This window comes from Elgaria multicarinata, chromosome 3, assembly GCF_023053635.1.
Source record: "Elgaria multicarinata webbii isolate HBS135686 ecotype San Diego chromosome 3, rElgMul1.1.pri, whole genome shotgun sequence".
In the NCBI taxonomy this organism is placed as follows: Eukaryota; Metazoa; Chordata; class Lepidosauria; order Squamata; family Anguidae; genus Elgaria; species Elgaria multicarinata.
In genome coordinates, this window is record NC_086173.1 from 144,727,334 (window position 1) to 144,846,154 (window position 118,821).

At 45.7% G+C, this 118,821-nt stretch overlaps 1 protein-coding gene across 1 annotated transcript; it reads left to right on the forward strand.

Annotated features, from left to right (window-relative positions):
- The first annotated feature begins 928 nt into the window (after window positions 1–928).
- Window positions 929–97,938, forward strand: LOC134395472 (gamma-aminobutyric acid type B receptor subunit 1-like). The gene is made up of 6 exons (XM_063121635.1): window positions 929–1,163; window positions 41,225–41,305; window positions 78,207–78,285; window positions 94,801–95,004; window positions 97,061–97,249; window positions 97,865–97,938. Exons 3-6 carry the CDS (start codon window positions 78,207–78,209, stop codon window positions 97,936–97,938), a joined length of 546 nt encoding a protein of 181 aa, XP_062977705.1. The 5' UTR covers window positions 929–1,163; window positions 41,225–41,305.
- The last annotated feature ends 20,883 nt before the right edge of the window (window positions 97,939–118,821 follow it).

The following is a 118,821-nucleotide window of genomic DNA, read 5'->3' on the forward strand; positions in this document are numbered from 1 at the left end:
AACTCCTGGGTGCTCCTCCCCACAAGTAGCACATTGCTCACCCCAAGACGCTCACACACGCCACCCCTCGCCCGCAGCTCCGCGCGGCAGAGCTCCGCGCTTGCTCGGGCGACATTCACACCATCAATCATCCACCGTCACCCACCCACCCAGCCGTCACGCAGGCATTCATAGGCTTTCGCGTAATCTAGCTACAACTCTTCGCGCCTCGCATGGCGCCCGCCTCGCTCTTCCTGGCGCTCGACGCTCCGGCCGCCCTTTCGCAGTTCAGCACTCTGGACAGCTCCCCGCGCCGCGGGCGGGGGCTGCCAGCTCGGAGGCTGGTTGGCGCTCCTCGGCTGACCGGGGCTGCTCGGGCACTTACCTGGGCGACCTTGCCCCGGCCCGCCCAGCCCGCCGCTCTCCTCCGCCTCTGAGAAACACAGACCCCCCTTCTTTGCCCCACGGATCGAGGGACACACGCGCGCAGACACGCACACGCTCCTTCTCTCTCTTACACACACTCTCACACAGGCCCCTCCCCGCCTCCCTCATCACCCTCCTTTTATCCATCCACCTCCTCCTTCTCGGGAGAAAGCAGCGACAGCAGCCCAAGCGGGCGGGGGAGGCGGACTGAGACGGACAGACCGGCCCCTCCCTTCTCTTTCCCGGCGCTGGGCGTCCTCCTCCACCCCTCGGCTCTAGGCGGGCGCTGCTCCTTTCTCACCCGGCTCCCAGCAGCTCTTTCTCTGCGAGATCCCAACCCCCATCACCATCACCCCCACCCCCATCACCCCACCCTCCTTCAGTATTTCCTCCACACCTCTTGGATCTCTTAGGGTCCAGTGTCGGGATCTACCCGCCCCCTTCCTCCCTCCCTCCCTCCCCACCCCTACGCCGCCGTCGCTGCCAGGCGAGATTGCTCCCTCCTCCTCCCAGCTGGGATCTCTCCATCACCGAGAGGGCTGTCCCTCTCCACAATCTCCCGCATCCGCCCGTGCGTCTCTCCGTCGCTGCCGGGTCTCTGCCTCCGGGATGGCTCGGCGGCTGAGAGCCCACCGCTGATCTGGATCTCTCTCCTCTCTCCTCTGCCTCCTCGCCGAGGGGGCTCTGCCCACCTCCCACAGAGACGCCTCTGGGGGCACATTCTTCTTCCCTGGTGCCTACCGTGGACAGCGCCCCAGGTAGGAATGCCTCTCTCTCTCTCTCTCTCTCTCTCTCTCTCTCTCTCTCTCTCTCTCTCTCTTTCTCTGTCTGTCTGTCTGTCTCTCTCTCTCTGGCCTACCATGAGGAGCCGGGCCGACAGCCCTTCTCTGATCCTTCCGTCCTGTCCCTACCCCCTTTATGGTCCCCACCCCCTGAGTGATGGAGGAACTGAGAGCAGCCTGTCCTGGGATAATTGATGGGCATCAGCAGGAGGACGAGATTGGGCAACGGACTATGGAGGTGGTGGTGCAGGAAGCCTTGTAGAGCAGCAGGGGAGGGCAAGTCTCTCTCTCTCTCTCTGTGTGTGTGTGTGTGTGTGTGTGTAGGGGGGTTGGCCTGGGAAGCTCAGAGATGCTGCCCAGGTGGCAAAGCCCCAGAGCCACCCCTCCTGCCCCCCACCTCCACCCCAGTGCAGCGATTGACGGAGCGGGTGCTTTGTAGCAAGGCTTGGATTTATGGCTGGTGCCAGCCTGGTTGATTTACACCTGTCCCCAGAGCTAGGCCAGGGAGATGGCTTAATCAGGGGCCAAGACAGCTCTCCCTCTGCTTCTTTCGCTTGGCATTTGCAGAGCAGAGAGAGAGAGAGAGAGAAAGAGAGAGAGAGAGCGAGCAGCCTCTAGGGAACACAAGAGATCTAACAAGGTGTGTGCTAGTTGGGAGCGCAGGCTGAGCGACATCAAGGCCTATGACTGGGATAGGAACCTTGATGCCCTCCAGATGTTTTGGACTGCAACTTCCATAGTCCTTGACCATGGCCCGTGCCAGCTGGGGCTTATGAGAACTGTAGTCCCAAACCGCTGGAGGGCACCATGTTGCCCCCCATGTGCCTTCTTTCTCCTCTGTTGCCTTGATCTTCCCCCAAGCCTGCCCTGCCCCACAGACAACTCCTTGTATTTGCCTGCTTACTTTGCCCTATGTGTTTGTGGCCCACTTAGTTGTGTGTTTGCAAATCATTTAGGACGCCCTATGATCCCAGGAAATCCTCTCTTCTTCTTTTTTTCATGTGGCTTGAGCCCCTTCTTGTTTTTTTAAAAACTAAACTTTTCCCAAGGGTTGTGTAGGCAATTCTGGCATGCATAAGGCTCCTCCCCACAACTTCTGATTCTAAACACATCATAGTTTGGATGCCATGGCTTAATCTAATCCAGAAGAGGCAAGGAAATGACATGTGGTGATATGGATGTGGGTCAGGATATAGAGGGCAGGGGTTGCATTAGATGGTCTTCAGGTCCCTTCTGGTTCCTGCGTTGCTCCCTGTGCTAATAACTTTCCTATGCACCCCTCCAGATTTGCAAACACAGGGCTGGTTTTCTCCCTCCATGACTTGCTGTGGCCAAGAGGTCTCCCCTGATTCTGTCTTGTGTTTAGGAAACTCTGGCTAGTGCACATCTTAGCCTTCTAGGCAGCTGCAAGCATGGCCCTAGGCAGTGGCTAGATTCTGTTCAACATAGCAGAGCAAGCCTTTACTCAGGGGTAGCTGCAACCAAAATCTGAGCATAACATGAAGACAGACGGCCAAGTACTCCAGGGCAAATGCCCCCAAATGCAAAATCTGCATTCAAGCCCAAAGGCTACAAGTGCCACGGAGAGCGAGTGAGAGCAGAGGACCAACACCAGACTGAAAGAGATGGGCGCAGATCAGGTTTAAGGGGTGCTGATGGAAGAGGAGTATGGGGGAGATCCGGTATGCTGGATAGAGATTATTTTTAAAGAGTCTTGTTACACCTTAAAGACTAATTTTGTGTGTGTGTGTGTGTGTGCGTGTGTGTGTCATAATGTTTCCTGGACTAGAGCCCACTTCATCAGGTACATGAAGCGTATTAATCCCCACACACAGGATCATGACTATGGCCTAGAATTTTGTAGTGAGCCTCTTACTCTGCTCCCAAATCTGAACTCTCGCATATGACATTTGCATGCACACACCCAGTCAAAGAATACTATATCATGTACAGACCAGGGTGGGGAGATTGCTAAGCACCTTGATGGAACACCATCTTCCAGGCTTTTCCAAAGAGAGCGAGAGAGAGCCACAGCTCTTTTCATGTGTTAACTATGTGAAGGGGTTTCCTTGAGTACAAGGAACCGTGGAGCTGAGCTGCTGGCCCTGCTCCTAACATGGCTTCCCTGTTCCACCCCTGATGTCCATGTGTTCAGCTTGGACATTAGCATAGGGAAAGTCTACACCTCTGCATATAAGTGTCCTTTAAAAATCAATCAATCAATCAATCAATCAACCAAAGACAGAGGTTTGTTTTATAGAGAAAATAATTTATTATTTTAAAGGGTCTGCAATGCCATCTATCCCAGCCCTGGGCATTGTGGACTCTCTGTCTCTGCCTCTGTCTCTCTCTCATTATCTTATGCTTTTTGGGCACATGAGCAGTAACTGAGGAGTTGGAAGAACACATGAGAGACTGTGTGGTGTAGTGGTTAAAGTGTTGGGCTGGAACCCAGGGGATCAGGGTTCTAGTCCTCACTCGGCCATGAAAGCTCACTGGGTGACTTTGGGCCAGTCACAGACTCTCAGCCTAGCCTACCTCACAGGGTAGTTGTTGTAAGGATAAAATGGAGAGGAGTAAGACCTTCTAAGGTACTTTGGATTCTCTGCAAGAGGGGGAAAAGGCAGAATAGAAATGTAATAACAATAAAAGATATGGCAGCAACATTTTGGAGGTAGGCTAGAACTCTGTTGGCCTGGCTGAAACTGTGGGTCTGGGCTGCAGCCCAGTTAGCCTATTTCTTAATCACACACGCAAACAAATTGAGGGGGGAAATGGCCTTATTATTACTTTTCCTCTCTACCCTTGGGTGTATAAATAGGCATATATTATCCAACTGAGGATAACACTTTATGCATCCAGTGAACTGGACTCTAGTCACAATCAATCTGTTAGTTTTTAAGATGCTACAGGGCTCTTTCCTGTTTCTGCTCTAATAGACTGACATGCCTACCCCACAAGACAGTAATTGCCTTTGGTTGTTCAATGGTGCCGAAACAGCCAACTGGTGGGTTGTCTCCTGTTTTGTAGAATACCGGGAGTAGAACAGTGGCTAATTACGTGAGCCCACTCCCCCACCCACCCCCGTAAACATCTCTCCTCAGTTCTGTGCTCATGAAGTAGGGTTAAGTAAGTGACTAGTCCTTCAGTCTTACCCCTGCACACACCTGTAATGTGGGGGACAGTTAATAAAAATATGAACCTACCATGCATATCTGTTGGAAGGATGACCAAAGCAATCAATGCAAAGAATTATTATTTAATTGAAAGCCACCTCAAAAACCTTTTGATGAGGTGAGGTTTGTCTATCTCTATCTCTATCTAGAGAGAAATACAAATACATACATAAAAATAAATAAACATGCCAATTTGGAGCCCCCTGAAGTGCGAAGTGAAATGTGAAGTACTATATTGTTAGTCCAACTTGGCCCAGCCAAACTCACAAGACTATTATGGGGATAAATGCAGTGTGGATTGTAAAGCACTTTGCATGCAGAAAAGTGTGACAGCAGTCTGATTAATATTAATGGCTGAACTAACCAAGGTGGCACAAGTAATGGAGAAGCTCTTTGATTTATTTATTTCCTGGCAAAGTGCTGATTCCTTCAGTCTCTAAATAGATTCCGGGAGCGGATGTTTCCTGGGCTGAGCCCCGATCACTTCTCTCTCTCTCTTTCTCTCTCTCTCTAGGGGCCTCAAGGGTAAGCAACAGTCAGTGGCTGGGATGGCACCATGGGTGAGGAGGGGGAGTGAATGCAGTGAGCTTCCTTCCAGCAATGCCCAATTGGAGACTGAAGCTGTGAGCTTCCCTCCAGCAGTGTCTGGCTGAAGTCTTTGGTGCTTGCGTGTCGGTGGGATTCACTTCCTGGCTCCGGACCAGGTGACGCTGTGGATTTCCCACAGAACGGCACCTGGGGTGTCGAAAGGGAGTGCCATGGGACCTCAGAAGGTGACAATGAGGATCCAGAGGCACAGCTGGGAGGAGCCTCTTCCGAATCCTCTCACTCTTCTTGCCCAGGCTGTGTGACAGAGAGTGTAGCTAGGCAACAGGCTTAGCGATTGTTGTCAGCTTTGATTAGTGCCCAGGCTAATTACCCCATTGGGGTCGGGAGACAGAGTACCTGGCAGGGAGGGAGAGGAAGGCCCACATGCAGGTTTGCTGAGGCACCCATGGTTCAGACCTGATCCCTCCTCCACACACACATAGAAGCCATTCCGTGATCTCATGCGGCTTACCTGCGTCCTAACAATATAAGATGAGCCCCTGTGGGATGGGACCAACGGTCTGTCTAGTTTGGCATCTTGTTTCCCACAGTCGCCATGCAGGTGCCCCCACAAAGTCCACATGATAGCAATCGCTCTACAGTCCCCCCGCCCCAGAAACTAGTATTCACAGATACACTATTTCTTACTTATTTATTTACTTACAACATATACATACCAATCTACCTCTAGATATATTCCTGAGAAATAAAGAATAAAAGATAAAAAGATTTCATATTTATTTATTTATTTATTTATTTATTTATTTTAAAAAAACAGATTAGCAATAAATAATGTGGCTGGTCAGTCAAGGAAGGCTTCTTGAAATAAAGATGTTTTCAGGAGGTGCCAGAAACAACTCAACATTGGCACCTGCCAGCGGCAGGGAATCCCACAGGAAGGGGGCCACCACACTAAAGGCTCTTCTCCGAGTGGACTCCAATTGAGCCATAGGTCCATGCGGAACCACCAGGAGCATGCCCTCTGATGTCCTCAGGGACTGGGCAGGTTGGTAAAGCAGGTTTATATCATCACTGAACCAGAGGTGCCACTTAGCTGCTGTGTTCAATATCTGCTGATCAACCTATTGTCTATTGATTTGTCTAATCCTATTTTAAAGCCCCCTCAGCTCATGTCTATCACAAAATCCTGTGGCAGTGAGTTCCATACATTCATTTTGTGTGGTGTTAAGAAATACTTCCTATAGGGAAGGGCTGCAGCTCATTGGGACATGCACATTATTGCTGACGTGTCTTTTAATCTGGTTGGTACTGTTGTGTCTTCTTGATGTGCTTGACTGTGTATATATCGTATTTTTATTGAGAGTAATCAATGGTCTGACTCAGGATCAGGCAGTTTCATTATGTTCATGTTCTACTGTTATTCAGGTTTTGATTGGGTGATCATATATGAAAGAGGGAAGAAAAGGTCTCTATCCACTTCCTTGTCATGATGCAGAATTGCACATATCTCTTATCATGTTCCCCACACCACTGCCAGCAACACCTGTCATGGGTTGGTTTTTTATTTTGTCATCCTCTTCCTCAACATCGACTTTGGCTTCTCTCAGGAATCTATGGCTTCCTATTCTTGTTGCCTTGTACTATTCCAGTCTCAGGAAAAGTCACTTCCTCATTATATCAAAGATGTACCAATAAACCTTTCTTGCACGGTTGTGGCCAAGGGGGTGTCTTCATGGCGCCATATTGGCACCGTGTCCCTCAAAAGCCCTGTGCTTTCCCTCCCCCAGGGTGGAATGCAGGCTTTCTGAGTGGCCATCTGGGGACGGGAGCCGCCCCGCCCTCTTCCTGGTGGAAGACAACCAATTGCAGGTCACTGCCCGGCCACGCCTCCGCTACGACTCCGTAGTGAGGAAAGGGGGTATTTTGACGCTGTCTTGCGTGTCCTCGCCTCACTTCAGAGAAAAATGTCGGGTATGTCCATGACTTTTCCCCCTCTGCAGCTTCGGTGGAAAGTCTCCGGGTGGCTGCAAGATTACAGCGGTGTCATATAATCTACACCACGCAACCGCACACACACACCGGGGCTTTCCAAGCTTTAAACAGCCCCAAGACTCACCTCAGCTGCCATGCGCAGTTTCTTTGTTTGGGCCCAGTATAATATATTCTTTTAGAGATCCGTCTGTATGTCACACATGCAGCAACAACAATCCTCTTAGAGATTTATTTATTTATTTATTACATTTCTATACCTCCCAATAGCCGAAGCTCTCTGGGTGGCTCACTTTAAAATTAAAACCATAAAATAAAACACGATAAAATACAATATAAGGGTTTGAAGATGATCTCAGGGTCCAGGCAGGTATAAAATGGGAGGAGACAAACCTTCAGGTAACCTGGCCCCAAGCCATTTAGGGCTTTGAAAGTTAATACCAGCACGTTCGTTAACTGTTGGGAACAGTATTTATAGTGGAAAGCTGGGAGAGCATCCCAGGGGCAGTAGGATTCTAGCCATAGACACTGTTACGACCATGGAAGGGGGACTCCAGAATCTGAACCTCCCCCCCCCCCCAGCTATCACAGCTAGAGGTCACAAACAGAGGGAAGGAAAAGGGGGGATTCCAGTGATGAGGGAGGAGTAGGGGAGGGGAGAGGAGAGGAGAGGCCGGGAGGCAGAATGGATCATTCCAAAGGGCAGGGAGGGGAGGGGAGAGGAGAGGCCAGGAGGCAAAATGGGGCATTCCAATGGGCAGGGAGGGGAGGGGACAGGAGAGGCCAGGAGGCAAAATGGGGCATTCCAATGGGCAGGGAGGGGAGGGGAGAGGAGAGGCCGGGAGGCAAAATGGAGCATTCCAATGGGCAGGGAGGGGAGGGGAGAGGAGAGGCAGGGAGGCAGAATGGGGCATTCCAATGGGCATGGAGGGGCGGGGACAGGAGAGGCCAGGAGGCAGAATGGGGCATTCCAATGGTCAGGGAAGGGAGGGGACAGGAGAGGCCCGGTGGCAAAATGGGGCATTCCAATGGGCAGGGAGGGGAGGGGACAGGAGAGGCCGGGAGGCAGAATGGGGCATTTCAATGGGCAGGGAGGGGAGGGGAGAGGAGAGCCCGGGAGGCAAAACAGGGCATTCCCATGGGCCGGGGAAGGAAGTGGAAGGATGGTGGGGGTGTTTCAGTGGGCCGTGGAGAGAGGAGAGGCCAGGATAAGATAAATCCTATGGTCTTTCCATTCCCAGCTCAGCCCCTACCAGTATGCCCATCTACAGGAAAAAACACTTAAAAAGAGGATGGAGAGGTGAAAATTATTTCCATGGCTCCTCCTGCTCTTCTGGGCGTTAGATACATGGAAGCTGCAGAAATCAGAGGCTCCCTTCTAAGGGGAGCGCAATCCTGTGCTCTTAATTAATGAATTAATTATCTCAGTACTCCATACAACATCTCTGTATGGTAGGTCACCTAAGTGCATATACTGGGAGGCCGGAGGCTGAGGTTCAAAAATGCTGGCTGGGAGCTGCTGGGAGTTGTAGGACTTACTTTCATCTAAACTTGCATGGGATTGTAACCCTAGTGTTTTTAATTCTGTTTTAATGTATTTGTTTTATATCATGTTTTAATTAAGATTTTGTTTTCAATCTGGATTTTATTGCTAGCTACCTTGAGATGTATTTGTTTGTCAGGGAGGTGGGATATAAATAAAATTTATAAATATATAGTGAATTCACATCGGAAGTGAGATTTGAGTACATCACACTGGAGAAATATTAATCTTTCCCTGAAAACTATGAAGAATGAAACTGTGATTTACTGGATTTTAAAGCTACCAAGGAAAAAAACTGGCTGTCAAATGGTGTTCAGTTTATTCCTTTATATCATTTGACTTTTTATTGACTACTTCTAGGCATAATAAATGAATATTGTTGTCTAGTGTGATATTACTGTTAGATTTGTGCAAATAACTAGTGACAATTTTTAGATTCTAAAAAAGAAAAGTTGTTGTGTGGTCTTTTTTAGATTAGATCAACCTATTTGCCAACTCAGCTTGGACCTCTTGCTTCTGAATTCCGCCTCGGGGCCCTCTGAGCCCAGTTCCAAAAATCTGTTCCCTAATTGAACATGCAGAGATTCCCATCATGCACAGTTGCGTGGGCCCTTACTGCTGCATGCGAGAGTCTGTGGATATAATCAAAAGCTGCCATGAAAAGAGTAACAGGACAGGATGCAAGAAACATAGGAAGGCTACCTCATGCAGAGGATTGTTTACACCGGCCTTCCTGGCTGGGGATACTGGGAGTTGTAGTCCAACACATCTGGAGAGGATCATGTTGGGGAAGGCTTTTCTTCACTGACTGACCATCCAGGATTTCAGAGAGGTTTCCCCCCCCCCCCAACTCCAGTTCTGAGACACAAATCTTTTGTTAGAACTGCCAGAACTTGAAGGAGGGCTTACAGCTGAGCTATGGATTCCTCATTTCGTAGGTTACTCTTAGGCTGCACAGCTATGAGTGCCTAAGATATGTGTGACATCGACCCTGTTTAGACGTCACGCTAAGCCACAGTGGTTAAGCATTTTGAGCCAAACATTATGGTTTAGCGTGTTGTGTGAAACCATTCCTAACCTGGTGGCTACATAACCACGGTTTAAACACGCTCACTAACCACTTGATGCAAATGGGTTAGTGGTCTAACCATGGCTTAGTGTGTTGTCTGAACAGGCCCATTATATCCTGCCATCCGAACCAGCTCAACAAAGGTGCATCCAAACACTAGGCCAAATGGATACAAATAGACAGAAGAGCAAACACAATACACATTGTCTTCAAACCAGGCTTCGACTGGGCAGTCTTTCAAATAGAGGATTGCTCTTCAAAGGGTGGACAGCCCTTCAATAGAGCTCTGTAAAATAAATGCCTGTCCTCTGTAAAGTACGACACCCATGGCCACCCTCCCTTCGGGCAAGCTGGCCTCGGTGAGCTGTCGTACTGGAGTGGGTTCTCTCCCTCCTTAGCTGTTGTCACCATTTCGGTCAGCCCAAAGCCCTGCTTTATATTTTCATATGGATTTGGTTGTATCGTGCAGCCTTCCCCAACCTGGTGCACTCCAGATGTGATGGACTACAACTTCCATAATCCCCAGCAAGCCATAATCCCCTTGGGGTGATGGGAGTTGTAGCCCAACACATCTCAAGAGCACCAGGTTGCGGAAGGTTGGTATAGTGCATAAATTGTTGGGTATGTGTATGTTTAAGAACCTTTGAGAGTTCTTAAAGGAGTCTAACGTGAAATCATTGATCTCCTAACAAAAATCTGCGACTTGTCCCTAAAATCAGCCTCCTCACTGGAGGACTGGAAGGTAGCCTACATAACATCAACATCAATTTTTAAAAGGGTATTGAGGGCAATGCCAGAAAATTACAGGCCTGTTATAAGCTTAATGTCTTTCCTGGGTAAATTGGTGGAAGGCATTATTAAAGCTAGAATTACTAAATGTATATAGATGAACGAACCCTGCTGACAAAGGATTCAGCATGGCTTCTCTAAAAGGGAAGTCCTGCCTCGCCGACATTTTAGCATTCTTTTGAGAGTATCGGCAAGCATGGAGAAAAGGAAGATTTGGCGTTTGTTTATTCAAAGTATTTTTATACCGAGGTTCTGTACAAAACCACCAAGGCAGTGTACAACAGCTCAGAACAATGAAAACATGCACAACATAAGCACTAAAACTGGCATCGAACTATCATTAAAACATTACATGGCTTGGGACCACAATACCTGACAGAATGCCTCTCCCCCTGGACGTACCCAGACACTATGATCAACATTTGGGGCCTCCCTCTGAGCGCCACCTATAGGGAGGCTCAGAAGGTTGCAAGAAGGGAGAGGGCCTTCTTAGTTGTGCCCCCCCCCCCAGCTATGGAATGAGCTCCCCACTCAAGCCTGCCTAGTGCCAACAATGACATCTTTTTGGCAACAGATTAAGGCTGCCCTTTCTTCCCAGGAATTTAATGGCATACGATGGGGCATTTATGCCAGCCATCTAAACAGGTCTAGTATTCTATTGAGACTGTTTTTAGCTGTCTAGATTTTGCATATTTATATTTTTATGCTATATTTTATGCTGACCCTGTTCAGACCATGATAGTTAAGCATTTTGAGCTAAATGTTATAGCTTAGTGTGTCATGTGAATCATGACTTAGTGTGTCATGTGAACCATTCCTAACCATAGTGGCTACATAACCACAGTTTAAACACACTCACTCAACATTTGCAGCAAATGAGTTAGTGGCCTAACCATGGCTTAGCATGTTGTCTGAACAGGCCTGCTTTATTTTATTATCTGATGGATTGTTGCAAACCGCCAAAAGAGCTTTGTTTATTGGGCGATACAGAAATGAAATAAATAATAATAATTAACTTTAAGGGCCAAGAGAAAAAGATGTTCCTTGATACCTTTTCTAAAAGCAGAGAGAGTGGGACCAATTGTAACTCCAAATTCCACAAATTTGGCATTTGGTATGTGAACTTCCCTCAACGGTTTGACGAAGCCTTCACCAAAAGCTCTTGGCTAAATTTCCTGGTCATGAGATAAGAGAACAGGTCCTCTATTTATTTTGATGTTGTTGAAATAGTCTTGCCATTTTTCATTCAAGAGCTCAGAGTGAATCAATAATGTAAAGCCGGCAGCCAAGAGCAAAACCCAATAAAGCAATACAATAAAACTGAGGGAAGCAGTATAGTTAACGGGATCAAAGTAGTAGAAAGGAGCCATCAACTTCCCCCAGAGTCCTTCCAGAAGAGGCCCGTTTACCCAACTGATGGGACTGTAGACTATGGCCATAGCTAGACCTAAGGTTTATCCCTGGATCGTCCAGGGGTCAAACCTGTTCATGAGGCCAAATGTGTTTCCCTGGGGAGAGCGTGCCAAAGGACTGGTGCCACAACCGAAAAGGCTCTGCTTCTCGTATCACCCACCACATTTCAGTCAGTGGGCAGAAACAACGCAGGAGCAAGTCGGTCCAGGCATGAAGACCCAACACTTCTTTAATTAGCAGAAAAGCCCCATCGTCTGCCACCACCACCACCACCACCCTCAGACTTCCGAGCAGCCTTTGAGCTTAGCTGCAACCCTCACAGTTGCTGCGAGGAAATGAACTTTCCCAGAAACAATATATTGTTATTTGAAAAGTATTTTGGGGTGTCTTGGTCTGGAATGAGCAATTAAGATCCTTTAGCTTTACAAAAGAGCTGTTCCTGGCAGAGAAGGGAAATGCTAGAACTGGTTTGTTTATATGGTTCAACGTAGTTGCCTGAAATGCTGGGCTTTCCTTAGGAGCATGGCTAAGGTGACTGTCGTGATGAGCACCCGCACTTCAAAGAGTACCACCACACCACTGAGCAGGGCGCGAACGTTAATCAGAGTGCTTGGGGAGAGAACATACAGGAGGAGATGGTCCAGGGGCTCTGAGGGGGAGAAGGAACGGCGTGTGGGAGAGGCCTTCTGGAATTATAGCAGTAGTAGGGTGACCATATGAAAAGGATGACAGGGCTCCTGTATCTTTAACAATTGTATTGAAAAGGGAATTTCAGCAGGTGTCATTTGTATATATGGAGAACCTGGGGAAATTTCCTCATCACACCAGTTAAAGCTGCAGGTGCCCTGCCCTCGGTTAAATCTGGTCACTCTGGTATAGCTCCTGCAGCTTTAACTGTAGTGATGAAGAGGGAATTGCACCACGTTCTCCATATATACAAATGACACCTGCTGAAATTCCCTTTTCTATGCAACTGTTAAAGATACAGGAGCCCTGTCCTCCATTTCATATGGTCACCCTAAGCAGCAAGGGGTGAGGTTTGGCTGCCCCTAGCTGTAAATGTCCCCCTGAAAAAGGGCCAAGATGCTATCCCATTTTTAACACAAAAAGAATGGGATAGTGAAATGCGGAAGGGAGGCATTTTGGATTGGCCCTAAATTATCATCGGATTGACTTGAGCTCCCAAGCATCTTATGTGAAAGAAGGTTCGGTTTGTTCCCCTGCATCCAGTCCCTTACAGACCCCAGTAGGGGAGCTGGGTGACCTATTTTACAGATGACAGTCCTCTATTAGAAGGTGTCCTCTATTTGAAGGCCTGCCCAGTCCAAGTCTGGTTTAAAGATAAAGGACCCTAAGAAGGGAGAACAGCAGGGCCCTTGAAGGTGCCCATCCACACTTAGCACCTGGAGCAAACTGAGCAGGGTCAGACATACACACAGGTCTCCTGGGCCCTTTCTAAACCTCCTAGCCTTCTGGGAGGGAGGGGGGAGGATCTCGCAATATTCTGCTCATAAGATCCTCCCCCTGGATTCATACGCACATGCGACATCCCGGGAGGATGGAGGGATGTTGCGCCTGCCTTTCTTTTTTAAATAGGCGAGATGAGCACAATTGTGCTCCAAACAAAAATGTAAGTTTATAAAAATATATATGAAAAATGACCCCACTCCCCCCCAATGGGCACAGAGCACCTGAAGAGCTCTGTGCCCCATGCCCGTTTCCCATCTCTTTGCGTTTACTTGTGAGGAGGCAGGATGAAGCAGGGGCAGGCGCCCACACATCTCCGGCGGTCCCAGGATGGTCCCAGGACATGCAGAAAAACAGGAAAATCCCAGTTTCCCCAGGGTCATCCCCGGTTAATCCCAGGATCCCTTGTGCATCATTTGGATGCACAGGGATGACCCCGGGGCAACCGGGGGGGGGGAAACAACAGTGTAGAAAGGGCCCTGGTCACATGAACCCCCCCCTTGACATGGTGAGACATATTGTGTTTCTATTTCAATTAAAGTAATTCTTTCTAAATTTAGACCTATAAAGATATAAAACAGTATATGTTAATTTTATGTAAATGTGTTTTTTTTATTTATCCTGCCATTTTTTATACCCTGCCTCCCCCACTCCATTTTTATCCTCCCAACAACCCTGTGAGGTAGGTCAGACTGAGAGTCAGTGACTGACCCAAAGTCAGTCTGAGTTTCATGGCTAAGTAGAGACAAGATCCCTGATCTCCCAAGTCCCAGTCCAACACTCTAACCACTATACCACACTGGCTCTTTTATGCAAACCTGGGCCCTCTTTTGTGGTGAAACATTCCCTCTCTTTCTGCGTAAGGTGACCATATGAAAAGGAGTGCAGGGCTCCTGTATGTTTAACAGTTGTTTAGAAAAGGGAATTTCAGCAGGTGTCATTTGTATGCATGTAGCACCTGGTCAAATTCCTTCTTCATCACAACAGTTAAATCTACGTGAGCCCTGCCTAGCGTGACCAGATACAAAAGAGGGCAGGGCTCCTGCAGCTTTAACTGTTGTGCTGAAAAGGGAATTTCACCAGGTGCCGCATGCCTACATTCTGAAATTCCCTTTTCTATACAACTATTAAAGAAGCATGAACCCAGTCCTTCTTTCCAAACGGTCACCGTATTTCTGGGGCCAATGCATAAATGGTCACCTAGTGCTGAGACGTCCGTCCCCACTGCCACATTCAAGTTCCTGCACTGGCTAAAAAGTCCAGTACCAAAGGTAAAACTGAAGATGGTGCCCAGCAGGCTGTGATGTTACTTCTGATGCAGCTGGGAGCATGAGTCAGGAACAAGCTTTGGGCCTGAAGAACAGAGCAGGGAGACTGCAGTGTTAAAGCTACTCTTACCCCCTGCCTTTGCTGATGATTCTCAGGTTCCTTTGAAGGCCCAGTTCTTATGGATCAGTAGGGGTTAAGGACGGGAAGCAGAGGGTAGGAATACACAGGCCGGGACGGTGTGCCTCAAGGACTCATCCCAGGGACCAATACTGCTAAATGTATTAATAAATGATCTGAAGTCAGGAGCAAACTGTGATGGAGCTACATTTCCTGATAACTCCCAAATTATTCAGGATGGTGTAAAAACACCACAGACTATGAAGGGTACCAAAGCATCTCTCCAAACTGGGGGAACTGGCAAGGAAAGGCCAAATGCGATCCTATGTCAGTGTAAAGTGATCCATGTTGGGACAAATCCTCCCCACCCACCCCAAATCACATATGGGTTCTGATCTGCTAGGAATTGACCAGGAAAGGGAAAGTGGTGGACAGCCCAACGGGCTCAAGTTAAAGGAAGCTAGATTCCAGCTGGACATCAGGAAAAACTTCCTGACTGTTAGAGCAATACGACAATGGAATCAGTTACCTAGGAAGGTTGTGGGCTCTCCCACACTAGAGGCATTCAAGAGGCAGCTGGACAGCCATCTGTCAGGGTGGGAATCTACACTGGTGTTATTCTAACGTTTTGAATGGGTTACTGTGACACACAGCGTCACGTGACCCTGGGTCTCCAACGTTGCAAATGAGTTGTACTTACAGGTTCTATTTCTTAGTTCCAGCGTGGCTACAGATTCATGTGCCTCCTCCTACCGGTAATTTTCCTCTCCCTTTCTCAGAGCTGCTGGGTTTGCTCCGCCCACTTCCTGTTCTCCTTCCTTCGTCCCAGCGTTATACTGTGCAATCACTGACAATTGCATGCAAAGGACTCAGAAGTTTTCCACCTTAGAATCTGCTTTGATTGTGAAGTAGTCCCATGCATCCAGCCTTAATTGTGCTCCTTTTGCAAAAGATTTGCCCCAGCCGCTGCTGTGGGCTCAGGAGTAGGATTTTAAACAAATGCTTACATCTGCATAAGCTTTATAGATAAAGACACCAAAATTGGCACAGTAATTCAAATACCAAATTTGAATCAAAATGGGGCATCGGTTGATTTTTTATGACTTTTTTTAAAAAAACATTTCCCCTCTTTTGGCAAAGGAACTGAGGAGCGCTCAAAGGATCGCTGTAGCTCCCTGCAGGAAAATTAACAAGGGTCCAAAGTCCAAAACTCATGACCTTAAATGGGACTGCTGCTAAAACTTTTCAATTTGGTATCCCATCCAAACTCTGACCAGACCCAGCCCTGCTTAGCTTCAGCAAAGGGGCTGCCTCCTACACATTCAGGCAATTCCCTGAGACTTGTGCTGAGGTGTTTTAGGAGGAAGTTTGTGTGTGCTTATGACTATTACCCTTCCGGCTAGGAATGAGGCAGGCAGTGGGCGGAGCAAACCCAGCAGCTCTCACAGAAGAGGGAGAACAACAGAAACAATTGAACCATGTGCCCTGAAGTTCCGTTGCAGCGAAACGTAAGTCACGCTAGTGTGCCCCGTGATACAGAGAACCGATACAGAGAACCATGTTAGAAAGGGACACTAGCAACGTTATCAGACTAGTGTAGATCCGGCCAGGGATGCTTTAGGGTGGATTCCTGCATTGAGCAAGGGGTTGGACTCGATGGCCTTGTAGGCCCCTTCCAACTCAGCTATTCTATGATTCGATGATTCGATGAAAACAACTAGCCAATGGTAAAAAGAGAGAGTGGGGGTAAATTTCATGCCAATTAGAAGCCCTAAGCAGGACACGAAGCACAACAGCACCCTCCGACCTATGTTCCCCAGCAACTGCTCTTCAGAGGCATTCAGACCCTGATGCTGGGGGTAATCTATAGCAATCATGGCTAGTAGCCATGGATAGTGCTCCCCACAGCAATTTCCTGTGTTCAAATCATCTTACGGTGACCATATGAAAAGGAGGACAGGGCTCCTGTATCTTTAACAGTGGTATAGAAAAGGGAATTCCAGCAGGTGTCATTTCTATGCATGCAGCACTTGGTGAAATTCCCTCTTCATCACCACAGTTAAAGCTGCAGGAGCCCTGCCCTCTTTTGTATCTGGTCATGCTAGGCAGGGTTCCTGCAGCTTTAACTGTGGTGATGAAGAGGGAATTTCACATACAAATGACACCTACTGAAATTCCCTTTTCTATGCAATTGTTAAAGATACAGGAGCTCTGTCCTCCTTTCTATACGGTTACCCTATCAGATCATGTTGCGTACCTTAGTTGCCCTCTAAAACGTGCTCCAATCACAGCTAAGCGGTTGGGTAGAGATTTATAGAAGCATGGATTCTGCCCCTTCTACCATACTTTTCCAGGGAATGCTTATATGTGACAAAAGGCACAATCCTATGCATGTTTAGACGGAAAAGAAATCCTACAACTCCTAAAATCCCCCAGCCACCATGGCTGACTGGGGAATGCTGGGAGTTGCAGGACTTTTTTTCTGACTCAACATGTGTAGGATTATGCCTATTGTAGGGTGACCACATGGAAAGGAGGACAGGACTCCTGTATCTTTAACAGTTGCATAGAAAAGGGAATTTCAGCAGGTGTCATTTGTATGCATACAGCACCTGGTGGAATTCCCTCTTCATCACAACAGTTAAAGCTGCAGGAGCTATACTAGAGTGACTAGATACAAAAGAAGGCAGGGCTCCTGCAGCTTTAACCATTGTGGTAAAGAGGGAATTTCACCAGGTGTGACATGCATACAAATGATACCTGCTGAAATTCCCTTTTCTACACAACTGTTAGATACAGGAGTCCTGTCCTCCTTTTCCTATGGTCACCCTACCTATTGTGCTTCTAAGTTAGGGGTGGTGTCCTGTGACCTCCAGAAATTGCTGACCGTGGGCAATGCTGTCTGTGGCTGATGGGGAGGGTTAAAACGGAGATATTATACTCACAACCATGTGCAAGTTTGCTGACATTTGTACCCTCATACCATCTGAAATAAATAAATCAGAAATTCCTCCAGTTATACTGGCTGGGAGGCACGGATGGCATGCAGTAACCCAACACCATGCCCCGAGAAATGAGAATAAATCAATCAACTGGGAAGGTTGCAGGACGTACGACGTACTCCGAAAATGGGGGGATGGATGAGAAGGCGCCTCTTGTGCCTTATTCACAATTGGCTCGGAAACGTCAGCTTCAGCCAGGACGTGTAATTGCAGAATTTATTGACTAATGTTTGCAGACAGTCACTTGCACAATCTGAAATTTCTTCAGGCATTGTGTATGTCTTAAATTCTGTAGCTAAGTGGAAAGACGGTAATAATATATAATAATATACAAAACGTTGAAATGCTATTTGGAGCTGTCTCCAGATGCCTTGCAGGGTACCTGGGAAATGGAGACTGACACAACAATGGAAAGGAACAGGGTGGGGTGGGGAGCTGGAAGCGGTTTCTCATTGCCGTCACTACAGATTACATTTAAAGTCCAATTCTATACATCAGGGACGGGCGATATGCAGCCTGTGGGGTGGATATGGCCTCCACTGCACACCCCCCATGACGCTTTTAGTTCTACGGAGTGCAAAAAGGGTCAAATGTACATTGTTTGCAAATGGAATTTGTCCGTCTTAGCAATCTGTAGTGTCTGTGGAGCACTAAAAGGGTCAAATTTTGCTTGCAAACAAGCTACATTTAACCCTTTTAGAGCTAGAGAGCAGTTTGCTGCCAAATTTCAGGTTGCCCCATGGACTGTGCAGTGCCTTGCGGAATGTGGCCCGTGGGGAGGAGGTTCCAGGGACAAAAATAGCCAGTCGACGTCTTGCAGTCGCCTACCTCTTCTATGTATGTTTACTCAGAAGTAAGTTCTCCTGTGTTCAATGGGGCATATTGTTCCTAGATTTGATAGGGTGACCATATTGGAAAAGAGGACAGGGCCCCTGTATCTTTAACAGTTGCACAGAAAAGGGAATTTCAGCAGGTGTCATTTGTATGCTCTTCATCACAACAGTTAAAGCTGCAGGAGCCCTGCCCTCTTTTGTGCCTGGTCAAGAGGGGATTTCAGCAGTTGTCACTTGTACGCATGCAGCACCTGGTCAAATTCCCTCTTCATCACAACAGTTAAAGCTGCAGGAGCTATACGAGAGTAACCAGATACAAAAGAGGGCAGGGCTCCTGCCGCTTTAACTGTTGTGACAAGAGGGAATTTCAGGTGCTGCATGCATATAAATAACACCTGCTGAAATGCCCCTTTTTATACAACTGCCAGAGATACAAGAACCCTGCCCTCCTTTCCATATGGTCACCCTAAATAATTAGTAGGCTTAGGGTGCAAACGTAGTCACATTTATTAATGATGGGGAAATTCTGGGTTACTCACAGGCAGCTGGTTGACCAGTGTGTGAACAGAATGCTGGGCTAGATGGACTTCTTATGTTCTTACTTTGGTCCTCATGTTCTTTCTTTGGGGTAAGTCCCATTGATGCACATGATTAGCTACATGACTGATTTCTACAACAGATTCAATTTAGCTAGGGTGGCTATATGAAAAGGAAGGCAGGGCTCCTGTATCTTTATCAGTTGCATAGAAAGGGGAATTTCAGCATGGGTCATTTGTATATATGGAGAACCTGGTGAAATTCCCTCTTCATCACAACAGTTAAAGCTGCAGGTGCCCTGCCCTCTTTTGACTCTGGTCACTCTAGTAAAGCTCCTGCACCTTTAGCTGTTGTGATGAAGAGGGCATTTCACCATGTTCTCCATATATACAAATGACACCTGCTGAAATTCCCTTTTCTATGCAACTGTTAATGATACAGGAGCCCTGTCTTCCTTTTCATAGGGTCACCCTTGCCATGTACCCATAGTTGTGTGTGTGTGAGAGGGAGAGGGAGAGGGAGAGGGAGAGGGAGAGGGAGAGGGAGAGGGAGAGGGAGAGAGAGAGAGAGAGAGAGAGAGAGAGAGAGAGAGAGAGAGAGAGAGAATTTCTGTGACTCTTGATTAGTCCTTCAGGAATCCAAGATTAGGAGGAGACATCCTGGGGATTCTTTTGTTTGCCTGCTGGTCTCTCTCCTGCCCATCCTTGCTATTGTATGAATTATGAATAGGGCATGTTTGGCTGCTCGTAAGCCTCTGTGGGGGAACGTGGCTCCTGCCGCTTGAACACAGCTTCCTACTTAGTCCTCTCAGCTTCGGTGTGTGCAGTGGACTATTGTGCCCCTGCTTCCAAGGCCCACCCTCCCCCGGAGCTGACATTCCACATGCAGGCGCTCGCTGCCGTGCACCTGACTTGTCTGAGGCTTCCTATTCCCCTGGGCGGCTTTAAAGACTAAGTTTAGAGTAGTAGCTGGCCAGGCCCCTGGAGGCGCATGCCTCTGCTTGGGCAGTCAACTGTGCCGTGTCTGGCCGGTTTTTCCACACCGGCGTGAGCAGCATAGCTATGAGTCAGTGCTCAGGCGTTGCAAACCGATGATGAAGCTATCCCGGGGGCTTGGAAAGCATGGAAGGAAATAGCTGGCTGGGGACCTCGAGAGGCATGTAGCCCAACCCGCTGCTGCGCAGGGAGGATCCTATCAGCGTAAGGCCACACGTCCACTAGCGCGGACGTAGCAGGTCAGGTGAACACACGCAGTGTGATCCCGGGGGCATCCGGGATGGCCAATTATGTTTTATTTGATCTGTAATTATTCAAGCCATAAAACGTATCATTATGTGTTCTGAAATAGTCAGCGTGGTGTAGTGGCGAAAGTGTCAGACTGAGAGTCGGGACTCAGCCATGGAAGCCCACTGGGTGACTTTGGGCCAGTCACGGACTCTCAGCCCAACCTACGTCACAGGGTGGTTGTTGTGAGGATAAAATGGAGAGGAGGAGAAGGAGGATTATGTACGCCGCCTTGGGTTCCTTGGAAGAAAAAAAGGCGGGATATAAATGCAATAATAAACAAATAAATAAATACTGACACGGAGTTTACAGCACTGTCAACAGTGCTGGCTCCAGAGTTTGGAGGGCCCTTGAGCAAGACACCCCTAATAGGGCCCCTCCCTCAGTGAGTCTACCTTCTCACCACCATTTTCACTAGCTATTCTTTCTCTTCCTCCTTTTTCTGGCAGGCCTATCCAGTGGAATTTGAGGATGCTTTTAGGATGTTTTTTTAGGATGTTTTAACAATGTATACTATGTTTTTAATCAGTATTTTATATATTTTATATTTACTGTTCCCCGCCTCGATCAAAATGGAGGGGCGGGTAAGAAATAAATTTATTATTATTATTATTATTATTATTATTATTATTATTATTATTATTATTTATCATTGCTACCACTTGCTTACTTGAGAGGCAGATAATCAGGGAGCAAGCTGGCCAACTGCTCCTCCTCCTCCTCCTCCTCCTCCTCACCACCACCACTGTCTGGGCCAAAGTAAGAGGGAGGTGAACAAGCAGGTTGCCATGGTGTAGAGGAGGAACAAGTCCCAGAGACTCTCATTGGTGGGCCCCTGCTGAGCTGTGGGCCTTTGGCAGCTGCCCAACCATGCCCACGCATGACGCCGGCCCTTATTGAAATTGTAGAACTGGGTCATTGTGTTGTTGGTTAGTTACTATTCCAGTAATCAAGCACTTTCCACCAGTTATCATTAAAGCTACTTCTGTCCAGATATCTGTCCCTGCCTTGTGTAGTAACAGCAGACATTTCTATCTCCAGAATACATATGATTTTGTACATCTTGATCCAGCATTGTCCCACATTTCCAGCATCTGGCCAATACATATTTTTTTGCAAATTCATCACAACTTCTTTAGCTTCTCTTAAAGACCCTTCTAAAAATCTCAATAATATTGGTAGGATTGCTGACAAATCATTCCCTTGTTAGGCAGATGGCTGGTTAATAGTCCCCCATGATGATAGGCTGATGTGTCATCAGTGGGAGCTGATGGTTAGGAAATGATATCCTGATACCTGGAAATCTCTCCCTGTTTTTGAATGAGTGGAGAGCAGGTAACAGTTCTCCAGCTGAAGTAGGGGACGTGTGTGTATGTGTATGTGTGTGTGTGTGTGTGTGTGTGTGTGTGTGTGTGGCCACAACTAGACATAAGGTTTAGCCTGGGATCATCCAGGGTTCGCCCCTGCCTGAGCACTGGATCCCCTGTGTGTCACGTAGATGAACAGGTTTGACACCTGGACGATCCAGGGATAAACCTTAGGTCTAGCTATGGCCTGTGTGTGTGTGTGGAAGAGGAGACACTAGAGTTATGAATGGATGAAGACTTTTTACCCAGAAATAAGCTGAAACTGGGGATCATAGAATCATAGAATCATAGAATAGCAGAGGTGGAAGGGGCCTATAAGGCCATTGAGTCCAACCCCCTGCTCAATGCAGGAATCCACCCTAAAGCATCCCCGACAGATGCTTGTCTAGCTGCCTCTTGAAGGCCTCTAGTGTGGGAGAGCCCACAACCTCCCTAGGTAACTGATTCCATTGTCGGAACTGATTCCCCCAGGATGGACCTGGGGGGCTGTTAAAATTGTTCTCTGATGATCTTCTGTCTGTTTGCCTCCACTCATGCTCTGCTTGTATGTATGTAAATAAAGCAAGCATTTCAACAGGAGCCCTGTCCTCCTTTTCATATGGTCACCCTAGCTGAGAGCAGGCAAGAGGACAAAGCGGAAAGGAAACCATGGCAAGCCAGCGAGCACCTGAACATCTGTCGGCAACAGCGTGGCTTAGCGAGCAATTAACCAAGCCACCATGGCTTATTTTCAGCGTGGCTTATTGTGACATATGAACCAGCCCTATGCAGGGATCAGCCTTCCTCAACCTGATGCCTTCCAAATGTTTCAGACTTCAACTCCCATCAGCCCCAGCCAGAATGGCCAATAGTCAGGAATGTTGGGAGTTGTAATTCAAAACATCTAGAGGGCACCAGGTTGAGAAAGCCTTGGTATAAAATTGAATATTGTGTGTGTGTGTATTCAAACTTAGAATAATTATTATAATAGAAATAGAAATACTGTAGATTTCACCATAATGTGAAAGACTGTAAACAGGTGACCCATCCGCCTGCCCGTTCGGGATGTTGTTCTAACTGGATGGACCACAGTTCTTATAAACTACAGTTGGTCAGGACATCCCTTTAAACAGAGGGTTGCTTCAAATAAACTACGGCCTTCTGGCAATCCTTCAAATAGAGGCCTGTCCTCTGTAAAAGAGGACGCATGGCCAGCCTCCCACTTCCCAAGGCAGTCTGTTCCACTGCCAAACAGATCTTGCCATGAGGAAGTTTCTCCTACTCTTCAGCTGAAATCGCCTTCCCTGCAGTTTCCACCCTTTGGTTCTTCCAGTCCTCCCCTCGGGATCAACAAAGAACCAGCCTGCTTCATCTTCTGCATGAAAGCCTTTCAGATATCTGAACAATGCGATAATTCCCAGCTCTTCCAAGTGACCTCATAGAGCAGGGGTGTTGAACCTGAGGCCTGTGGGCCAAATTCGGCCTGCTGAGTTCCCATTCCACCGGCCCCAAGGGGTTCCGCAAATGTCTATGCCACCTTCCTCAGACCCTTTCGCCCATCGTTTAATGGTTTCGCTACTTTCCCCCTCGCCCTAACCCCCATTCAATGCATGAAATGCCTCTCCTCAGGCAGCTGAATATTACTGGTGGTAAAAGCTTCAGGCTAAAATACTCTTTTGCCTTTGGCCCTGCCCACCTCTGGAACGTGGCCCTCACGCTGAAAGAGGTCCAATGCCCCTGTGCTGAAGGGAACACATTTGGGAGCAAAAGCGTGTTTCTTCTTCATGCGGAGGACACAGCCACGCAGGCAGCCTGGCAAAGAGCCACCCCATAGTTTCTTCAGAAGGATTTCTCACCAGCCTCCTTTGCCCGCTTTGTTCTATTTTGACCCCTCTTTTGTTAGCCCTGGAGTATTCAAAGGGTGCCAAAACGGCAGCCTTTTGCCTTTCTTGCAAAGAGCGCTTTCAAAGGCAGAGGGATGATAATAATCTGCCATAATAATGATGAAAGTGCTCCAGGTTAATTTTAATTTTGGATAAAAGAGTCATATCGGATTAGGCACAAAAACCCTCCTGTTGAAAGTGTGCGAGGGCAATCTGGCCTTTAACCCTAATTAACCCAGCTCAGCTAAAACACGGTCGGTTTGAGCATATTATGAAAGAATTAATCTGTGTTTTAGTGATCATGAGAACGTGCTGCACTCGGTATGGCTTGTTCATTTGGTTATAAGCGGGAAGAGGCCCAGGGAGTGACCCTGGAAGCAGATGGCGGATGCCTGTCGCTCACCAAGCAAGGGAACGCTATCCAATCCGTGATTTATTGATTGCATTTATTTCCTGGCATTCTGGCGAGGCAAAAGATTTAATGGCAATCAAGGCGGCTAACAGTAGTAAAATTCCAATATCTTCCCTCCCGGAAATGATTCAAAGCACATTAATGAAACTCAGCGATAAAAAGAAATAGCAACACCAAACCAGTCACAACCCCCTTCAACAGCAATGCAGCTTAAATGCCAGAGGTGTATTTGAATACAAACAACTTTACCTGCAGGTGGAAGGCCAACAGAGAGGAAGCCAGCCTTGCAGAGAATTCCGCAGCCTGGGAGCCAGCACCGAGAAGGCCTTCTCTTGCATGCCTCTGAACCTGCCTCTGAAGTTGGCGGGACTGAGAGTAGCTCCTTAAATAGAGTAGAATCCCCCAAAGATCCTAAAACCCAGGCAGGCTTGTATTTTTAGGTTGTCATTGTTGTGAACCGCCCAGAAAGATTTAGCTATTGGGTTGGCCTAGAAATGAAATAAATGAAATGAAATATATGGGTGATTGTGACAAAACAAGGAGATAGGAAGGATGCCCCTATTGTAGAACTCAAAAAGGGGGTATTGGTTGCGTAAAGCAGCCAGCTCAGCTCTTCAACACCCAAATGCTGGGCTATGGAGTCTGAGGGCAAGCCAGAGAGTGGGTGGCCGCTGCAGAGAGCTTTGCAGCCTCTGCTCTCCTGCTGTGGCAGACGCTGCTGGGTGGAGGAGGCGGATGGGGGCCCTTTTGGTGGGAAGGGGAGAGCGTGCAATTCGCCACTCCTCCTGCTCCGATGCTTGAGGCGGAAGATTCACCCCGCCACATGGGAGGGCCAGGCCTGAGGCAGTCTCACAGAGGGAGGAGGCCCTCTAAGGTAAGGTGACCATATGAAAAGGAGGACAGAGCTCCTGTGTCTTTTAACAGTTGTACTGAAAAGGGAATTTCAGCAGGTGTCATTTGTATATATGGAGAACCTGGTGAAATTTCCTCTTCATTACAACAGTTAAAGCTGCAGGTGCCCTGCCCTTTTTAAAATCTGGTCACAGTATAGCTGCAGTATAGCTCCTGCAGCTTTAACTATTGTGATGAAGAGGGAATTTCACCAGGTTCTCCATATATACAAATGACACCTGCTGAAATTCCCTTTTCTATGCAACTGTTAAAGATACAGGAGCCCTGTCCTCCTTTTCATATGGTCACCCTATCTAAGGGTGTCTTGCCCAAGGGCCCTTCAAAACCTGCCCTGAGTCTTAGTATTATGGGATATGTGGGACTAGTCATCTCCCTCCCCTTTTTCCACATCATGCCTACCTTTATAAGGTTGGCTTAGGGAGGAAGTTGTAGAACCTCCTTCCGTAGAGACCCTCAAACATGTTTGGGGAAACATCTGGAGGCTTTTGTGTTTATGGGCAGCTCTCCCTTCAGGGTGCTTGAGGCAGGTTATGGGTGGTTCCAGCTGGACATCAGGAAAAACTTCCTGACTGTTAGAACAGTATGACAATGGAATCAGTTGCCTGGTGAGGTTGTGGGCTCTCCCACACTAGAGGCCTTCAAGAGGCAGCTGGACAGCCATCTGTCAGGGATGCTTTAGGGTGGATTCCTGCATTGAGCAGGGGGTTGGACTCGATGGCCTTGTAGGCCCCTTCCAACTCTGCTATTCTATGATTCTATGATTCTATCCCAGGCAGGCACTGTTTGGCTTCAACATTGTTACAGCACAGAGGACTGCTGCACCCAGAGACTCTTTAGCGCCAGGGTGTGTGAACTACTTCAGCCCTGCAATCCCATTAAATCTTATGCCTCCAAAACATGGCTCCCTCGTAATAATAGCATGTCAGCGCCCCTGCCCAGAGCCCTCGCCATGCACTAATTGACTTCTGGATTAGCATGAGGGGATTCGTTGGTGCACTTTAGCAATCAATAAGGCCTCGTCAATCTTATTAGCATATGATTTTAGTCCACCTTCAATAATGCATGCACCAAACAAAGTGCCCAGGACTGTAAAGCTAATGTAAGTGCCTGTGCTACATATGCTTTTCTGGGAACTTTGTCTCTCAGTCAACAGGAAATCTTAAATCAACCCTCCGCAACTTGGCGCCCTCCACATGAGTTGCATTACAATCCCCACGCTGGCTGGGGATCAGGGTCCAACATATCGGGAGAGCGTCGGGTTGGAGACAGCTGTTTTAAATCTTATGTAGCTGTGCTGTTATGAACATGTAACTTTTTACTTTTCTCCTTCCTGAATTTCCCCTTCCTGGTAGCAACCCACATCACTGGTTGAATAATTCAGATGATTCTTTTTTAAAGTCTATCCTCTAAAATGTTTGCAGTGTTTTCCAGCTGGGATTTGATATGTGTACTGTGTACTTTTTCAGCCAAGTCATTAGTGCAGATATTGAACAGCATTAGAAGTAACCTTCCTCCCTGCAGAATACTACTCTCATTTAAGATAGATGGCTTTATCACTTCTCCCTGAGCATGAGTGTATGCATGCATTTGGCCAAACAACAAACCAGTTGTCATTGTTTGGTAGTTGCTGCTAGTCCGTTTTTCTCAAGGATGACGTGTTGGACTAGGCCAGACGTCCAGCTGCTCCCCCACCCTGTATTCTATACCAGGAAAGTAGGTTAGTCTGGCAAGAATGATTTGTGCTTAATAAAGCCATGCTGACTGCTTGTAATCTCTCCATTTTCTTTTAAGTGCTGATACATTAAAGTTGCAGCCCAGTTCCATTATAATCAATGGGAACTTTGCCATTGACTCCCAATTGGATGTGGATTCCACCCTAATTGAGTTTTCATTTCCACTAATGGATTCTAGGGTACAGAAGCTGAGCTGTAATTTCCTAGGTTTCCTTTTTGTAAAGATACAGGCTCTGTGTTTGTTCTTCTCCAGTCTTCTGGGGACTTGCCAGTTTCCCATGAATTCTCCAAATAATAAATCCTTCCTCCACTTCCTATAAGCCTACCCTTCTGTCTGTAGATCAAAAATTTTTTAAGGCTCCTGTGCAGCCACATTTATGCTCCTAGATTTCTCTCTCTCTCTCTCTCTCTCTCTCTCTTTACCACACTGATATAGTTTAGGGCTGAGCTTCCACTGAGGTTTCCCAAAATCAAATTTAATCCGTTTAATGTAACCTGCCCACAGATCTCATTGCAACTCAGAACAATTGGCCGACCAGGCAACTAACCTGCATTGGCTAAAACAGAAATGCTTTGCATGCAGGAAGTCCCAGGTGTCTCCAGGTAGGGCTAGGAAAGAATCCTGCCTGAAACCCTGGAGAGCCCCTGCCAGTCAGTGTCAACAATACCTGGGCTAGACAGACCAATGGTCTGATTCCTTATTAGGGAGCTTCCTAAGTTGTTCAAATGTAGGGTGACCATATGAAAAGGAGGACAGGACTCCTGTATCTGTAACAGTTGCATAGAAAAGGGAATTTCAGCAGGTGTCGTTTGTATGCATGTCACACCTGGTGAAATTCCCTCTTCATCACAACAGTTAAAGCTGCAGGAGCTAAACTAGAGTGACCAGATTTAAAGGAGGGCAGGGCACCTGCAGCTTTAACTGGTGTGATGAAGACGAAATTTCACCAGGTTCCCCATATATACAAATGACACCTGCTGAAATTCCCTTTTCAATACAACTGTTAAAGATACAGGAGCCCTGTCCTCCTTTTCATATGGTCACCCTATCTCATGTTTCCACTTCATTTTTCCAATGATAATCCTCATGTAGGCCACAAGCAGTATGTAGGGTATCTTGGTACAACCGGAATAGGTCTTTGACTTATTTGTTCCAAAATGACAAAGAGGATTGTGGCATCTTAAAAGTCTAAAAATGGCATACATTTTGCAGGCCAGATTCCCATTTTATCAGATGCACAAAATGAGTAGGAATATATCACTACAGCTGCTGTGTTGGGCAGATTGCTGATTAATCGTCCAGGTCAAGGTCAGGATGGCCGATCAGGCAGCTTCCATCAATGGAAGATGGGCGTTAGGAGATGCTCCCCTGATAGCTGGCGATCTCTCTTCAGTGTTTGGAAAGAAATAGCCATCAGAGCTTGGGCAGAGGGATCATAGTTCAAATGGAGGAGGAACTGCTGTGCATAGAGGAAGTCCAAGGTTCAGTCCCTGACATGTCCAGCTAGAAGCCTCTTGCCTACACTAGAAGGCTGATGTAGGTATTTTATAGCGGGGAAATATACTAGAAAAGTGTGTGTGTGGGAGGGGAAACCCCACTGGCGATGACTAAACAGTAAAACTGTTGACTAAACAGTTGACTAAACTGATGACTAAACATCAGTTTAGTCAACTGATGACTAAACAGTCCACATCCTCCCCACCCCCATCCTGCCCATCCTGCCCATCCTGCCCATTGTGAGTTTGCCAGGGTCTGGAAGTGATGGACCATCTGCAACCCCACTGGTGCTTCCTAAGGTGAAACATTTTGCAAGGCGTTCCTGACTGTGCTTTGGGGCAGCGGAGCAGCTAGAAGAGGGGCTGGTGCCTCCAATTTTGGAAGGGCTGAGAATCCATTCCGGGTTTCAGTCAGAACTCGCCAGAACTCTAAAGGAGCCACCCAAGGTGCTGAACCCAATCCCCAAAATAGATTCAGTACCTTGGATAGCTCTTTTAGCGTTCTAGATGGTTCTGCCTGAAACCCAGAATAGAGTCACAGCTCCAGGCTCTGATTCCAGGCAGAATCAATATTGGTTTAGGAAAACTAAAGATCAAGATTATTTTATTCTGCCCTATCTGGCCAATGTTTTATTTGTCTTATTGCATCCCACCCTGCCCTTTGAATTGAGAACTACTTTAATTTTCCCTGTATAGGTCTGTCAGCAACTGATCAGGCCTCACTATGTCTTATCATGTATCTATTGTTTGTTCCTAGGAAGAATTTCTAATCCTGTTTGTACTAGGTCTTAGTGTAAACTAGTCTCCCTCTGTTCGCTGCTGTCCTGAGTCACAACCTGGGAGGCCAAGCTTAGCATTATTTTTCCACCTCATCCATACCATTTCTCTAATTTCAGCTGCTGAAACTTCCATTCATCTTCCTTCTATAGTTAAGTATTTGGTCCTCTGCATTTATTAGTGGCTTGCTGTTCCCTGTTCACACAAAAATTTTGTGAACCGCCTAGAGAGCTTCGGCTATTGGGTGGTATAAAAATGTAATAAATAAATAAATAAAGCTGAAGATTAATTTATGTGAGAAGTGTGAATCAGATGTGAGTTTAGCTGACTAGATAATAGACACAGGGCTGGTTCACACAATCACCAGCATCCATCATAGTTCAAATAAACCACAGTGGGTTGGGATCTGGGTGGCCTGTTATCCATGATAACAAGCCACCCTGCCTGGGATCACACGTCACAATAATCCACAGCGACCACCTGCCTTGATTTGAATATTCACAGTGGCAGCCAGCACGCGTCTCAACACAGTGGGCATCAGCAATCGTGCAAACCCGGGTCACACAGTCCAATGTGTGTTGAGATCAGAGCAGACGTGTTGTTAAAGCTATCAAGGGTGCTGAAAGGTCTAGCTCAGGATGGGTGAGATCTAATTAGGTCAGCGCTGTGCCCAAAAGCTGTGGTGCTTAAAATTGGAAAATTCCCTGTCAGTAGTTTTAAGAGTTTTAAGAAGTACGTCAGAACTGTGGGAGCCTGTCTAATATTAATATTTTGTACTTGTGTACAAAGCGCTAAACAACTTGGGACCAGGATACCTGAGAGAGCTCTGCCTTCTCCCTTACCAACCTGCCCGGTCACTGAGGTCATCCGAGGGCCTGCTCCTGGTGGTTCCACCTAGATCCATCCTCCGATTGGAATCCACCAGGGGAAGAGCCTTCAGCGTGGTGGCGCCCCTCCCGTGGAATTCCCTGCCTCTGGAGGTCAGGCAGGCTCCGACATTGTACTCCTTTCGGCGCCTCCTGAAAACATCTTTATTCCAAGAAGTTTTTCTTTAACATGCAGCCTTGGATTTCTGTGTTGTTGTTTTTTGCTTCTTTTTAAATTTTGTTTTAACTGTTTTATTCTGTTTTTATTTTCATTTTTACCTTGTACACCGCTCCGAAATTTTTCAATGGGGAGCGGTATATAAATATTCTAAATAAATAAATAATATTGGTAAAGTGTTCCAGATGGCGGGTGCTACAGTGCTCAGACCTGGAGGGAAATCTGCATATTTACTTCCCTGACTGCCTTGCCCAGTCTAATCATGGGACACTTCTATTCTAGTGCTATTCGGTTAACTGGCTTTGCTGAATCTGGATCTGTACATGACTTCGTGTTGCTGCCCTCATGACAAAATCACTTGCTAAATTGTCCTGTAATGTCTGAGTTGGAGTTTCTAAAAGCGAATGCACCATTTCCTGCCAAATACTTGGGGCGGGGGTGTTTGCTCTTGCACCAAGCAACTTGCCAACATGGGGTGCAGCCTGAGGTGTGCCTAAATTGTTCCATGACGGGATCTTTGGCCATTTAGGAATGGCTGTTTGTCTCCATTATGTTCTGGTTGCATTTTTTTTTAAAAAAAGTAAAGCAAATATCACAGAAATATTTGCAACTCGAGGACATTGACAAGGAGCTTGGGTAGGTTTGCGCAACCACCTCTGTATTGGATCCTTGCCCTTCTTGGCTAATAAAAGCCAGCAGGGATGGAACAGCCAGGTGGACCAGGGGAGTGGGTAATGCCTCTCTGTGAGAGGGCAGGATCCCAGGCTGTCTAAAAGAGGCAGGATCCATTTCAGTCAGGTTTCAGGCCTGGTTTTGGCATGTAAACAGCCTTGGTCGCCCTGTATGATGACCGTTGCCAGGAGAAAGACAGGGGGAGTGTGACTCTGTTGATTCTCCTTGATCTCTCAGCGGCTGTTGATACCATCGACCATGATATCCTTCTGGGACGACTGTCTGAGTTGGGAGTGGGAGGTACCGCATTGCAGTGATTCTGCTCCTACTTGGCAGGTCGGTTACAGAAGGTGGTGCTTGGGGGACATTGCTTGGCCCCATTGATTGTCCAGTATGGGGTTCTGCAGGGGTTAGTCTTGTCCCCCATGCTGTTCAACATCTACATGAAACCGTTGAGTGCGGTCATCTGGAGTTTTGGAGTGCGTTGTCATCAGTACACTGATGACACACAGCTCTATTTCTCCTTTTCATCTTCATCAGGTGAGGCTTTGGATGTGCTGAACCAGTGCCTGGCCACAACAATGGACTGGATGAGGGCTTATAAACTGAAACTCAATCCAGACAAGACTCAGATGCTGTTAGTGGGTGGTTCTGCTGACTGGATGGAGGGTGTTCAACCTGTTCTGGATGGGGTTGCACTCGCCCTGAAGGAGCAGGTTCATAGCTTGGGGGTTCTCCTAGAACCATCTCTGTCACTTGAGGCTCAGGTGGCCTCGGTGGCATGGAGTGCCTTCTATCAGCTTTGGCTGGTGGCCCAGCTATGCCCCTATCTGGACAGGGATAGCCTGGCTTCAGTTGTCTATGCTCTGGTAACCTCCAAGTTAGATTACTGCAATGCACTCTATGTGGAGCTGCCTTTGAAGATGGTTCGGAAGCTGCAGCTTGTGCAAAATGCAGTGGCCAAATTGATAACAGGGACCAGAAGGTTCAAGCATATAAGACCCACTCTGTCCCACTTGCATTGGCTGCCTGTACATTTCCAAGCCCGATTCAAGGTGCTAGTTTTAACCTATAAAGCCTTACATGGCTTGGGACCACAATACCAGAAGGAACACCTTTCCCGATATGAACCTACCCAAACACTACGTTCAACATCTAGGATCCTCCTCTGGGTGCCTACTCCAAGGGAAGCTCAGAAGACAGCAACAGGAGGGAGGCCTTCTCTGTGGTGGCCCTCCAACTGTGGAACAATCTCCCTGATGAGTTCCGCCAGGCTAGGATGACCATATGACCCGGATTTGCCCGGATATGTCCGGATTTTTGTTGTAAACCGGCAGATCCGGGAGGGGGAGGGGAAATCCAGGTTTTTTGCAAAGAGCAGCTCTAATGGGAATTAACAAAAATGCTTATAACTCCGTCATTTTTTAAGATAAAGACATGAAACTTGGCACAATGGTAGCTCTTAGGAAGGGCTTTAGTCATACCAAATTTGAAACAGATCTGTTCATCCACTGATTTTTTAGGAATTTTTTTAAAATTAAGGTTTTAAAATTATTATTTTTAAAATCGTCATTTTTAAAGATAAAGAGATGAAACTTTGCACCATGAAAGGACTTAGGTAGAGCTTTAGCCACACCAAATTTAAAACAGATCTGTTCATCCATTGATTTTTTAGGAATTTTTTAAAAATTGAGGTTTTAAAATTATTATTTTTAAAATCATCATTCTTAAAGATAAAGCGATGAAACTTTGTACCATGATAGGATTTAGGTAGAGCTTTAGCCACACCAAATTTGAAAGAGATCCGCTCATCCATTGATTTTTTAGGAATTTTTTAATAATTGAGGTTTTAAAATTATTATTTTTAAAATCATCATTCTTAAAGATAAAGCGATGAAACTTTGTACCATGATAGGATTTAGGTAGAGCTTTAGCCACACCAAATTTGAAAGAGATCCGCTCATCCATTGATTTTTTAGGAATTTTTTAAAAAATGACGTTTTAAAATTATTATTTTTTAAACTGTCATTTTTAAAGATAAAGAGCTGAAACTTATCTTTTAGGTAGAGCTTTAGCCATACCAAATTTGAAACAGATCTGGGGCCAGTAGCAAACCCTGTTAACAACAACAGCAGCTTGCAATGAGTGAAGATACAGTCAGAAAAAATATTTGAGGGAAGGGGAGAATGTAACACTTTTTATACTGTTGTTTTTATACTGTTTTTATGTTTTTTAAATTTTTGTATACTTTTAATGTTTACTATTTTTAATTGTTGTAAACCGCCCAGAGAGCTTCGGCTGTGGGGCAGTATATAAATGTAATAAAATAAATAAATAAATAAATAAATAAATAAATAAATAAATAAATAAAATAACACAAAGAGTATAGCAAAAGCTTCAAAGTACAGCAAAACCTACAAAAGTAGGATTGAGTGAAGTTAATTTCAGATACATTGAATCTCTCACTTGTTCTTTATTTCAGTGATTTTAACATTAAGATGTTATGAAGAAGAGATTTGTCTTAAATGTGTGCTGTAAAATCAGACATGTGACCAAGGCTATGTTGGGGTGGGCACGCCCCCTTGGTGCTGGACACGCCCCCTTGGGGGCGACCATGTTGTCCTCCTTTTTGTTTTCCAAAATATGGTCACCCTACGCCAGGCACCAGGTCAAGACTTTTCTCCTCTCCCAGGCATTTAGCAATATGTGATGAGCCTGGGTCTGTGTTTTTTGGCTCATAATTTTTTAACTTGTTATAGCGGTTTTAAATGTATGTTGTATGCTTTTGTGGTTTTTAATTTTTGTATGTTATTTTTAAGTGCCTTAATCTTATGGAAACTGGCCAGAGAGCTTCAGCTATGGGGCAGTATACAAATTATTATTATTATTATTATTATTATTATTATTATTATTATTGACTCCAGCAGCTCTCATCCTAAAGGAATTAAATCCAGTAACATTTTCCCAGCAACATCTCTCATGTAGGTAGTGTGTAGCTATTTATTATTAACATTTATATGTTGACATATTTGCTAAAAAATGTAAAAAGAGAGGGGTCATTCACCAGAATAAACCAGAGTGACCCCTCTTTTTTCCTTTTTTTTACATTATTGAGTAGAACTCTTCTCTTTTTTCTTGGTTTTTGATATTTGCTAAAATGCCATTAAGGTGGTATACAGCCATTTTTTAAAAATTAAACAACAAAACTTTAACATTAAAATAATAAAACATTAAAGCAACTACATCATTTAAACAGCTAAATTAAAAAGGGTTTCTTCAAATCTGAAAGCCAAGAGAGGGGGGCAGGGCGGTTGTTCTTCTTGAGGGAACACATTCAACAGTTTGGGAGCAACAGAGAAAACCTTTTCACGTGTGCCCATCAACTGGGTCTCTGTGGGTAATGGTTTCTTCAAGATGGCCTCTCCTGAGGGTCTTAATAACTGGGCAGGTTCATAATAAGACAGGTGGTCCTTTAGATCGTCAGTTCTAAAAATATTTAGGGTTCAATCTATAACTATTCACTTATTCAAGGCCTTCAAAGTTTACGCCACAATATCTTTGAGATGCCACCAGCCTCTTTGTTGTTTCTGTTGCAACATATTAGCCTGGCTCCTTGTCACTTGGAATTATTTAGCTATTTGTTTGTATCTCCTCCAGGGAACTCAAGGTAGCATGTATGCGGACATTTCAGAATCACAACAGCCCTGCGAAATAGGTTACTGTGGACAGGGCTGGTGCTACCATTAGGCCAACTAGGCTGCTGCCTAGGGCACAGACCTCAGAGGGGTGCAGTACTGCCCATTAAGGATCACAGTTTTATACAAATTAGCTGTTTTAAGAAAAAATAAAATAAAAGGAAAATGTAATAGTTGAGAAACTCTTCTTGAACAGCTGAATTGAAGTTGGCAAAAAAAAAAAAAAACTGTGTGTGTGTGTGTGTGTGTGCAAGTAGCTCGCCTTGCCTAGGGTGCAAAATAGTCTAGCACCGGCCCTGACTGTGGACAGTTGGCAGTTGGCCTCCTCTGTAGTCCAGTGAGCTTTGTGAATGAGTAAGGATTTGAACGCAGCTCTCCCTGCTGTAAGCCTAGCACTCTGCTGTAAGCCTATGCCTGCCACGTTGGCTCTTGACTAAAAAAATGCACCGCGTTGGAGCCACCAGCCGCCTTAAGCCAGGCGCCTTCCTGGATCTGGGCCAGAGCTGCTTTACTGCTGGAAGCCACCTACCCTCCGCCATTTCACGAATGCAAACAGGGATCTGTAACACCTATCCTCATTCCAAGGATCATTACACAGACGTTTACTCTGACATACATTTACTCCGCAAGGGTTTGTCTTGCTCTGACTGCTGACGCTGCAATGGGGGCAGCAGGAGATTGCTATGGCTGGTTCCTCAGAATGCTTAATCTCGCCGTCGGTATTCCGTTGTCCTTATTATTCAGTTCAGTTCCGTTTTATTGTTATAGCCATTAGGCACAACAAGTACTTATTATAGAGTAGCCGCAACTCAAAACACATCCAGCAATGTTTACTATCCAGAGAGGCAGTGATGGGGCCATGTGTGGAAAGGAAGCGAGGGGCATTTTGCATCCCTGGCCCCATCTATATGACAACGGGATTGCTCCTCTTTGAATATAAACCCGAAGGCGGGAAATTGGCCAATCACTTTGTCCTGCCCTCAAAGTTACGCCCACATGTCAAAATGCGATTTAACTCCCCCCAAGGACACATAACTCTAACGCGGTGCAAATTTGTTCGTTGATCCAAAAGTCACAGTAAAATGCAACTACGAATATGCACATTATGGCGTTAAAAACCTGGCACTCTGGCGAATGGGCGGCTGTGTCATGTGTCCTGAAACGCGAATCTGCGCATTTACGTCGTGGTAAAGAAGCCGTATAGACAAGCCCCCTGTGTGTGAGGTAGGGTGGCCAGATGGCCTACTTTAGGAAGGATAGTCCGCTGTTTGAAAGTATTCTCTTTTGAAGGTCTGTCCATTCCAAATCTGGAGTCAAGAGAAAGGACCATAAAAAAGTGAAAGCAGCAGAAGTCTCACCTGGGCAACACACTAGTCAGACAGACAGGTCACTCACACTTGGGCTTGGTGACATGAACTGTATTTCTACTTAGATTACAGTAATATTTTCAAAATTGTCACCTTGGCACATAAATACATTTGTGAAAATTTTATGCAAATCAGTCCTCTTTTGGACGGGGGCTCCCCCTAATGCAAATCCTCTCTTTGGGGAACGTATAAGGGGCCACCCTGATTCCCATATATGTCCACTAGTACCGTCCAACGTCTCACCAGTGAAACGGAAACATCCCTGCTCATGAGTATCTATCTAGTGCTTTTAGCCAGGATGAGCTGAGGAGTACAGCCTACACAATCCAGAACACAAACCCGTGCTCTCATCAGGCTGGTGCTGCAGAAGCCTGGCACCCTCGTCTTCTTCAGTGGGTTACCTATTGCTTTTACTAGGTTATGTGGTGGTTTGGGGTTCTCCCCCTTTTTATTGTGAATATCAACGAAACAGAACAGAAAATACATCATGAGAAAGAAAAGAAAAGGAATTACATATATAGGAATATCATCATTTCACATCATGTGTACCATTCTAATTTTTTTTAAAAAAAAAAAAGTGGGGGAAGAGAGTTATACAAAGGCTTCAGGAAAAGCAGACCAAATATCTGTATATTTATCCACTTGCAACTTGCGTCTATATCACACCCATTCAAAAGTTGATAGTGTTATTAGGTCCTCAGTCCATTGCATTATGGGAGGTGTGGATTGTCCTTCCAAAGTGATAGTATAAGTCTTTTGGCTGTCGTGGTGATGATTTGGCTAAAATTGAGGTGAGCCAAGGGAGTGGCACTTTTGGGTTTCATTAATGCCCTCCTACTGTTTCCTGGAGAATTCATGCGCCTCCATCAGAAGCTAATTGGGTGCCTGCAGAACAAATAGGCTATTTCCAGAGGGGTAGCCCTGACGCAGCAAAAACCGTGGAGTACTAGACCTATTAAGGAGATCGAGTCACAATGTTAAGAACATAAGAAGAGCTCTGGTGGATCAGATCAAGAGTACATCTAATCCAGCACACTCTGTTCACACAGTGGCCAACCAGCTGCCACAGGTAACCCACAAACAGGACATGTGCAACATGTCCCACCCAGGTTCCCCAGAAATTGGTGTACATGGACACAGTGCCTCTTTGTAAACCGCCCAGAGTGTTTCGGCTATGGGGCGGTATATAAATGTAATAAATAATCAATAAATACTGGAGGTAGCATATAGCCATCAGGACTAGTAGCCATTGATAGCCTTCTCCTCCAGGAATTTATCCAACCCCCTTTTAAAGCCATCCAAATTGGTGGATATCACTACACCTTGTGGTACTGAATTCCATAGCTTAATTATGTGCTGCATGAAGAAGTCCTTCCTAATGTTACAAGGATGGATTTGTTCCACCTTCCCCCATATCATTTAGATTAGGTGAAAAGAAGCTGAGGCAGTGATCCTCAAATATGCCCCAAGATAATTAATCTTCAATGATAGAGACATTTTAAACACTGCATTGGGGAAAGAATGTGTTGGAAGGCTATGGGCAGGGGGAGCACCCATCTCCCCCCCCCCACTCTCTGACTGCGTGAACACAATGGTGATTCAATTGTGTTAGTGCTAATCTCTGTCGTGACCTGAACACATCCTAAAACAGAGCTGGAAAAAGAGTGTTTTTGACATCGTTCGCCGTAGTAAATCCAATATTAAGGCTGCAATCTTACAACCACTTACACAGGAATAAGCCCCATTGAACTTAGTGGGACTTACTCCTGACTAGACTAGATGTATATAGGATTTCACTGTAATGTACCTGGGATTGTTCCTGGGGGCAAGGTATTTGAACATAGGATGTTGCCTTCCTCTAGCCCAGCAATTAGACATCTAGCCCAGGAAACAGCCTTCCCCAACCTGGACTACAACTCCCACCATCCACAGCCAGTACCATCATTGGCTGTGTTGTCTGGCGATGTTGTCTTACAACATTCCCAAGATTTCAGAAGAAGGGATCTTCCCCAGCCCTGTTTGCAGAGATTCGATTAACCAAGAGAGACCTCGGGGTTTCAGCTTAAAGACCTTCTGCATGCAAAGCATGTGCTCTACCACTGAGCCACGGGCCGTTCTAAAGTACATTAGTTATTGGAAGAACTGAACTGGCTGCAGTATGTACTACTAAATTAGTTCTGCCCTTAAGAGAATATTTCCTCACTGTTCCTGAGCAATTTGGCTGGAGAGTTGAAATTAAGTGCAGCCTGCATGACAGAAAGAGTTGCAGCTTAGTCCTCTGTATGTTTACTCCAAAGTAAAGCCCACTGAGTTCAAGGGAGCATGCATAAGATTCCGTAAGAGAGACAGCGTGGTGTAGTGGTTAGAGTGTTGGGCTGGGAGTCGGGAGATCAGGGATCCCATCTCCACTCAGCCAAGAAACTCATTGGATGACTTTGGGTCAGTCACTGGCTCTCAGTCTGACCTACCTCACAGGGTTGTTGTGAGGATAAAAATGGAGTGGGGGAGGCAGGGTATAAAAATGGCAGGATAAATAAATAAAAACATTTGCATAAAATTAACATATACTGATATATATATATATATATATATATATATATATATATATGTGCAAATTTAGAAAAAAATACTTTAATTTAAATAGAAACACAATATGTCTTACCATGTTGGGGAAGATTCATGTGAACAGGGCCCTTTCTACACTCCTTCTTCCTGGGATGTCGCACGCGTGTACGAACCCAGGGGGAGGATCTCGTGAGCAGAATATTGCGAGATCCTCCTTCCCGGAAGGCCAGGAGGTGTAGAACGGGCCCAGGAGACCTGTGTGTGTGTGCGTCCCTGCTCAGTTTGCTCCAGGTGCTAACTCTGGATGGGCACCTTCAAGGCCCCTGTTTCTCTCCCTTCTTAGAGTCCGTTATCTTTAAACCAGACTTGGACTGGGCAGGCCTTCAAATAGAGGACACCTTCTAATAGAGGACTGTCCTTTATAAAATAGGACACCCAGGTACCCTACTGGGGACTCTAAGGGACTGGATGTGGGGGAACAAACTGAACCTTCTTTCACATAAGATGCTTGGGAGATTAAGGCCATAGCTAGACCTAAGGTTTATCCCTGGATCGTCCAGGGGTCAAACCTGTTCATCTAGGTGACACACAGGGGATCCAGTGCTCAGGCAGGGGCGAACCCTGGATGATCCCAGGATAAACCTTAGGTCTAGCTGTGGCCTAAGTCAATCCGAGGCTAATTTAGGGCCAATCCAAAACGCCTCCCTTCTGCATTTCACCATCCCCTTCTTTTTGTGGTAGAAATGGGATAGCCTCTTGGCCCTTTTCCAGGGGGACATTTACAGCTAGGGGCAGCCAAACCTCACTCCCCTAGTGCTACAATTCCAGAAGGCCTCTCCCACATGCTGTTCCTTCTCCCCCTCAGAGCCCCTGGACCATCTCCTCCTGTATGTCCTCTCCCCAAGCGCTCTGATTATTAACATTAGCGCCCTGCTCAGTGGTCTGGACTGTCCTGATGCACATAGGCATGGCATACTGCCTCTGATACTGGAGGCAGCCTAGAGCCATCACGACTAATAGCCATTGATAGCCTTCTCCTCCCTGATAATGTTCAGCCCCCTCTTAAGCCATCCAGATTGGTGGCCATCACTACCTCTTGTGGTAGCGAATTCCATAGAGTGGCAGCGTAAGAAGACAATGCAAGCTGAGCAGGACTGACCGTCTTCCACCCTGCACAGCCTGTCAAGTGACTGGAACTTTTGTATTCCAACTGTAACCATTCCTCTGCCTCCTTAAGGCTGTCGTAGACCTAAGAGAGAAGGGCGGCAGGGCTGGGTGCAGGGGGCTGGGGAAGAGGGAGGCTCTGGGGCTGGCAGGTTTAATTTCTGATTAACATTAAAATGACAAGAGCCCAGGATTTTGCTGGAACAAGAGCCCTCACCCCCTCAGGACACAGAAAACCAGGGCTGTGCCAGCTAAATGGAGACATTTGCAGCTTATGAAGAGCCATTAAATAATGAAGAACTGAAGCATGAAGAATCCAAGTGCATGTGCACAAAAGAGAGCCGCAACATTTCTCCGAGGCTGCTTCCAGACGAGGCTTTTATGGCACCATCGCCTTGCCTCATTCACAGAGTTTTACAAGGTGCAGGGTTTAGATAGCATTGTCTTCCAGTCGTAACCCTCCCGTGTTTTCCCACCGCTTCTTCCGTCTTTTTTCTTACTGCGGAAAATCTGTTAAGGAGGTAAAGAGGGAACAGCTGCAGGATGCCTTCTCTTTGGCAGCCGGGGGAGCCCTCCGTCAGGAAGCACCCCAAAAAGGCGAAATCAAGACAAAACAGTGCCAAGGCAGTGTTTTATTAGGAGCTGGTGCTAGAAACTTGGGTACACGGGGATACTTTGGAGCATATAAGGCCACAGAAAGCCCCTGGGGACCAAGTAGATTTATGGGCAAGTCTTTGCTTGGCTCTAAGCCTCCCCAGTGGGACTGAGCACAGCCACATCTTGTCAGTGGAGGCTGGTGGCTCCGATGTCAGTGGGGCTGTGAATCTGCTCCGGGTTTCAGTCAGAGCCAGTGAGAATTCTAAGGGAGCTACCCAAGGTGCTTTTATGCTACAATCAATCAATCAATCAATCACATTTATCATGGCAAACAGCCAGCATGGCTTTTATGCTACAGTCTGAGACTGTAGCATAAAAGGCTTCAGTCTGGTCTCAGTCAGAGCAAGTTGCTCACTAGGCTCTTTCCCGAGTGCTGCCTGGACTCATGTAGTTGCTGTCTTGTACTGAGCTCCGTGGGCTTCTGCTCAGACCAAGAAGGCTCCACAGACTGAGTAGGGAATCTCAGTGGGCCAGAGTAGGGCCCGTGAGTCTCGATCCAATGGGCTTAAGTGAGAGCAGGGTAGATTTTGGTTGAACATTATGAGAAACTTCTTAACAGTAAGTACAGTTCGACCACGGAACCACTGGCCAGGTGTGTGAGCGACCTCTCTTGCTGGGGGTCTTCAAGCAAGGTGTTGTCTGAAGGCACATGAGGCAGCCACCTTGCTGAAGTTAAGCAGATCTGAGTCAGGTCAATGCTTGGAGGAGAGTCCAACTGGAACCACAATTTGGATACAACTCCCAGCATTCCTGGCCATTGGCCATGCTGGCTGGGGATGGTGGGAGTTGAAGTCCAAAACATCTGGAAGGCACCAAGTTGGGAATGGCTGAACTAGCTGCACTTAGAAACCGCGTTTCAGATTTTCATGCTGGATGCATGAAAATCTCTAACAGTGGCCAGATGTGCAGGGATGTTTGGAGTTGGGTTTGCATGCATGCTCATGTCCTCTCCCCAGTTTAGACGTCACATATTACAGGTGCACTGGGGTTGTGATATTCAGATAACTAGAACTTATCTTTCAAGTCACTGGAGTTCTGCATCTTACAGTAGATTCTCAGGGCTGGTTCACATATGCAAGCCCATCTCTTGATCTCTTTAGCCTTGAATACTGCACACTTGATGAGTGAATGGCTGAACTCTCTGAATTTCCAGCATGGCCACCCATGGCCCCAGCTTTGTCCTGAAACAAAGATATGTTATTTCTTGCGTTTTCCTTGGGAAGGAGGATATCTCTAGACTCTAATAGCAAATCTTTTTTTTTCCTTTGTCCAATCAGGACTGGAAATATAATCGAAGAAGACCTGGGTCCAAAACGTTCCACCTGTGTGTCTGGGGAGATAGGATCCGAAGGAGAAAGGTAGGAAGAATACATGGCAAACATGGCAACATGAGTATGTGGAAGCTTTAAGGCCATATACAGTTAGGGTACCAAGTAGGGGTGTGCACGGACCCCCCCCCAATCCACTTCTCTTCCAGATCCGCAACTTCCAGATCGGGTCCGCTCTGCTCCGCTCCGCCTATAGTTCGCTCCGGTTCACTGCGAAGCTCCGGATCCGGATCCGGATCGGAGCTCCGCTTTTCCCCCCATAGGCTTGCATTGAAATCCAAAAAACCCTACAACTTTTTTTCTGTTAAAGTTAGAAACCTCAAGTTCGGCACCGTGACACCTCATGGACGTATACACACGCATGCCAAGACTCAATCCAATCCAACCATCCCCTGATTTTCGGGGAATTTTTGAAAATCGGACACCCCATTTTCAGACATGGGATTTACTCTGACATTTTGACAGATAAAAACTTGGTAGCAGGCACCCTCACAGCTGCCATCTAGATCCACAAGTATGGCAAGTTTCAAGCAAATCCCATCATCCCCTGATTTTTGGCGGGGCTTTAACCTCTAACACAGCACCCATAACCCCAATTCACACCCCTTTTGATATCTCTGTCAATTTTCATGTTAGAAACCTCAAATTCAGCACCATGACAGCTTATCCATGTATACACATGCATGCCAAGACTCAAGCCAATCCAAGCTTCCCCTGATTTTTGGGGAATTTTTGAAAATCGGACAGCCCATTTTCAAACATGGGATTTGCTCTGACATTTTGACAGATAAAATTTTTTGAAGTGGGCACCCTCACAGATGCCATCTAGATCCACATTCATGGCAAGTTTCAAGCAAATCCCATCATCCCCTGATTTTTGGCGGGGCTTTAACCTTTTAACTCACCCCAAATCTAGTCCCATGCTAGAACTACGTCAATTTTCATGTTAGAAACCTCAAGTTCAGCACCATGACACCTCATGGACGTATACGCACGCATGCCAAGACTCAAGGCAATCCAAGCCTCCCCTGATTTTTTGGGAATTTTTGAAAACCGGACACCCCAGTATCTCAGGGATTTAAAGCTGCAGACAGCTCAATGGGGCCATTTCAAAGGAAATCCCAACATGCCATGAATTGGGGAGTAGATAAACCTATATGAATCTTCTTCCACACTTGAAAAATTGATATGGAACTTCAAAAAGTCTAAGTGAGGGCAGGAAGGACTTATCCCCTGAGTCAAAGCAAGACACACACAAACCATCCCTGCGAGATGGGTAGGGGAGGAGGGAGGGAAGGCAGGCAGGCAGCAGACATTTCTGGGGGCATAAGGAAATGAGGCAAGGATGGCTTGTTTCTTTCTAAGCCAGCAGTAACGCCTTGCAAACCATCCTTGCGAGGCGGTCACAGAGGAAGAGGACAGGCGGGCAGAGAGCCAGGCAGAGATATGCCATAGATCTAGTGTGGGGGAGTCAGTCCCGGCAGATGCCCCACCACAACAGCACCCCGGGGGGGGGGGAAGGCAGACAGGCAGCAGACATTTCTGGGGGCACAAGGAAGTGAGCCAAGGATAGTTTCAAAGCCAGTAATGCAAACCATCCCTGTGAAGTGGGAGCAGCACAGAGAGATGCCTTTTCTTTTGCATCCCATAACTAGGAGGCTAGGAGGATAAGAGTAAAGCTTTGTGATCCTTGCTTCAGGGTTGATTGACTGCACTGTGATCACAGCCATTATTAAACAACAACAACAACAATAGTAACGTTAATAATAGCAGTACTAATTAATATTAATAGCAATAATAATAATAACAACAACAACAATAAGGAGTTGAACCACAATGAAAGCCTGCTTGACTTCACTGAAGAGGAAAAGCCAGGAGAGCTTGGGCTATGGGGTGTAAATATAAAATGAAATAAATAAATAAACAAACAAACAAAGGAGGGGTGGAATTAAAAGCAGCAGTGTTGCTGAATAAACAACAAGAAGAATTTTTTTAAAAAAGGCTATGTCTGTCTTTTACCAGTAAGAGGAAAGTGGACGTGCCCAGGGGGAGGGGGATATGCCAATTTTTGACTGGCCCTAAGTAAGTACCAGTCTTAAGAAGCTACCTGTCACTTCAACTCATAATAGGCATTAGCTTCAGTCTCTCCACTGGTTACTCTTTGGAGGGCTCTGATGATCCTCCAAGGGTGGGAGAGTGTGTGCGCTGGGCACGTCCACATGCCCTAGGGGACCTCATCCCCTTGCACCACATCTATTCAGTTGTTCACCAAGGTTAGGGTGGGTAGCAGTGCTGTGTTTCCTATCTGTTATTTATTTGCTTAGTATATGATTTCAGGTTGTGTTTGTGCATTTGGTGGGGCTACTGTTTTAAAAAACACTGGGAAAAGTCCGTTCAGACTAAGAAAGAGAAGTTTCCTAGTATCCCAAGTTACTAGTATCCCGTTTTGCCTATCCCCTCCTCCAACTTTGGGATCATGTGATCATGAATCTGCCTCTCAGCACTTCAAAAAGGTACCTCTCCCGCTTTTTTTATCTGATTTTTTTAAAAATTCTAGCGCGCGACCTGCACCACGCAGAGAGCTGAGAGTAGGTTCAAAATGACCCCCAGCCACGACTCTCTAAGCACAAGAAGTTTCAGAAAGATAGCTTAAAAAACAACACAGTTATCCCCGATTCTTTTCCGCAATGCAATCCTATGGGTGAAATGATCCAAAATGGCGGGCGGAGCGCTCCGCGAAAAGATAAGCGCTTCTCCTATGGCCACTTCTCTTTGCCATGCTTCTAAGGGTTCGCGGTCCGCTTCTACTCTGCCTCTGGGCAAGGCGGAGCAGGCCAATTCGCTTCTGATTCTCCGATTCTAATCGGAGCGGAGCACATCCCTAGTACCAAGTATCTCAAGAGGTGCCTTCTCTTCCCAGGGCCTGAAGATCTAGTAGTGAGCTCAACCGTAGGTTTCTTCTTGGATGGAGATAAGTTTGTCATTTACCCAGAGCAGGGCCTTTTCTGGAGTGGCTCCAGAATGTGAACTGTTACCCCCTGGGAATTCCGTGTGCATTACTCTCTGATCTCCTTCCATAGACAGGTGAAAATATACTTTTATCAGGCATTTGGGGATTAGTGGAGACAAGTGGGAGCTATTAAGGGTGCCATCCAACTAGCCAAGCCTTTTTCCAGGATTCCTCATAATATAAATCCATACATTTGTCCAGTCCTTTCTTAAAGCCATCCAATTTGGCCGCCATCGCTATGCCTTGTTGTAGTGATTTCCATAGTTTAACTGTATTCTGTATGAAGAAATAGTTCTTTTTATCTGCCCTGAATCTCCCACCATTCAGCTTCATTGGGTGACCCTATCGGTTTCTAGTATGATGAGAGAGAAAGAAAAATGACTCCCTGTCCGCTTTTGCCACACTATGCATAAGAGAATTCTGAGGGTGGTGGCAGATTATATCAGCATCCCTGATAATAAAGAAGTACCAGCACTGTGTCCTTGTGAATCCTGGCCAACACTACATGTCTTTCTCTTTCTGAGGGTGTTTGGATGACCATTGTGGCTTCTCCTCCTGTCCCATTGTTTACATAGTTACCTGCACTGCAGCATGGTTGGCATGTTGTCCAAACCCGGGTTGCAGTGAGGCAGAGGTTGCCTTGTACCCACCCTACACCCCCTACTACAAGTCATGGGTTGTAGGGTCAGTACAAAGCCACACCCACTGCACATCAGGTTCAGACAACGTGCCAATCTGTGTTGCAGTGCGGGTAACTATGTAAGCAATGGACGTACATGGCATGTGGGGGGGCGGGCAGGGAGAGAGGCCACAATGGCTTCTCGCCCCCATCCCTTCATAATCATCCAAACCTGGTCTCTCTCTCTCTCTCTCTCTCTTATCCCCATCAGACTGAATCCAGTCTTAGGGGCTATCTTTACGCTTTATTTGCCCCACAGTGCCACTGCATCAGTTATGCAATGCAGCTGCCATCGCACAGCCACCATGGGGCTTTCCCCCGAAATTGTGAATTCAAAAGTCGGGGACTTACCCTGGCTTTCTGCTTTGAAGCATAGTCACCACGGTCCTTCCGCTGTGTGACCTCGCTTTGGCATCAAGCTGGGGGCGTAAAGGGGTGGATGGTGACTGCTGATAGGTCGGCAGAAGCAAGGGGAAGGCCAGGCAAGGGACAGGGGTGAGCTGGATGTTGTCGGAAAGCCTGCCCCTCCCCACTGCCATGGCGATTTCCCACCCCCACCCTGCAGCAGTGCTACCATGGTGTTTGAAGAGGAAGGAGCAGCAAAGCACTGCCATGAAGTGCCCCTTAGTCATGCTTAGAGTAGACCCATTGAGATAATGGAATTTGAGATAGTCAGGATGATCAGGGGTCTGGAAACAAAGCCCTATGAGGAGAGACTGAAACAACTGGGCATGTTTAGCCTGGAGAAGAGGAGATTGAGGGGAGACATGATAGCACTCTTCAAATACTTGAAAGGTTGTCACACAGAGGAGGGCCAGGATCTCTTCTCGATCCTCCCAGAGTGCAGGATACAGAATAATGTGCTGAAGTTACAGGAAGCCAGATTCCGGCTGGACATCAGGAAAAACTTCCTGTTAGAGCAGTACAATAATGGAACCAGTTACCTAGGGAGGTGGTGGGCTCTCCTACACTAGAGGCATTCAAGAGGCAGCTGGACAACCATCTGTCAGGGAAGCTTTAGGGTGGACTCGATGGTCTTATAGGCCCCTTCCAACTCTACTATTCTATGATTCTATGACCAGGTCTGGATCCAATTCATTGCTTTGAGCCCATCTTTTACTTGTTCAAGTTGACATTCATACTCAAGAGAAGGTTACGTTTGCATATGCAGAATCATAGGTGGCCACCTGACTGCTGCGTCAGTGTATTTTCTCTCCCAAAATGCATATTTCTCTCAACTTGTGAAAGGTTCTCTTGTGCTAGTAGTTTAGAAGGGCTGATTGGAATCTGAATTCTTCCAGAAGCCAGGCTTCCTTGTTATCTCCCCTCTTTTCTTTTTTTTTTGGCAAAGGTCTGTCTTCGAAAGATAAGGAAACACCAAGTTCTTGATATTTCACTTTACAAATCACAAAGGCAGCTCACGAGTCATAGTAAAGGAGAGATCAGTCATAGCAAAGGAGGGATCGCAGGAGTCCGGCATCTTTGTGGAGGCAAAGCACAGCTAAGCCAGCCACTTTTTTGAATATAGCATTTTGATAAAATGCTTTAAAAGTTACAGTCAAATGTAAGAAGTGGAGATCTATGTGAATGCATAGCTGGGGGTTTATATGTGTGTAATAACTTTGGGCATGGCTAGATGGGGCGATATCTCGGTGATCATCCCAGTATCGTCCCTGTGCATCCACATGATTTACAGGGCATCCTGAGAGCAGGGAGGGACGATCCCTCTCTTGGCCCGACATATCGCCCATCAATAAATTCCAGTTTTTCTGTGGTCTTGGGATGATCCCGAGACCATGGAACGTGTGGCCTGTCGTCTCATTTTTGTCCTGACTCCTCGCAAGGAGCCGGGAGCTGAGCACAGGGCAAGGAGCTCCTCAGGAGCTCTGTGCCCATTGGGGGTGGGGTGGGGTGAGCAGGAGGTGTTTTTTTTTTTTTAAAAAAAAAAACACACACCTCACATTTTGCACAGGAGCGTGCTCTTCTCCGATTGAAAAAACAAAACAAAATGGCGGCCATGACGTCCTCTTCCTCCCGGGACGTCACGCATTGTGTATAGATGAAGGGGAGGATCTTGTGATCATAAAATCGCAAGATCATACCTCTCCAACACCCTCGTCTAGCCATGCTCTTTGTGTGTCCATTTCTCTTTCACACTCGCACACACCCTTCCAATTCACGTGCACGCATACCTACACACTCATGCACACAGTTCACATTCATTTCTTTCTTATTCATTTCCCATTACCCCCACATGCCATCCACACATAATTCTCATACATATAATACAACATTCACACTCTGGCCATAGCTAGACCTAAGGTTTATCCCTGGATCTTCCAGGGGTCAAACCTGTTCATCTAGGTGACACACAGGGGATCCAGTGCTCAGGCAGGGGCAAACCCTGGATGATCCCAGGATAAACCTTAGGTCTAGCTGTGGCCACAGTCTAGTTGATCGATAATTCAGTTGCGTTGCCAATTGTGTTGTGTTGCCTTTCTCTACTAAAACTTTTCTTGCCAACAGCGCACCATCCTTGCCTTATGGGTGGACAGGTTGGTGCTGTGGCTTTAATTTCAGAACAGTTTTTAAACATTCCATTATGTCACAGCAACCGAACCAATGGCCAGGGAGGCTTCATTTCAATTGGCTGAAGCCAAAGCTTTCACAACCAATAGTGTCAGAGGGTTTGAAAACTTTTTTGTTCCGGCAGGCCTTTCGAGAAAAATCTGGACCTCTATGTATGCATTGGATTTTTTAAAAAATGTTATTTGTATTTTAGACGTTTTAATATTGCAACAGGTTTAATTATATTGTATATTTCTATTTACATGTTTTAATTGTATATGTTTTAATTTTGTAAAGCCACCTTGAGTCCCAGTATTAGGAAAAAGATGGGATAGAATAATAATAATAACAACAACAACAACAACAACAACAACAACAACAACAACAACTCAAAAACTGAAGCCTGCTTTTGCCTCTGTATTGTTGTTTTCCTTTGTCTTGGTTTTATCTGGTTTGGAGGATAAATGAACAAAAGCCACCATTCTTCTGAAAATCTGTGTTTCTGTGCTTTTCTTTTGATACCTCATTTTTCTCTTTAGAGCCATAGTAAGCACCTTGACAGATTGTCTAGCATTTAACTTTGGAAATAGATCCTTGTCTAGGAGGGCTGGTCCTAGACAGGCCACTGTCTGCGTTTAGCTTCTAGATCTTGCTGTTGCTTATTTATATAACACATCAACATGCCTGGCATTTTATGAAGTATCAGAGGACGCCCCTGATCGAACGGACTTACAATCTAAAATTCAACACAGGGGAGGCAACAGAGGGAGGGGGAGTGAAACGAAGGAAGGAGTAAACAGGGGGTATGCCTGAATTTCAGTTACACATACCTAGGCTTAGTTACATGGAGACTAAAATTCCAACAAAAGCATATTATTATTAGGGTTCAGTTCTGTGCAGGTTTATTATTATTATTATTATTATTATTATTATTATTATTAATAATAATAATAATAATAATAATAATTTAGTATTGCATTTGTATACTGACCCATAGCTGAAGCTCTCTGAGCAGTTCACACAAGATAAAAACATTTAAAAACAATATAGGAAAATTAAAAAACACAAAAACATACAATATACACATGGATTTAAAACCACTATAACAACTTTAAAAAAACTACCAGCCTAAAAAACAGACCCAGGCTCATTACATATTGCTAAATGCCTAGGAGAAGAGAAAAGTTTTGACCTGGCGCCAAAAAGATAATAATGTTGGCGCCAGGCAGGGAGATTGTTCCACAGTTGGGGGGCCGCCACAGAGAAGGCCCTCTCTCTTGTTGCCATCCTCCGAGCTTAGACAAAGGTTTAGACAAAGAAAAGTCCTACAACTCCCAGCATCCCTCTAGTCAACCAAGCTGGCTGGCACATACTAAGAATTGGAGAATCTCCACATCTCCCTGTCTGGGGCATGCAACTACCCAGGACTTGTGAATTCCAACAGCCCGAGCAGTCTTTGCTTCTGACCTTTTTGCTGGGCTTGCTGTGGGTGGGGCTGAACTAGTTATGGTGTCATTTATTGCCCTTGCCCTAGTCTCCAATGGCTTTTAAACAATGACCGACCCATCTCCGTCCAACCTTGGTGTTGGCCACCATCAGATTATTCTAAACGCTCAGAGACAACAACACGGTCACCCTTCTGTGCCTTTCTTGTCCGACAGCCAAAGGCTGGCCCTGCACCAAGAATCCTTCTGGAGTCCATCTGGGACTACTTGGGGCCTCCTGTCCAGCCTTAGTGATGCACACCAAGTTCCCCAAATTACATTGATGACAGCAGGCATTTTGCAGAAGTAATGGCCAAGGAGCAGCAGCTCCATTAAATCGAACTCTGCATTCCTTGTGTGTGGGTGTGTGAATAGGAAGGTGTCTTGCCTTGAAATTTATCTGCAACATCTCTCCTTTTTTTGTCCCCACCCCGCTTAATGCTACACTTCCCATTACCTTGCAGCCTCTGGGTGATGGTACCAGTGCCCTCGGAACCACCCTCCTCCCTGGCCATCTGCACAGACATAATTCACTTTGAGTTCATAGCTTTGGGCAGAATTTAGCATTCCCTATTTATTTGATTGTTTCATGGCGTGCCTGCCTGCCTGCCTCGCAAATCAACCTATGCTTACTATGTCACTGATCGTCCAGCCGATCCCTGGTTCAAATCTTGTCTGGATCACAACCCATTAGGAGGCTTTAAGTGAGCCATATTCTCTCAGCCTCAGTTTTCCCATCTGCAATATGGGGAGAAGAACATTGGCTTATCTTACTAGGGTTTTGTAAGCATCACTAATATGTAAGACCTGTGGACATCCCAAAGCGTATTCTTATGGCAACTATTAACGCTGGATGGCTCTCCTCAATTTACAGTGCTCAGCATGTCAGCTTGATTGCTTGAAGACATGTTGAATAGTGGTATTCTACTTGAGACACCGTATATGCCCCCAACAGCCCCTTCTTTATGTAAATAACCCAGTGGACGACTGTCCTGGCTCTTGTATTTAAGACCTTTCTTTAAACAGAAGCACAGCTGTCAAGTTGTCAGGAACAGAGATAGCTAAAATGAAATTACTAGGGGAGAGTAAACTGTCAAAGCGTTAAATGAAACTAACGTGCTGTCTGACAAGGTGGCAACCCCAAAAAAGCAGATCCATGTATTCCAAATGTGAGTTCCTAGCTTTAAAAAAGAAGAAAAACACACAGAAAACCAATCAGCAGGCAAGCCATTAAATATCTCATCTTGGAAGAGGACAGAGAGTAAACAGAGCAGAGTGGGGTGAGAACCTCTTCCATGTTTGATAAACAACGATGAAAAAGCTGAAACATTTCTCATCATCTTTTCCCCAAAGAGTGCAGGGCAACATATAAACTTGTATAGTTGGAGAGGCTCTTGGGGTAAGCATTTGGGGAGGGGCCCACTAGGGTGACCATATGAAAAGGAAGACGGGGCTTCTGTATCTTTTACAGTTGTATAGAAAAGGGAATTTCAGCAGGTGTCATTTGTATGCATGTAGCACCGGGTGAAACTCCCCCTTCATCACAACAGTTAAAGCGGCAGGTGCCTTTCCCTCTTTTGTATCTGGTCATGCTAGGCAGAGCTCCTGCAGCTTTAACTGTTGTGTGCTGCATGCATAAAAATGACACCTGCTGAAATTCTCTTTTCAATACAACTGTTAAAGATACAGGGGCCCTGTCCTCCTTTCCATATGGTCACCCTATGTATGTCAGCAGTGGGTGGGGCCAAGCCAATGGTGGACTGGGCCAGAGGAAAAAGTGTGAACTCTTTTCTCCCACTCTCTTTCTACCACCCCGTTTCTCTCCCACCCCCCACCGCATCCCTTCCTCCTTCTCCCTCCCCAGTGGCCACCTGAGGAGGGAGAGATGCTTTTTACCAGAGGACTGAACGTAGCTTGCAAAGGGCTTTTGAAATTAATTCCTGGGCTGCAGGTTGCCCAGCCCTGAGCCAGGGCACCTCCAGCAGATGACTGTCCTGCCCCATCTCCAAGATCAGATATAGAGAAATCCCCTTATGCCTGTTTAGCAGGGCTGGGCAGAGGAGGGGGGCAGTGGGACCAGTTGGCATGGGAGAGGGCCTACTCCAAGTCCCCCGGTAGAGGCAAAGGGGGGCCCTTTGGTAAAGATTTGTTACAAAGTAGCTCTTTGGGCAAAGTTGCTTGATTTTTCTGTTGCTGTTGATGAATTTGCCCAAAGAAAGGCACGTAAAACATTTCTGAATGTGAAGAAGTGATGTCTTATATACACCTTTAATAAAAGTGCTGCTATTACTTTTTTTATAAATCATTCTAGTTCATATGTATTTAGACTGATTAAAAAATACTTAATGAGCAGTTTGAAATGGGGCCTATATTTCCCATTTGGCCTGGGCCTATTACCAGCTTTGCCCGGCCCTGCTGTTTAGACAGACAAAAGTCATGCAACTATGTTGGCTAGGGAATGCTGGGACTTGTAGGACTTTTGCCTACATGTATAGGGTTGAACTCTAATTGGTTTTAGTTTTAAAAGGTATGACTTACTTTTTGACACATTTCCACAGCAATTTTACAATCTGTAAATCATCAATCAAGTGAAAAGCTCAGTGAAAAGCCTTGGTTAAAACATTAACGATGCTTAAAACACAATAGTTTTTTTTTGGGGGGGGGGCTCACAGAACTCTGTAGGAAGTTGAGTGGTTCAATGATGTCTGTGTTATCACCCAACAACTTTGTGAATGGCAACTGTTAAGGTAATCATCACTGTCTGTACTTTTTGCATTTCAATCCAAATCTGACAACACAGCTTACATCCCAACTATCCCCCTCCAATCTGTTAACACTTCATGCACCCGGTGAAGTGGATTTGTGCCAAAATAAATCTGTTCCTCTTTAAGGTGTCACAAGACCCTTTGTTGTTATTTTCGCTGTAGAAAGAGTATTAGGAAGGCAGAGAAAGTAGGGTGACCCTATGAAAAGGAGGACTGGACTCCTGTATCTTTAACAGTTGCATAGAAAAGGGAATTTCAGCAGGTGTCATTTGTATATATGGAGAACCTGGTGAAATTCTGTCTTCATCACAACAGTTAAAGATGCAGGAGCTATACTAGAGTGACCAGATTTAAAAGAGGGCAGGGCACCTGCAGTTTTAACTGTTGTGGTGAAGAGGAAATTTCACTAGGTTCTCCATATATACAAATGACACCTGCTGAAATTCCCTTTTCTATGCAACTGTTAAAGATACAGGAGCCCTGTCCTCCTTTTCATAGGGTCACCCTGAGAGAAAGGCATCACCATCTTCTTTCACTGCAATTGTTAAGGGCTGCTACCTTTAAAAAAATTCACTAGTGCTGCTCCTGTGCTTTCAACACAGGAATGAGGCACATAGAACTTTCTCCCCGTCATTATCTCTCTATGCCCTGTGAAAGAGTAATGTTGCCTAGTATAAAGCTGGCAACTCTAGCCTCTTTAAGGCCTGGTTCAGAGGACACTCTGGGCTTTGTGATTAGCTTAACCATGTTCAGCTGTGGTTAACGCTAACCACGTGCGGAATGCTTGCAGACAACACTTTTAACCCTTTTGGGGTTAAGTTTCCCTTAGTGAGTCTAACCATGGTTAACGGGGCAGATGGTTAGGGAAACCACGCGTCAGATGACACCATAAACCATGGTTAAGCATTCTGTTAACCATTTTGTGGTTAAGCAGCATGGTTTAGCGTGTTGTCTGAATGGGTTCTAAGAGAGCCAGTGTGGTGTAGTGGCTAAAGTGTCAGACTGGGAGTTGAGAGATCCGGGTTCTAGTCCCCACTTGGTCATGGAAACCCACTGGGTGACTTTGGGCCAGTCACAGCCTCTCAGCCCAACCTACGTCACAGGGTGGTTGTTGTGAGGATAAAATGGAGAGGAGGAGGAGGATTATGTATGCCGCCTTGGGTTCCTTGGAGGAAAAAAGGAGGGATATAAATGCAATAAAAAATAAAAATAGCCTCTTGATTTCTTGGGATCTTCTTGCGTGTGTTTCCTGATCCTACTGTTAGGGACATACAGCAACTGGTGTATGATCGTTAAGCTGGTGGCTCCAATGTCTGTAAGACAGTGAATTCTCTTTGGGTTTCAGTCAGAACCAGTCAGAACTCTAAAGGAATAGAGTTCAGATAGCTCCTTGCAGAGCAAAGCACCTTGGAGAGCTCCTTTAGAGTTCTGGCTGGTTCTGATTGCAACCCGCAGCGGATTCACTGCCCCACTGACATCAGAGCCACCAGCCTCCACTGGCGACACTTTACATGGGAATCCAGATACACGAATGTTTCTGTGATATTTGCTGGGGTAAAACATATAAGCATGAAGGGGAGGTGTTCATTCCCAAAGCATGAAAGTGCACACTGGAAAACATTTCTCCTTTGCACTTTTCATGTTTACTGTGGCAAAAAACCCAGCGAAAGGTCTGGGCATCCAGGCTCTTGTGAAGTATAAAATTGTTCCTAAATATATTTGCTGCTTCCTAGTTAGCACAGTGGTTGTGCATGAGAATGGCAGCACTGCCCTCTAGTGACTGCAAAAATAAGTGCATGCATATTCTTACAATACACTTCTCTTACTATTCCCCCCCCCCCCGCAACAACTTATGCCTTTCCCCCCATAAATTTTCGTACACTTCTGCAAACCTTAAGGTTTCTGTGTGTCTGCTGTTTTCTCCCTCTTCTGCATGGAACATGCCATTTTAGCTAGGTGACGATAGGCACTCGGAGAATGAGTTTACTATTGGTAATGTAGACGTTTTTCAGCCCAGGCGGCCAAATTGGGAAAGCTCTTGTGGGCTGCATTGCAGGCAAAAAGACAAACGGAGGGTGGTGGGGTGGTGGTGGAGGTTGAAGGTAAAAAGTGGGGAGGCCAAAGAAGTGGCACCAGAGACAAAAGGAGTAGGACCACAAATATCAGCATGTTGTAGCTTAAAGCTCTTACAGCAGAAATGGGTGGGAAACTGCAGAAAAGGCCAGTGCAGGATCAATAGAAAGTGTTTCAAAGAAGGAGCAGGTTCTGGCACCAATGAAGAAACGTCATAATCTCTGCATTCTGCTGGCTCCATCTCCTATGATGACCGAGGGGGAGCTTTGCAGGCTGCCAATTTGGCTACAGCCTGCTTCAGTTCCCCTTTGAATTAACATTGCTAGGGAGATGCAGAAAGACCAGGCATTTGACTGGTGAGTGTTCTTAAGGTATGTCCAAAGCTGCTCTTAAGAACTCCTCTCGGAGAACCTGTTCTAAAGCGCTAAAGCCACCGCAAAGAAGGCCCTGCCCTGACAACCCATCAATTCAAAGGCCAAACTATACATTATGCTATACGTGCTTTAAAAAAGAAAGAAAGATATGTGCGCGTAAGCTGGCCACTTGGATTTTTAAGGACAAGCAGCTCTATGAGTCCCAGATCTGAAACCTAGTCCTGATCTGGACTAAAACCTAGTCCTGCTGAAAATCACTCTCTTCCACCCCAGTGAGCATCAGTTGCTACTTGTCCTTGAGAGTTCAGCTTGCAGTAAACACCACCTATGTAGGCCAGAAGAAACTGGGGGTAGTCCTGTTTTCAGCAGGGAATTGGTATGGGGACATGAAGGGCTGCTTTTTCTTAAGAATAAAAATGCCCAGCTTAAGCACACTTTAAAAAGAAAAGGAAGCATGAATAATTTAATCTGTACATTGAGCCATTAAAGTAGCTGTCAAGCTGAATGTGTCACATAATATAGGCATTATATATTTGAATAAAATTAAAGGATGGCATGCATTAAATTAATAAATTAGATAATTTGTTTGCTTGTTTTTAATGAGAATTTCTACCCCACTCTTCTAATGTGTATACATCAAGGGAAGCATATTTAGAAGGGGGAGCTTTGGAGTCATTCACACAACACAGCAACCCAGAGTATGGGTTGTTGTTGAATTGTAGGTTGCTGTGTTCGATAAACTCATCCTTACTACTAAACTATGGCTTGTTAACCACAAACAACCCATGAAGAGAAACAATAGTTCGTTGTTGGGTTGTGAACTCTGGTTTGTTTGTGGTTAACAAACCATTGTTAGTTAGTGCAGCTGGGTTCACACAACACAAAAACCTATGATTCAATGACAACCCACAATTCATCGACAACCCATACTCAACCCATACTCTAGGTTGTCATGTTGTGAGAACCAGAACTTTCTCTTAAAAGAGACAGACCACAATAGTCGCGAGCTGTCTGCCTGTGGAAGAAGAAAAGCTCTTGGAAATTATGGGGTGGTTGGAAGGGTCCTTATTGTGTGACCCACCTAGGAACATGTTGATAGGACCCACCTGTAGGTTGTGTGTGGCCTACAGTTTGAGGAGCGCTGCCTTTCAGTATAAATGTCTGCTTCAGTTAGGTAGCAGTGAGGTATTTTATTATTTATTAATTAAATGCATGCATTAAATGTATTTCTTAGACCCCCCTTTTAGTTAGAGACTCAAAAAATGTTGATATGATGGATGTTTGTCCAGATATTCCCAGGCATACACATTTGAGTCTGAGAAAGGAAGAAAGAAAAAAGCCAATTTATTACGCGTCAGAACAAAATGCATCTGCTCCTATCCTTCAGGGAGGGGTGTGTGTGTGTGTGAGAGAGACAGAGACAGAGACAGAGACAGAGACAGAGAGAGGAAGGAAGGAAGGTATTTGCTGCCCTCTGCTGGTTGTTATAATATACATATTAAGAGCCTGGGGAACTTAAGGGGATGAGAGGGGTGCGATGGCTCTAGTTCTCAGCTCTTCCTCCTCCCATTACTCTTCCCCCCATATTATCCCTTCCACCACCCTTGCTTCAGCCCTTCCCCACCTTCTCCTGTCACCCTCTCATCACCCCCCACACCCTCCTTAGCTTATTATCTCACCCTTGCTTCGCAACATCTCCCCATCACACTGTTCAATTTCTGCCCCCGCCCCACCAGCACTTTTCCATCCCAGCTCTAGGTTTCTGAGGCCTCCTCCTTGAGCCCCCTTCTTCCATGGGTCTGCCCCCTCACCACCGTTGTCAGCAGCTCCTGTTGCTCCTCCTCCTTTTTCTTCTCACTGCTACCACTTGTTTGCTTGACACGCAGAGAGCCAGTGAGCAAGTAGGCCCCCATCTATACGACAACAGAATTGCTCCTCATTAAATAGAAACCCAAATTTTTGTTGATTCGAATCTAGGTAAACAGCATCACACTGCAGCAGTAACAGTGATTTATTTCCTGAATTTTTTTTATAGTGCAGTTATAAATGCACACATGTGCATATACGCAGATTAGATGCTACGGAGTAGAGATGATAGAAGCTTTAAATTTTATATGTGGAACTCCGCAGATTCATGTAACAGACAAACCGGGAGTGGGGGGAGGGGAGGAACGAGGCAGCAGAGGAGGGTGCCCATTCCCCCCTCTTTGTTTTAATAAGCTCTCTCTGTGGAGCTCCGCAGAATCAGAGAATTCAAACTAAAAACGGCACGAAAGAACGAGGCAGCCGCTAGGTGGGAAATCGGGAAATTGGCCAATCATGTTGTCCTACCCTCAAAGCTCTGTCCACATGTCAAAATGTGATTTAACTCCCCCAAAGACACATTTATTTATTTATTTATTTATTTATTACGTTTCTATACCGCCCAATAGCCGGAGCTCTCTGGGCGGTTCACAAAAATTAAAAACATTCAAAGTATAAAACAACAGTATAAAACCATAATATAAAATACAATATAAAAGCTCAACCAGATAAAACAGCAGCAATACAAAATTACAAATTTAAAATACCAAGTTAAAATTTATTTATAGACTGTTAAAATGCTGGGAGAATAAAAAGGTCTTCACCTGGCGTCTAAAAGCATATAATGTAGGTGCCAAGCGAACCTCCTTAGGGAGCTCATTCCACAGCCGGGGTGCCACAGCAGAGAAGGCCCTCCTCCTGGTAGCCACCTGCCTCACTTCCTTTGGCAGGGGCTCACGGAGAAGGGCCCCTGTAGATGATCTTAAGGTCCGGGCAGGTACATATGGGAGGAGGCGTTCCTTCAGATAACCTGGCCCCAAGCCGTTTAGGGCTTTAAATGTTAATACCAGCACTTTGAATCGGGCCCGGACCTGGACTGGCAGCCAATGAAGCTGGAAAAGGACTGGTGTAATGTGGTCTCGTCAGCCAGTCCCTGTTAGTAACCGTGCTGCCCTGTTTTGTACCAGCTGAAGTTTCCGGACCGTTTTCAAAGGCAGCCCCACGTATAACGCATTGCAGTAATCCAAACGAGAGGTTATCAGAGCATGGATAACTGTAGCTAGGCTATCTCTGTCCAGATAAGGGTGTAGTTGGTATATCAACCTAAGCTGATAAAAGGTCCTCTTTGCCACTGAGTTCACCTGTGCCTCAAGTGACAGTTCTGGATCCAAGAGCACCCCCAAACTACGGACCCGATCCTTTAGGGGGAGTGCAACCCCGTCCAGGACAGGGCAAACATCACCTCGCCAGACAGATGAACCACCCGCTAACAGTACCTCCGTCTTGTCTGGATTGAGTTTCAGTTTATTAGCCCTCATCCAGTCCATTACCGTGCCCAGGCACTGGTTCAGAACAGCCACTGCCTCACCTGGGTTTGATGAAAAGGAAAGGTAGAGCTGGGTATCATCCGCATATTGATGACACCTCAGTCCACATCTCTGGATAACCTCCCCCAGCGGCTTCATGTATATGTTAAACAACATAGGGGATAAGATAGAGCCCTGTGGAACCCCATGGCTTAGGAGCCACGGCACAGAGCAATAATCCCCCAGCACCACCTTCTGGAATCGGCCATCCAAGTAGGAGCGGAACCACTGCAACACAGTACCTCCAACTCCCAGCTCAGACAACCTATCCAGAAGGATACCATGGTCGATGGTATCGAAGGCCGCTGAGAGGTCCAGGAGAACCAACAGGGTCGCACTCCCCCTGTCTCTCTCCCGACAGAGGTCATCCCACAGGGCGACCAAGGCAGTTTCCGTTCCAAAGCCAGGCCTGAAACCCGATTAAAATGGATCTAGATAATCTGTTTCATTCAAGAGTGCCTGGAGTTGTCCTGCAACCACCCGCTCAAGCACCTTGCCCAGGAAAGGGATATTAGCCACCGGCCTGTAGTTGTTAACATCCTCCGGGTCCAGGTTAGGCTTCTTCAGGAGTGGTCTAATTACTTCCTCTTTTAAAGAGGCCGGCACCACTCCCTCTCTCAAGGAGGCATTTACAACCTCCTGGACCTCAATTTACATTAAATTGATTGTAACTTAACTTGCTAATCCAGAATGGACCAATAGAAGGGTTAGAGACTAACACCCTCTTGTAGTCAGGGCCTATATATAACCATAACACGGTGCAAACTTGGACGTGATCCAAAAGTCGCGGTAAATCGCAAATGCGAATATGCGCATTATCATGTTAAAAACCCGGCGCTACGGCAAATGGATGGCTGCGTCATGTGTCCTGAAACATGAAAATGCGCATTTAGGTCGGGGTAAACAAGGCATATAGACAAGCCCTAGGACATGGGAGGTACTGCTCTTCCACCTCACCACCACCATCACTTGGGCCAGAGCGAGAGACTGGGGAATAAGCAGGTTGCCGTGGTGACGAGGAGAAGCAACTCCAGTGGATTCTTGTCAGTGGGCTCTGGTGTGGGCCGCCAGCAGGTGCCCGACCATGACAGTGGACCTGCATCCCCGTCCTCACAAGGCAGGGCATCCCATGGCGTGGTTTGAAAGCATGGGATGCAGCCATTGGGCTGAAGCTAAGCTGTTTTGGGCCTGGCCAGTGCCAGGATGTGAGACTACCTGGGTTGTAGTCTACCTTGAGTTCCATCGTGATAGAAAGTGAGGATGTGAATGTTTCCCAGGGAGAAGTTTCATCTCTCTAATGAATGTCATGTGCCAAGGGTTAAAGATGGCTTCTCTGCCAAAGGGTGGCTACATGTGGCTATATGCCAGATTTGCATTCCTTAATGGTGGACATCATGTCCTAGCAGACAAAGGGAAAAACTTTCGACCAATAGAGCATCCAATGTAACCTATGACTCGTTGAGATTGTGCATCTTAACTTGAAAATTGAATGTAACTTAATTTGCTAATCCAGAACGGACCAATAGAAGGGTTAGAAAGAGACTAACACCCTCTTGTAGTCAGGGCCTATATATACTGTGAGATTCCTTTGTTCGGGGTGCCTCCATCTTGTGGAACCGGAGAGCACCCCCATACTGCAGTATCGGAAGTAAATGGATTAAGTGTGTTCTCCAGCCTCGTGTGTTTGATTGGCTATTAACGCGCCGGGGAAGCGGGCCTTTAAATCCCTGGTTAAGGGACAACAATGTCATAAATAAAACAGGGCAGCTCTGGATGTAGAGGGGCCTGTTCTTCAAATGGCTGCTTGCCTGCCTCCTCTTTTGTTGACATGCTCTGAATTTGGCAACTCCGGGACTTACAGAGGCAGGGCTGGGAATGCTGGGGGTTGTAGTCCAACACATCTGGAGAGTACCATGTTGGGGAGGGGAGGCTGGTATAGATATAGAGTGATGTATTTATTTTGTGTATTTTTATCCCTCTTTTCAGACAATGCATATCTCCCAACGCGGCTCGCATCAATTAAAAGAGTGAGACAGGCCCTGCCATCAGGCTTACAAACTAAAATGACAAGCTACACAAGGGGAGGGGAGGGGAGGGGAGGGGAGGGGAAAGGAAGAGTGGGGAGATCAGTTTTCCAAGGGCAAAACAAGGCGGTGAGCTCTAAGCGACACGGATAACCTGGCTTCAGTTGTCCATGCTCTGGTAACCTCCGAATTAGATTACTGCAATGCACTCTACGTGGGGCTGCCTTTGAAGACAGTCCGGAAGCTGCAGCTTGTGCAAAATGCAGCAGCCAGATTGATAACCAGAACCAGAAGGTTCGGTCATATAAGTCCGACTCCGGCCCACTTGCAATGGCTCCCTGTATGTTTCCGAGCCCAACTCAAGGTGCTGGATTTAACCTATAAAGCATGGGTTCTCAACAAGAGGGGAATTCCCCCCCCCGGGGGAATTTTAGGGTTCCAGGGGGGGAATTGGGACCACTATTCAGCACTATTCATAATCCTGTAGATTATGTCTTCCTACACATGTTATTAAAAATGTTCATTGAAGTATGCTTCAGTAACTTCAGTAAAGTTTAGTCTGTTAAGTAATTAGTTCTGAATATTAAAAAAACTAATTTTATTCAAGATTTAAATTAAAATCAACATTTTCTATTGCTATTAAATTTGTAAAACTACTATAAAAATAATCCAAATAAATGTATATGTACTAATATAGAAAAAAAATAAAATATTTTCAATATTATATGCATATTATTTGGAATGCACCTTTTGAGTTAGACTATCTCGGGAAGTGGGGAATTATATTCTGAATAATGGTGAAAGGGGGGAATGAAGCAAAAAAGGTTGAGAACCACTGCATAAAGCCTTACACGACTTGGGACCACAATACCTGACAGAACACCTCTCCCAATATAAACCTACATGTACACTACGCTCAATATCTAAGGTCCTCCTCCGGGTGCCTACTCCAAGGGAAGCTCAGAGGATGGCTACAAGAGAGAGGGCCTTTTCAGTGGTGGCCCCCAATTATGGAATGATCTCCCTTACGAGGACTTTTCTCTTCTCCCAGGCATTTACCAGCATATGCTGAGTTGTTTTCTTAACTAACCCCAGAATAGTTGTTTTTAAATGAATATTGGTTTTATGCTTTTTATGGTTTAAAATTTTGTATTTTTTTTAATGTTCACTGTTTTTAATCTGCGTTATAGAAATGATATAAAATAATAATAATAATAATAATAATAATAATAATAATAATAATAATGCCTTTCAAGGCACTTTGGGCCAGGCTGATCTTCCCATGCTGGCGAATTTGCTTGAACAGCAATTGGTGGCTATTTGGCCAATGGATGGGCCCAGAGCATTCTTTCCCCTTCCTGCTATAGCACCAGGGCTCCAGGCAGCTGGAGTCAAGAGTTCTTTCTGACTGGGAGGAGGAAGTGATCTCCTGTGGCTGCTCCTTCTCTGGCTGATGGATGGACCACGGTGGTCTCCCCCTTGGCTTAAGGTTATTCCTGGGAAGTAAGCAGTGCAGCCCCCCAGGGGCCGTAGCTTCTCTGGCTGATGGCAGAAGCCAGAGTGTGCTTCCTTTCTGCTCTCCAGTCCCATAGCATCTGTTCCTGTGTCAGGGACTGGGCCGTGGCCTCCCTGCACTACCAACCCAAACATTGCAGAAAGTTCTTTTCCTACTGTGTTACATTGACCCCGTTCAGACAACACGCTAAACCCTGCTGCTTAATCACAAAATGGTTAATGGATGCATTCCGTTAACCATTTTGTGGTTAAGCAGCAGGGTTTAGCGTGTTGTCTGAACGGGGCCAATGTAGCCTTCCCCCAACCCCAGTGCTCTCCAAATGTGTTGGATGGCAACTCCCAGCATCCCTAGCCAGCATAGCTAATGTGATGGGAGTTGTAGTGTAATGCAGCTGGAAAGTACTAGGTTGAAGAAGACCGTAACTTGTCCTGTAACAGCCTAGATTTTAAACCTTTTGAATTGCCCATTGTAGGGTTTGGTTTTGCGTTGTTCACTGAAGAATTTTATTTATTTATTTATTTATTTATTTTATTACATTTCTATACCGCCCAATAGCCGGAGCGCTCTGGGCGGTTCACAAAAATTAAAAACATTCAAAGTATAAAACAACAGTATAAAACCATACTATAAAATACAATATAAAAGCTCAACCAGATAAAAACAGCAGCAATGCAAAATTACAAACTAATTTTTTATGTGTCATTTTACAGTGGAGGTGGTTGTACTTATTCTAGAACAGTCCAAGGTATTTTCATGCAAAATGGCATTGCTTAGCAGTTTAACTTAAGAACATCAGAAGAGCCCTGCTGGATCAGACCAAGGGTCCATCTAGTCTGGCATTCTGTTAACATAGTGGCCAACCAGCTGTTGACCAAAGAACCACAAGCAGGACACGGTGCAATAGCATCCTCCCCTCTATATTCCCCAAAAACTGGTGTATATAGGCTGAATCTGAATCTCCCACCAATCAGCTTCATGGGAAGACCCTGAGTTATAGTATTATGGGAGAGGGAGAAAAATGTCTCCCTATCCACATTTTCCACCCCATGCATAATTTTGTTCACCTCTATCACGTCTCCCCTTAGCCTCATTTTTCCAAGCTAAACAATCCCAGCTATTGTAACCTTCCCTCACAGGGGAAGTGAGGGCAAGAGGAACGTGGTGTGGCCATCTGGAGAGCCTCCCATGGCCAAATGTGTGACCCAAATGGGCCAGATATGGCATACAGGCCTGAGGTTCAACACCCCTGGGCTAGAAGAATATCTACTTAAGTAATTTATTATTTATTTATTTATTACATTTTTATACCACCCAATACACAAAGCTCTCTGGGCGGTTCACAAAAAATGGCACTGGCTTAGTTCCCATAGATGCCATTTTCGATAGCAGAAGGAAGATTTGGTAAGATTCCACATTAAAGCAGCCATCCCTATCCTGCTGTCCTACACATCTGGAGGGCACCAGGTTGGGGAAAGCGAAGTGAACATCAAGATGCATATACTTTTCCTTCCGCTAGAGGGAGGATATCCATTCCTCTCTAGGTAAAATCTAAGAAACTAGGTAGTCAACAGTGTTTTACTAAGAAAGTCTATAACCTAAAGGGCTGTTGATCTGGCTGATTTTATTTATTTTATTTTATTTAAAACGTTTATATCCCGCCCTATATCAATAAGATCTCAGGGCAGCATACAGATAAAAGCATACAGTATAAAACAACAAATATACACAGCTAAAAATAAATTAAACCATAAACCAAGTTAAAACGATATATAATTTAAAAGCAGTAAAACTATTTGCATAATAAAGGCTATTTCCTAAGAGATTGACTTCTTTATTTGACTGCAAAGACGCCTGGTGGTTTAGCACTCCACAACCCCAGAGTCTGCCACAGCGGGCCTCACGCTAGGGTGGCCACTTATTTATTTATTTATTACATGTATATACTGCCCCGCAGCCAAAGCTCTCTGGGCGGTTCACAAAAGTTAAAACAGTAAACATTAAAAAGTATACAAAATTTAAAAACCATCAGAAACATAAAAACAACAGTATAAAAACAAAAGTATCCATTTAAAAACAACAGTTCTGGGGTCCATTAAAAAACAAACTTAGCGTTGTTAAATGCTGTTAAATGCCTGGGAGAAGAGAAAAGTCTTGACGTGGTGCCTGAAAGATAACAGTGTTGGCACCAGGTGAGCCTCATCGGGGAGGTCATTCCACAGTCGGGGGGCCGTCACCGAAAAGGCCCTCTCCCTTGTTGCCATCCTCCAAGCTTCCCTCGGAGTAGGCACTCGGAGGAGGACCTTAGATGTTGAGCGCAGTGTACGGGTAGATTCATGTCGGGAGAGGCGTTCCATCAGGTATTGCAGTCCCAAAGCCATGTAGGGCTTTATAGGTTAAAACCAGCACCTTGAATTGGGCTCAGAAACGTATAGGCAGCCAATGCAAGCGGGCCAGAATCGGTATTATATACTCAAACCTCCCTGTTCCAGCTATCAATCTGGCCGCCGCATTCTGCACAAGCTGCAGCTTCCGAACCGTGTAGAGGACATTGCAGTAACCTAATTTGGAGGTTACCAGAGTATGGACAACTGAAGCTAGGTTATCCCTGTCCAGATAGGGGCGCAGCTGGGCCACCAACTGGAGTTGGTAAAAAGCACTCTGTGCCACTGAGGCCACCTGAGCTTAAGCTTCATCCAAAGGATGAAGTGCATCACCAAAAAAATAGGACAAAAGAGGACGCCAATTTGCATTAATGGTTCCATATGCTATTTTATATGCATAGAAATCATGCAAATTTAGAAATCATTATGATACTTTAATAGAAATAAAGTACATCTCTCCATAGTGTGAAGACTGAGATTAGGTGAACTGTGGGCCTTGCACAGTCTGCTGTCCTGGTGCTGTTGATGGAAAACCAAGCCCAGCTTTTCCTTCTGATTTTTTTTTAACCTTTATGCTGGACTTGAACTGGACAATCCTTCAAAATAAAGGATAGTCCTCTGGCAGCCCTTCAAAGAGAGAACTGTCCTCTGCAAAAGAGGAGACATGGCCACCCTACAAGTCAAACCTTCCAGCAGTCCTTCCTCCTGTACACACAATGGGAGAAAACCTGAACTTACAGGCATGGTTTCTGAGAAACTACAGTTTCCTGCTTGATCTTAATTTGTTATCATGGTTTGTTAACTAACTATGGTTTGTGTAAACTACCATGTCCTATACTCAGACAAAATGGGAAACTGTAGTTTGTTATAAACCATGACTGACAGTTTTACATTTCTTCCACTCATGTACAAAGGATGGAGGAAGAGGATGGAAAGGTGCAATTCTAGGGTTCACTGTGCACATATGGCAAACCATGGTTTGTCATTATGTCTTAATTGGGTCAGAGCCTTATAACTAGAGATGTAAAATTTCCGGAAATTTTGAAAACATGGGGGGGGGGGGGGGAAACGGGTTTTCCCCGGAGGTTTTCAGGGAGGAAACAGAAATTTTCAGAAAAATTGAAATAACGCAATATTGCCACTTTTTACAGATTGAAAGTCACTTTGTTAAAACTATTACATTTGGTATATTAAAAGTACAGTATATCCAAACAATTATTATAAACTCAATTTACCTTTTTTATTTTATTTTTACCTTTTTGGTAACAAATAGAGCTACAAGCTTCTGAACTGTTAGGATCACCTGAACTGGAAGGAACCTCTTTGGTTTTTCCAGTTTATGAGGAGCGGGCAAAAAATAATTTAAAACAACAACAACAATAGAGGAAACATCAACATTAGTAACAAAGAAAATTATTTATGTCTCCACTAGTCCTCCACAGTGTCAAGCAGACATAAAGCACCCATTCCTATAAAAAGAACTGAGAAAAAGAGGGGGACCAAAATTCATTTGTATGCACACAGCATCTGGTGAAGTTCCCTCTTTATCACAATAGTTAAACCGGCAGGAGCCCTGCCCTTTTTAGCTAGAGTGACCAGATACAAAAGAGGGCAGAGCTCCTGCTGCTTTAACTGTTGTGATAAAGAGGGAATTTCACCAGGTGCTGCATGCATACAAATGACACCTGCTGAAATTCCCTTTTTTATACAACTGTTAAAGATACAGGAACCCTGTCCTCCTTTCCATATGGTCACCCTACTCCAAAGTCTGACTTGGGGTAGTGCAGTCACAGGATTCATCATCAGAAATGAGCAGTGGGAGCAAGTCCGAGTAGCGCCGCCCTCCCTACCATTAGGCATCCACTGGCAGTGAAGAGTTGGGAGGCAGGGCTGCATGCCAACTGGTCTGCCCTCCACCTCCTGAGCTGCCCTGAGGTGCAGTGGAGGGTGCTGTCTCATCACCAGTGTGGAAGTAAGATTCAGCTGCCAGTCTGGCTGGCTTCTGTATGTGGCACGGGGGCTGGGATGGGGGCCTCTTGTCTTTCCTTCTCAAAGGCAGCAAAACGTCTTGGGCCGGCCCTGCGTTCCAGTTCCTCTCCCTCCAAAAGTGCGGCTTTCCTAACTGGAGCAGGAGTGCATACCTGGACTGATGCAAGCCTTTATCTATGGCCTGGATCGGCAACCAGATGCGCCCTTTGAAACCTAGATGAAAAACCAGACATGCCTGTTAAATCCCAACCATGTGCAGCAATCCTATCCCACAACCACTGGAGGGGAGCAAAAGCAAGAAATAAGAAAAGCAACAATTAATAACAACAGCCACTAGAAGCCAGCAATGTCCTTCTCCTTGCTCTCTCCAATTCCACGTGGTCCCGTGCCTTTCAGTTTCCAGCCTGTGCTCAGTCGCAAAATAATGTATCTGCGTCATGCTTGTTTCTTCTCGCATCTCTTGATGGTTTCATTGAATGTAATGCCTTTAGAAACAATGATGTGACTGGGGAGAGAGAGGTCTTTATTCCTGGCTATGGAAAAGAGCCTGAATTCACCCCTGGGTTCTCCTAACACAGACAGCATTGGTGGTCCTCCTAGCCCTCTCTGTTGGCATCGCTTCTCTTCTCGCGCTGCCAATCCACTGCCATATAAATGGTCACAGCCTGTGCTCTTAGGAACAGCTGTGCGCAGCCTTGACGTGGCGTTTACATGTGTGAGCAGACAACAGTGCCATCTTCTTCCCTCTAGCTTGGCGAGGGTGAGAGAAGCTGTTCTATAATAACACACACAGACACACGGCCAAGGAGAATTTGGAAGGCAAGGGGTGCGGAAGGCCATGTTCTCCAACTGCCTCGATTTAGCCTTGGAATGTGTTCTCCACACCCTCCAACAATTCAGAGAAGGAAATAGGGACACACTTGAAGCAGTCCTGCTACCAAATCAAAGGTCGCTGCCCAAGGCTTTCCCTACTCGCCACAACACTGTAACGCAGGGGTAAGCAACGTGGGCACTATTATGCTCTTGAAAATATTTCTTGGCATCCACTGAGGTGCCCTATTCCTCCCACTTTTTTTTTTTAAATCAAATTTCCTTACTGGTGGCTGTAATCGCTTCAAAGCAAAGTGAGGGTCTCCAGCCACTCCCATCTTCGTTTCCCATGAACTTCCCATGAACCTCTCTGGGCCACATGTGGGGCTCAGAGGCATTGTCAGGAAACTAAGATGGCAGGTTGCAGATTTGCTCTGCAATGCCCCCAACCACCAAGAAAAAGGAGGGGGGGGGAGAAAGGGACTCTTGTCGCTTCTGTCTGGTAAGCCATATATCCCATGGCAGCCATTTTGTGGTAAGACAGTTTCTGAAATTGGCAATGTGTCCATGGGCCCAAAAGCATTGCCTACCTCTGCTGTAATGAGATGGGGGGAGGGGAGGGAATTGAGCTGGATGACCTTAAGGACTCATTCAGCTCAGTGGTTCTATAGTTTTAAGGTTGAAGACTGGACAGCAGAAGGTGTATTAAGTAGGCAGACCTGCTGAACAGGTTTGGCTTTGTCAGATAAAACACTGGCTGAGTGCCTTTCGTTTTGTTAAGGAGGTTCTCTAGAAGGAGAGGGCCTTTTGGGAGCCAGAGCTTCACTCCTCGCCCCTTCCCACACAGGAGGTGATGTCATCGAGTCTTCGGCAAGAAATGGCAAGTTTAGTTTTTGAGGCAGCTGGAGCAGCAGCTGGGGTAAGCAACTCCGGCAAGATCAGGCCAGAGGTGAGAAAGCTTAGTGGAGCTTTCCCCAACCTCTAAATGTGTTGGACTACAGTTCCCATGTCGGCTGGGGGATGCCAGTGTGGTGTAGTGGCTAAAATGTTGGACTGGGAGTCAGGAGGTCTGGGTTCTAGTCCTCACTCAGCCATGGAAACCGACTGGGTGACTTTGGGCTAGTCACAGACTCACAGGGTTGTTGTTGTGAGGATACAATGGAGAGGAGAATTATGTACACTGCGTTGGGTTCCTTGGAGGGAAAAAAGGTGGGATATAAATGCAATAATTAATAAATAAATACATCTGGGGAAGTCTGGCTTTGTTGGAACCCTAGAAGTACCTTTAGGATGCAAGAGCCCCCCCCCCTAAAAAAACTGATGAGAGAGCAGTATCTGTTAATGCTGAGAGTCTCTAAATATGTTCAACCTCTGTGTATACATCTAAATCCATTGAAGGCTGGTGGAACCAATGTCAGTGGAGTGGTGAATCCGCTCCTGGTTTCAGTCAGAACCAGTCAGAACTCTAAAGAAGCTATCCAAGGTGCTGAACCCTTTGGAGTTCTGTCTGGCTCTGACTGAAACATGGAACGGCTTCACTGCCTCACTAACATTGGAGCCACCAGCCTCCACTGTGTAAATGCACTATCACAAAAATGCCGTAAGTACCTCATTTCAAAGGAATTGAACTGCTGAACTGGATAACACTTGCACCCCTGGAATTCTCACCGCCCTCCAGCGAATTGGGGCACAAGGACATAACAATGCATTGCTGAAAATTTTGCTCCATATATGGAGTGACTACACAGAACCTCTCCATTTTGGGATTTGGAAGCACAGCCTCTTTTACAGCCCAGTCCTTTCTCAGGCTTGTTTACTCAGAAGCAAGCCCCGCTGCGGTAAATGGGACTTATGACAAAGGTCAGTCCTCGTGGGTGGCATTTTCTTCTTTCTGCACCGAGGGCCAAACTAACGCATGACATGGTTAAGAAGCCACCCTGTGGAAATGTCCTGCATTCAGGCAATATGATAACCCATGCTACAACAACAAGCCACAGTTCAACAACAAGCCACACTCAACCACCGAGTGTAGGTTAGCATGTTGTATGCACCCAGCCACTGTGTCCCATGTGTCTCTCTGCTCAGCCTGCTCCCCAAGTGCTATTGGTGGGCGATTTCAAGGCCCCTACACCCTCTTCTTAGGGTTCTTTATCTTTGGACCCTTCAGATAAAAGACACTTTCAAAATGAGGACTGTAGAAAACACTGCAGAGGACACCACGTATCAGTATACTGAGGTGCGACTTGAACAGGGTCGGACCCCGATCGGAGCTTGCACACTACTTTTATTCACATAGGGTCAGCTGACAACAAACAGAAAAGGGGGTGGGATACATTTACACAATCTGTGTACGAGAGGAGTGGGATACATTTCTAAACAGGATACCTTTACCTAGTCCCATCCCCCTTCCCTGCCATTCCACATCTCTTTGGGATGTGTGAGTCAGCTACTTCCTCTTGCAGGGTCTACAGAAAGCACAAAGGGCATCTTAAAACTCAATTAACCCTTACATTTCCTACAATCCCCCCTTTGAGACTCACTTCCTCTTTAAAATGATGTGAAGTCTCACTTATTTCTTTTACTCTCACGGGGGTATTGCAGTGTATTCTTCTCGTGTATTATTGTCTATAAGTACAGATTTTAAGCTTAGCCTTCCCAAGATGTTTCGAGATATATGCTTTTTCTTTGCTGGCTTGTGTGGGACCCCTGTCGGCTTCTGGTACTGCGGCAGGGGGACCTGCGTTGGTGTCCTCAGGGATGTATGGTTTTAATCTATTACAATGTGTCTATTCATTTGACCCAATGAGTTTTACACAAGCATGTGTGACCAGTCCAACTACATATGGCCCTTCCCAAGACGACCCCAAAGTTGTTTTATTCTACTTTTTCAGCCACACTTGGTCTCCGGGCTGGAACCGATGCAGTGGGGCGTCTAAGGGAAGCGTCTGCCGGGTCACTGCGTATTCTCGAAGCTGTAAAAGACATAACTGAAGGCCAGTTAAATGTTCTCGTAATTGGCTGTCTCTTATCTCTCATGTAACTCCAAATGAATGTGGCCGGGGAATGGGGGTGGAAATCTAAAAAGCATCTCAAAGGGTGACACTCTAATTCTTCTTCGTGGCATAACCCGTGCTTTGGTGAGGGCTATAGGTAATGCATCTACCTAAGACATCTGAAGTTCTATTTGTAATTTTTGCAACGTGCTCTTCAGAGTCCTATTCATTCTCTCAACCTGCCTTGAGGCCTGAGGCCTCCAGGGAGCATGCAACTTCCACTCAATTTGCAAAGCTTGTGCAAAAGCCTGTGTTACTTCTGAAGTAAAATGAGACTTTAAGTCACTCTCTAAACATTCAGATACTCCATACCTGGGGACAATCTCTTGTAACAGTTTAACAACCACAATGCGAGCTGTACAGTTTCTACAAGGAAACGCTTCTATCCACCCTGTAAGCTGGCAAACAATAACCAAAAGATATTTATATCCCTTGGAGGGCAGGAGCTCAGCAAAATCAATTTGCACTCGTTGGAAAGGGTAATATGCAAGCGGCCGACCACCTGGTGGTACTTCCTTTGCAGAAGGTCCAGCCTTCTGACATACTTGACAACTCTGGGTGACCCGCTTCGCTGCTATGGTGATCCCCGGGCAAAACATTTGCCTTTTAACATATTCAATCAGGGCTGTCATTCCCGGGTGCCCCAACTGGGCATGAATCATTACAGCAAGGGGGTGTACTAAGGCCTCTGGGATACAAATTCTTCTATCTGGGAGCCCCTTCCATCCTTCTGGGAGGTCCGTCACAGTCAGCTCTTTTTCTAGAGGCCTCCTGCGCCGCCTCATCTGCTAGCTGGTTTCCTTTTCGAAGGTATGGATCAGTGCTCTTCTCGTGTGCCCGCACATGCATTATGGAGACTTTTTCTGGAAGCTTAACAGCCAAAAGCAGTTGTTCTAGCAAACTCTGGTGTTGGACACAAACCCCCGAGTGGACCAAAGTCTAGCATGGGCGTGGCAAACCCCAAATGCATACAAACTGTCTGTATAAATGTTCACTTTTTGCCCCTTTCCAAGTTCAAGGGCTCTCATTAATGCCACTAACTCAGCTGCTTGAGCTGAATATTTACTGGGCAATTTCTCCAGGTACTTTCGAGCGGGTTTAATCATGATTACAGTACATCTGGTATATCTCTGTCCATCTTTAACAAAGCTGGATCCATCCACAAACATCTCAAGATCTGCCTTTGCAAGGGGCACATCTGACAGGTCGGGGCGAGGTTTGGTATCTATCTCAAGGACTTCTTCACAATACACCTGGTCCCTTCTTCTGCCCCTCTCCCTCTTTCTAAAATGCTATCATTTTCACAGTTCTCTTTTCCTTCGCCCTTTCTTCTTCTTCATCTCTTCTCTCAAACACCCCCCTTGCTATCTCTAGTAAGGCCAGCAGGGGCAATCTCAGAGCTCCCGGAGTCTTTTGGAGATTTCTCTGAATATCTGGGGCAGCCTGCCCGATAAATTGCATAGTCATTAAACGCAAATTCTCTGGTAGGCTCATATCAAGGTCCGTATATTCCTCGAACCCTGTCTTCAGCCTTTCCAAAAAGGCAGCTGGAGTCTTATTCTTCTCCTGCCTGATATCAAGGGCCTTACTGAGATTCGGGGCTTTCCTGGCTGACTTTCGCATTCCTTCTAGTAGCAGAGAAAAATATCTCTGGTGCCTTTCTCTTCCTGCATCACTATTCACGTCCCAACCAGGGTCTTGTGTAGGAAGGGCAGCTGTAATTTCATTTTCAGTGGCCCCAGGCTTCCCGGACATAAACTGCACTCTTGCTCTTGCCAATATCGTGGACTTAATCCCCGGCAGGCAAGAATTAAGGAGCATTTGGGAGTCATGCCATGTGGGGCAGTGGGTACTAGCGAGAGATTCACTCTCCTGACGCGGATGCCATGGGGGCCGTGGGCATGGTATATGGAGTAGGCACAAGATCATCATCTTCTCCTTGCTGAAACACTTCCTTTTTCACAGAATGTTTCAATGATTCTTCCTGAGGTTTTATTCTACGGATCACCATGACAGGGTTGCAGGCAAACACCCATTTGGGTGGTGGCTTAGAGGTGACCACAGTCTGCCAAGGAATCGATATAAGGAAATTGATCTAGTCTCCCTACGTCTGTCACTATAACATGAACAGCGCTAACAAGTGCTGGGGAGAAAGAACCCCCTTTTGGCCAAGAAGGACACAATACTGGCCATTCTCTAGTAAACAGTTGTTCTAACCTATCCTTTTTCATCTTTACTCCATAATCACCACACAAGTGCTTTAAAATTCTTCAAACAACACTGTAAGGGCGTGGGTTCCCCCCCCCCCCCTTGACGGGACTATGAACCACCCATCCTTTTATAGGGGTCCTAGAACTCACACAAACACTCACACAGACGTGTCAATCACTTCGTTCTCCGCCGGCCTCAATCCGCCTTTCAGCTTGTAATTGAGGAACCGCGGCTCAGAACTCCACCTTCAGGCGGACCGTGGGACTTTCTCCGAAAAGTCCTCCTTTTGTCCTTCATACACACACCACACAAGTGAGTCCCCCCCCCTTCTCTAGGTGCTCTGGTGTTTCTAACAAAACACACTCACCGGGCATATTGTTCACTCCATCCGTCTGGGACCGACCCTTAAGGTGCGTCTGCAGTGGCTCGAGCCTAGCCCGTCTCTGACCAGCGGGTTCTACGGAGCTCCGAAGCGCGGTCCCACGTTGGAGAGACAGCTGAACTCAGCCGGTCGCGACTTCTCTTCCACCGTGCCTTCGCAGCTTTGGACTACCGCAGACCGCTCAGGGACGGAGATCCGAGTCACGGCACCAGAAATTGTTAGAAATATGGCAAGTTCTTGTCCCTGACCTTAGGTACGAAAGACGAGCGTAGAAAACACTGCAGAGGACACCACGTATCAGTATACTGAGGTGCGACTCGAACAGGGTCGGACCCCGATCGGAGCTTGCACACCACTTTTATTCACATAGGGTCAGCTGACAATGAAAAAGGGGAGTGGGATGAAGGGGTGGGTGGGAAAAAGGGGAGTGGGATACATTTACACAACCTGTGTACGAGAGGAGTGGGATACATTTCTAAACAGGATACCTTTACTTAGTCCCATCCCCCTTCCCTGCCATTCCACATCTCTCTGGGATGTGTGAGTCAGCTACTTCCTCTTGCAGGGTCTACAGAAAGCACAAAGGGCATCTTAAAACTCAATTAACCCTTTCATTTCCTACAAGGACAATGCACCATTTAAAAAGGGCTCCTGGCCACCCTACCATTCAAATTCCTGTTTTGAATCTAGGGTGACCATATGAAAAGGAGGACAGGGCTCCTGTATCTTTAATAGTTGCATAGAAAAGGGAATTTCAGCAGGTGTCACTTGTATATATGGAGAACCTGGGGAAATTCCCTCTTCATCACAGCAGTTAAAGGTGCAGGAGCTATACTAGAGTGACCAGATTTAAAAGAGGGCAGGGCACCTGCAGCTTTAACTGCTGTGATGAAGAGGAAATTTCACCAGGTTCCCCATATATACAAATGACACCTGCTGAAATTCCCTTTTCAGTACAACTGTTAAAGATACAGGAGCCCTGTCCTCCTTTTCATAGGGTCGCCCTAAAAGTTTTGAAAATCTAATAAGGTTGGAGAAAACATGCACTGGTGAAAGCATACATACTTTGGCAAAGATGTATTCATTTCTCTTTGCAAAATTAAGCAAGTACTAGAATATATGGTGAAAGCGAGATTGAAGTGATGGGAGATAACAGATAGGATCTGGAAAAATGCAGGCAGAATTTGCCTTCCTGCTGCAGTCCCTTCTATCCCCCCAGCCCCCAAAGCTGGGACATAGTTGCAGCTAGAGGAGGAAAATGATAGGAATCAGAGAGGTCCCCTCCATGCTGGAAGTGCCTTCCGCTTGCACACTGGGTTTTCTGGATCTCACCCAGTATCCCTATACATCTATGCGAATATCTCTGGAAAATTGTATACTGTATTTTATTGAAGACTAGCTGATATATCCAGCATTGCCTGGGTCCCTGAATAATGTGTATTTGATAACAAATATCTCTGCTACTTATTTATCTTTAAGTTGGTAGGAGATTTTTATTTCGCCAAGGAACATAAGGAAACAGCTCATTGTAGCTTCAAAAGTTGAACACTCAGTCTTTGGGAAATAGATTCTGATATTATTATACAAAGTGTTTTCTCACAATAGCTGCCAAAGGCCAGTAAGTCTGGCCTCCCACCCAAGGCATGCTGGGAGTTGTAGGTGTAAGCCTATGTTGTTGTTTTTTATTAATTTCTTTAAAAATACTTAAAACCAAAAATTCCTGGTTTTAGATTTTTCTGGTACATTCTACAACCAGACCTATCAGTGTACCAAATTTCAAATTTCGAACACATCTGGAAGTGGGTAAACATTTCCAGACATACAAACCCACACACATACTTTCAGCTTTATAGGTGGAGACAGATAGAACAGGAAACTGCTTCACAATGGTATCCACATGGTACAGTACCCGACACATCAAATCTGGCCCTCTGGGGTGTGTGTGTGTCCCAATTTAACCCTCTGGGGTTCCCCCAAAGGCCCCGCTCCTTTTCCCAAGCCACCAATAGATTGTTGGTTTCCTGGCTTTTGTGCAGTTTCCCTCCATTCTAAAAGCTTGAAATGCCTTTTCTAAGGCTTAGGCCATAGCTAGATGGGGTGATATCCTGGGGATCATCCCTGTGCGTACACATGATCCCGAGGGGATCCCGAGAGCAGGGAGGGATGATCCCCTCCTTTCCCTCCTTTTTCCGTGGTTTTGGAAAGTGTGGCCCACCATAGGAATTTTAATTCCAAGTGCTGCAAGCATCAAAACAACAACAACACCCACCTACACAAGATTTCATTTATGCTGGAGATGTCCACTAACTGGGGGGTATCCCCATCATAAGTACTGGGAGAAAGGAAATAATTCTAATAATTCTTGGATATGATTTACAATTAGAGTGTCTGTTTATTAATGTACAATAAAGATGGTATTTATGTTCTAGAGACAAAGAACTGGTCTCTTTTATGGTAACAGCTGCCAGGATTGTATGTGCCAGACACTGGTGATGACTTATTTTTATTTATTTTTTAGCTATTCAGGAGTGGATAAATAAAGCATGGGATGATGCGTGCATGGACAAATTAACAAATCAGCATTCAAGTAGAAGAAGAAAAAAGAGTTAAATAGACTTAGCCATTCTTTTGACATTTTGATTATATTTACCAGCTGTATGCTATTGTTGTATACCATTTCAATATGCTATGACATTAACGTGAAAGGAAATGGAGAATTATTGTTACTTTAAAAAAGAAAGCAAGCAAGGAAGGAAACAGTCTCCCAAACCTGCTTTTTGCAAAAAGAAGCAGTGGACGAGCTTTTCTTCCACATTTCAGTACGTGATATATTCTTGAGCCATGTATCAGCTCTCAAAAGGTCAACTCTTTTAGGAAGACGGCAACCCAGGAAATGTGGGATTTGCCCAGATTATAAACAGGGACATGTACAGAGCTGGCATCAGGAGTAGTCATGGTCGGGGCCCTGTAAGGGGCCCATACTCCAGCAGGGGCTCACTGGCAACAGCCCCCTGGACTTGCTCCTCCTTGTCATCATGGCAACCTGCTTGTTCACCTGCCTTTTGCTCTGGCCCAGACATCAGAAGTGGTAAGGAGGAGAACCATGGCCTGCTTGCTCCCTGGCTCTCTACCTCTTAAGCAAGCAAGTGGTGGCAATGATGACAAAGAGGAGGAGGAGGAGGAGGAGGTGGTGACAATGGTGGTGAGAAGGTAGATTCACTGAGGGAGGGGACACGTTGAGGATATCTTGGTCAAAGGCCCTCCAAAACCTGGAGGTGGCACTTGCTTGTGTATCTTGTCCTTCCACCATCTCCTATGTACACAAACTTGGATATCAGGCACAACGGTCTACAACCAGAGAATCTGTTTTTGTTTTCACACAAGAACGTTGCAGCACTTAGGAGTGTGGAAATAGTAGTGCATGTTCTTCTTACCCATGAGGCTCCATGCTCAATCCACAGCATCATCAGTTTAAAAGATAACCCTGCTGTGAAACATTTCTGCCTGAGACCTTGGGAAAGCTATTGCCAGGCAGAACTGAGAACCCTGGGGCTAGACGGATTAATGCAGAGGTAGGTAGGGTGACCCTATGAAAAGGAGGACAGGGCTCCTGTATCTTTAACAGCTGCACAGAAAAGGGAATTTCAGCAGGTGTCATTTGTATATATGGAGAACCTGGTGAAATTCCCTCTTCATCACAACAGTTAAAGGTGCAGGAGCTATACTAGAGTGACCAGATTTAAAAGAGGGCAGGGCACCTGCAGCTTTAACTGGTGTGATGAAGAGGAAATTTCACCAGGTTCTCCATATATACAAAGGACACCTGCTGAAATTCCCTTTTCAATACAACTGTTAAAGATACAGGAGCCCTGTCCTCCTTTTCATATGGTCACTCTAGAGGTAGGCAACTCCTTTTTTTTTTTTGGACCACAACTCTCATAATTCTTAAGCATTGGCTGGGGCTGGTGGGAGTTGTAGTCCAGTATATCTGGAGTGTGTCAGCTTGCCTACTCTTCTGAAGAGAGTGTTCCAACAAATCGGTCTAGGAGTTTTTCTATGGAGACAAAGATAGTGCCAGTGGCCAGGGAGCTTTTTACCAGCTTAGGCTGGTTTGACAGATGTAGCCTGATCTAGAGAAAGCAGCCTAAGCTTTAGTGACACTTGCTTTGGCTTCGTTCATGCTAGACTGCTGTAATGCACTCTCTGTGGGGCTGCCCTTGAAGATGGTTCAGAAACTGGACTCGGTGCAGAATGTGGCAGCCAGAACACTTGTGGGAGCGGTGTTCAAAACATATTACACTGATTCTGTATCAGTCACATTGGCATCCTGTTTGTTTCTGGGCCCGATTTAAGGTCTTCATTTTGTCTTTTAAAGCCCTAAATGGTTTGATACCAGATTATCTGAGGGACCACCTGCACCCATTTGAGCCTGCAGAGTATTAAGATCAGGGTCTAAGGCCCTGCTTTCTGGCCTGCCAAAAAGAGTGGTGAAATTGGCAGTGACCAGAGACAGGGCATTCTCAGTGATGGCCCCACACTTTTGGAAGTCCCTCTCCAGGGGAGGTACATAAGGCTTCATCACTACTGTTTTTTCATTGACCTCTGAAGACAATTTTTATTTCAGTGCATGTTTTATTTACATGCTGTCCTTGGAATTATTTTAAAGCGGTTGATTGTTTTAATTAATGGGCTTGAAATTGTAATTGGTTGTATTTAATAGATTGTGCTGATGGTGCTTTTTTGATATTTTGGAGGTGTTTCAAGTCTTTTTCTTTCAGACACCTTGGGAGGGCATTGTGCTCTTAAGAGTGGATTAGGAATTCGTTAATTGGGAATTTTGGGCCAACCAGGGTTTGCAGTCACAAGGAAAAGGCCCACCTATGCTCCAGCTGCATATGTGTAGGGCAGCCTTCCCCAGCATGGCTAACAGCTGGGAACTGTGAGAGTTGGAGAATGCCGAATGGTGTGTAGCCAGCAGTGGTGCCAGCGTTTGAATGTATGGACAGTAGCGAGGTCCTGTTCTCTCCTCCCCTACGAGTTCAGTATATGCAGGATGTGTGTGTGTTTAATGACTCCACATGCCTTATACTAAGTTCCCCCAACCTGGCACTTTCCCAATATGTTGGACTACAACTCCCACCACCCCCAGCTTCACTTCCAGCATCCCACACATCAGGAGAGTGCCAAGTTTGGAAAGGCTGCTTTAGAGAATTCTGGGAGTTATAGTACCACACATCAGGAGAGAACCAGGTTGAGGAAGCCTGCCATGCTTCTTATACTCCTAGTATAAGAGTGTAACTGCTCTCACCTGCTTCTATTGACCTGAAAGCGGGTGAGCAGTAAAATCTCAGGAGGGTTGGGAAGGCTTACCAAGATACTCAGTGGCCAGAGGAGAAGGCTTCAGTGCTGTTCCCTAATCTTCAAATTAATTTGCCTTATATCGAGTCATATCATTGGTCCCTCTAGCTCAGTAGGGTCTTCTCTGATTGGTGGTGGCACTCTAGGGTCTAGGAGAGAGATCTGAGAGAGCCAGACCCGCTCCTTGAGGTGCCTTTAACTGAATATATGCCAGCGATGAAAACCTGGAGGAACCTACTGCGTGCAACACGTATATGCTGTGGGTCTTCTGGAACTATCAGGAGAAGAATCAATTAGGGAAATTGGCCAATGTATGCAAATATGCTTCATTTGCATAATTCATACGTTCACAGTTCACATTTCCCCTTCGCATTGTGCGAAGTTAGATTACCTCAGTGCAGAATAAGATGTACAGATGTGTATATGTGAAGGACAGAAAGACTAACAATGGAGTATTTTTAAATATGTATTTTGAGCTAAACAGCTTCCACCCTCGTCAGTCATTGTGCTGTTAAATGGATACCAAGAGTGGCAGTTTGTAATGCCTGGAGATGCAATTTCCAAAGGAGAAAAAAACGAGGTGCGACTGGTATAAAGCTTACGAACTGCCCTCCAGGTTCAGGCTGTTTGAACCAAGAGTTCTGGGTCTGTAGATCCAGACGTTTTCCCTTTTGTCAAGCATGTCAATGTCTTTTATTTGTTCTGTGGGAAGCAACTGTAAATCAAAGAGACAGAGCACAGAGTTCACACAGCTCATTACGCCCACCATGTCTCTAGTAGACAATGACGTGCAGACAGACATGATTGTACTGCAACAGATATACATATATATTTGTATAAGCAATCACTCTCTTCCTGTCCTCAGATGCCGCTGTTCCTAGTGCTGAGCTTGCTGGGGATACCACAGCCTGGGGAGGGGACGTTCCACCTGAACATCACAGAAGGTAAGGCTTTCCCTTCCGCTCCCTGCCTCCACACATCTGCCCCTCCAGCTCCTGTCCTGGAACTTTCAGCCAATGTAGGAATGACAACTACCTGAAAGGCTGCACTTCCTACTTATTATAAGACAGGTTTTCCAGCATACATCACCTGTGGAATGTCTCTTCAAAGAAGCATTCTTATTACAAGGATAATATAGCCAGAGTGACCAGATACAAAAGAGGGCAGGGCTCCTGCAGCTTTAACTGTTATGATGATGAGGAAATTTCACCAGGTGCTGCATGCATGACACCTGCTGAAATTCCCTTTTCTAGGCATCTGTTAACGATACAGAAGCCCTATCCTCCTTTCCAAGAGGGGATCTACACTAGTATATGAAACGTTGTTTTCACAGTCATTGAACGTTTTGTTTTTGAACCATTTAAAGTGTAGCAGTTTTTAAAACGTTTATTTACTTTTCTCTTTCCGTGGGAATGCATTCCCTTTGGCCACACTAAGAAAATAGATCCATTTGTAATTTCCCCTCCCACTTCCTCTTCTCTCCGAGACAATCCTCCCCCTACAAACAATCCAGCCAGCAGCCTCCCAAAAGTGAAACTGGAAGTGTCTGCAAAAAAAAAAGAGGCTTGAAAGAAAAGAAAAAAACGTCTCTAACTTTGGGTGTGGAAATTACATAATGATGCCCCCAGGAATGCGATTGGCTAATTAAGAACTACAGGAATATGTTTGATGTACATTTAATATGATGTACATTTAATATGATGAAATTATATGTGCATTTAATATGATGAAATCGGCCACATCATACCAAATAGAACGACTTATTTCAGAGAAGTTCAAAATAAAAACCGGAGAACAGACAACAATAAAACGTCACAAACTATACGTCATGTGGCGAAATGCTACCAAACGCACACTTAAAAATGGTAAGACACATTCTAACTTGACTAGTGTAGATCCCCTCCTATATGGTCACCCTAGCATAGCGTCACTCTGGGGCATTGTGGGAATGTAAAATTGTGACTTCCTTCTTCTCTGCTGCTGCCACATAGTAGGTTTGAGCTGAGCCATTGGTGTGTTAGTGGATGGGAGGGCCCAGCTCAAGTACTGCTGGGCTCTCAGAATTGCCCAATCATGCCAAGTGCTGCCATTCATCCTGCTTTCCTCTTATCTGTACGCCGCCTTGAGATCCTTGTGATATAGGGTGGGATACAAAAGTTTTAATAAATAAGTAAAGTCCTGTTACTCTGGCTAATGCCTGATCTGTTGGTTTGTCTCTGCATACCATGCACTGTAATCTTTTTACCTTTCTAGGACCTCTTCCCCGTCTCCAGTATACCTCCTCTCTACCCCCACCCACAGCCACACCTGTCTCCAAGGCTGATAAACTTCATCCCACCTACCTGCTTCCCTCGGATTATCCCCGTAGCGCTAAGTAGCGCTAAGTTTTCGCCGTTGTTGTTGTTTTTGCTACCGGGAGGCAGCGGTCCTTTGCATACCAGGAAGTGAGTTGAAGGGGGGAAATGTAAAAAATCATAAAAAAATCAACGGATGACCCAATTCAATTCACATTTGGTATGCTTGAAGCTCTCCCTAATATTTATTAATGTGCCAATTTTGGTGTCTTTATCTTTAAAGCTTACGCAGATGTAAACGTTTCTTTTAAATCCTGCTCCTGCGCCCCAGCGGAGGCTTGGAAGATATGCTCAGAAAGCAGGGGCTAAATAGGGCAAATCTTTTTGCTTTGAAGCACAATTAAAGCAGGATGCCTGGGAGTACTTCACAATAAAAGCAGATTATAAGGTGGAAAACTTCGGAGTCCTTTGCATGCAATTCACAGTGATTGCACAGTATAACGCTGGTGTGATAAAGCTCGATATCTAACCCCAGCCAAACTTACAACTTTTGCTTCCATCAGAAAATCTGAACTGTAAACATCTTAACAACTTTGTTCCCTGAGCAGCTGGAATGTTGATGAAAATTTCAAGCCATCACAGCAGTGTCACAGTCGTCGTCTTCTTCTTCTTCTTCTTCTTCTTCTTCTTCTTCTTCTTCTTCTTCTTCTTCTTCTTCTTCTTCTTCTTCTTCTTCTTCTTCTTCTTCTGTTGGCCAAACAGAAAATGGGTTTCATATGAACCAAAAAGGCTGCACATTAATTGCATAGGTCCAATAATAAGTAGCATCTTGATCTACACATAACCATAAGAGGTCAGATGCCATGGTGGCAGCGCGATCCTATGCATGTTTACATGTTTACCTACTACTTTCAATGGCCTTTACTCACTTGTAGTTCTGTATAGAAGTGCAACCAGAACTATCTTGCTGGTGTGGTAGTAAAAATGAAAACTAACCCTCTCCCATTTTTGAGCACACATCAGATTGGAGCCCTAAATAGACTATAAGCCTCAGAAATCAGAGCCACCAGCCTCCACTGCTTTGACAAATGCATACACATAAGACCACTTGTTGCTTCTGTATTCCTTTTCATGATTAGAAATTGGAGCATTTTTGGACTGAAGTTGCTGCCTGATCAGGGAAGTTTGGTAGTCTAGGCGGTGATTATAATTAGAATGGTTTTTTCATGTGGGTTTATCTTTTCAACATCTGATGAATGGTTGAAAGTGAGTTTTGCCTGTTGTAAAAAAAACCTGCTCCAGAATATTCTTTTAGGTGCTATATACGAGAATATTTATGAGAATTGAACAGTGAGGGGAACCACCCAGAGTGGCAGCTGTTATTGTCACCCACTTCTGAGATGGTGTGGAGAAGAAGAACGTTGAGTGTGCATTGTGGAGCAGAGAAACATAGGTTCACATTTTCCCTCAGGTGTGAACTGAAACACACACAGGAGTTACCCACCCGTGCAACTTTAGCAACAAAGTGAAAAAGCCAGGGTAGTCGACCCTTCCCCACCTTTTGCTAGTTTTCCAGGTAAACAACCCCAAAAATAACAATAAAAAACCCAGCTATGAAGAAAGTAGAAAGCGAGCAGAGGTGTGGGAGTTATCCAGTTTATTGCACTGTGACATTTATGGCTGTCTGCCTGCTGGACAGAAGTTTGGGGCAAAAAGGGGTGTGTGTGGCGTAATTACTTCCTGGCCTTCAGGGAACCATTTTGTTCCCTTGAAGCCAAGATTGCAGATTTGGAGAAGCTGAGAGAGGCACATGGGTTTGTAGATGAGGCCTTTGGGGATCTGACAGCAGTGTTCAGTGGGGGCAAGTGCCTGGCCATGCCTGCCCTTGACAGCCTGCTTGGCACCATCTCAATCCTAGGGTGACATTTCTTCTGAATTCACGGAGAAGGAGGGCATCACTCCAGGCAAGAAGGAAATGATCCCTTAGAAACGACCCATTCTTTGGAGGATGAATACTTATCTTCTCGCTCCAAAGATACGCCTCTGAGAAACTTGTGGTAGTGGGAGATTTGATCATTAGAGACATAGGCCTCAGCTAGACCTAGCAGTCTAGCGGGACGGAGGGGTGAAGATCTCGCAATATTTTTAAAGAAGAGCACACAAATGCTCATGCGCAGAAAGGTGTTTTTTTAAAAAAAATAAACTTAATTCCCCCCCTCCCCCCACTCCACCCCCAATGGGTGCAGGATCCCAGCTCCTCGTAAGGAACCTGCAATGCCCACCCACACGTTCCGCGGTCCCGAGACCGTGGAAATCCTGGGGAAAGGCTCCCTGTGCATCATGTGGACGCACAGGGACGATCCCGGGGATCGCCCTGAGATTTCGCCCCATCTAGCTAAGGCCATAGACAGCTTGGTTTGAGACAGGTGTGTAGACTGCATGGTGGATTGCCTGCCTGGGGCAAAGGTTGCAGATATCACACGTCATCTAGATGGCCTGGTAGATAGAGCTGGTGTTTGGAGTCAGTGGTTGTGCATGTTAGTGCCAAACCAAATTTAGGTTGCTAATTAGAGGTTGAAAACCAAGACTTCCGAGGTAGCTTCGTCTGAAATGCTGTATGTTCCACATACAGGGCTGACTACTAGACAGGAGAAACGGAGGGGTATCAATGTGTGGATGAGATGACAGTGTACGGAGGAAGGTTTTAGATTTGTTAGGCGCTGAGGAATGTTTTGAGACAAACCAGGCCTATGCAAGAAGGTGGATTCCAGAATGGAACCAGACCACTGGCGCTTAAGCTAAAAAATGGTGACAGACTAAGTTTTAAACTGTACCCTGAGGGAAGGCCAGTTTGGTTCGTGCTTAAGGGATATGTCAGATTTTTCTCTTTTGGCTTTGCTCATTGCCAAAGTTTGGAATCTATTTTTTACCAGCTCTCGAATCTTCCTATTGCAATCTTTTCCTGAGGCTTTCTCTGCTCTTTCTACCCTGCCCACTTAACAGCACCATCAAGTAAACAGAAAAATATTTCATTGGGGGCAAATTTGAAGGTGTGTGGGAACACACACACACACACACACACACAGCTCCAAAATTTACTTTTGTTAGCTACTGTAACTACTGAAATTGAGTTCAGAGAGGGAAAGAAGTCCATTTCATTTTTTTCAAACAGCCAATTTGCTGGTGAATATACATATCTTAAAATTAAATCTTTTCAAAGTTTAAAGAGAGTTTATTTTTAGCTGTAGTAATCAACGGGCGTTTAAAAAAGAAAAGAAAAAAGATAGCTGAGCCACATAGTCACAGCCTGACAAGACACAAATGAGCTAAACAGGAGAAATTTATTTATTTAGAATATATATATTTAGGCCGCCCTTCGTCCTCATGGAGACCAGGGTGGTGCACAATAGGCACAATTGTTTGTTTGTTTTAAAAGCTTATATCCCACCTGTTTCCCTGAGAACTCAAGATTGCAAATAGATAAAAATAAGCAAGATTTGATCATCAACATTTAAAATAAATAACTGAAACACATCAAATTAAACACACAATAAGATGATACAACGAAACTGTCACAATAAAACTGTTTAGAGGCAGCTAAAACTATAGATAGGGTGACCATATGGAAAGGAGGACAACGCTCCTTTATCTTTAACAGTTGAATAAAAAAGGGAATTTCAGCAGGGGTCATTTGTATGCATGCGGCACCTGATGAAAGTCCCTCTTCATCACAACTGGTCAAGAGGGCAGGGCTCCTGCAGCTTTAATTGTTGTGACAAAGAACTAGGAACCTAGGCTTCTAAGAACCCAGGTCCTAGGATAAAACAGCAGCGAAGGGACAAATTAGAGTGAAGAAATGGCAGGCAGCATGTACTTAACCCTTTCCTCTATTATAGAGCTGGAAAAAGTGCAAAAACTGGGAACTAAAATGATCAAGGGCCTGGAGCATCTCCCCTATGAGGGAAGGTTACAACAGCTGGGATTGTTCAGCTTGGAAAAATTAGGCTAAGGGGAGACATGATAGAGGTGAACAAAATTATGTATGGTATGGAGAATGTAGATAGGGAGACATATTTCTTCTTCTCCTCCCATAATACCACAACCCAGGGTCATCCCATGAAGCTGATTGGTGGGAGTTTCAGGACAGATGAAAGGAAGTACTTCTTCACACAGCGCATAGTTAATCTATGGAATTCACTACCACAAGATGTAGCGATGGCCACCAATTTGGATGGCTTTAAAAGGGGGTTGGATAAATTCCTGGAGGAGAAGGCTATCAATGGCTACTAGCCCTGATGGTTGTGTGCTATCTCCAGTATATGAGGCAATAAGCCTGTGTGCACAGTTGGTGGGGAACATGGGCGGGAGGGTGCTGTTGCACCATGTCCTGTCTTGTTGGTCCTTGGCTGATGGCTGGTTGGCCACTGTGTGAACAGAGTGCTGGACTAGATGGACCCTTGGTCTGATCCAGCAGGACGCTTCTTATGTTCTTACCTAGCGCTTCTCCCCTAAACGTTCCTCTTTGGGCTGTTTTTCTCCCAGCCATGGCAAATATACTTCTGGGACCACCAGTGGGGGGAAAGTAGAAGAGGAAGGGTGTTCAGAGGAGAGGCAGTGAGTGGGGGAAGTGTTAAGCACCCCATCCGCCGTTTCAGGTTATACCATCCCGCTGCCATTGACTAGGTGCACAGCATAGATTTGAGTTCCCAGATCCAGGCTTGATGCCGATCATCTAGTTCTGCCCCAAGTTCCCTTGGTATTTTTATCTGGCCCAGGCGAAAAATAAAGAAAAGTGCTTGCCGTTTGTTGATCTGCAGGTTGAAAGGAGGTTGGGGCTAAGCTGGCGTGATACCCCTGATTTATTCTTCTCTCTCAGTCCAAAGCACCAGTTTGTTTGTTCTTTAATCACACTGAGAGATTGGATTTGATAAGGTCATATGTTCGCCTCAGATTCCACATGGTAGCAATTTAAGGTTTGGTTCAGGAGGCCAGATGGAGTCAAAAGCTTTTCAGAACTCAACGAAGCAGGCAACAATAGCAGAAATCTGTGCTTCCTCTTTTACTGTGGTGTTTTCTTTTTTCTTTTCTTTTTGAGTGTGGATAAATGTCTTTAATGAATACGAAAAGAAAGTGTGGTTGGTGGTTTGCTGCATCTTTGTCTGGAAATGAAACCGACTTGAATGCCTGTTAATTACATGGCAATTTTCTTTGTTGAGCAGGCTGCTGAGCGCTTTGCCTTCATTACGGCTAACATAATTATCAGATGCTGGGGACAAACAACCAGGGACAGCGATCTCCATCGTGCCCTATTATTTATTTATTTTTAGCTTCCCGGGGGCATTTAGCTGCCCACCATTGTGGACAATGTGCCCGTAAACTGACCCAGCGCAGCAGTCCTTATGTTCTTAACGTTAGGACTTGTGGAGAACGTGTATCTTTATTTTGCTAAATTTCCAGGTCATCTCAACCCTAGAGCTTTGATTAAGACCAAAGAATTAATGAAATAATTAATAAAGTGCCAATCACCCTGATCCATGAGCCTCGTGTGGCGCAGAGCGGTAAAGCAGCAGTTTCTGCAGCTGAAACTCTCCCCATGGCCTGAGTTCGATCCCAGCGGAAGCTGGTTTCAGGCAGCTGGCTCGGGTCGACTCAGCCTTCCATCCTCCCGAGGTCGGTAAAATGAGTACCCAGCTAGCTGGGGGAAAGGTAATCACGGCCAGGGAAGGCAACGGCAAACCATCCCGCTATAAGGCCTGCCAAGAAAACGTTAGTGAAAGCTGGCATCCCTCCAAGAGTCAGTAATGACTCAGTGCTTGCACGAGAGGTTCCTTTCCTTTTCCTTTCCACCCTGATCCAGCCAGTGCCTATACGTTGGAGGAAGCTGATTTCCGCGCATATATCTTACCCAAACTGGATGGGGATTGGAAGTAGGGTGGCCATGTATGCTACTTTACAGAGGAAGGTCCTGCAACTAAAGGGTTATCAGTCCTCTATTTAAAGGTGTCCACTATTTGAAGAGCTATCTGATCCAAGTCTAGTTCAAAGATTAAAAATAAAGAAAATAAAGTCTCCATCAACACTTACACCCTGGACAGCAGACTGAGTAGGCACACAGGTCATCAGCTGGCCAGAGACTTCCCCAGTGTGGTGGAATATGTTGTATTATTTCTGTTTAATTTATAGTAATTATTTCTAAATTAGCATCTATACCTACAAATTAGCATATATGCACATTTTATGCAAATCCGTATCCTCTTCTGTATTCTTTTTTGGTGAGGCATAAGTAGCCACGTTAAGTGGAACTTAAAGAAGTCTGCCATATACTGTATATGCATGATCCCCCAACCCAGAACATCTGCTGGAGTTGTGTCCAGGGAGCCTTGGTCACATATTCTTACTCGTGCCAATCACCTGCTCAGCATGTGGAGCAGAGGATGGCTCAGTACCACACAGCTGATCAGCATTATTGCAGACGTCTGACTAGAGCACCCTGTACTCAGCCCCAGTTGCTGCGTGCATGTGGAGTTGGGCTATGCCTGAACATCCTATGCATGTTCACACAGGGGAAAAAATGTACAACTCCCAGCATGCCCCAGCCAGCCATGCATTCCCCAGCCAGGTTAGAATATTCATAATTCAGGTGGCAGTTTTGGTAATTGTTCTATATCCAATGCTTTCTCTATCTGAATGAAATTCAAATAGGGAGAAATTTTGCCAAAGGAGAAACACTGCAGTGGAGCCTCCGGCTGGTCCACTAGTCCACAGCCCCCCACCTCCCATTTAGCTTAAGTGGCTCTAGGATGGGGATGGACAAAGCTATCAATATCTGTTTCTCTGAATTTCTCATTTTTCCAACTTTACATATGGTTTGTCCAAAACTCCAGGGATATTTTTTTAAGTTGTATGAATATTTGTTTGCATTTGTCTTAATACAAAGCATGTCTGTATTCAGTTTTACCATTTTTGCAAGCAACGATCCTAATATAATGCATGTTTAGCATTATTTTCATTAACATACTCATTTTTATGTGCATTTTCCCCTAACAGACACATTTTTGTACACATTTTGTCATTAGAGCGCTCTCCTGCAAAATTCAGAGCAGCACGAATTTTGAAGAACCATTGATTTTTGGTTTATTTATTTATTACATTGATGTATTGGTGTGAAACTGTGAGACAATTTTTTGCCTCATTCCTACTCTAGGGCAACCTGATTCCCAGTACCCCCCTCATGATTATTTTCTGCCCTGTCAAGAGCTGAAGCTGGGTATGGATTCCCAGGAATACCACCATCTATTGCTTTTGCCTGCCCAGATGAATTCCCAGATACCACAACATGGCGATAAATCACCATCTGCTAACCGCCATGCTGCCATTCAAGGCACAACTTCACGGGCCAGCTGAACAGTTGGCAGTCCTATTAAGGAAAGCGTTTCTACATAAATCCCACCACATTGTGAGCACAAGAATAAATCTCTCTGGGAGGTATTGATGGTAATCAGTAGCTCATTGTTCCTCTCAAACCATTCCTTATAATTTATATAATGTGCCCATGAAAAAAGTCAGTCCCCAATAGATGTTTTTGCAATTATGTTTTACAATAATTGCTTGATTTGCATGTATGGTTCAGGTTTCCTCCTGCATTTACGTTGTGATTAGCACACCTGTTTCCTTCGCTTTTAAGTTTGGCTCAGTCAAAGCACAAAGGAAAAGTAGATGAGGGGAAGGGTCAGAGAAGATTTCCTGTTTCCCTTAGCAACCATCCAAGGGAGGCCTACTTCATGTTTTAAACCAATCTTGGCAATGTTGGCTAAGGACGATGGGGGTTGTTGTCCATCCTATATGGAAGGTGCAAGGTTGGGGAAGGCTTTGTGGCAGTAGGCTGGTGGCATGGCTTCACAGTGGTCAGTTCCGTAGGCTTCACGGGAATGACACAGAGCAAGATTCGTTCTGTTACTCATCCATGTGTGCGCACAGCCGCACATCACCTCTCCTTCCTCCATGCGTTCTGTCACGCTGCTCCCAGTCCCTGGAATCTTCTTTACCATACTGCTCATCAACTCACCTCCTTCAAGTCATTCCGTATTACTATTACTCATTGTCAACCCACCTGCCAAAACCTCAACCAAGCTCACTGGTACAATTAGGTAATTTTAGACTCTGGACTTAAGACTCTTATTGAGTGGGGATAGGGGCTCTTTAGATGAAATGTATATTATTCAATGGAGGCTGGTACCCCAATGTCAGTGGGACGGTGAATCCACTCCGGGTTTCAGTTAGAACCAGCCAGAACTCTAAAGGTTTTATTTATTTATTTATTTATTTTTGCATTTATATCCCGCCTTTTTTCCTGCAAGGAACCCAAGGTGGCGTACATGATCCTCCTCCTCTCCACTTTATCCTCACAATAACCCTGTGAGGTGGGTTGGGCTGAGAGTCTGTGACTGGCCCAAAGTCACCCAGTGGGTTTCTATGGCCGAGTGGGGACTAGAACTCGGATCTCCTGACGACCAGTCCAACACTCTAGCCACTACACCACCCTGGCTCTTTCTGATTATTGATGGTAATCAGTAGCTCATTGTTCTTCCCAAATCATTTAGAGTTCTGACTGGTTCCAACAGAAACCCAGAGTGGATTCACTGAAATCGGAGCCACCAGCCTGCACTGATATTATTTTACATTTTTCAAAGTATGGGGAGCCATCCCTGCTACAGTTGTGGGCCCTGCTGTTCATTCTTCTGCGTGGAGCCCATTTGCTCCAAATTCCTGCCCTGGTGGCACCACTGACCAGACGTCAGCCGTTTTGAGGAAATAACTCCCTTCTTTTCCTCAGGGTGATAGAAATGCCTTGGGCCAGTGTTACGGGTCAAGGTTTCCATGGCACGAACAAACTGTTCCAGTACCAAGGTTCATAACCTTGAAGAAATAGGGCCTCCATAACATGCCCACAATGTTCTCATAAGTCCCTAATCCTACAGACTTTAGGAGGTGAGTCCTGAACCTTTCCTTCAAATATGATTGGTTAAGAGGGAGGAGAAATTACTCCTTCCCAATGAAAAGGCAGGAACAGAATTGTGTATTATTCACACCAGCTTTTGGAGATATGGTGACCATCAGCCAATATCACCGGAGGGTCCCCATGGGAAGCCAACAAAGAAGACTTCTGGATGACTCACCATGTACATCAGCTTCAACCTTTGTAAACTACCTCAGTAACTTGGCTTCTGTTTTGAATTCGGTTTCCCCTGTTTTTAATAAATTAGCTTTATTAGGTTAACAGCATCACCGCGTCCAATGATTAATTACAGCTCTTCTCCTCTTTGCTGGATAATAATACCCACTTCTTTAACAAATCCTTTCATATATCATCCTAGTTACATGCACTCCTCCCTCCCCCACTCTCCAGTTCACTGCAAATCCCTGCCTGGCCTCTTTCCTCTCGTGCAAGCCATCCTCCAAAAATAACAACAACAAAAAGCAGCCTTTTGGACAGAGACGGTGCACAGTCTTAGTAGTATTGAGGACGGTGCACTTTGGACTCTTCCCCTTTTAGCCTCACTGTGAGGTAGCTAAAACCAGGGTTTCCCAAATCTCCCAATAGCTGAGCACTGTGGGGGTTTTGTTTTGTTTTCACTGAATACAAATTTGAGGCACTCTTTGTCTCCAACACCTGAAATAGATTTACTTGTAAAGAAATATCACCCTCTGTCTTTCTGCATGAACCACAGAATATGGAACTACCATGAGCAGATGCAGCCACAGGGCCGGCCCTGGCATTAAACAGAGTGAGGTGGCTGCCTCAGGCAGCAGGTGCTGTGGGGCAGGAAGCAGCAGCAAGGCCTTGGAAGACTATGCTGTGTGCCCAGACACTCTGCCCTAAGCTAGCCTGCTGCCCTCAGGTGCCTGGTCACTGTCCCTCACCAGTGTTGACGTAAAATTCAGGTGCTATCTTGTCCTTCACCTCAGGGAGCAAACTGTCTTATTTTATTTTATTATTTTATTTATTACATTTTTATACTGCCCAATAGCCTAGGTGCTCTGGGCAGTGCCTTGGCCAGTCTGCGACTGAAACCCAGTTTTCTGGGAAGCAGTTGCAGGACAGGCCTGCTGCTTCCACGTAGAAACCTGTTTCAGTTCATTTTTGATAAGGATTTATCCAGTTCGCAACTTCTGGACCGAACATGGATTCAGACGCAGCCCAAGTCATTTCTAAGCTTCCAATGTGATTTGTGGACCCCACCCCACCCCGCAAAAAGGGTTTTACAGCATGCATACATTTGAAAAATGCACATGAAAATGCGTACTTCTGACAACTGTGCACAAATACACATTAATCAATGGGAGAACAACAATGCATATATTTCACAGATGTGTGCAATTGATACATACATTTGGAAAAATATGCACAAAAATATGCATGGATTTTCACGGAGGAAGGAAAAAACAAACCCTCGTCATCTGACACAGACTTGGGTCGGAAGGAGCTTCAAGGTGGAATTCAGAGAAGTTTGGGGAGCTTGAGTTCTGCTGATCCACACCTCCCTCCTTCCAAGCCCTGCTTGTGGGCTTCCTGGAAGCATCTGTTTGGCCACTGAATGAGCCTTTTGTTCTGACCCAGCAGGATTTCTCTCGCATTCTGTTTTGAACGGGCCTCCTGAACTTGGGAGTGGTAAGCCCAGAGCAGTGACTCATGCAAAGACAGTCTGAGCAACTTCATTAGAAGGGCATTAGATATTGCTGCAGCTTTGCATCAGGATTACTCACCGCCAGGTGAGGTCACCCACTTTGGAGAGGGTGCTGTGGGCTTGCAGGCAGCCTTCAATTGCATTGCATTCAATTTCTCATGGCATATGAGCTGTTCTTTCATGACACGGTTGGTGAATTGCTGCTTTTGAGGCGGAGAGGGAGCGACGGGCCTAGCAGGGTCGCCCAGGTGGTGCCATAGCTGAGTAAGGATTTGAACCCAGGTCTTCTGAGTTCAAATAAGATGTTTTTATCCACTATGCCATGAGTAGGCAACGTGGTATCCGTAGGCGCCAGGGTGCCACGGGACACATTTTTTGGTGCCCGCCAAGATGCTCTACTTTCCCCACTTTTAAAAAATCAGTTACAGTTTCTTACCAGCAGCAAGGATTGCTTCAAAGCAAAGGGAGGGCCTCCAGCTGCAACCGTCTTCATTTCCCAGGAATGCCTCTGGGCCAGACGTGGGGCTCAGAGACATTCTTAGGAAATGAAGATGGTGGTCGGCTGCAGGCCAAGGCTTTTGTCCACGGTGTGCCCAACCACCAAGAGAAGGAAGAGGAAAAGAAAGATTCACTCCTGTCACCTCTATCTGGCAAGCAAAAGAGATGGTGGGGGTATGAGTGGAGGGGGTGAGGAAGTGGGAGAAAAAGAATCAGTCTTCTGTGAAATAGATTTCTGTCGCTGCTGAAAACTGTGGCTTCCAACAAGTTGTTTAGCGTGCTGGGGCTCAGACCCCCACCTCTGCCTTGTACTCAGTCTTTTGGGCAGATTACTCGTCCTTTGTGACTAGTAGCGCCTCCCATGGCAACCATTTCATGGTGGTGCCCTGGACAGTTCCTCAAATTGCCCAATGAGCCCATGGGCCCAAAAACGTTTGCCTACCCTGCAACTACGTATCCTCTTCTCCCATGTCATACCCTCTTTCTGCCTTTCCCATCAAATGTGATGCAAATGCACTCCTGCTTTTATGATACCTCTCTCTCCCTCTCCCTCCCCTTTTCTCTGTATAGAGTATATAGAATAATTTGTTATATTTATGGGTGCATACATATGGCCATTTACCAAGTAACAACTTGTGGGCATATAGCCATGTGGGGAGCCACCATCTGTTTGGTGTATCCGCCCATGTGGTGAGGAGAACTACACCGCTCCTTTGCTTCCCTGGATCCCTAATTGGTTGGGAGCATGCGATGAAATTCTCTCCAGGTGGGCCGATGCTGCGGATGAACAGCACCCTGTGTGGTTGCACACTCATCGTGGTAATTTAACTCTTGGGAAATGGTCCTCTGCATTCACCATCTGTTGATGAAGTTTGGTGACCTGCATTGGGTATCTACATAAAAGAGGCTATGTGATCCATAAGGCAGGATTCAAAAAGCTCCTTTGCCAAATATAAATGCTTGGATACATGTAGCAAATTACCTGGAGGACTGGTGGCCACCCCCTCGCTGGAGATCTTCAAGGTGAGGCTGGACAGCTGTCTGTTGGGGATGCTCCAGGTCTGGGTTTCCTGCATGAAGCAAAGGTGGTGGTGTAGGGCTAGGTGGAATGGATGCTAGTGGCTGTGATTTTGGTGGGGCTGTAAATCCATTCTGGGTTTCAGTCAGAACCAGCCAGAACTCTAAAGGAGCTCTCCAAGGTTCTTAACCTATTTAACCTTAAATAGTTCATTTAGATTCTGGCTGGTTCTGACTGAAATCTAGAATGGATGCATGGCCCCACCAAAATCAGAGCCACCAGCCCCCACTGCCTAGACGGCGTACAAAGACCCCTCCAAGTCTATGATTCTATGAATTAGCCTATTGTTTTGCTTCCAGCAACAGCTTTTCATCTTAAAGGGATTATTTTTCTTTTGTGGCATCCCATAGTGGAGGATTATGTAAACGGCGGCCATGAGCAGGGCACACGCAGGTGTGTGGGGGAGAAGCCATGATGGTTTCTTCCCGCACCACGATTGTCCAAACCCAGTCTTAGCATACAATCCTATGCATGTTTAGACAGAAAAAAAGTCTTACAACTCCCAGCATTCCCCAGCCAGTGTGCTTGGAGTTATAGGACTTTTCTCTGTTGCAACATGCATTGGATCACACTGTTAATTAGATTATGCTCTACTAGCTGCTATGTAGGTTTCAGGTTGCATTTAGGGATGCTTCAAGGACTGCTGGGACAAAGAAATATGCAATGGTTGATCCTTCATTTTTGAAAATGTAAAATCAATTTGTCACGTCCGTGCTGATGGTAGCTCACAGGCTAATAGCTAAAAGTTGGAAAACTGCGGAGCTTCAAACATGGAGCTGTGGCAAATAGCCATAGCAGTAAAATTGATGTACCATCTGAAATTAGCTAAAGGCAATGTCAAAATACCTGACTTTTAAAATAAAATACAGCATGGTTTTATTTTATATTCAAATTAGGGACATATACCACAATATTTTTTAAACCCTTTCCTTGAAGTAAGGAAAACAAAATAAATATAATTTGTTAATAAAAGGACATAAGAACAGCCCTGCTGGATGGGACCAAGGGTCCATCTAGTCCTGCATTCTGTTTGCACAGTAGCCAAGCAGCTGCCCACAGACAACTCACAAGCAGGACATGAGGGCAACAGCACACTGCATGCGATGAACCACAAAGAAAAACTCCAAGCAGCCAATGGATTCTACCTACATTTTTGTAATGTAAAGGGAGAAAACATTAAGATGGCAATTGTATGTCCCATAGACAGTGGGCTCCATCACACGTCGGAAAACACACTCCCTACAATCGCTTCTCCGCTCCTGGTTTTGTTGCTCAGTTACTTCCTGTTTCAAAACAGGAAGTAAACAACGAGCACAAGGCCTATTCAGTTGGGCATTGTAATCACGCTGCTTCTCCTGCACACAGCAGGAGAGAGCAGCAACTTCCAGTTTTAAAAATATTTCAGGCTTTCTGCGTTTTTTCTTGTGGCGCAAGAAGGGCCAGAAGGGGCGGAAGGCTGCAGGAGGCAGACGATGTCATGTGAGGGACCTGCGAAAAATTGTTTGAATATACTATACTTTTAATATACCAAATGTAATAATTTTATGCCAAACCAACTTGGACATAATTACATTTTATGTTCCTAAAGTCACAAAGTGACTTTCAATCTGTAAAAAGTTCAAATATTGCATTATTTCAATTTTTCTGAAAATTTCCAAACTCCCAATTGGAAATTTTCCAAACTCCCCCCCACCCCCCAAAACACGTTTTTTCCCCATGGCTTCAAAATCTCCAGAAATTTAACATCTCTAAGCTGCCTTACGCAGCTTCCTGTACTCACTCCAACAACCTTCCTTCCCACTCCAAAGCACCATAGCTAGATGGGAAAAATCGCCCATCTAACAACATAGGATTGTGGCCTAAGGCTGCAATCCCAAACACAATTTCGTCAGAATAAATCCCATTGAATTCAGTGGGGTTTACCTCTGAGTAGACATGTATGATTGCACTGTAAATGTACTACCCTCTCAATAACTAGATTTAAATTTGATGTATTGTTTGTTTAGTGTTGTATTTGGAAATTTAATTTAATTTTTTTAAAATAAAAATATATAAAAGCCAGCTGTTACCTATTTTACAGGTGTTAAGACTGCCCTTTGGAGTGGGGAGATTAGTTGACCGAAAACATATCAGGCCTTTCTTAAATTAGCATTTTAGTTTGTGCGCACACGTATTAAAGGAATATCTATTTATTTTATAAGCCTACCTACACACACACACTTTTATTTAACCTCACAAAAGCCTGGAGAAGTACTGCATGCTGAAAGAGAAAGTGTGTGATTGGTTCTAGGTCACCTAAGGTGCAATACTATGCATATTTTGAGAGAAAAAGGTAAGAACATAAGAATATAAGAAGTGCCATGCTGGATCAGACCGAGGGTCCATCTAGTCCTGCACTTTATTTATTTATTTATTACATTTCTGTACTGCCCAATAGCCGGAGCTCTATTCGCACAGTGGTCAACCAGCTGTCAACCATGGACCCACAACCCTCCTACCCATGCTCCCCAGCAACTGGTGTACACAGCACCAGTTGGTGCACACAACTGGTGCACACAGCACCATGCTCCCCAGCAACTGGTGCCTTGGATAATGGAGGTGGTACATAGCCATCAGAGCTAGTAGCCATCGATAGCCTTCTCCTCCAGGTCCCACAACTCCCAGTGCTGGACTTTCTCTGTCTAAACATGCATAGGATTGCACATCTAGTAAGTTTTGTGGCCGAATGGGGATTTCTATCCAAGCCTCCCTTGTCAAAACCCAAAGCCCTAATCACTGCATCACACTAGCTCTCATGATGTGCGCCACTTTTAATTTTTTTTAAAGCACCACTGTTTTTGACATGCAATGTGTTACAGCTCTTCTTTATCTTGCCTCCCTCTCCTTCTCGCCCTCCCCAACCAGGCTGCAAACTCATCTTCCCACCTTGGGACGGTGGTATCCGCTACCGGGGCTTGACCCGTGAACAGGTGAAGACTGCTCGCTTCCTGCCCTTTGACTATGAGATCGAATATGTCTGCCGTCCCGAACGCGAGATTGTGGGTCCCAAAGTGCGCAAGTGCCTGCCCAACGGCACCTGGACGGACAGCGATGTTGAGAGCCGCTGCTGTGAGTCTCATGGCTGTGGGGTAGAGGAGGTGTTAGGTTGTGACTTTCTTGCACATCTATGAGGGTGGTTAGGTGGGCAAGTGCGTAACAGAGGGCCTTCTCCACAGTGCCCCCATACCTCTGGAATAAGTTGCCGTGGGTTTGCCAGGTCCCATTGTTGCTAGGGTGACCATATGGAAAGGAGGACAGGGCTCCTGTATCTTTAACAGTTGCATAGAAAAGGGAATTTCAGCAGGTGTCCTTTGTAGGCATGCAGCACCTGGTGAAATCCCCTCTTCATCACAACAGTTAAAGCTGCAGGTGCCTGCCCTCTTTTGTATCTGGTCACTCTAGTATAGCTCCTGCACTTTAACTGTTGTGATGAAGAGGGAATTTCACCAGGTGCTGCATGCATACAAATGACACCTGCTGAAATTCCCTTTTCTGCACAATTGTTAAAGATACAGGAGCCTTGTCCTTTTCATATGGTTACCCTAGGCTGTCTACTTTGATTCAGATATTGAACTCCAACTGAGATTCAGAAATCCAGTGCTCTGTGCCTTCCTTTGACCATTATGGGAAATTTTAAACTGGTTATTGGATGCTATCTGTAGGCATAATAGACTCATAGGAGGGGATTATGCCTGCCAAATGTCAGAAAAATAGGTTCAGGGGTTTCTGTACTATGCACATTTATATTTTGGGGTGTGTTTTTTTAAAAAGGAAAATGCAAATAACTTTTTAAAATAATTTTTTGTCAGAATTGCATGAAATTTGCAGGAACTGTTGCTCCTTCTTAGAGGTCAAACTTGCCAAGTTCCTAATGAATAGGCCCAGGGGTTTTTGTGCAAGAGCAGCTTTGACACTGTAAGGGTATTCTAAAGAGGACACCCCTATCCCCACCTCCACCCCACCCCGTTTTCCTTGTGAACTATTGTTCTGGAAATAACAGACAGCCATGAGGTGCCCCTAAGTAAGATGCCTGTAAAGTTGCTGAAGGATAGGTGCAGCGGCTCACGTGGAAGGGAGCCCTCAGTGTTTTGGAAGGGAGGAAGTGATTAGCTTCCAGTTCCTTTCCCCCTGGCTTTGGGAACAGTTTGTGTGAAAATGACACACACCTTAGAGATGTCCCTAGTCAAGAAAGTTTCAGAAGGAAAGCTGGAGGGACTAGGAGGTTCTGAAAACCAGTTTAAGGCTTTTTTTTATAGTGAAGCCAAGAAGGCGGCTCTGGAAAAATGGTTATCTCATGGTTCCATCCTTGCTCTCCCCCAAAGCACAGTGATTGGAACACCTAGTAAAATGTATTTTAGGATTAGAAGGTAGAACTGTCAGTCACTGAACTGCACTCCGACACCCTGCTCATCAGCACTTTAGAGAAACTATTTGGAACGAAGACAGAATATCTGCTTTTCTGAGCATGCAAAACCTCATTCTGGCCTAGCTTCAGTTCTGGTGGTTTTGGAGGGAAGCCTGCTTCACCTCAGGAAGCACCAGAAAGGGTCCGAACAGTCCAATTCTTCTCAGGCTTCGGACTTCATCCAAATATGATCTGCATCATTCTTTTAATGATTTTTAGCTGTTTTTATATGCTCACTGTGCTTTTTTTATCCTTGTGGCTTTATTATTGCTTTTTTAGCCATTTGTATTATCTCGTAGTTTATTGTAAGGACACTTGAATCAAAAGATGGGGGCATAACTCTTACAATCCAAAGGTGAGGAACTTTTGGGGGCCCTGAGGGCTGGATTCCCAGAGCCTGCATGCCAGCAATGGTTGTGGCCAGGCCCCTTGTGGGCGTGGCCACCCCACTCATACACCCAAACACACACCCAAAGGCAAGAGGTATGCCTTGGGAGACACTACTTCAAGGCCCTTCCGGTCACGCTGTTGGGGGATGATGGGAGTTGTAGTCCAACATATTTGGAGGCACCACATTGGAAAAGGCTGCACTACAAGCAGAGAGCAGGAATGCTGAGGAAAGTACCTGCAGAGCAAAAAGAAGAAGTTACAGCGCCAAGCTACATACAGTAGTATTGGGTTATATTTCTGAAATGAATGCTTCTTTCCTTCCCCTTGCAGTACGCACCTGTCCCAAGATGCACCTGAGCCTGGAGAATGGGCAAGTACATGTCCGGGCAATTGAACGGGTGCCTGTTGAGGGCACCTGGGTGGAGTATCGCTGCAATCCTGGCTTTCACCTAGTGGGTAGCCCCCGCAGCAACTGCACCAAGGTGGGCCGCTGGAGTTCCGCCAAGCCTGTCTGCGAATGTAAGTCACAAGGCAGGAACGTAGAGGTGGGGAAACCCAGGCGGATGGAGGGCTATTTGAGGAGTGAACAGTTCTCACTCAGGGTGGCGGGATCTTTTTTGAGAAGTAGAGTTGTGGATTGCTGATTTCAGCAGAAGTTTCCAGGAGAACAATTATATTTTAGATGTCAGCAGTGGAGGCTGGTGGTTCTGATACAGGTGGGGCGGTGAGGTTCTAACTGAAACCTGGAGTGGATTCTCCACCCCACTGACATAAGAGCCAACCAGCCTCCACTGGGTATAAGGATTTAGACTGACATCACGACAGCCATATTTGATGCTCTTTTGCTTGTTCTAGCTTCTTTCTCTCTCTGAGGCTGTCTATACACAAGGAAAGCCCCAGGGTGGGTGTGCGGTGGCACTGTGTCGATTATACGACACAGTAGCCACCTCATACCCACCATGGGGCTTTCCCACGAAGCTGCGAAGGAAAAAAGTCAGAGACTTACCCTGACTTTTTTTCTCTGAACCGAGATAAGTGCGGCATATCTGCTGTCTATCCTTACTCTGGAATCACAGTGCAGGTGTGGCCTGGTGGATGACAACCCCTGACTGGTCGCTGTCTGCCCGGACAAAGGGCAGAGGGTGGACCCGATCACTGGAAGCCCCGCGCTTTTGCTGCAGTGCTGGGATTTGCCACTGCCACCCTGAAGCAGCAATTTGCGGGAGCCACTCACCACCATATAGGCATCCCCCTCTCTCTCTTCTGTTGAGAGTTTGAAGAGAGAAGGGGTATTTCTACTCAGGGTGGATGGGAGGGAAGCCTCATACTTTTGCCGTTCTGTAATCCCCTGGATTGTGTAAAGAAACTAGTGGGCAAAGTGTGTAGGAGTAACAGACAGGATACAACAAACACACCAGGCCCAAGGCTACTATAAAGTAGTGCCATCCATGGTGGAACGGCCATGGATCAAAGGGGTCCTACTGCATGTGGCATAATTGTGCTCCTCCCTTGTGTGTCCCACATCTCCCCCACAACTCTGCCCCCATTCCGGCTGCTGTATTTGGCCGGCGTATCTGCCATGGTGTCAGCCTATCTGGCATTCTGCCTGCATCTCGGGGCTTCTGCTGAATCCTAGAGCCCACCCAGGTAACCACCCCCATCCCCAGCAGCGGAACTCAGGTGTAGGATTGCGTCTTTATTTATTTACATGGTTTAGTTCCTGCCTTTTTCACAGAGGGAATTCAAAGTGGCTTTCCTAAGTGCACATCATACAATAAGTAAAAGGGGCAGGGGGGAAGAAAAGATGCAATATAAAATTACAACTGAATCAATTAACATCCAACAAAACGTCAGTGAGGGAGGTAAACATCACTAAAATAACAAAGCCAAGAGAACAATCAATTAAAAGGCTTCGGGAACAGTCTTGTCTTTCCCAGACATCTAAAAGAGAGAAGAAGGCTGGGGGGCGTATTTTCGGCCTGAGGGCTACACGCGCGCGCGCGCGCACACACACACAGAGGTTTCGCCCATATCCCCCAGTGCTGCAATTAAATTTGCAAAAAGCCTTCCTTTGGCTTCAATGGAAGGCTTTTTGCAACTCTAATTGCAACATGTGGTGGTGGTGATGGTGGGGTGATTTTGAGGGGGGAAGGTGTTGCAGCATGCAGAGAGAGAAGCATTAACTACCCTTCCCAGCTGTGACCCCACATAAATTAAACCTCCCACCTCCGCCCCCCCACGAAGTTGCAGAAAAAAAGCTTTCCATTGATGTCAATTGAAGGTTTTTCCCCCAAGCACAGTTGTTGTGGGGTGGGGTGCAGTGGGGTGGAATGAGGGGAAGAGGGAAGCCACAGGCCAGATGGGAAGGTTTCACAGGCCCCATCCAGCCCTTATGTTAGAGGTTCCACAGCCCTGGAATACAGAGTTGAACCTGATGAACCTCTTGGCTAGGGAATTATCATAGAATCATAGAATAGTAGAGTTGGAAGGGGCCTATAAGGCCATCGAGTCCAACCCCCTGCTCAATGCAGGAACTCACCTTAAAGCATACCTGACAGATAGCTGTCTAGCTGCATCTTCAATGCCTCTAGTGTGGGAGAGCCCACAACCTCCCTAGGTCATTGGTTCCATTGTTGTACCGCTCTAAAAGTCAGAGCTGCACTCTGGGAGGATCAAGAAGAGATTCTGGCCCTCTTCTGTGTGACAACCTTGCAATTATTTGAAGAGTGCTATCATGTCTCCCCTCAATCTTCTCTTCTCCAGGCTAAACATGCCCAGTTCTTTCAGTCTCTCCTCATAGGGCTTTGTTTGCAGACCCCTGATCATCCTCATTGCCCTCCTCTGAACCCCCTCCAGCTTGTCTGCATCCTTCTTGAAGTGTGGTGCCCAGAACTGTACGCAGTACTGAAGATGAGGCCTGACTTGGGCTGAATAGAGGGGAACCAGTACCTCACGTGATTTGGAAGCTATACTTCTATTAATGCAGCCCAGAATAGCATTTGCTTTTTTTTTGCAGCCACATCACACTGTTCGCTCATATTCAACTTGTGATCTACAGTAATTCCAAGATCCACCTAATAGTTGTTCCATCTAGCCCATTTTTAGCTAGTTAATCAGAATATCATGGGCACTTTGTCAAAAGTGCTGAAGTCAAGATATATTATGTCCGCAGGATTCCCACAGTCCACAAAGGAGGTTACCCAATCAAAAACTGAGATCAGATTAGTCTGACAGGATTTGTTCTTGACAAATCCATGCTGGCTTCTAGTAATCACTGCATTGTTTTCAAAGTGCTTACAGATTGACTTCTTTATAATCTGCTCCAAAAATTTCCCAGGGATGGATGTCAGACTGACTGGTCTGTAGTTCCCAGGTTCCTCCTTTTTGCCTTTTTTTGAAGATAGGGGCAACGTTAGCCCTTCTCCAGTCGTCCGGCACTTCCCCATCTTCCATGATTTCGCAAAGATAATAGAGAGTAGTTCTGAGAGTTCTTCTGCTAGCTCCTTCATTACTCTAGGATGCAGTTCATCAGGCCCTGGAGATTTGAACTCATTCAAAAAAAAATTAGGTGTTCCTTGACCATTTGTTTATCAATCTCAAATCCTGCCTCTTCAGCTTGTACTTCACTTTTTCCAGGGGGTGGGGACATAGACCCACTTTTTAGAGAAGTAGGAATTGAACACTTCGGCCTTTTCTTTGTCATCTGTTATCAATTTGCCATCCTCATTAAGCAGTTGAACCACCATTTCTTTCCTCTGTCTTTTACTATGCACGTACCTGAAGAAAGCCTTTTTATTGCTTTTAACATCCCTCGCTAATCTCAGCTCATTCTCAGCTTTAGCCTTCCTGATGCCATTTTGGCACTTCTATGCTATCTGTCTTGTACTCTTCTTTTGTAGCCTGGCCTTCCTTCCACTTCCTATATGTATAGGGTGTTTTTTTTCAGGTCATCTCTAAGCTTTTTGTGAAGCCATATTGGTTTCTTCTGTTGTCTTCTATCTTCTTTTCTTGTTAGAATTGCTTGTAATTGTGCCTTTAGAATTTCCTTTTTTAAAAACTCCCACCCATCTTGGACTCCTTTTCTCATTAGGGCCATTTGTCATAGGACCTTACTTATCATAGTTTTGAGTTTATTAAAATCAGCTTTCCTAAAATCCAGAGTACATGTATGGCTACACTCTTAAATTCCTTGATTTTAAAGGAAGTTTTTCTTCCTTTAAAATCAAGAATTCAAGTATGACAGGCTCACTTTCCCCCAGAGTTCCTGTAACTGCCACTTTATCCACTAAGTCATCCCTATTGGTCAGTATCAAGTCAAGGATAGCCAATCCCCTAGTTCCTCCCTCCACTTTCTGTAGGAGAAAGTTATCACCCACACGTGTCAGGAGTTTCTTGGAAGGGCCACTTTTGGCAGAATTTGTCTCCCAACAAATATCGGGGTAATTGAAGTCCCGCATCACTACTACATTGGATTTCCTTGAAACACTGGCAATTTGCCTTTCAAATGTTTCATCCTTGCCTTCTACTTGATTGGGTGGTCGGTAGTAGACTCCGACTATCATGTTCCTTTTATTCCTTGCCCCATTTATTTTAATCCAGATGCTCTCGATGGGGCTACCAGGCTCATCTTCCTGTATTTCAGTGCAGGGATAAGGATTTTTAACATATAGTGCAACTCCGCCTCCCTTTCTATTCCTTCTGTTCTTTTTGAACAAGTTATATCCTTCAGTTGCTATATTCCAGTCATGGGAGTCATCCCACCAAGTTTCAGTTACATCTTTTCAAGTTGTATTTGTCTTCATGTATTAACAGTTCAAGTTCATTCTGTTTGTTTCTCATACTCTGGGCATTAGTATATAGACATCGAAGACCATGTGCTTTATAGTCTGGTTTCGTTCCTACATTGTTGTGAACATTATTTTGGGGCACTAATGGAGCTGTTCTCTGTGTTAGGGTGCATGAGCCAGCAGTCCAACTTCTAAATTTTTTATTTTTCTACAATACTTAAACATACACCAATACAATTAAAGAAACAACATACTACATAAATGTTGAATAAATGTTGAATAACAATAATATAATGTCTATATAACATAATCAAACATAACATATAAGTGCTCCCCCCACCTCGGGATCTCATTCCTGATTCCAAAATCTCATACTTTCTTCTGCTGGTGGCTTCCCACTTCCCTTAAAAAACACAAATATTAGGAACTGTTTCCAAATTCCTTCAAAATCATTTGTTTTAGCTATACCCCTTCTCAATTTAATATTACAAGTCAGTTTATCATTAATAGCTAAATCCCAAACTTATTTTTACCATTCTTCAATACAATATTCCCCTTGAATCTTCCAGTTCCTTGCTACAATCAATCTTGCCGCCGTCAGCAAATTCGTTATTAATTCCTTAATTTCTTTTTTACATTTTACATCTTCCAATAGTGATAGTAATGCAACTTTTGGTGTTTGTTCTATCTTCATTCCCACAATTTCTTCAATCTCCAGAAACACCATCTTCCACAATTTTTGTACATATTTGCATTCCCACCACATGTGTAAATACGTCCCTTTTCCCCCACATCCTCTCCAACAATTTGCTGAATGCTGATTATTTATCTTGTTTAATCTAACCGGGGTTAGGTACCACCTCCATATAATTTTATAATAATTCTCTTTTATTCTCACTGACATATTTCTCAACACTCTTTGTTTCCAAAGTCCCTCCCAGCTCTGTTGTCCTATTTGTACATTCAAATCTGTCTCCCACACTATTTTCCCTGAACTATTCATCGACCCTTTCTCCAACAATATTTTATATATCTCACTCATTAACCCTTTTGACACTGTTCTTTTTCCCTTATCATTTTCTCTTTTAACTATTAATTCCTCAAACTTCGTAATTTCTCTGCAATCTCTATTTTCTCTTACCCACTTTTTGGTCCACTGTTCTAATTGCCAATAATTTAACCGAGTTAATTTTTTATCTTTTAAAACCTCTTCCATATCCTCTCTTGTATTCATTTCTCTCAACCATTCCCTTAATTTCATTTTATTTTTTTCTATTAAAAGTTTACTTAATCTGCCCTTCAGTTCCTCCGGGAAATTCTTTAACATTATTACCGGTGACAAAGGGGAGCTGCTTGGGAGCAACTCCCCTTTATATTTACTCCAAATTCCCCAGTGAAACCTCAAGAGCGGATTACCTATACTTTCAGCCCATTTTTCCCCTCCTTCTCTAAAAAATACATTTTCCAACTTCACCTCTATATTACTTGTAGTGTTGTTCTCCATCCATTCTAAATCTCCTACTCCTGTAATTGCTTCCACAATATGTCTTAACCTATTAGCTACATAATATAGGTTAATATTTGGGAGACCCAACCCTCCCTTCTTTTGGCTTACGTACCATTTATTCTTATTTACCCTTGCTTTCTTATCCCCATTACAATAGTTATTTATGATATTTTGCCAACTTTTTATCTCTAATTCTGAAATTTTTATTGGTAACATCCTAAACACAAAGTTAATCTTTGCTAAAATCTTCATTTTTATTAATGCTATTCTTCCAAACCAGGATAAGTTTAATTTTTTATATTTTTCCAATTTTACTAAAATCTTTTTTTAAACTATTTAAATTCTCCTTCTCTAAACTCTCTAAATTTTTTGTAATTTTAATTCCCAAATATCTAATCTGCTCCTTAACTCTCATTTCTATTCCCTTTCCTTCCCATTCCTTTTCTTCCTTTTTAGTGTAATTAAATAATATCATCTCTGATTTGGACCAATTTATTCTTAACCCAGTAATTTCCTCAAACTCTCTCAATTGCTGTTTAATTCTATCCATCTTCCTTATTGGGTTCTTTATAGTTAGCAAAGTATCATCCGCAAACATATTCACTTTTATTTTTTTTATATCGCCAATTCCTTCTATCTCCCCATCATCTCTTATTGCGTTCGCCAATACTTCCATAACCATTACAAACAGGACCGGCGAGAGAGGACATCCTTGTCTTGTCCCTCTGGCTAGTCGTATCTTATCAGTAAATCCGTCATTCACTACCACTACGGCTGTGTTTTGAGAGTATAACTGTTCTATTATAGCTTTAAATTTATTTCCAAATCCCATTTTATTTATAACCATCTTTAATGCCTGCCAGCTCACACAGTCGAAAGCCTTAAAAATATCCAATGCCAAAATTCCAGCCTTAATCTTGGACTTTTTTATCACCTGTATTGCATTTAAAACTCTTCCCACTAAATTGTGCATCTGTCTACCTGCTACAAATCCACATTGGTCTTCCCCTATATATTCAGCTATCAATTTGTTTAACCGTTTTGCTAAAATAGTTGAAAAAAAATTAGCATCTTGATTTACTAATGAAATACGTCTATATGGATCAGGGACAGTCAAATCTTTATCTGGTTTTGGAATTAAAATTATCAATAAATGTTCCCAAGATTCAGGTGTCCTCTCCCCTTCCAATATGGCATTGTATAGCTTCAATAATTTCGGTACCATTTTTTTAAAAAAAACTTTATAATATTCTGCTCCTAAACCATCTACCCCAGGTGATTTACCCCCTTTCAAATTCTCAATTACCTCTTCAACTTCTTTTTGAGTTATTACCTTCTCCATTAACTCTTTATGTTCTATTTTTATTCCCTTCTTTATATACTTATCTATATAAACTTCCAACTTCTTTTTTTGCGTATCCTTCCCCTTATATAACTCCTGATAAAATTCTTGAATTTTTTTTATTTTACCCTTCATTATATGACAATAATTCCCCTGCTTATCTTTCAATATTCCTATCCCATTCCTAGCTTTTTCCTTCTGTGTGAGTCTGGCAAGCAATCTATAATTTTTATTACTATATTCAAAATACTCTCTTTTCATATATATCAGATTTTTCTGAACTTCCTCTAAATTTATATTCTCTAACTCCTTTTTCTTTGCTTGTATTTCTATTAATTTACGCTTATTTTTAAATTGCCAATAATCTTTCTCCAAAAACTTAATCTCTTCCTCCAACTTTTCCTGCGCTGCAAGTTGTTGCCTCCTTAAATTACACATTTCTCTAATACATATCCCTCTTGTTACCACCTTCATGGTATCCCAAACAATTGCCCTTGCCGTTCCTCCTTTTTCATTAATTTCCCAAGTCTCTGACAGTTCCCTCTGCATTTTTCTACCACTTTATTATATTTCAATATTTTTGTATTCATTTTCCACCTATTTGCTTCTTCACAGTCCTTCCTTACTGTAAACTCTAGACTTAGCAATGCGTGATCTGTTACTTTAATTACCCCCGTTTCCATTTTACACACCTTAGTTGCAAACTCTTTTGAAACAAATATCCTAGAATATGTATGATGAACTGGGGAGTAGTAAGAAAAGCCAGGTTTTGCCCCACTAAGGGCCTTGCTAGACGAGGCCTTAGAGCGCCTTGAGACCCGATTTCCCTGCTGTGCGTCCAGATGACGCACAGGGGAATCCGGGCCCAGGCCGCACTGAGGCCTCCTCCAATGCGCCATAAGCAAAGTCGCTTATGGCGCACCTTTTTCGCAGCCCTGGCCTCAGGCCGGAGCTGCGAAATGTCTAGGAAGGTCCGCAGCTTTTTGCGGCTACTCGCTTGCGAGTAGCCGCGAAAAGCCGCGGACCTGGCACAGCACTCATACGAGCGCTGTGCCCATTGGCCTGGGGGGGGGGGAAGAGAGGGGCAGGGGGAAGGATGGCAAGGGGGGATGGCAAGGGGGGAGGGCGGGTGCCACGCCTTGCCCGGGCAAGCGCCGCTCACCTGCTTGCTCGGGCGGCGGCGCGCGGCGCTCTCTCACCCGCCCTCCACCCTTGCCATCCCCCCTTGCCCCTGTTTTAAAAAAAGGACTTACCAGTCCGCAGTCTTCGCACACGGCCCCTTTAAACTAGAAAAAAAAATGGCGGACGCTGCAGGGATCCGACGTCCCTGCGTGTTCGGCGTCTGGAAGCTGCGGCAGCGCACGCTAACGTCAGCGCGCTGCCGCCCCGCCTCCCTGCCAGGATAAGCCGGCAGGTCTAGCAAAGCCCTAAGTAAACGCCAACAATCCACATAATCTTTTTCTTTTACCAGTTTATTCAATATAGTAACATTATTTCTCTTTTCAACTCTAGTGGGGTTTGACCTGTCCAATCTATTATCCATAACCATATTAAAATCCCCAGCTAAATAACATACCCCTCCTTAAAATCTTCTATTTCTTTAAATAGTTCTATAAAAAACTCTTTATGTCTCTCATTAGGGGCATAAACATTAACTATTGTATACACTTTGCCTTCAATTTGGCCCTTTATCATAAGATATCTACCCTTATCATCTTTTTTTATAATATCTAATATAAATCCACTTTTTTTTTAGATCAAAATAGCCACTCCATTTTTTTTTGAAGTCCCCAAAGACTTTTCATAATAAGCAGACCAACTTCTAAGTAGCGTAGCCTGTGGTCCCAGAATCCGAATCTCTCACGTCAGCATCACTTTTGTAGCCAGTCATTCACCCAGAATATTTTTCTTTCCCTTTCTAATCCTCTTCCAAGAACTGGGAGGATGGATGAGAAAACTATCTGGGCCCCAAAGTTCTTGAGTTTCCTTCCCAGTCTGACGTGATTTCTTCGCAGCTCTGCTTGGCAATATCATTTGTCCCCACATGGATGAAAAGAAAGGGGTATGTGTCCGTGGGCTTTATGAGCTTCAGCAACCCTCCAGTCACATCTTTAATCTGTGCTCCAGGGAGACAGCATACCTGGTGAGTCCATGGGTCTTCACGACATACTTGGGTTTCATTCCCACACAGCAGGGAGTCTGCCACGACGACGACTCTTCTCGTCTTCTTGGTCAACTGACCTTCTGCCTCTTTATCCCTGTAATTCTTCCTCTGCAGGCTGTCCTCCAGTCTCATCCTCCAGTCTCATCCTCCACTTCTAGTTCTTCTACTCCTAACTGTCACCCTTTCCCCTCTTCATTGGCTTTCCTCACCTCAGCATTCTCCACATCTGCTTTAGCTTGCTGCTGCTCTTCAATCTCTTGTGCTTCTTGTTGCTGTTGCAGTTCTACCATTCTGTCTAAGAACTCTTCACCTTCTCTTATTCCTTGGAGGGTGGACACTCGTCGCTCAAGTACTCTAACTTTTCTTCCAATAGTGTAACCAACTTCCACTTGTTATGGGTGCGCGCCATGTTAATCTCAGGCAGGAACACAAACATTGCACACACTTTTCAGGGCACCACCACTAGAGACTCCTTTCCGTCCATATTCTCTATTTCCGTTTTGTTTCTTCCTTTCCGATTGTATTGGAAATGCCTGTGCTTTGTCCTGTCCTCTCTGAAGGTGCACAACGAAGTCCCCTACTATATGAGCGGATCTTACGAGAAAACAATTTTGTTAGGGTCCTCCCCCTTGACTTCCCCTGCTGAACTCTCTCTGACAAATTCCCCCTGACAAACTCCTGTTTGCTCTCCCTGTTCACTCGCTCTGATTGCTTGCTCTCTGGGAGCTGACTTCCTTTTGTAGATTCTAGTCCAGTTGGGGCAGCTCCTCTTCTCTGCTTCTGCTCAGCTTGGAGTCAGGAATCAGAATGAGACTCCCTGCCCACTCAGCTGCTGAAAGCAATCAGGCCACACCCCTTCAGGCCCTGCAGTAACAATCAGGACACACCCCTTGACTCAGCACTCAGGAACACATGGCAAGCACATGGCCACTTTGAATAGGCAGTCTCCTGGATTTACTGGAGGATTTACACAGAGTAGGAGTCACTGCCAAAAAGGCCCTGCTCCTAATGGTGAACTGGTATAACTTATTCAGTCGGGATACCTAGAGCGAGGCCTCAGGGGTTGAATGGAGCCTGCAGGGAGGAACATACGGAAGGATGTAGTCCTTAACACACCAGAGCCAAAATAGCTTCTGAAAGATAAGCAAGCATCAAACTAATTCTCAGTCTTGCTAATAAAAGTTTGCCCTTGCCAATTGAAATAGGGACTTTACTGATTAACCCAGTAAAGTTCTAGAGGATTCTCTACTGATAAAATCAATTAAGGCTTGCAGTCCTAGATGTTTTTAATCAAAATTAGTGGTTGTGTTGGCAAAACTATGAGTCCTCGCTCCCACCCACCCCCATCCTGCAAATTGCCATCACTTGATCTGGCATATAAAATAGCACGTCCTTGCAGCACACAAGTGGGGAGGGGTGAGAATACCTTCCCACGTCTCTCTTGGGTCTGATCACTTTCTCTCCCTGCTCCCTTCTGTAGTGTGGCGTCCTCCCGTTTCCAGGTCCGGGTCAGGTGAGTTGCTTTCTCATTGCTTTTCATCCTTGCTGTCTCGTGTCTACTAATCTGTCTCACCGCCATCCTTCCACCTTGCTAAATCTTGGTCTTGTCTCTTGTATAGTTTCCTTTGTGACACATGTGGGGCGGTGGGCACTCCCGTCCTGGCACCCAGCTCCACCTGCTCCTAAGGGACCCGATAACTGACAGGATGTTGCCTCCTTCTGGGATCCTGACCCCCAGTAGCATTGTCTGGCCCAGAGCTCCACCAGCATGTAAGAAATAGTTGCATGAGCATCACATGAGAGAACATACAGATTTGACATCCTTCTCTAATCCCAGACTGACCTACATCCCCAGGCTGGGATGACATGCATCTCACAGCTTTTCTGGGGCCAAGCTGGAGTAGCAGGTTAGTAAGTACAGTGGCAGAGGTAATAGTAAGTACAGTGGCAGAGGCCGTCAGGTAAGAAGAAGATGGGGGCTACATCTTGCTATCCTTTCGCTAGGGCTAAGGTTGGCCATTGTTCTGTTCAACACTCGCAGAGGGAAATAGGGCCAATGAAAAAACGTTTAGGTAACTAATAGCCTGCCTCTTAATAAGGAATTGATCACACCCGAAAGAATCAGCTTATTGACTAAACTCCAGATATGTGTGTGTGTGTGTGTAGATGGAGGGGGAGGTATTGGAAGAAGTGTAAATTATGACACACACACACCCTTAAGAATCAGGTGATAAAGCTTTTCCTGGACTCTCCCCCTTCAGGTTCTGAGTGCAGGGGGTGCATTTTGAATGCTCCCCCATGGGCTGAGGGAAGCACCTCCTTGTGCGCATGAATACAATAGGTCAGGAAGAAGACGAAGCTGAATCTTTCTCCTTGATGTGCTACTTTTCAACATGCAGGGAGGTGTGTGTGTGTGTGTGTGTGTGTGTGTGTGTATTTGTAAGTGTGTGAGACAGAGGAGTATCAGACATGTAACATCATACATGCCAGTGGCCACGCTGTCAGAGGATGATTGGAGTTGTAGTGTAACACATGTGGAGGGCATCAGGTTGGAGAAGGCTCGTCCTGTTAGTCTTCATTCCAATCTAGAACTAGACTAAAACCCGACGTGCAAATGGGCCACTGAATCTGTTTTTGAATGTGAAGGTTCAGTCCAGGAACTTGAAAAAAAATAATTGGCTTTACTTCTTCTGAGCACGCACAGAGTGCCTTTCCCTCACAGCTGAGCAAATAACCATCAGTCTTCAGACATCAAGGATGCTGGGCTTAGGGAGCATGACATCCATTTGATCTATACAACAATCCTGAGAGGTAGGCTAGACTGACAAAGAGTGATTGACCCCGTGAGGTTATTGGCTAAGTGTCTGCCCCAGTCAGTGAGTCACCTAGTGAGCTTCATGGCTGAGCGGGGATTGGAAATCCAGTCTCTCCATTCCCAGTCCAACGTTCTAACCAATACACTACACCAGTTCTTGTACATGTGCCCACGCAAGCCTCGGCATCTCTCTTTAAATGATGTTTAGCTGTCCGTAATTCTCCAGCTCTCCTTGATTTTAAATGTATTTGGGAGACAGGTGAGGAGGGAGAATCAATTTCCTGCTGTTACTCAAGCTGTAAATAGCATAATGGATAAAACATTTATTTCTGTGCCCCATCCTTCCCCACCCCCATATTCAAGTAAAGTTTCTGTACTCACCTGGTCTCTCACAGGAAGAGTCGCCCGCATTCTTTCCACGTGCCTTTGATGCATCTCAACTGTTGCTTTTCAAGGGCAGTGTCCATTTGTCTAAATGTGGGACACACCTGCCCGGAATTCTTGATCACTGTTGTTTTTCGATGCAGCATCACTTATGTGGCCAGAGCCTCCATCAGGCCCCATTTGCATGCACGCTTTGTCTCTCAGTCAAGTCGGCACCTTGTTGCAGAGATGCCACTCCCTCTGTTTTCCCTCTGGGTCATTTTTCATGCTGCCGAGAAGAGTGAGATCAGCTCTGTGCTCAACCCACAGGTTGGAAGCTCTTTGGTTTGGGCCTCCAATGTTGTCATTTTGGTGTAGCTCCCCTCTGTTGCCAGGAACTGGCTTGGGAGACTACAAACGGCTCGTCTTCTCCCTGTGAGTCATCACCTGGGTGGCCTTGGGAAGACGGGGGACATTGGAATCTGCCTTATACAAGGTCAGACTATTTATCGTCCAGCTCTATTTTGTCTACCCTAACAGGCAGTAGCTCTCCAGTAGGGCTGGCGTCAAAGGTAGGCATGGACGGGCACCTGCTGAGGGCCCATGTCCCAGCAGGGGCCCACTGACAAGAAGACCCCAGATTTGCTCTTAGGCAGCAAACGGTTTCACTGCAGCTGGTTGTTTACCTGCCTTTTGCTCTCGCCCAAACCATGTTGGTGGCGAGAAGGAGGAGCAGTTCATGCCCCTGCCTACTTGCTCCCTGCCTGCCAAGCAAGCAAGTGGTAATAATGATAAGAAAGAGAAGGAGGAGGAGGAGGAACAAGAGCAGCTGGTGACAATAGCAGTGAGAAGGCAGACTCATGGATGGAGGGGGCCCATGGAGGGTGTCTTGCCCAAGAGCCCACAAAAACCTGGAGCTGACACTGCTCTTCGGGGTCTGTGAAGAGGCCCTTAGCATCACTTGCTACCTAATCCTTCTAACTCGGGTAGGCAGCACATGACCTATGGGCTACGGGTGTCTCCCCCACCCACCCCAGCCTTCTTTGCAGCCCCAAGTGCCCCACCACTGCCAAAATATGGCAGCATCATGGCAGTAGCAAAAAAAAGCAGTGGTTTGCTGCTGAATGGCAGTGCTGCAGCAGCCACCCCCACCCCAGAAAAGGTGCACCAGGTTTTTAAGCAAACTCACATACCTGGAAGCCTCCCAGGAGCCTGATTTTACTTGAAAACAAGGTGTGTGCTCCCAACATGCCTTGTTTTCAAGGAGAACTGACGTTTCAGTGAATTTCAGTGGCAAAATCCGCAGCATGGCAGTAGGGAAGGGTACGGCCACCGATGGGTTGGCGGCCCAGAATTTGGGCCTTGGACCTGTTGAATGTGCCCAGTCCTGTTCTTCCTGGAGAGCAGAGCCTGGGCCCTTCATTTTGCATTCAAAGCAGGTGCTCGAGCTATGGGCCCTCCTGATAGATTGCTGTCCACCAGCAGCTTTGCAAGGATCTCGTTTGTGACATCCACATGGAGCGTGCCCAAGTGCCACAGTTGGCTTGAAACCGTTTGCTGCCTGAGGCAAAGGACAAGATGGTGCCCCCTCTCATTCCATGTACAAAAGCCAACTGGACGGGCGAGTGGATCTGTCGTCAATACTGATGATAAGACAGTATCCTCCACTGCCCCTGAAGGCTACAGGCTAACTTAAAGGGTGCAGAGCAGGACGCATGACACACAGCTCTCTCCTTTGACACCTAAGGTGACTGTTTCATTCTGCCAAATGGTAGGGCCGGCCCAGCCAAGTGCTATGTTCTCACACCCCACTATTCATAGGGCAATGGATCTCTTCATGGCAATGAATCTTGAAGCATCCCTCAAGATTGCCTAACCAAACTCCTTCGAGTTGGGGTGATTTCCGATCTGGTTCCCCTCCAACTCTGTTGCTTCTTGCCATCCCATCAGGGAACCTTGAGGAGCTCTGAATATGAGAACCAGGGGTGCTGTCCATATGTCCGGAACTAGAAGTCACCATACTGATGCAGAGGCCTGTATCTGTTCTGCACAAGCCGAGGACAAAACACAGACACCACAGGAATGCCTTCTCCAACCTGGCTATGCTGGCTAGGGGATGCTGGGAGTTGTAATCCAACATATCTGGAGGTCTCCAGGTTGGGGAAGGCTTCCATGGCATGTGCTAATGGATGTGGAATTCATCTTCCTGAGAGCCTGTTCTTGTTTTAAAGCAAGTTTGCAGCCATTATGGCTGAGAAGGCACATATAAAAGTGTAAAATGGACATTAGCATCAACCTCATGGGGACCATTGGTGCATCTAGCTCAGTATTGCTTAAACACTCACCAGCAGTGATTCTCCATGATTTCAGACAGGGGTCTTTCCCAGTTGTACTTGCAGATGCCAGGGTTTGAACCAGGTATCTTTTGTGTGGAAAGCATCTGCTCTACCACTGAGCTACAGCCGTTCTCTTGCAGCCAGTAATATTCTCATCTCTACAGAGGTTAGGACCAGTATCTACACTTATATTTTATAAGTTCTGGCTTTTGCTTTTGCTTCATACTATTCTGATTGCTTGCATCATGCATCAGATTCCTTTTGTCCTGTCTCATTTGTTCCATCCACCGATCTTTAAGGTAAACTCTCTTTTCTTCCTATTCACTTTTCTTTCTTTCTTTCTTTCTTTCTTTCTTTCTTTCTTTCTTTCTTTCTTTGAATCTAGAAATGCTTGAATCCTCCTGCCATAAAGAATGTTGAATAGCGAAAATCCAGCAACTTCCCCAACCTGTGATACTCTCTTCTGTCCAGAGATTAGGGCCAGTATCTACATTCATAGGTTCTAGCTTTGGCCTTTGATCCATACTATTCTGATTGCTTCTACCATGCATCAGGCAGATTCTTTTTTTTATCCTGTCTCATTTGTTCTATCAACCACTCTTTGAGATAAATCTTCTTCCTTCCTTCCTTCCTTCCTTCCTTCCTTCCTTTGAATCTAGAGGCACTTGAATCCTCCTGCCGTAAAGAATGTTGAATGGGGAAAATCCACTAACTTCTCCAAAATAACAATAAACATTTGCATTTATCTAGAAAGTGTCAAGTGTTCACAGTACTTCTTGTAAAGCGGACTAGTATTTATTCATTTTTAATCCCCATGTTGCAGATGGTGAGACTAAGGCTCAGAGGAGAAGGGCTTGCCAGAGACCACCTGGGGAGTTAATGAGAAAGGCAAAATTCTAACCAGGGACTTCCTGGTTTACTGTTTAAGAAACAGATGAGGCAAATACTTGCTCCTATCCATACACCTTCCACCAAGAGGGTCACATATCAATAGGTAAGGAGCGCTGCAGGCTGGTGCCAAATTGAACGCCTCCGTGTGCAGTGCAACCAGTTCCAGCCACTTCGGGCAAAGCACTCATAGATGTAGAGATCGTCACCTATCCACACTGTTCTTCCATTTTGCAAATGTTAGCTTTCACTTGGGAAATGGAGGATGAAGGCTGTGTGCCAGTCTAGGTTTTCTTAGCTCTATGCTTTCCACAGTACAAAAGATTCCAGCACGACCTTCAGGATTACATGCAGTTTCTCCACTAGCCTACTGGGTTGGGGCCAATAAGAGGACGTTTCTGTTCCACATCCACACTGCTTACAAAGAGAGGCCAGAAATCTACAAATTATGTTCCTTCTTCTGCTTAAAATAATAAATATCCCCATCCCACCCCGGGAAATATTTTTCCCCAGAAGAGCTCTGGAAATTTTAACAAAGCAGAAGGAGCAAAGCAGAAACGAACTAAATAGGACCCCTGAAGGGTGAGATAAAGATATTGTTGAGGCACTGTTGCTCCTAAGCCTAAATACAAGTATATGAGAAACAGTTACCAATGTTAGATGCCCACTACAGGTATCTGTAGTATAAGTGGGTTGCAATGTACTGCACTAGTTAGCTCCATTACTCTCAAGCCTTTACTTCTCCATCCATGATCCATCGTGTTATCGTAGAAAGAGGAACCATAACAAGGAGGTCTGCAGTTGAAACCGGAGGTATAGGAGACCTCGTAAAAAAAGGAAGGGTTGGAGTTAAGATGTGGATGTCTGGGTTCATATCCCCGTTCAGCCATGCAGCTCAGTGGATGCCTTTGGGACAACTCACTATCTCTCGGCTCAGTCTACCTCATTGTAAAGATCAAATGAGACAATTACATATATTAGCCATTCTGAGCTCCTCGGGGAAGAACCGGCAACAAACGTCATAAAGAAACAATGCATTTTCCCACCTAGCCTTTCACTGCAGTTCTTGTATGCACCGTCACGGAGGGACAAATAAGCCCCAGTGGCTTATTTTCCCTCCCCACGGGTGCCATTTGCAAGCCACCTAATTTTGCATAATTACGCTCGCCGAGCATGGGTTGTTCTGACATCCAGACCCAGCAAGGCTGGCTGGCTGGCTGAGTTGGTTTACAAACCACCCTGAAACCCTAGAATAAGCTGCCCTACAACATGGCGTCTTATTTTCCCTCCATGATTGTGTGAACCCAGTCTCTAATAAGTGGCCTCCCCACCACTGACCTAACTAGCAAAGATATTTAAGCAAGGGTGGGCAGAAGGTACATCTCCAGATGTTTGGGACTTCAACTCCCAGGAGCCCCTGCCAGCATAGCCAATGGCCAGGAATGCTGGGTGTTGAAGCCCAAAACATCTGGAGATCTCCTTTCTGCCCATCCCTGTGTTATAACAAACACCACTAGGCAGGTACAGCAAGAACTTTTAGCTTCACAGGAGCCATACTTCTCAGAGTGAGGTGGGCCTTCCCAAGGAGATAAAGTCATTGCTAAGGAAGATTTTAGCTGCCTTCTTACCCCCTTCCTACAGTTTCTAGCGGCTGCCTTGATTAAGCCAGAAAGCAACCATCTGTCCTCCCCTATCAGCACGTGCCCATCCACGTAATGACACCAGAGTGCTGAAACCAACCTCTGAGGTAACCTCTCGTTTTTCATGGGCTAGTTGCCTCTCTTGAATCTTTCCCTTGAGACTTGAAAGCACACCATGGGTCACGAGGCTCTGCCTGTTGCTGGGATTTGTCATCCACAGCTAGGAATGAGTAAGCACCCCCTTTGTACTTGTTTGGACTGAACAGTTGCCTCTCCTCTCCCCATATGCATCGGCACACTCCCTAGGAGCCTTCCGCGGGGCCCAATTTTGAGAAACCAGTGCTGCGTAAGTGGTGGCAACTCAAGCACCGTGCCTTTAAATCACCCAGTTGCTGCTGGAGATGAGGCAGCAACAGCTCCTTCCACCCATTCCCTCCCTAGTCCTGTGGGGCCTCTAGTTTACTCCCCACTCCTCATCTATTGTGCTGAACAAGATGAGTTCCATAGTGAGAGGGAGGGGAAATGGATCTTAGAACCAAAGAGGGAACAAACAGCAGGAGCTGCAGTTGCCTCATTTCCCATTGGGGGATTTAAAAGCATATGCTTGGTGTCCAGGTTGCAAGATGGCAACCGTAAAAGTAAGAAAGAACTGGGAGTACTTGCCTGGGTATAAGTGGGAGGTTCCACTACCTTCGTCTGCTTCCACCACCAGCAGCTTGAGGTCTATTGCAGAAGGGTTGGAATAGGGCAAGGCAACAGCCTTCCTCAGAACTTGTGCTCCAGATGTTTTGGAGCACAATTCCCATCAGCCCCAGCCAGCATGGTCAATGGTCAGAGATTATAGGAGTCGTAGTTCAATAACATCTGGAAGGCACCTGGTTGCGGAAGACTGGGCATGTTTAGCCTGGATAAGAGGAGATTGAGGGGAGACATGACAGCAGTCTTCAAATACTTGAAAGGTTGTCACACAGAGGAGGGCCAGGATCTCTTCTCGATCCTCCCAGAGTGCAGGACACGGAATAATGGGCTCAAGTTACAGGAAGCCAGATTCCGGCTGGACATCAGGAAAAACTTCCTGACTGTAAGAGCAGTACGACAATGGAACCAATGACCTAGGGAGGTTATGGGCTCTCCCACTCTAGAAGCATTCAAGGGACACCTTGACAGCCATCTGTCAGGGATGCTTTAAGGTGGATTTCTGCATTGAGCAGGGGGTTGGACTAGATGGCCTTGTACGCCCCTCCCAACTCTACTATTCTATGATTCTATGATTAGAATAGGCTAGGCCAGGGATGGACAACTTGTGGCCCTCTAAATGTTTCCCCTGCAATTTCCATCATCCATCACCAGTGGCTATGCTGGCTAGGGCTGACAGAAGCTGTAGCCCAAAAGGTGCCCTATGAACTAGGTCATGCTGTTGTTTCTGGGCCCAAATCTAGTGGCAGTGGAAGTGTGTTGTCGGTTGCCAGGCAACCATCATATTGTATCTCCTCTCCGCCCAAAAACCTGCCTTCAGAATGGCCTATTGTTGAAGACTCAAATGCCCCTCTTTGAATGGCAGGGGTGGTGGCAAGGCAGACTGTAGTTTCCAGCCCAGGGTGTTTTAGGCAAGGATCTGGAGGGGCAGCGCTTCCAAATGTCCACTGGTGGCCATGCTTGTACCTATCCAGTTGAAACAGTACACCCGTCCTGTCCTTCTCCTATGTGTATGTGGGAGAAAGATGCTACCTTGTCGTTCTGGGAAAGATGACCTATTCATAGCTCTGGGAGGAGAGTGCCATCCAATGAGGTGAATAATATTTTTTTCTTTATTTACAATATTTCTATACTGCTCAACATCTAAAAAAGATTCCAGAGCAGTGAACATAGGTGTAAACAGTAAAAAGAAAGAAGATTTTAAAAGCAAAGCAAAGTTGTTCAATTTAGAGAGATGAGAGGGGGATGCTTTCAAGCCAGAAGCCTATGAGAGCCCAAGCCCCTAGTTTCCCATATCAAGCCTTGAAAGACGAGTATGGCCTAGAAGGTCGTAGCAGATGAATTTGGGGGACCAAGATTCCTGGGTTGCTAATTCCTGCCTCCACATTTCTTTTTCTTTTGCTTGCCCTTTCCTCTCACTAAGCCTCAGTTTCCCCGCAGGGGGTGAACACTAGAGAGTAGCTGGTGAAAGTGCATTGATCTGCAGGGAAGCTCTTTATTCCTTTCTCTGTTTCCGTTCCCTTCCCAGCCACCTCCGCATGTGTCTGTGCCAGGAAAATGTCAGCAACCAGCAGGGAGGGGAGCTAGTGACATACACCACCTCCTCCCTATTTCCCAGAGCTGGGAAAAGAGCCGAGGACTTCACAGTGCCCCCCCCACTAAAAAAAAAAGTACATGTACTAATCAGCTAGGCTCCCCTTCCAGCAAATCCTGGAATCCTGGCTCCCACTGCTTCAGTTCCAGGCCAGAAATCCACGCACAGACACACACACTCTCTCTCTCTCTCCTGGAACAGGGAACAGAATCGAAATACTTCAAAGCCATTGCATTTAGCTCATGTTCCTATTGGCCCCCTTTATCTGCTGCTAAAGCCATGTAAGACAAGAGTTTCTTCTGGTCAGCTGGAAGTTAGAGGCATGATGTAGACCCTGGATCAGGGGTGGGCAACTTTTGTGGCCCTCCAAAAGCTTTAGCCTACAACTCCCATCAGCGCTAGCCAGCATAGCCAGTGGTGAGGGATCAGGGGAGTTGCAGGCCAAAACACATGGAGGGTCACAAGTTGCCCATCCATGCCCTAGTTGGAGCTCCCTCTGCATGCAGGGTTGGGATACCTTTGTCCCGGTTGTGATGACTGTGAACCCGTAGTCTTTGTTAGCCATTCCCATTGCATCTTTCCTCAGTGCTCTCCATCCCTTGCAGAAGGTGGCCATGCTTTCCCCTCAATACTCATGTTTTGATAAGTCCCATCTACCTTTTCTCCCCATACCTGCTCTGCACTATTGCCTCCCTCCTTCTTCCACTTGCCCTCCTGTACTGCCTGCCCCATGAAGCTTCTCCCACCCCCTGTCCCCACCTCTGACTCTCCTCTTAACTTTGCCTCCCTTCGTCAGCTTTCTCTTCACCCTGCCTTCTCGCCTTGCTCCCATCACCCGCTCCTTTCTACATCCCCACATTCTCTTCTTTTCAGTTTCTCCTCATCTGTCCATCAGCTCACCTCTCACCTCAGCTCTGTCTCTCCATGCTCCCTGCCTCCACCACCTCTTTCTCCCAGGCTTCACCACTAGCTTTCTCCACCCTTCCATCCACCTCCCATTTCTCTTTTCTCTGTCCTTCCTGCTCTGCCCTTATCTCTGTCTCTTCACTTGCTTCTCCCTTCTCTAGCCTTTTCCACAGGCTTCTAGGACTCTTGACACCAATCTTTTCTCCAACCCCCTAGGCCTTCTAATTTCCCACCCTTTAGTATTCCTCTCCGTCTTTGGTCACTCACCCATCTCTCTCTACCTTTCTTAGCACCTGCATCTTTCTCTCCATCTTTCCCTGGTTTTTCATCCTCCAAGCCTCTCTCACTTCTTCCCCCACGCCTCCATCTTCTACCAGCCATTTCTCTTTGCTTCTGCCTGCCTGCCTGCCTCTAGTACCCCTCCATCTCTTCCCCTTTCTCCTGACTCCCTTACCTCATCCCCGCCCCCATTCCTGCCTGTCTTCCTCACAATATCTCATCCCCCCATCGTGTCTTGCGGCTCCATTTCCAATGACAAGGTGGTCTCTTGCCAGCCAGCCAGCCAGCCAGCCCTCTTTTCTCCATCATCACTGACTCTTCACCCCTACTCTTCTCCTTCCACAGGTATCCCTCCATTCCCCCTCCCCCCTCCACCTCTACTCCAATCTCTGAATGCTTCCTTTCCCATACATCTCCCAGCTTCTCCATCCCCACTCTGCCTCCCTCTTTCTCCATCATCCCTAGTTGCCTCCCACTTGTCTACCTCTTCCCTTTCCTCATCCACCCAGGCACATTGCTCAGTCTGTCTTTTCCACCCACCCCGTTCTCCTTTGCCTTCCTGTTCTTCAGTTCTCCATCTCCCTTCTCTCTCTGTGTGTGTCTCTCTCTCTCTGTGTCTCTGTCTCTGTCTCTCTCTCTCCCCCTTTCCCGTTACTCCATCATCCCCGGGTGCTTCCACGCCTCCCTCCACCATCTCCACGGAGTTCCATCATGTCCCCCCTTTCTCCGCCCTTCTGCCTCTCCATCGCCTCCCGCTTTTCTCCATCATCTCCT

Excerpts from the sequence above, each read along its gene's own strand:
- LOC134395472 (XM_063121635.1), top strand. The coding sequence starts at position 78,207 with ATGCCGCTGTTCCTAGTGCTGAGCTTGCTGGGGATACCACAGCCTGGG. Across the intron at positions 78,286-94,800 it reads CCACCTGAACATCACAGAAG|GCTGCAAACTCATCTTCCCA; the intron begins GTAAGGCTTTCC and ends CTCCCCAACCAG. Across the intron at positions 97,250-97,864 it reads CGCCAAGCCTGTCTGCGAAT|GGCAGAGGGTGGACCCGATC; the intron begins GTAAGTCACAAG and ends GCCCGGACAAAG.